This window comes from Panicum virgatum, chromosome 9N, assembly GCF_016808335.1.
Source record: "Panicum virgatum strain AP13 chromosome 9N, P.virgatum_v5, whole genome shotgun sequence".
Classification (NCBI taxonomy): Eukaryota; Viridiplantae; Streptophyta; class Magnoliopsida; order Poales; family Poaceae; genus Panicum; species Panicum virgatum.
Genome location: NC_053153.1, coordinates 17786134 through 17928136, shown reverse-complemented (window position 1 = coordinate 17928136; position 142003 = coordinate 17786134). Strand labels below are relative to the sequence as shown.

The window sequence follows — 142003 nt, the reverse complement described above, 5'->3', positions numbered from 1 at the left end:
ACAAAATAAGCAAGATCAGGCCGGGTTAAGGTCAAGTACTGAAGAGCTCCAACAATACTTCTATATTTTGTGCTATCTTCAGAATTTAGCAATGTTCCTTCAAACTTGGACAATTTTTCAGAGGCCGGCAAAGGTGTAGGAGATGGCTTGCACTTTTTCATACCTGCACGAGTAAGAATATCCTGTGCATATTTTTCTTGTGACAAAGAAATCCCATTCTTTTCTTTCTTGACTTCAATTCCAAGAAAATAATGTAGGTCTCCCAGATCTTTTAGAGCAAAATCCTTCCTAAGATCCTGAAGCAACGCTGTTACAGCCTCTTGAGAAGAACTTGTCACAATAATATCATCAACATAAATTAGCATAAATATTGTCACTTTCCCTTTGCAATAAATGAACAATGATGTGTCTGATTTGGAAGCCTTGAAACCAAGATCAATAAGTTTCGTACTCAACCTAGAATACCAAGCTCTCGGAGCTTGTTTCAAACCATAGATAGCTTTGTCTAGCTTGCAAACAAGCTGTGTAGAGCCTGACTTTTCAAACCCAGGTGGTTGTTTCATATACACCTCTTCTTCTAGAACACCATGCAAGAACGCGTTCTGAACATCTAGCTGACGCAAACACCAGCCTTTTGATACTGCAACAGATAAAACTAATCTGACAGTAGCTATTTTCACGACCGGACTGAACGTATCCTCATAATCAATGCCATAACGTTGCTTAAATCCTTTTGCTACCAATCTCGCCTTATATCTATCTATCGACCCATCAGCTTTCCTTTTAACTTTAAACACCCACTTGCAATCGATTAGATTTGTACCTTGTGATGCAGGTACGAGATGCCATGTCTGATTCTTTATTAGAGCGGAGTACTCCTCTTCCATAGCCTTTCTCCATGTAGGATCATCTAAAGCTTCTTGCAAATTATGTGGTTCTACTGTAGAACAAAAATTTCCATAACGAATTGTGCCATCAGTGAATGTTTTTTTCTTAACAATACCACTTTGCAATCTTGTTCTCGGCCGCTGTAAGGTTGGAGGTAATGGCGATGCCTCAGGAGATTCAGAAGGCGTAGAAGAGCCGCTCACAGTCCCATGATTGGCTGGCGTACTTGTCTGCGCTTCCGGCTGCTGTCGTTGGCTGGGACCTGGAGAAGTCGATGTGTGCGGGATAGTCGAGACAGGCACACTTGTCTCCCCCCCCCCCACGTGGTGAATCGAGGATGCCCATGTCAGATACTGACGCCGGTAGTGAATTAGCACCAGGATTGGAACCTGATCTGATCATTGAATCATCCTCGGAATCAATATTCAGATCATCTGTAGTTGCTGCAGCTGTATCCACATATTCTCGAGGCAAAACTCCATAATTTTGTACCAAATTTTCTTCCTGTAAACCTGCTGCAGCACTAGACAAACCAGGATCAATAGTAACAAGTTGGTCAGTACAACGTACACCCCCAAAATTTGGATTGCGCATCTCATCAGGTAGAAGAAGAATTTCTTTTCTTAGCAAGGCACCAGCATTAGGATGAAGCTCCGAAAAGGGAAAAATTGTTTCATCAAAAACAACATCACGTGATATGTAAACACGACCAGTAGAGACCTCTAAACACTTGAACCCTTTATGAATAGAGCTATAGCCAAGAAAAACACATCGAGTTGAGCGGAAAGCAAGTTTACGAGTGTTGTAGGGTCTAAGGTTTGGCCAACAAGCACAACCAAACACACGAAGAGAGTTATATTCAGGTGTTTCCTTGAGGAGAAGCTCTACTGGTGTATGAAAATTTATGACCTTGCTAGGAAGAAGGTTAATAAGGTATGTGGCAGCAAGAAAAGCTTCATCCCAGAATTTTAAAGGCATTGAGGCACTTGCAAGAAGGGCTAGACCAGTTTCAACAATGTGACGATGTTTTCTTTCAGCGGAGCCATTTTGTTGATGAGCATGAGGACAAGAGACACGATGAACAATGCCTATTTGTTGGAAAAATGAATTTAGCTTCTCATATTCGCCTCCCCAATCAGATTGCACGGCAATTATCTTCTTATCAAATTTTCTTTCGACCAGACTTTGGAAGATTCGAAAGACTTGAAAAACATCAGATTTCTTTCTCAAAAGATAGATCCATGTATATTTACTAAAATCATCAATAAAGCTTACATAATATGTATATCGACCAACAGAAGTGGGCGCCGGTCCCCAAACATCAGAAAAGATGAGATCAAGGGGAGCTTTGGAGGTACTGCTGGACTTTCCATAAGGGAGCTGGCGACTTTTAGCCTTTTGACATGAATCACAAACAGACTCGATGTTTTTATCATTTAAACAAGGAAGCTTATTATCTCTAACCACACGCTCAACAATAGGAAACGATGGATGACCTAGACGACTATGCCATCTTGAAGTAGATGGCTTATTGACTCCATAAACTTGTTTACTGGGACTTGATTGGGTGGAAGACGCTCCTAAAGAATAGAGACCGCCTTGACATCTACCCCGATGAAGGACTCTCTTGGTTCCCTGATCCTTGATAAGAAAAAAGTTTGGATGAAATTCAAGGAAGGTATCGTTATCAGAAGTTAAACGATGCACTGAAACAAGATTCTTATTTGTGCTAGGAACATGGAGAATATTTTTAAGATGCAAATCCTTAGATGGGGTATATAAAGTTGTATGTCCAATGTTACTGATTCTCATACCTGATCCGTTGGCTGCTTGAACACGATCCTGGCCACTGTATTTGTCACGAACAGTGAGATTCTCAAGGTTGCTAGTGATATGATCCGAAGCACCACTATCCACATACCAATTTGTGTCAACTCCATAGCCAGTTGATGCTGATCCTGCCACCTTCTCATTTGCTGGCTGATAATCCTCGTCATAACGGTACCAGCACTCTAGTGCTTCATAATTAGGCTTCTTGCAGATCTGACACAATTGCTTCTTATTGTTAGAGCTTTGCTTGGACGAGGTACTTGGATTGTTTCTGTTATTGTTGTTGCTGTAACCACCATTGCCGCGACCACCACTGCGCCCGCGGCCTCGATTTCCTCCTCGTCCACGATAGCCTCCACGACCACGGGTTGCTGAGTTTGCTGAAGATTGGTGCTGACCATAAGTTTCCTGCAACATCTGAAGTCGCATGTCATATGCAAGCATCTGTGCATACAGATCACTCAAGGTGATTGGATCTATTCGACCCATAACTGATGATACTAGAGAGTTGTAGTCGTAGTCAAGTCCCGCGAGTATGAATGAGACCATCTCATCTTCTTGAACCGGTCGACCAGCAACAGCTAATTCATCTCCATATGCCTTCATCTTGGCAAAATAAGCAGCAGCAGACATCTCTCCCTTCTTGCAGGATGATAGCTGCATGCGAAGGTTTGTGACCCGCGCACTAGATCGCGCTGAGTACATACCTTCAATTGCTGTCCACACCTCAGCTGAGGATTCCAGCATGACCACTTGGGCCAAGACTTCCCTTGACATAGAGTTGAGAAGATACGAGAGCAGTTGTTGATCTTTTGCCAACCACTTCTCATACTCAGGGTTGTCGATAATCTCCTTGGTCTTGTCTGGCTTCTCGATCTCCAGCTTGGTAGCCGGTGCACGGGAAGTACCGTTTAGGATCCCCGTTAGCTGCGCACCCCTAATAGCCGGCATGACTTGAGCCTTCCATAGGAGAAAGTTCTCCCTCGTCAGCTTTTCAGAGACGGGAGAACCGAGCTGCGATGCAGCTGATGTTGAGGAGAATGCCATGGAATCTCCTCTGGTTGATCTAGTCGGCTAGATGTATGTTTGGGAAGAAGTGGCTCTGATTACCATGTAGAAAGAGAGAAACGTGATTGCCAATATCAGCACATCACGTGTTACGTGTTATATATAGAGGATCTCAACATTGAGTTCTTAAGGATTACAACACGGTTTACAATTCAGAGTCCAAGTAGGTTTGAATAAATCTAAACCTGCTAGTCATACTTTATCACGATCACAGTCGTGGTACACAAGGATTCCTTGTTACAAGAAGCAAGCATTGTTTAACACCTCTGAATGCAGACTTCAGCTCTCGACACGCCAGGACGTCACCGTCGTTAGAATTCTAGGAACGGCCCCTCTGTCGCGTCAGCGAGTTGCATCGGACCCAACGGATTCAGCTTAGCTTGCAAGTTGACTGAATTTCACCGCGTAGCATACAGTTGGTAACCACAGCGCGTGGAAATCTGCTGTGCCTGCACGGCACGCGGCCTGTCAGTATTTGATGATTTGCTCCTGACTAGGCATATGCACCGGCAGGTTCCGTGACACTTCCCAGACATATGGCGAGGCATATGCCGGCAAGAATCTGAAACTGCAGTTTGTTTGCATTGCACATGGTGCTGTAGCACTGTCAAGCCTGTATAAAACCCTCGACAGGTTGCTGTCCTTGAGGACCCAAGCAGCAGCAGCAGCCCATCTCTATCATCGAATCATCACATCCTTCCTCCTCCCTCCTCTAATCTGTCTGTCACCACCTGCAAGAACACTGACAGCATGGATCACATACTGCAGCTGCACGTCGAGCACCATAGCAGCAGCCTCAGCCTGGAGCGCTGCTGCGACCCAAGCGTCGCGAGGTTCAGGAAGGGTGTCGACGCCTCGCGAGCCGTCCTCGCCCTCGCGTTGGCAGCAGCCGTCGCTTCCCTCGCCCTGATCCTGACAGCATCCTTCTACATGGGCGGCAGGCCGCTCCCTTCCGCTTCCACTCTGCCACCGGCTTGGCTCCTCGCGGCTGCTGGGAGCCTGGTCACGACCAGGACGGCGCTGTTCTTGCTCTCCAACGCCCTCCTCGCCCTCCTCGCCGCCGACTGCCGCTGGTTCTTTGCCGCCGCCGCCGCCGCCGCCGCCGCATCCCCGAGCGACGTCGCCGATGCTTGCGGACTGCCCGGCGATGTCCTGGAGAAACAACAGGCGCAGCGCCATCAGGAGGAGGCGCGGCGATGTGCCGCGCAACAACCGTATTCAGACTGTCTTCTTCAGGACAAGAACGGCGGCACTGCGTCAGAGGAGGCATTCGCAGAGCCAGTAATGGTGTCGGACACTGGCAGCACGACGACACTGGAAGCGCTAGAGGAGCAAGGAGATGCACCGGTGACCTCGGCGACGGAGTTGCTGGGGTTGCTGGACGAAGGAGATGGCATCGCCTTGGAGTTGGAGGCTGTCGCCGGGGAACCAGCCTGCGAAACAGGGGTAGGGCTGGACGAGTTAGAGATCGACGAGCTGAACAAGAAATTCGACGAGTTCATCCAAAGCAGAAGAAACAAGTGGATAAAGGAGGAGGCCTACTTGCAGTGGCACCAGGCCTGACTGACATGCTGAGAGCCGGTGTAATTTTCGCTCAGGCTTTAGATACTGTCATCACCTAGTAGGTGGCTAACGATTGAGTTGAGCCGAGAACTTTGGTTTCGTTTTCTTCCAAATGTTTTCATGTCCATAGCTAGCTAATTAGCTACTCTAGAATTCCCCCAGCAACCCTGCAGTGTCAGTGTGTGGTGATTTGTAGCGTCAGCTAATTTTGGTCCAAATGCAGAATCTGCAACAAGATAAATCAAATATCTCAGTGTAAAAGGAAAATTGTTTCACCTTCAAAGGAACGACTCCAGCTAACTATAAGATCGAACTTCTCCCACCACTCTATTCATCAGTGTTGTTATACGTGGTTATGCCACAGTTCGTTTTATGCTAGATAAATTATGTAAAATTTTGATTATCATGTAGGCAGTTAGAGGTCGTAATGAAATGAATCAGGTGGGGATGCTCTCAACCTGTTGACTACCGAGATATGGGATTGCACTAATCATATACAATTTTAACAGAAGAAATCCCTCATGTAGTAAAGTGCCACAAAGAGAATTGAGACACTGAAGAAAAAGTGGCAGACCGATCGGTCATATATTACAGTTAGAACAATTTTAGAGTTTCGGGCTAGCATGAACTAATCATCGCAGGCTGCCACGGCAGCTTAAGCCCCTCCATCAGTCAGCTTTGGAGGTGTATGGCGTCCTACATTCTCAAAACAGGGGCAATAATTAACACTGTCACAACGATAAGTCTGTAAGGGTTCGAGCTTCTTGGCCTCGTCCTACTTGATGCTCTGGTTCTATCTTGTCAGCGTCTTCATTTCCATATTAGTTCTCGTCTGCCTCCGCTAACTTCATCAGCTCATCTTAGACGTGAGCTTGAAGTTTCTTTCCTTGGAGATAAGCCCTCCTGTAGTGCTCATCTGGAGCATTTACTTTGTTAGAATTTAGAGCATTGAGCACTGACGAATACAATGGGCCTTTGTAACCGTCTTAATAGTATCTGCCTGTTAAGGCTTGTATCATTTGTATTTCTTTCCTCTTAATGAAATACGTGCCCAGACCACATTCGCAAAAAAAGCACCGACGAATAGAAGTACTGATGTGTAATCTTAAGAAGCTTACCTATTGTTTTAAGAATGTCATTGTATGTAGCCTGGAAAATGAGATCAACAAAGCAGTTAGGTGTATGTTCTATATATGAGGAAGATAGTACAAGGGTACGTGTGAAAAGAGCTTCTAGCTGACTTGGTTAGATGGCTCCGGAGCACTCCTCAGGTCTTGTGTTCGACTCAGGAGCAAAAAAAAACATAGAACTATTAAGCGAAAGTTGTAAGCAAAAGCACTATAATAAATCTGCATTTGCAATGTTGATCCTTCAAGTGAAAGCAGAGAAAAGGGCAAATCAATCCTCATGTCTACTGTAGGAAAGGTAGGATGCGTATAATGCGGTCGATTGTATTGCAATGAGCCCCTTGGGCGGTATATATAGGAGTACAAGACTTGGAGGGCAAGGCACCTCCCCTAGAGATAAGGAAGGCTATCACGGGATTACATCAATCCTAAACTATCATATCTGGAGTTGCCGAATATACTCTAGCATCCCCCCGCAGTCGTAGCGGTAGCAACACGAACGGTCAGACTGGAGAACAATGGAGACGTATCCCCCCTGCAGTCGGAACGTCGGTGCGAAAGCTTTGACTGGAGACTCATGCAGATGATAGCCCTTTAGTGTCGTAGTAGCCGAAGTCGAGGTGGAGGGGGCGCAGGTCGAAGCGTCGTCGAGGTGCTCGAGTACGCAAACTCAGCAGCTTCTTGCCGAAGATAGCAGCAGGACGGTGCGGCGGATGACGAAGGTAGACGGCGCGGTTTGCGACTTAGGTCATGCTCATGACAGGGGTGGCGACGGCACACGTTGCAGCAAGTGTCGCGCTCAGATCAGGGGTGGCGACGACGTCTTCCTTCAGGAACATCGGCGGCGATGTCCGCGCGAGAACGGCTGGAGATGCGGAGGTGGATCGAGCGCCTGCTTGACGAAGACCAGCGGCGAGTGACGCCACCGCCTGAAAAGGCGACGGCACCGGTAGGGTGGTTTGATCATGAACGATGTCGCTGCAGCCTGGAAGGGCCTAGCGACAACCTCGTCCTTCGTGGGTGTCGACGATGAAGCGGCGATGAACGGCAAGGCGACGCAAACCGATCTTAGATTGGAAAAAAAACAGCAGCAACTGGTGAGCCGCGGGTACAAGCTCGGGTGCACCTAGCAAATGTCCCTCCCCTCCCTTATCCTTTCCCAATCGTGGTCAACCACGGGCAGAAAAGGAGAGGAGGCGAGAGGCCGGCACCGGGTGCGGTTCGAGCGGCGCCTCTACTCCTGCCGCACGGGAGACCGGCGGTCAGAGGAGAGAGAGCCGGCGGGGAAGGGTGGAGCCCCCATGGCGCTGTAGTCCGCCGGCGACGGCGGTGGAGCAGCGCGACGACGGCGCGGCGAGGAGTCCCGATGCGACCGTCGGCGATGGATCTCGACGTGGTGCCGGCGACGACGTCTGCGGTGCGGCGACTGGCCCAACCGCAGTAACCCCGATGGCACGGCAGCTCAACGCCCCTCGTGCTTCCTCCTGCTGCAGCACGCCCGCACCCAAGGCAGCGGTGGTGGCGGCGCAGGGGGAGAGGGGCGGCGCTGGGCCAGCGGGAGGGGGGCGACGTGGACGGTGGAGGCAACCTGAGGAGATCCAATCGACCATGGGGAGGTAGGTCCCCTGTTGCTACTTGACGACGACGACGGAGATCAATCTCCCCGGGGGCGCGCGGGTGCAGCGGAAGCGGCGGCGCGGCTAGGGTTAGGATCTCGTAACCTAGGGCTCTGATACCATGTAGGAAAGGTAGGATGCGTATAATGTGGTCGATTGTATTGCAATGAGCCCCTTGGGCGGTATATAGGAGTACAAGACTTGGAGGACAATGCACCTCCCCTAGAGATAAGGAAGGCTATCACGGGATTACATCAATCCTAAATTACCATATTTGGAGTTGCCTAATATACTCTAACATCTACTAATACTGGTTGGGACAGTACTCTATTTGCAATCCACTAGAGCTCAATACAAATTGTTACTCTGCTCGAACACAGTACCTCACCTTGCTGAAGTCAACTTTTTTCAGAATTCCAACTATGGTACTTTCGTAATTCATCCTTGTTGGGAAGAGCTTTTTCTGCTTCTGTTGATTTGCCTTTACTTGTTGTCAACCCTTCGCCTAGACAAAGCTAATTTTATATATTCCAAACATATTTTATGTGTTTGAAACAAAGCTAATTTTCCAAGTTACATGACACATGACAATAAGGAATGTTACGAAAAAAATATCCATCCAACTTATGAATATGCAGAACCTTTGGCAGTTGTATGTGTAGTAACCTCTACACGATTTGTATGAAAAGAATGGTTGCCAGTTGGTGCTACCTTCATTTATGAGATTTTGACATCCATATTTATCACAACTTTGAAAATCGAACCGTGAACGACGTAAACCGATCGAACAGAACACATAGCGGTGTCAGAAATCAAACTCGAGGCTGTGTTTAGATCCGTAAAATAGTGGGAAAAAAGTCGTATCGTATACTGTAGCATACTGTAGCACTTTTCATTTATTTGTGGTAATTGTTGTCCTACCATGACTTAACTAGGCTCAAAAGATTCGTCTCGTCATGTACATCAAAATTATACAATTAGTTTTTTTTATTTATCTACATTTAATGCTCTATGTATGAGGCAAGAGATTTAATGTGATAGATAAATAGTGAAGTTTGGAGAGAGAAATTTTATAACTAAACACAGCCCGAATCGAGTTTGATGTTTGAACCGCGAGCCACGAAACCGGGTTCCATTAAATTAGAAGATATAGGGATGGATGGTGAGGGAAGAAAGCGCTGTGCTTTTTTATGTACTTTTTTTTATTACACAGTGGCCATGTTTAGTTCCAACGCAAAAAAAATTTGCGATGGAATCTTGCTAATTTGAAATACTAAATGAAGTCTATTTATAAAACTTTTTACACAGATGAGTTGTAAATCGCGAGACGAATTTAATAATGCTAATTAATTCATGATTAATTCATAATTAGCGGATGGTTACTGTAGCATCACTGTTGCAAATTATGGATTAAGTAGGCTCATTAGATTCATCTCGCGATTTACAGCACATCCATGCAAAAAGTTTTGTAAATAGACTTCATTTATTACTCCATGCATGTGTCAAAACATTCAATGTAACGTTTTTTTTTGCGTTTACGGGGTTTACGGGTAAAGATCTAAACATGGCCAGTATAACTTAGACACTTATAAGGCACGCACACTCACCTTCTATAAATACACATACACAAAAATCAACCCCTATAAGCATCTTCGAAGACTAAGCTAACAAATCCTCGAGAATGACAAAGTCACCGCCTAGCTGTCGACGTTCTCATCGCCTACCACTGACAGCACAAGACACTTATAAGGCACACACACTCACCTTCTATAAATACACATATACAAAAATCAACCCCTATGAGCATCTTTGAAGACTGACCCAGCAAATTCTCGACATCGACAAAGTCACCACAAACACCTAACTGTCGACGTTCTCATCGCCTACCACTGAAAGCACAACACCGTAAAATCCTGAAAAATTCACTCCCACAGGAAGTCGAACCCAAGACCTCATATGCTACTGAGGCTCTTATAACCACTAGACTATAGACTCTTTCGCTCTTTGTATATTTTATTATTATTGTGGATCCTATAAAAATGATTTTGCACTGCAGCCCCCCAATCGAAGCCTAGTCATCAAACTCTGCTAGTTCAATTCGAATGCAACACTGAGAGCCCGTTTAGTTACCAAAAATTTTCACCAAAAATTTTCACCCCCCTTTGAACACATGTATGAAGCACTAAATGTAATTAAATAACAAAATTAATTACACAATTTGGATGTACACGACAAGACGAATTTTTTGAGTTTAATTAGTGCTTGATTAGCCATAAGTGCTACAGTAACCCACATGTGCTAATGATGTGGTCAAAGGCCTCAAAAGATTCGTCTCGCGGTTTCCAAATGAGTTCTGAAATTAGTTTTTTAATTAGTGTTCGAAAAGCCTTCCCAACATCTGGTCAAACATTGACGTGACACCCAAAAATTTTCGCGTTTGGGAACTAAACGCCCCCTGAAGCTGCCCTTGTAGGGGTTATCAAATAAATACGCGGCAATTTGCGTTTGAAAATTTTTATGGAGTGGTTCGAGTAAGATTTGCTTGAAAGAAAATATCTCCACCTTCTTACAACCTGATATATAATACATCACAGGCAACCCATATGGTGCATGTGCCGTATTTTAAAATCAGAGCGTGAGATTGATGGATAAAAATTACAAAAACTTCATATATTATTTAGTTACATACTTTTTCTTATTTTAACCAGAAAGTAATCGCACTGACAACGCATTGATCATAGCGCTGCGACAGCATAGTGGGCAGTCTCGACACCCGATTGATGAGGACAGATATTACTTACACTCAAGATTTTTTAAAAAAAACAGCTACTCAAGTCCATAAAAATGCAATTTTTGCTTTTTGATAAGTCAAACAATTCAAACTCTAAGTAAAATTATATAAAAATAATGACGTTCATGGTACAAAATAAGTATCATTGATTAGTTATAGAATTTATTTTTATAATATATTTATTTGGAGACATAAGCGTTAATAGTATATACTATAAATTAGTCAAAATTGAACTAATTTGACCGCTACAACAGATTCCATAATTGCTTCATTTGTGAATGGATGGAGTATTTTACATATAAGTTAGTCTACCATCTAAGAACAAGGTAGTGCAGACACTACTATAAATTGCTAGTAATGGACACATCCGCTAGTAAAGCTATAATCTATATTGATCTAACATTGTCCACCGGTAGTCAATACTAAAGGCAGTCCCAATGCAAAAAACCATCGCAGTTTTCATAGCATAGGATATCCTACCAAGAAACTACTTCACAGTGCAAAACTTTCTACCAAACTTCAGACAAAATATGGACCAATCATCTACCATATTCCAGTATCTGCTCTCCGGATCCTCTGTGCGCGGCGGCGTGCGAGTGCGCGTTGGCGGCGTGCGGGTGCGCGCGCGGCTGCAGCGCACTGGATCCGAAGGATGGCCTTGGAAAGCGGTCGTTTCTTCCCAGTGGGTTTTCTCTCGTTTATTTGCGTCTTGGTACTAGTGACGACATCGTTTCTGCCTGAGGAAACGATTTCTATCTCTCTCCGTGATAACTACTTTGACACATCAGCAAATGGGTGAGTTGTCACCGTAGTTAATAGAGATAGAAACGGCTATAAATGCGGCATTGGGACCAGGGTTCCCCTTACCGGTGGGACCGGTCCGGTTTGACCGGTTACCGGTCAAACCGGTCCGGTCCGGTTCCGGTTTGACCGGTTACCGGTCAAACCGGTCCGGTCCGGTTCCGGTTTGGGCCGGTACCATACCGGCCCAAATTCAAAATTCAAATTTGAATTCAAAAAAATGAAAAATTTCCAAAAAATCCTAAAAATACTTCAAGGTGCGACGAATCTAATTGTCACACCCGGTTTCAAGGACAAAACCGAATGCATAGCTATATGTATGCCAGGATCAAGTTTCATACATATAGAGACATCATAAGTGAATAATCAGTACAGTATCACGAAAAAAAGAACTAAAACAAATAAAAGACTATCAGAGTTATACAGCTTATCCTGGAAACGAAGGCTCCAATTTCACAGGCAATCGACTGGGGGTTGCGTACGCCTAGAACTCAGCATCATCTTCAAAATACTTCTCACACCTTCTTCTTCTGAGCAGCAGTAAGCAAGGGTGAGTACACTTATGGTTGGTACTCAGCAAGGCCACAAGAAATAACCAGAAAGTGATTTATATCCATCTTTAAGTTTATTAATCATGTGAGGGTCCAAGCCACTCTTGACCGTGAGCACGGCTAACCGGTTAGTTTTAACTCTGCAGAGGTTGTACACTTTCACCACAATTCGCGTAAAAGTTCCGAAGAACTTTGAACCCAACCACGCAATGTGCTAGCTAGGCACAATACCACACTTCCGAGGTGTGATTGCATAGGGACGCTACGAGGCCTTTACAAAGATTCCCTAACCCATGACAATCCGCTAAGGTTTCAAGTCAAAGCGGTCATAACACTGTCCTAATGAGGTGGTACCTTGCCAAAGGACCATTAAACAATACCAATTGCCCCAAGAGGACCGAGCTATACCCCGTCGATGCATCCCCTCTTGCCCTTTCGGTAAGACTGTCACAAGCTAGAGTCTCTAATTAATCAGCCAAGACCAGAGCCATATAGTATTGTGGTTGTACTGTTTTCTTGGGTGGTTCTCCATGTTCCAATTAAATCATCATAATACTCTTGTAAATAAGCATAGATAGAAAGATGGTTAGGGTCACTTGCCTTTCTCCAACGAAAAGCTACTCTTACTGCTCTTCAACTTTTGCTCACTTGGAATTCTTGATCTTCAATCTTCAAACAATGATCCTTCTACTCGAAGCAATCACCGAGCAAACATACAAAGCAAATAATAAGAACAACTAAGAACAATACACCAAAACAAAAGAAAGGCTTAAAAAGAACATACAGAAAGATAGGGCTCGTTGCTATGGTTACGAGAACGCAAGAAACACAGAAAACGGAGCTACGGTTGAAAAGATACAACTACCGAAAGATTTGTATTATAAAAGAAAACAAAAGAACTTTACTTTATTTATTTTAATTAGAAACCACATGTGAAGGACATTCAAAAGAATTATTCTTGATTATAATTAACTCACATTATATTTGAATTTATAAAAATAAAGTAAAACTTAGTCAAATTTTATTTAAGTATCTATGTATAAATTACTATTTTAAACAATTAATTAGAAAGAAACTGGTGAGAACATCTAAACGCATAAGTTTATATGAGTGGTGTCGAACTAAACAAATTAAATTACAAACACATTTGAGTTGATATTTAATCAAGTTAACATTAATTATGAAAATTGGAGTAGAACTCTAATTTGCTTTTAATTAGAAAAGCTAAATGAGAGATCATTATTCAAATCAAATTTATATTTATTTTTAAAACAAGAACTACGACACAACGACGCTGCAACACGATAGCTTACGCTAAAACAAAGCTAACACAGCAAGAATGGATCGATACGGATCTAAAACGGCGATTCTACGCAAGAAACAAGCTGCAGGGATCTAGTCGCGATTAAACGTAGACTACGAGGGTTAGCTGCTGATTTTTACAAGACACAGGAAATAGTGCTCGCAAATTCAGCAAAGGTTAGGGTTGGATCTGAAAAAAAAAATTAGGGATGGGCCTAGGCTCAAAAGACCTAATAGATCTAGGGGGTTATTGATAAAATTTACAATACACATGAATTAAGTAAAGATTATAGGCTTCTCTAGGGGGTTTCGTGCAAAGCTTGTGGATCTCAAGGCCATGGCGTACAGATTTCTGGTGGTTCCCGTCGCTGGTGTTTTGGGGTTGGGAGGCTATGGGGAGGGGAAAAGAGAGAGGAGGAGGAGAGGAACTCGTTCAGGTGCTCACCCATTGCAAAGAGGTGTCGTGGTGGCCGGATTTTGTCTGGGACGGAGAAGACGGCGCATTGCGTCACGGCGAGCTCCTGGAACCGGTGCTGCTGGGCAACACGGGGATGTGCGCAGGGGAAAAAGGTTATTTTAGGGATTCCCAAACAAAGAGCCTCCCTATGGGTAGTCTATATTTTTGTGTGGAGTTGCCATGAGAGGTTGATTTAATATATAGGGAGAAAAATCTCACCATCCCACATCAACTCGCAATGTGGTACTAAACCTCCCTCCCATGCTAATGGGCTTTAAGTGCCTTTAGCCCATTAGGGAACACATGAATTGACCCTTGAGGTCCATTAGAGATTTATGTACTTTTGATAGACTTAGCCCATTTAAATTTCGGAATTAATTATTTTCGAAATTAAAATAATTCTAGAAAAATCTAGAATTCATATTTAAAGTTCGAAAAATATTCCAAATGGCCCGAAAATTCTAGGAAAAATCCTAGAAATATATTGGGACCTAACGAACTCAAATAAAATATTTGGAGCTCATGAGAAGATTTGGAAGAGCCTCTAAAAATTAGAGTTTGCTCTAGGGAAAATGGGAAAAGAATCCAGAAAAATCCGGAAATTCCCGGGAAGAAATTTTGATGATAGAACACGTTTTGAAAGGTTTTCACACTCAACAATACTATGCATGTGACATGAATGCATCACCAGAAGAACAACATCATTTAATTTGAAAAACAACCAATATTTATTTTCTTTTACACTAAATTCTCTGTGAAGAAAAGTAAATATTGAGAAAATTTTAAAACTGAGAAAATTGTTTATTTTTTTTTAATTTTAATCACAGCCTGAAATCCAAAAATTTCAGGGTGTGACACTAATGGTGTCAAATTTTCTCAAAAATTCGTTCGTTTAACATACTTTTCGGGCTTTTAAAGTTAAAATAAAAAAGAAAAGGAAAAAATGAGACGGCCTATTAAGGCCCACTTGGTAAACCGGTCAAACCGGCCGGTAAACCGGTCTAACCGGCCGGTATACCGGTCCAAACCGGTTACACATGCGATTTTAAATTTGGATTTGAATTCAAACCGGTCGGTATACCGGTTGAACTGAGTTTTTTGAATTCAAATTTGAATTTGACCGGTTTCTACCGGTAACCGGTCTGGTTTACTGGAACCGGAGGGCGCCGGTTTGGGTAAACCGGTCGGGAAAAGAAACCCTGATTGGTACTGCCCTAAGGTGGATTCCACACCGAATAGGAATATCTCTTCTTCTCTAATTTTCCACACTCAACCGCTGAGGGTAGCATTAATTGCTTGAGTTGATATAAATAAAATAACATATGCTCCAGATGTTTAAAATTAGTTTTTTTATTTATCTACATTTAGTACTCCATGCATGGATCATTTGTTATATTTAATGTTTCGATGTGATTTCGATGTGATGGAAAATTTGGAAAGTTTATAGGAGTTGGGGGAACTAAACACAGCCCATATTTCAGTGGATGAGAACAAGCAGAGAAAGGGGAATGGAAAGACTCAGTGGACCTAATGAGTTATCTCTTGCTCCCACGCTAGCGTTGAGTTTTCCCACTCTCTTTTCCATCGCTACAAGAATCTGACGTGACTTGAAGATCCCCAACGATCCGAGGCTCCGAGCAATCACCGGCGTATAGCTACAGTATTTGGAGGTCGGCACAGTACTTCATAGTAACTGGGGATCCATGCGTGAGAGAGAAAGCCACCTCAGGCTCTGAGTGACACTAGCGCTTGCAGACGGGATCGGCTCTCCATCTTGACACTATGCACCGATTAAAAAACTTAGGAGCTACTCCCTTCGTCCTTAATTAAATGTCGTTCTAACTACTGGATCGGGAACTAATACAATGATCAAAAGACCCTAACACCCTTATGTTTGTCAGCTGACACATTTGGAGACGCACCATTAATGATGTGAAGAAGCACGCGTGGCACACACAACATATTAAAAGAATCAGTTGTCACCATTACTTTTTCACAATTAAACATGTAGCACAATGTTTTTGGAATTAACAAATCGAAGAGGCCAACCCATGGTGGGGTGCAGCAGCTACGGTAAAGTTGGCAGGGTAGACGCCGACACTTAATCAGGGACAGCTAAGAGCAGCTCCAATGTATATCTCTCATATAGCAATAACGGTGGATCCTTACAGTCGGCCGTAATTATGATCTATTCTATAATGATTAAAGCTTCTTGGGGAAACAAGGTGGGCCAGCTTAGGGAAAAACAATTCATGTTTCTCAACCACCATCGTGAAATCCCTCGAATCTACTCCGACAGATCAGCAAAAATATTGTACGTATTTTATATCTTATGCCTACACCTTAATCTTATGATGTATTTTTATTGGATGTTGCTTGTGGTTCATCCCACATTGCTTGTGGTTAATAGCTATAGCTGCATTTAATGCTTAAGGTTACTTTTTTTTTGCACATTGAAGCTACTCTGAGAGCAAATTTAATGGGTACGCCGGCTGCTGGTTGCAAGCAATGGCGGGCCCTACAAATATTTATTGAATAGCAGGGAGTTCAGCCAGTAGCGGCTGTCGCAGCAACTCTTCGCCCGCTGGAGCGAACGTCTGGCGAGGCATCCGCTCTATTCTCTCTTGCTTTCTCTCTCCGCCACATCTGATTTCACCGGCTTTTTACCCATTTTTGCTCTAAGCAGCTGACGACACCCCACCGCGGTACGTGGGGAGGCGAGCATGAGGCTGCAGCGGAACCCGTCTTCGCATTCGGAAAGGCCTACTCCGTGGTCACCATACTCTCCTGCAGTAGTCTCGCTGTAGTGCCTGCGTGTGCTGCACCTGTGGGCGGTGGAAGCAGGGTTAAAAAAACCGGCCGGAACCGGTCCGGTAACCGCGGTTACCGGTCTAACCGGCCCGGACCGGTTCCGGTTCCGGCCGGTTTCAAACCGGTCCAAATTCAAATTTTAAATTTGAATTCAAAATATGGAAAAATCCCAAAAAATTCTTAAAATACTTCCAAGTTTGCGACGAATCTAATGGTGTCAAATTTTTCAAATATTCGTTCATTTAGTATACTTTGCGAGCATTTGAAGTTAAACAAAAAAAACATGCATACAAAAGTATACAAATACAATGTAAAAGTAGTACAAAAGAGAGTTGGAGGGTTCATTTAGACTAAAACATATTATACAAATATTCATTTAGTATACTTTGCGGGCATTTGAATTTAAACTAAAAAAGAAAAAAAATTTGAATTTAACATAAACCGACCGGTTACTGGTCAAACCGACCGGTAACCGGTCAAACCGGACCGGTAAACCGGTCTAACCCGGCCGGTTAGATGTTCGAAAACCGGTATAACTGTGGGTTTTGAATTCAAATTTGAGTTTGGCCGGTTTTTACCGGTAACCGGTCCAACCGGTCCGGTAAACCGGAACCGGTGGCCGGCGGTTCGGTCCCGGCGGTCGGTAAAAAAATCCCTGGGTGGAAGTGGGATTGGAAACCGCGGCGCGGCGCACGCAGAAACGCTCCGCCCCGCGCTCCGTTTCCCTCCACCCACCTCGCGCCGTTCAAATTTTGAAAACGGGGGGCGAGTCACCCGGGCCTTTCCGCGGGTCAGCCTAGGGCTGGGATCCTCCTGCGGCGGCGCGGAAGGCCGGAATGCGCCGCGGCGCCTCGGTCGACGGGCCCAAGCCGCCCCCGCTCCAGCGCCGGAAGCAAATAAAGGAGGAGAGGGGCGCGAGAGGGCGGGCGCCCGTTTCCGCAAGAAAAACTCCACTGCTGCCGGCCGGCTCTCCCTCTCCTCACCGTTTCACACTTTCTCCAGCCGGCTATGTCGGAGGAGCCGGAGGGGGTCGCGGCCGGGGACAGCGGTGGTGGGGAGGTGAAGAAGACGGGGACCAAAGGGCTGGGGAAGGGGGCGGCGAGGGGGCGGGGGAGGGGGAAGCGGCGGGGTGGCGGCGACAGGTCCGTCGCGGCGCCGGCCATGGACGGGGTGGCGGTCGGGGACAGGGTGCTCCGGGAGAGGAGGCACCCGCCCAACGTCTACTGCGAGCGCGACATCGGTGACGATGAGGTGGGCCTGGAGATGATTTCCTTTCCCCTTCCGTTCCCTCATTTGTTTTCACTTGGGATCTCCATCGTTTTCGAGCGCCTCCTGGTTGTTACGGGTGTTCTCCACCATATTTTGCAATTATGTGCGGGAACATGAGCCAAGGAACATTAATTTTTGGTTGGGTGCAGGAAAATGGTAAAACAACATTATATCATTTCTTATGATTTCATGGTTCCTTTAAGAAAGATGCCCCTTCTGTTTTGAGTAACCGAGTAGCAACTTTTCTGAAGACAACTTTTCATGTACTACCCGATGCACCGCCGGGGGTGGGGGGTACAACCTTGCTAAGTAAATGCAGAAAATTAGAGATGCAACTTTTTGAGGGAGCAGTTGAGTATTCTTCAATCAATCGGTGGATTTTTCTGAAGATTCTTTGTACTACCGATGGGTAGTAAAGGAACGGAAAAACGTTTAGCTTTGACTACTTCCTTGTTCCTCCTCCCGCTCCTCCATTGACATAGTACCAATAATTCTTTTACCACACTGGTTGCTTTATTACTTCGTTTGTACGTTGATTTTGTAGTATCTTGTGTCCCATTCTTTGAAATACGTCTACTTGCCACTGTATCGGTTTAATTCTTGCTAGGTATGTTTCGATGCAGTTGACTAATTCCTGTTTTGGCGACGTAATAATTATCAGGATGCTCCCAATAACCAAGTCAAGCCCAAGAGGCCCAAGATAAGTGATGCTGGCAAGAAGAAGAGGTCTAGAAAAGCCAAAGTAGAGCAAGTGGATAGCAAGGCCCACTTCCCCAATGGCAAAAACCAAAGTAAAATGAATGGGGTATGTTACTCTGCATCCTCACCAACAGTTTTGTACCCATGTTATCATATATCTGACAGTGTTAGACGACAAATTATCTTCACATTTTTTGTAATCCAAGCACCTCATCACAACTTCCAGGCATTGTTCCAAGTGGTTTAGAACTTTGCATAACTTTCTTATTTTTGTATTTGGCTTAATAGAAATCAAATTCTCGATGCTTAGTAAACATGCTCTATTTATATGAGCTTATTTGCTCACTGTAGCTAGCAACTGCACAATGATCAGAAAATTGTTTGTGATTATTGTGTGTTTTCTCTTGTATAAATTTTCCTTTCTCGTTTATCATCCTATTTCTGTCATTCATTTGAAGAAAACTAGATAACATTGTTTTCCTTGTACCTTGCTGTAGCACCCCTGTTTTGTGTTTTTGAGTTTATATTTCAATTTTCATCGGTGAATGTTCTGGGGTTTTTACTACTTTGGTCATAGGATGTCAAAGAAATTTCCTAGTAATTATGTCGCTATCTTGCAGTAGCATCCCAGTAATTCTTTGCAGGATGGTGAGGTTTTACAGAGCACAAAGAAGCGGAAGTACAGGGATGCCGGGAAGGTTTCTGGCACAAAATTGCTGAAGAGAGAGGGTGAAGAACAGAAGGTCTCCTCCTCCATGCATGGTAATTATGATGAAAATAACAGGGTAAGCTACTCATTCCCTGGCATAAGCTGTTTGTGGAGTGATTTTCTGTAACTCTTTGATAAATGCAAGTGTTGTTTCAATTTCCTAGAAAGGGAAGAAGATGTTGAAAGGGAAAGATGCCCTAATGTGCCACCAGTGTCAGAGGAATGATAAAGGGAGGGTGGTCAGGTGCAGTTCATGCATGAATAAGTGATTCTGCGTGCCCTGCATTGAACGATGGTTAGTCAAGTTCTCACAGTGCTGTTGTCCAATAATATGATTGAACATCATGAACAGTGTCCTTAGAATATGTCATTCAGATATATAAACTAAACATATGCAGTTTAGTCAGTCACTATATTCTATATGCATCCACTAAGTTTTTGTGCTTTATACAACTGCATTTTTCTCCTGTGCTACACAAAAAGGATGCCTTCTCCTACCAAAATTTCCATTCCATGAATATAGATGTGTGGCTATGTTATCTGATCTTGTTTAATATACAATTCTAATCTGCCTTTGGTAAATACTAAAATAGGTACCCTGATATGTCAGAAGATGAGTTTAATGCAAAATGCCCATATTGCCGCAAGAACTGTAATTGCAAGGGATGCCTACGAATGCGAGGAGTTGAAGAGGTATGCACCTAGCCCCTATTTGCCTTTACATATGACCTTCACTTATTACATTATTTTATGTGGCAAATCTTCCTTTTGAGTTTTCCTTAATGATTTCTCATCCCTCATGAGCAGCCTCCAAAAAAGAAAATTTCTGAAGAAAATCAAATCCGTTATGCATGTCATGTTTTGCGCTTGTTGCTTCCCTGGCTGAGAAAACTGCGACAGGAGCAGATGGAGGAAAAAGAATTTGAGGCTAAAATAAAAGGTATTGTATTCTGGTGTTACACGACACAATCTGGAACTGAGTTTGATGTACATGCTAATTCGTTTTATTTTGCAGGTGCTTCAGTGGACAAAGTGCAGTTGGAACAAGCTGAATGTAATCTAGATGAGCGTGTTTACTGGTTCGGTCTACCCATTTCCTTTGTCATTTTGCAAAAAAAGAAAATATTAATAGCAACAATAATCTAAAGCGTCTTCTTATTCTTCTAATGCAGCAATAACTGTAGAACTTCTATAGTTGATTTTCATAGAAGCTGCAAATGCTGTTTTTATGATTTGTGCCTTGCTTGCTGCTGGGAGATGCGCAAAGGAGATGTTCCTGGAGGAGAAGAGGTACAGTGGACGGAGCCTGAAAAGAGAAGCAGGGATTATGTTTTTGGAACTACTCCTAAGTCAAAGGATGGAAATGAAAGGGTCTCCTTGAGTAGTCACTCCCCAAATGCTGAGCCTTGCAATGGCATAGCTGCTATAGAGGACCCAAATAACCCTCTGCTACTGTGGAAAGCAAACAGTGATGGTAGCATAACTTGCCCACCAAATAAGCTAGGAGGTTGTGGTGGTTCGCTTTTGGAACTCAAATGCTTGCTTCCAGAGAAAATGCTTTCTGAGCTAGAAGAAAAGGCTGACAGAATTGTTAGGAGTGAAATATTTGCAAAAGCAGTAGCCAGAAGCAGTGGTCAGTGCCCTTGCTATGATCATTCAGGAAACATAAGAGCTCAGGATTGGCGAGAGGCTGCAAATAGGAAAGGGTTGAGTGATAACCACCTCTATTGTCCAGTGCCACCGGTATCAAGGAGGATGACTTGGAGCACTTTCAGGTGCATTGGGCAAGGGGTGAGCCTGTAATTGTTCTGACACCCTTCAGTTAACCTCTGGCCCTAAGTTGGGAAGCCATTAGTTATGTGGCGTGCACTGCGAGAAAAAAAGACCAATGGCAAAGTAGAAGATGAGCACTTTGCTGTCAGGGCAATAGATTGCCTTGATTGGAATGAGGTTAGGAACTCTATTTCCCTTGGTTTCTGGTTGCGTTTTAGTGAACACTTTATTGTTTGATTTATGTCAGTTTTTATTTCAACTATTCCATTGGATATGCTGTTTTCCTTTTTGTTTCCCATCCTAGGTTTGTTTAGGCCTTTAGGAGGGTGTTCATCACCCCTCCTGGTCCCCCACGTTGATTTTAATTGTGGTGGTACAATACAACATGGATAGAAGATTTCTTGATTATTATGTCAAGAAACATTGTCTGTGTAGATAGACTGGTGTTATTTGTATGCTTGCAGATAGACCATCCTCTGTTGTTTACATTTAAGAGTAAAATTTTTAAGCACTTGGCGATTGAATTTTATGTGCAGGTGGAATTAATATACACATGTTTTTTGTGGGATACACGCAAGGCAGAACTCCATCCCAGCCCACATTGGCCTGAGATGCTTAAGCTAAAGGACTGGCCGCCATCTAGTTCATTTGATCAGAGATTTGCCTCGCCATGGTGCTGAGTTTATCAGCGCATTGCCATTTCCTGAGTACACTGATCCTCGATATGGTCCACTAAATCTTACAGTCAAGTTTCCTAATGGTGCCCTGAAGCCAGATCTTGGGCCCAAAACTTACATCGCTTATGGATTTAACCAAGAGTTAGGCTGGGGTGATTCTGTGACCAAGCTTCACTGTGACATGTCTGACGCGGTATGCTTTGTTAATGGTGATCCTTTTTCTCATATTGTAACATTTGTGGTTGTTTTGAAGGGCGGGCCTAGTGCAGCGGTAGAGCCTACTGTCTGTAACCGGAAGGTCCCGGGTTCGAGCCCCAGCCTCTGCACATTTGTGTGGGTAAGTCTTGGGGCTTAAAAACAACCCTTTCCCAGACCCCGCACAGTGCGGGAAGCCTACGGCACTGGGTACACCCTTTTAACATTTGTGGTTGTTTTGTACCTTCAATCCAATGTAGAATAAAATTGACTTATGCAATGCTTTATGTTGTACTGGGTAACATGCATATCACTTTTTTTTACATCGCTTTCTCTGACCTAGCTTTCTTAAGCTTTGGCTGTACACCCAGCTGGTAACAAGTGATGGTTCTTTATTTTTTTCTTATCTGTCAGTTGCTTGGGTTTCACTAGTTTATCATGGCAGTAATTAATTGTGACAGGTGTCTTTCTTTGATCAGGTAAATATTTTAACACACAGCAGAAGTACCCTTACGAGACTTATCCACTTAAGGAGATAGAAAAGGACCCAGAAGAAAATGAAAGAACAAGATCTTCAGGAACTTTACGGTGTTTCAGAATCCAGCATTGAACACAACCTATCACAAACTTTTACTAATTCCAAGAATGTAACTATGGATGAAACATCAAAGAGCTCATGTAATGATAGTATCTGTAAAGATATTTCTGATGGTGTGTTGTACATATTGTCCTTGATTTTTAACTTAATACAACATTCTTGTTTGCACTGTGCAGGTCTGGACACCAATGCTGTAACACCTACTGATAGTGAAGGTGATGTTAGGATAAACATCCATCTCATGAATCTAAGGTACAAAGCAAGGCAGCCAAGTGTTTTCCAATTACATTGGCAATGTAGTTCGGCTATGATGCATAATGGAGCTCATTGTATTTCGACAATCTGGAGAGTGGAAAGCATGAGAGAACTGGTGGCGCCTTGTGGGATATTTTCCGAAGAGATGATTCTGACAAGCTACAAGATTATCTTAAGAAACATGCCTCGGAATTCCGGCACCTCCATTGCAATCCTGTGAAGCAGGTATTGTTTTCCTTGTACTCGTGGGGAGTTTATTTTCCCTGTTTTTCCTATGCTGACCAATAGTTGTGCTACTGATGCAGGTTATTCACCCAATTCATGATCAAACTTTTTACTTAACTGAGAACATAAGGAGAAGCTAAAGGAAGAATATGGTTAGTGAACTATTCATACCTCAGAAATGCAGCCTTTCGTGCTGCAGCCTTGTTTCTCTTATGTCATGGCATGCCTGTTATAGAGGTGTGGAACCCTGGATGTTTGAGCAGAAGCTAGGTGAATGAGCGGTTTCATCCTGCTGGATGTCCTCACCAAGTCCGAAACTTGAAGGTAAGAGAACTTGACCAGCCCTTTTTTTCATTTTACTTGAATGTAGCAATAGTTATCCCATTGCATAAAAACTGAATCCATTCTATTCGCGCAGTCTTGCATCAAGGTTGCAATGGACTTTGTCTCCCCTGAAAATGTCGACGAGTGTATTAAACTAACCGGAGAGTTCAGACGACTTCCATCTCATCACAAGGCTAAAGAAGACAAATTGGAGGTTGGCTACCATATGTTCAATGCTCTGCTTATGATTTCTTACTACTTGATATGAAGCTAACCACGAGTCAACCTGATGCCTTCAGATTAAGAAGATTGCTCTTTATGCTCTGAACCAAGTTATAAATTTCTTGGATCCTCCCTCTGATGGGTAAGCAGTAGCTGCAGTAACCCACTCTTAATATTTCACCATAGAATGTCTGAAGCTGCAATGGAAACTGATTAGTTTTAGGGAAATTTTGATCACTATGGTTCTTTGATTGATCAGATCGATGAATGAGGCTGGTCAGTCCGCCATTGAATCTGCTGATGGGAAGAAGCCTAAAAGTGGGGGTGGTCGCCGAAGGGGTAAGGTGAAGAGGGAAGACAAGTCCATCAATGACGCTGCTGGCCAGAAGAAGCCTAAAAGGAAGCGCGGTCGCCCAAGAGGTGAGACAAAGAGTGAAGACAAGCTCAACAATGACGCTGCTGGTGAGAAGAAGCCTAAAAGGAAGCGTGGTCGCCCGAGAGGTGAGAGAAAGAGTGAAGACAAGTCCAACTACGATGCCGCTGATGAGAAGCCTAAAAGGCAGAGGGGTCGCCCGAAAGTCTCTGGCAACCGCAGGTGATTGACCTGTTTGCTTCTGACAGGGAAGGTGGAAAGCATAGTAGTTGTGGTTGCTAAGGCTGTACTGACCGACCTGTCGGTAGTCATTTTGGAAGAAGGTTGTAGTGTAGGCCGCTGAGGCATAGGCCACCACTAGACGCTGTTGCAGCGTCTGGCTTTTGTTCATATGTGGTGATTGCCGGCTGACATCTTGGAAGAACCATGTTAGATGCCCGTAGTACAAGACTCTTCATGTAGTGGGCTGTGGTGGTAGCCTGTTCAGCACATGTATGCTGCTGATATTCTGGTAGTAATTGATCTGAATAGATGTGGTCACTCAAGTTTGACCTGTACTAGTACTCTAGAGCCTGGTGTGTATATCCAGTCCATGGAATGAAGCTTCTTTTAGCTGACGAATGCAACTGATTATAGTGCCCCTGCAATGCATAACCAGATGGGATAGCAGCAGGGCTCCTATAGTTTAATTGATTGTCATGTGTACCCACAGCTGCTGTGCACACAGTTTCGTTTATAGACCAAGCGATGCAAAATGTAGATGTAGTTTGCAAGAGGTGCGATTGTGAATTTGACCATTTTTCCATGAGGTTTCGAAGCATTGCATTGTGTCTGACTGAGAAAAAAATAGTTGGGAAGGTCGAAGGGATAAGGGGCTAGGGGCCCTGGGTTCGATGGACAACCTTTGACGGAGTTTTTTTGAATCGTCACGTACATTCATGTTTCGTACGGGGCCTCGCATTGCTCAGCTGCCTCAGCCTTGCCTCCATCTCCATGGAAAAATAGAGCTGTGCTCAGGCACAGCAGCAGGCGCGTCAAGTGTTGGAAAGGTGAGATAACACAGCAATACTGCCACAACAAAACATAACGTCTGCAAGTCCAGTGAAGAGTCCCGCTCCCGCAGGCAATGCATACCACAAATACTATTCCTTAATCCACTATCCACAGTAGCAACATGCTAAATAAAAACTCACAGAAACAATGACAATTACAACCTAACACGCCCGTCCATGTGTTATTCAAACCTATCATAAACTATTTCAGTACATGCTCTGCCACAGGAAATGCAGAGTTTCAGACACCATTTGCAAATCTAGAGACAAGTTACCTAGGAGTACCTCTCCAATCAGTCAGCTAAAAGGTGTGGGGGGCTCAGGGCTGCCTACACGTCTTAACATACACAATCAAAGGTTGGGTTCTCAAGCTGGCGGCGATAATTAACATAGTATGCCTGTACAAGGCAAGGCATGCATATTAAGTACAGGATAATTAACAGCGGGTACTACGGCTACGGGGTTCCAGGAATCCTCAAGCCTCGACCTCCTTCGCTTGAGGCTGCTGCTGTTTCTTCCCAGCGTCTTCATTTGTGTCTTCATCCTCATCTGCCTCTGACATCTTGGTTAGCTCATCTTGGATCATAACTTTGATGGCTTCTTTCTTTGGAGTCAGATCCATTTGGTAGTGGTTGTCTACACGATGAAGTTTGTTAGTGCATCTAACATCACCGAATCAAATTACAGCAAAAAAAAAAGCAAGAAAGAAACTTTGGGGATCTTACCGAGCTTCTTAAGAATGTCACTGAAAGTTGCCTGCAAAATCAGGTTCCAAAGCGATGTCAGGTCTTTGCAAGAAACTTTGATTACAACAACAAAACCTTTTAAACAGAAATGGAAAAATTTGAGGGGAAATCAGGGCTACTCCAGCAGTTGAATCGCTGAAATAAAAGGGGAATGCAGTAGAGCTGTAATTGAGAAAGTATTTCTGTGGACTTCTCTGGAACACCAAATGTAAGTTAAGAGATAACATACTCTAGTCAGACAAAAAGAGTCTCTTATGATAGAACATAAGTAATTTTGTCCTCAATTGCCCATGTATTTGTAGCCAAAGACAAATATTGAATGTTAACATACTTCACGGAAAAAAGGAACATCAACATACTGGTGTCCAGAATGGATGTGCCAAAGGAATTTCATGTACGAAAGTATTCTTGACAGCAACTAGGGTGCCATTGCTCTATCAACATTGTCTATGTTTTTTAATAAATGGTAAACTTTGAAAATTAATTGCAAATAATCAATAGTTGTAACATTTTATGTCCTCTACATTAAAAGTTATTCACCGTGTTGAAGTCAACTTTTTTGAGGATTGCAGTAATGGTCTTCCTCAGTTCGTCCTTGCTGGGAAGATCCGCTTCGGCTGATTCACCTTTACCTTTTGTCACCTTTTTACCTAGATGAAATACAACATCAAAAGGTGAAATATATTTTCTGTGATCATGTCACAAGCAGAACAACAATCATATGTAGTGCAATGCAATAATCACATGATAGTCTATAAAAATGGCAAATAATAAAATCATACTAGTGCTTATTCATTCGCCAGCAAAGAAAAATAAGACAAAAGGACAATTCGACCAGGACATGAACAGAAATGATGATCCAGTGGTGCAATATGAACTGAGGTGGAAATTCCCCAACATCAATAAAAAGGAGCAATTTGGGATGCTTATGACGGTCACAAACTTACCTGCTGACTTTTTTTCTTTGATATCCTTTTCACCCTTTGCTGTAGGTTTCCTCTTCCTAGAAAAGACCTTTGCACTGTTATCAGGGCTTTCTTTATCCTCAGAAATCTTGGATGATGCTTTTTTTACTGGACTTTTGCTAATTGTCTTTGGATGACCTGTTTTATAGCCACTCCCTCTGTCAGTCTTCTTTTTGCTTGAAGATTCTTGTACTTTTGGGAACTTTTTCCCTGCCTTCTCTTTCCCAGAGTCATAGTCGTCTTCGTGTTCTTCTGCATCTTCATCTCTGTTTTCCTCACTGTCAGACTTCATGGAATCATCATCATCAGTATCGTACTTAAGTGCTTTCTTCCGCCTTTTACCTGAAGTGGAATCATTGCCAAATTTCTGCAGAAATAACAAGCGATGAGAATGGTAGTAATACAATGATGAAGGCAGGATGACTGCGTGACCATGTCTGTGTTAACATAACAAATCATTTGTATGTACATGCATAGACTTGCTTAGGATTAAATAGCCACCAAGCAAAGCTACATATTATCTTAAGTCGTATTCAAAGCTTTTGATTATAGACTTGTAGTACCCGCACTTTATACGATAATTTTGGCACTATACCTTCATCGACCTACTAGGTGTGTCGTCAGGAGTCTTACTAGCGCTTTCACCTCCTCTCTTGCGTTTCCTAGAATTTGATCCCTGGCCGGTGGAAAAGGATAAAGCATATATAGAATGATCATGTAAGTTGTAGATTCCGATTAAATCTGATTTCAACCATAAAACATCAGCGACAGTACCTAGCTGATACAAAAACAGAAGCACATTGTAGGAATTCCTGTTCTCACCTGTTCATCAGACAGCCCAGAATCAGCTGCAGAGTGAGGTTCAGCAATGAAGTCCAACAGCTTTGACACAATATCTTCCTATATGAGTTATCTCAAACTATATTAGAATCAAGTACTGAATTATCTGAAATGTAATTCCAAGAACAGGGCTTGAAAATAAAACCTTTCTAAGGTTTGTTTTTGGAACTGGAATAGCAAGCATCCAACAGAGGTCCAACAGTATGTCTTTTACACATTTGTCAAGCTTATCCTTTGCCTTGGCCCTCTGCTTTTCCTACAAACAAGAAACTCTCCAAATTAATCAAGTAGAATCAGCAAAGCCATTTTATAATTTTGAGAAAAGAAGCTTACATCACTCTCATGCCAAACAAATCCAGAGAACTGGAGTATATGTCCTTTAAAGTCGACGCTCTAAACATAAAGAGAACAGTTAGAATTCAGCATTTATATCATTCATGAATAGTGACACATTTTGGACTTGTTGTAAAGTAAGCAAACTGCAAACGGAATAATACAGCGGCATACTTCACTCTGAGAATCCAAGCCAACAACAAGTTATCTTTTAAATTGCTAGGGCTGAAAGTTTATAAAACCATCGTACAAAATGGAAGTCAAGTAATCAGTGAAGCTAGCCTCTCGATGTAAAACCTTAATTTTGCTACTTATATATACAATCCTGCCATACAGCAGCTACGACCATACAAAAAACTCGGCCGGGTGGGGAAAGACCGCCCCACCGGTATTATCTAAGAGAAGACTCGGCTTCCCCGACCGAGAAAATCCCCGAACCCTGGCCCCGCCCTGACACTGGGAGACGTAACCCCTGGGGACTACCTGCCTGGGCCATGTAAGGGTCCTCAGGCCGACCTGGGGCCGGCTCACAACTAGTGCTTTGGCACACAGGGCCAGCGAGGGGATTTTTTTAACCTCAGCCTGAAATTCGCTCTCACGGGGAGTCGAACCCAGGACCCGAGGAGTGCCGCTGGGTTCCTCTAACCATCTCAGGTAGAGGCCCTTTGGCTACGACCATACACGCTGAGTAAAAATTCACTTTAGCAAGCATTTGGAACTTGAAAATTCTAATCAGTTAGGGTGCTGCATTATTTTATTTTATTCTTGGGTGGGTTGTGGGGGGGGGGTAGAGTTTTTGTTTTGTTTACTTCTTTGGTCCCAGAGGGTTAACACAAGTACAGAACCCACATGACATACATTCATACTTAACCGTGCTTCTTTTTCTTCAAGAAAACTCTTAAATGTGCTTCTATGTGCAACTTATTAGGAAATTCACTGTGGCAGTTTCCATGCATATTTACAGCTGCCCTTGGTACAACTAAGTTCTTGGGTAATACATAATCGGTAAATTTTGCATCAGGCAGATCTAAAGGAGTCTTCTCCTGTGTCAAAGATTTTACCTTGCCCTTCCTCCCAAAAAGAAGATTGTGAAGAAATTTAAGATCACCAGGTTTCTTCCTCGATATTCTGTGTGCCACTGTTCATAAGTTAAAAAAAAAGGCAAATCAGTGAAAGAGAACATCAGAAAACTACATAAATTTCAGACTTAAGCATTAAGTGGAACCCTAAAAAATAGAGAACAAATGTTTGTGTTAATCAAAGAGACATTGGGAACAAAAGAACTAATGCATAAAGAGAGATAACAAGTGAAACCGAAGTAGTAAATTAGCGTGTTATCAACATATTTAGCCCTTGGATACGCCAATGATAATTCAGCAATGCTGGAAGATAAACTATTCATAACAGCAATAGGAACAACAAAAAAGAGAGTACATAACGTGGAAAATGAATGCACCATCGCCAATCAGTCAATGAAAAGAAAGAAAACAATATTGCTTAATACTCCCTCAGTTCCAAATTACTTGTCACTTTAACTTTGTCATAAGTCAAACTTGTCTAACTTTGACCGAGTTATAGAAAAAAAGTAGCAATATATACAAAATCAAATTAGTTTCATTAAATATACCATGAAATATAGATTGATAGTGCATTTATGTGGTATTGTGGATATTTATACATTTTATTGTAAGCTTGGTCAAAATTAAAGACGTTTGACTTAGGACAAAGCTAGAGTGACAAATAATTTGGAACTGATGGAGTACATATCATTTTCATCTACACGAAACAATAATAAATTCCACTTAGCAAGATGAAATATTCAAAATTGTTGCTTCCTATTTAAACTTCAGCAGTAAAGATCATAAAATACAAATGAAATATAGTGCTTATCTAAGGTAATGAAGAAACAAAACTAAACTTGCTATGTGCACACCTAAGCTAATAGGATCCCATGATTTTTTGCCTTGTCTTACTACTGGTGGACACACCTTTAGAGCAGATACCAGAGACAGAGTTCACAAAGGATATCCAACACACATAGGCACATGCCACCTATATCGGGGCTTCAATAATGGTTCTGTGCTGATTTGAATATGGGGCACCAAACAGCTTAGTGGTAGAGCATTTTTATGGTTGAACAGTAGGTTTCAAATCCCCACCCTCCTAAAACTGAAGATGCACAGTAACATGGTTCCCCAGGATAATCTCTCTTTTTTAGGATTCTGCATACCTTACTATAGTGGTTCTGCTTTGATCTAACTTGTTCTTCTTTTTTGCCTTACAGCTCAATTTAAAACACTACAACCTACTCTGTTCATATGACTCAACTAACATATCAAAAGGTTCTTTTCTCCAGTTAGACCACAAGGATCTGTTTTTTTTTCTTTTTCCATAGTACATAATCATTTATCAAAACAGAAAATGAAGCAAAACACAGGGAACACGATTAGAGTTCCGCTCTTACGTACAGACAACCAAGTTTCAAAACATGCTCTATCAATAATTCAAGAATCAGTAAAACATAACACATCATGTGTAACTTGAAAGAATCTCTCTGCCATAGTAAAGAACAGCGGAGATGACCTACTATGAGCCTAACAGATAGAAAGAAGCAAACAGTGCAGAGAATGGCAAGAATCACATACCATTTGGTATATCCTTCAGAGGAGTCCCACGTCCCTGCGATAAAAAAGCAACAATTATTACACGCTGAAATGAAAAAAAGGGACACAATGAATGCAAGCAACAAACCTTCTCAACCACGAAGTTCCTGTTTGGTTCCTTCTCAATCACCTCAACCAACCTCTCCACTGTTTTCCTCTCGCGTTGAGGGCGATCAGTCCCATATGGGCTCGGGGTCTCCAGCAAACTTTTAGCTTCCCTGGATTTGGACCCATCCTGTTTCTTCTCCTTTCCCTGGCTTCTATCCCTGGCACTCCTTACTTTCTTGTTCTTCGGAGTCTCCTCCTTGTTCTCTTCCAAGTTGTCAGCTTCATCTTTCTTATCAGCAGAGCCCTTTTCTTCTGCTTTCTCTTCCTGTTGCTTCTCATCAGCACCATCTTTCTCTTCTTTTGCATCTAACTGTTCGGTTCCTTCCAGTTGCTTATGCTCTTCCGTTTCTTTTCCATTGTTTTCCTCTAGCTCTGCAGAACTATCTTTCTCTTCTTTTGCATCTAACTGTTTGGTTCCTTCCGGTTGCTTATGCTCGTCCGTTTCTTTTCCTTTGTTTTCCTCTTGCTCTGCCGAACCATCTTTCTCTTGCTCCTTTGATTCATCCAGCTTATCCACGTTTGTGTTATCAACTTTATCTTCCTTCTCTTCTTTATCTTTGACCTCCGCATTTCCTTCCTCGGCCTCAGTCATCTTGACATCTTCGCCTTCTTTCTTGGCATCAGTATCTTCCTTTGCATCTGCATCCATTTTGACATCCTCAGAATCCACCTGCTTTGCCACAGCTGCATCACCATCACCTTCCATTGCATCTGCATCCATTTTGACATCCTCGGAATCCACATCCTTTGCTGCAGCTGCATCACCTTCCTTTGCACTCTCAGCCTCTGCCATCTTGACATCTGCATCTGACGGGCCCTCGGTGCCATTTTCTGAGCCTTTATTATGTTCTTCAGCATCCTTATTCACTACTGCAGGCTCCATGCTCTTGACAGCTTCTTCCTTATTGGTGCTATCCTTGTTATTATCCGGAGCAGCGACATCATCAGCTGCTGTGCCATTTGCGACGGCCTTCTCCTCCATTGCAGGCGCTGGGTCGGCCTCAGGCAACCAAGGCGACCCTTAATGCTCTAACTGCAGATAAACGGTAACCCTAGTAAGGAATCACGAGGTACATGATCCGAAAGGGAATTCAAAACCGAGAAAAGGTAATTCACTGTATACTACGGCCCTACGTTAGTACTGTTAGTCTGTTACCAAGATCTGAACTTTGTCGCACAGTTCTTTCGAGTAGAAAGCAAGAAGGTAAATGGAACAATAAAAGCACATCCTCATGGTCCTGGCTCCAAGGATAGAAAGGATGCTAAAAGGCCAACAGCAAGGCAGCTCCCGTGGAGCGGACGGCAATGCGAGATGAAATCAAATTGCCGGCACCGACGAAAGGGTCGACACACACAGGTAACCCAATCCGTTGCAGCAACCCCCAATTTCAGTGAAACTAGTAGGCAGTTGCACGCAGAACCACACGAACCGAGGAGTAGCAGGTACGTGCCCGAAGCAGGGCTCCAACCCCCCCCCCCCCCTTCCGCATCCATACCCTAGCGATTCGGAGACCGAAATCGCCCAATCCGGGCGCCACCAAACAAACCCCAGCTTCGCCGCGAAAACAGAGACGCCCCCGAGCTCAGAGAGCCGCGCTCCGCAGCCACACTCCACCCCCAGCACAGAAGCGACGCCGCTGACCCCCTCGTCCCAAAACCCTAGAAACCCCACCCTCAGCCTCCCTCGGCCGCTCCCTCGCGCCGGCCCCACCCAGCCCGACCAGCAGCACCGCCCCCGGCCCGGAGCGGCGGGGAGCGAGCAATCTCGAGCGAGAGCGAGACGGCGGAGGAGTTTACCTGCGGAGCTGGCGGCGCGAGAAGCGACGGCAGCTGGGTGCCTGAGGGGGGAGAGTGGAGTCGCGTCGCCCGCCTCCTCGCCTTCCCCCGCTTCCTCCTTGCCCTCGCGAGAGAGAGCGAGACAGAGACGGGGAGAATTTTCGCGTGATTTTTTTCCGCAGGGATTTTAAGATTTTTTTTTAATTGCTGGGCGTCTATCAGGAGCAGGGGTTGCGTTGCGTCGTCGCCGGGATCGGACCGGACCCCAGCCCGGAGAGTCCAATCCGCTTGATTCGCCCGCGCGCGCTGGAGGGAGCGGGCCCCGCTGGCGCGCGAGGGGCTGTCACGTGGGGTCGGGCGCGCGGGGACGCTGGGTGTGGGCCCCGCGCGTCCTCTGCCGTTCGTGGGCGCTTTGGGCGTGCCTCCTGGCTGGTACGCCGTCCGTGGTGCCCTGTGTGGGCCGTGGTCGGGGGCCCACGAGCGTCCCTTTCCGAATCGAAATCCAGTACTTCGCTGCCGTTGAAACAAGAAGGGCGCGCGCGCAGCACAGATCAAGAGCCCAAGCCGATCGGCCAGGATCCATTAGGATTATTTAAAATAATTAAAAGAAGAAACATTATATAGTGAAAAAAGTTGTATGAAAATTAAAATTCAATTATTTGGATGTGAATATTTGTTGGGATTTGTACGTTACATTGGAATGGTTCAAGGCTTTTGGTAATTTTTTAAATATGTATTAAAGTTTATGATTAGTAGTATTTGTGTGAGTGTAGTTGTGAACAGTATGTGGGTCATTGTAAATAGTACCGTGCGATTCGTGTTATGAATTATGAAAACCAATTATTAGAAGGAAATAGATTTATTTATGTTAGATTAAACTGGTTCATAATTTTAATAACTCTTATAAATATATTTTTAGTTTACGGTTGTGAGGTGTGGGAAAAAATTAAAATGGTGTTGCATATGACTTTTTGTATATCAATTATTAGTATAAGAAAAGAGAAAAACAAAAAAAAAATGAAGAAGGGTAATGTAGAAAGAGAAGGAAGCATTGAATTAAATTTAAAATTACGTGGGTCCCACCTGAATAGTATGTGGAGTCCCATGTGGGTCCCACCTAAATAGTACGTGGGACCCGCATGAACAGTATGCGGGTCCCACGTGGGACCCGCGTGAACAGTGCACAGGGCCCACGTGGGGCCAGAACTCACGGGAGACCAGCAATTCTTGGCCCGATAGTATAGTACTCAATTGGACTAGCCTTGATTCTCCTCGTCTGGTGCTTTGATTCGACGTACATACATTTTAGTTAAGTACGCGCCGGCTGCTGGCTGCTGTTATTAAGTGTCCAGAATCGCTTAAATCAATTGGTAACTTAGAGCAATCTCCAAGAATCTTTCTAAATTTAACACTCTAAATCATTACTTGATGAGTCATGTACATAAAAATCGCTTTCTATACATCTTCACTCTCCAACTGTTTTTCTATATCTTATTTACGAGAACCATTTTCGCTATCTATCTTTGACTAGCGAGAAATCCGGAATAGATGATGGTTATATTTGGATAATGTCGGTGTCTTGACCCGATGGTCCGGCACTAACTAGTGATGATGCTGCGTGTTCTTAGTCCCAGATGGTTGATGCAAAAGGCAACACAGTAACGCACGGATTTATACCACCAAAAGTTACTTAAACCACTTCTATTCTATGTAATCTCAAACTGATAGTCTCCTGCCCATCCAACTGCTGATCTTTGCAATGAGAAACAAATTGGGGAATCAAAGTGTTGATAGCTTTACGGATCTATTTCTATTAATCCATAATTATATTTTACGCGCTATATGCTTCCAACTCCTAGAAAAAAACAAATTAAGGAATTAAACTTCTATTTCATCTACTCTGGTGATCCTAATGGTCATCCAATTAGCCATCATGTACACACATTGTTACATGCCAATATGGTAAAGTAATGAAACTGGTGAATTAAAGTTTGATACACTGTTTATACTTGTATTTTCTTAATCGTTCATTCGTCCTCCGCAATTAATATGCCCGCTTGCTTTTAACTCTTTCCTATAATGGAGTTCCTCTAATGATTTGTATGTTAACCTGATGCGCTTTCTCAAGTCGAATAGCATGCCGACACTATATCAGCAGCAAGTCAATTGTTCAATTTGTCAGGGAACACTGCAAAGTGATAAGCAATATTTCGAATTTCACAATCCCGATTCCCAAAATCCCAGGTGGCCAGGACGCCAGGTCACCCCGGCCCGAATCCGACGTGGCAGGGGATTCCCTGATCCTGGGACGGATGGTGCACTTGAGTTAGTTGACCGACTTCTGCATTTTTTTTGTTTTAAACTTCCTTCAGATTCGTAGCTGATCTTCTTGGGGGCTGCTTTTTTGTCAGCAAGAAACGACCTTTTTCTTTATGAAGACAATATTTGCAAATTAGCATGGAGGAAGCAAACCTTTTTCAGGAAATGTGAAAACTGAAAAGGGGTAGGGAGGGAGAGAGAAACTTCTGGGAATCAGTCTTTAGTAGCTCAGGGATGAAAGAAGATCTGAAGATGCAACTAAAATTAAGACCGACACGTAAAGTAGCATTTACAAACTTTTTACCGTAAAGTGCATGCTGCATGCCAAAGGCCATGCTCGCAGGTTTCTTTTCATTTTTTAAGTGACTAAAACCAGGTTTTCGCCAAGACTACGGCAAAGTTCCAACACGGGAATTACATATGCACAGAGATACGATATACCACACGGTAGTATGCCGGTTTGATAAACCATGTTACTATATACTACACTGATTTCTCAGAATCTATGCAAATGACATAATTGCTAGTCAATTCTAGCACTCTGTTGCCCTATAAAATCATGTGGCTCTCAATAAATTGCTTAATTGAGTCTAGTACACTAGCGTGGAACGGCAGCATCCTTCAACATTTGGTTGTTTGTAAATGCTTGACTATAAGCAAGCACCCTTGTCCACCCCAAGCACTGAGGGCACTGAGTTGCTGCAACATGCAGCCTAGGTCCTAGGCACCACTTGCCACTTAAAACCGTGTGAAGGACAAAAACAAATTAACAGCATATTCAGCACAATTTTGAAAAAAAGCAGTATTTTATACTGTCGTGCTATTTGCCACAAGAGTTTCAAAATAAAACCACACTTATATTCGGAAGTTCTTCATTCTCGATATAATGATATGTAGCACTAATGTGTGCCCGAGAAAAAAAAAGTATATCGAAATGGTATTTCCTCGAAAAATCAATTCTTGGTAAAAGAATACACTGTGTATTTCAGAAACTTGCCTAAGGTTTAAACGACTTACGAAACTGAGTTGATTAAGTGGGCTACTGATGTGCATACTGTAAAGCTAAGAGAGTATGAATGATGTAAACAGGGCCGAGCCAGTTCATTGTTTTTTTCCCTTTATGAAAGATATAGTTATTCCACCACAAGTGTGTCTACTACAGTTTCTGAAAATCAAATCAAGTTTCTTAACATTCAAACTGAGACATCAGATAAAGCAAGCTAGTCCAACGTCGTCTCACGGAACAGACGAGGAGATCCCGCCGCAACATTTACAGCGCGACGCTGACGCTCTCTCCGCCGTCGGCGCCGGCGTCCGTCCAGATGCCGACCTCGGCGTGCCCGGCCTCGGTGGCGCACGCCCTGAACATGGCGGTGGTGTTGTGCGCCATGCACACCTCCCCGCCGCGCGACACGGCCACCAGCCCCACGGTGCCCCGGGGCGCCCCCGCCACGACGCGCGCCGCGGCAGGCCGCGGTGCTCCATCAGCGCCGCGACGTCGCGCGCCACCGTGTGCCGGATGATCTCCTCGCCCTTCCCCGTGGCCGACACCGCGCACAGGGCGTTGGCGTACGTGCCGGCCCCCACCACGGGCGTGTTCCCGATCCGGCCGGCCATCTTGTTCACCAGACCGCCCGTGGACGTGGCCGTCGCGAGGTTGCCCGCGGCGTCGACGGCCACGCACCCCACCGTGCCCGTCTGGCTGTTGTCGTCCGCCGGGGCCGGGACCGGGGTTTCCTTTGGTGCTTGCTGACCTTTCAGTGGCTGGGTGTAGTCAATCTGAGAAGCCGGAAAATAGGAGAGGAAGGGTCAGCTATGCATTACTTGGATCCTTGAAATGTGAATAATTCGACATTTTTTTATTTAAACAATGCTTAATCTCAAATCAAGCGATACTGTTGCTCAGATAAATCTCTTATACATCTGTCCAAGCAAACTTTTTTTTTTACTAGAGGAGCTCGCTACTGCTCCCGGCCTCATTGGAGGCTTAATAAGCGGTGCAGCGCCACGGGTTCGAGCCCGGGCGGGTGCGCTCCCCACCGGGAGGCCGCACCAACCGAGCTACGCTCGGTCTGCCTGTCCAAGCAAACATGATTCTGTATCTGCTGAACATTCAAACTTAAAAGTTGCACAAATGGTTGAATCTGTATGCACTTGTACGTCCCTGCAAAGTGCAAACACACATGCATGGGCCCTAGATTTGTCAGAGTCACGAACAAGATAAGATGTGAATCAGCCTCAACAGGCTAAGAGGATACCGAGGTGGCGAGGTGCCGAGTGCGACACGCCTAAACTGAACAAGGGGACAGAGAAGTTTTGATGGTACCTGCACCCTGTTGGCCTCTTTGGCCTGTCTCAGTCGCTCGATGTTGTGCTCCGTGATGAAGTGGCTTGGATCCTTGGTCTCCACTCCCTGACGAATGACAGGTGACCACCAACCAATCAAACGGGAAGCGTGTAATGTGTAGAGCAGATTCTGAAGATATTCAGCTGGACAGATAAATATTCATGTAGGATAAAGAAAAAAACTACTCAGAATTTTGATTGAGAAACATCAAGTTAACAAGAATGGTCAGGTCGCACTATATATTGGTGCTGTTCATCAATCTGAAAGGAAAGTTTAACCTTTTTCTATTTTGTTTCGTTTCCTTCCATGAATTCTGAACGCAGTGCACGGAGGGAACTGAACCTGATGGTGGCTGTCACTTGTCACTTGTCAGGCAGCCAAAAACTACAGGAGATATCATGCGGCTACTAGCTAGGATCTACTGACTGCTTCTAGGAAGGAGAAGTTGGAGACGAATCGAACACGTACGATTGATGAGCACGAACGCACGACGTCACGATTGACGAGCACGCAGCCACGCACGCACGCACGGCGTACCTGGTCCCTGGCGAAGGCCTCGGCGCCGTCGAAGGCGAGGTAGATGTGCGGCGTCCTCTCCATGACGAGCCTGGCGAGCGAGACGGCGTTGGCGACGGTGGAGAGGCCCGAGACGGCGCCGCAGCGCATGGTGCCCTCCATGACGCACGCCTCCATCTCGACGGTGCCGGCGGCGGTGAGCACGGAGCCCCTGCCGGCGTTGAAGTGCGGGCAGTCCTCCAGCTCCCGCACCTGCACGCCACGTCGCCACCCACCGTCAGGTGATCGGTCGGGGTCGGGGGTCGGGCCGGACATGAACGCGCGCGCTCGCGCGGCACGGCCGGGGGACAGGCTGGAGAGCGAGAGCGAGGGGTGGGGGAAGGGGACGAAGGGCGTACGACGAGCTCGACGACGTCGAGCGCGGTCCGCCCGTCGCGGAGCGCGGCGGCGCCGAGGTCGAGGCAGCGGCGGAGCGTGGCGAGGCGGGGCTCCCTGAGCTCGGGCGGCAGCGTGCGCGGAACGTCCCCGGCGCCGCCGTGCAGCGCCAGCGCCCACCCCATGCCGCACCTGCTGCAGACCTGCTGGCTCTCGTTTCACCCTGTCACGGAGGAGCACCCTGCGTCGGGCACGGTCACGGACTATTTCCCAGCGCGTGAACCTGCCCGCGCCCACCCGCGCTGATTGCGCTCCGCTTCGGCCCGTCGGCCGCCGGCTTCCCCGAACGGCAACAACCGAGTAACTGACCCGGCCGGCAGAGCACGGCACGGCATGGCAGTGGGCAGTGGCACAGGTGCGCAGAAACGCGAAAGCAGACAAGCGAATCAGCATCTCGGTCCGTGAGGAGAGCAGGTGAGGTCAGGCTCGGCGATGGCGGCCGTTCGTTGGCTGGCGCAGACCACGCAGACTCTGGTTTGGTTTAACAACTCCAAACAACCTCTCATGATCTTATCCCAAATTTAGAGGATTATAATTCAAAAATATACCTCTATTTTAAGGAGGCCTCTAAATTCTCTCCTCCACTCTCTATTCCTAGATATCTCTAGAGAGTCTTTATTGTAAGTTAGAATTGAAAACAGTGCTGGAGTTAGAGCAAATTTAAAAACTCCTGAAGGAGAGGCAACCCTCATTTAGCATTTGGAGGGTGTATTGCTGGAGTTGCTCTTATAAAGTGCTTTTGCTATTTGAAAAGGCCAACAAACAACCAAACGAACCGTCTATGGCTAAGTCTAAAGAAAAAATAGCCTTTTATCCGCAAAATTCTCATAGCCATCCTTTCTCTACTTTCATCGACTGTGAAGCGTACTTTTCGCCAAAATTATTTGCCTGCCATTGTTTCTTTTTCCCAAATCCTCCTCCTTTCCTCACAAGCGAGAAATTTGTTTTTTTTTGCCATCGCAAATGTTAGGTTTCGCAAAATTACCATCATCAAGATTGGCTTCATAAATTCGCCACTTAAAATGTTGACAGCTAGATTTCCTTACCATTATGACTCTTTAATTATTTTTTCTTTTCTTTTCTTTTCTAGTTCTAGGGTACTGAGTTGGCGATTCTGCCCTTGGCTATATGGTCGCATTAGCTGGTTCAATTAGGCGCCGTCAATTGAAGGATTTGTCTATCCACAACTTGAGTGTTTTGATTGGCCCAAACACACGATACAGAGCAACAATAAAAATCGAGTGCTCCTGTTGGATCTGACACAAAATTTCAATAACCTCAGACGGTAGAAATTAAAAAATATATACTAACACAAAACTGCACTCCAATACTAATTGTACTATAAACCAAACTTCATCTAAAAATCAAAATATATGGTCAAATATGTGCATTTGTTATTTGATACTCCAAACATATGTCAAATTTATGAAAATATTAAATCTGTCAATCAAAATTGAGTAAAATCGAACATTATTAGATTAAAGATATGACAAGTTTAAGAAACCAAACAAGCTGCAACTAAATAGCAAGTAATGACAGAGATCATATTTCCAAGTTCATAATAACATATTCTGGCATCCATTATGCTAAGGATCTAGGATGAGAATGGAAACTATTTGTGCGAAAAAGGAATTAAGAATATTAACATCCTGATAATTGATATTGGTTCACAGAATAGCAACATAATATACAGAGATCATATTTCCAAATTCATAATAAACATATATTGACATTCAGAGCATCCTAGATCCGAAAATTGAAACCATTATTATTGGTAATAGTATTCATCTCTAGCAAATTCTGGTAACACTTTTGTACTTTCCAATATCTAATTGAATAGGATGAGACAAATCTTCTTGATATAACCTAAATGGGTAAAACTGCTGTCCATCTTGATCAAAAGGAAGGAACAAATCTTCTTAACATAGCCTAATAAATCAATCGGATCATGGCCAACCCGAAGAACTCTTCCATGCAGAAACTCAGCAACCCATGGAGGCAACGAAAAATAACAGATATACTATAAGGTATAAGATAAATTCTATTGTTAGTCAAAGTATTTAGGTTTTGGGTTGGTACTGAAACCCATCAGATGCCCCAAAAAAAAGATCATCATAGAAATAAATAGGATATTTCCAAATAATTTTTATGGTTAGTCAAATATCAAATTTTATGTTTTTGCTACGGCAACCATACTGATGAAAAGGAAAGTGGATAGCATAGGCAAATTAAAATATTAGTAGCTAATTACTATGGCCAGTCAAAATACAAATTCTTTAGGTTTTACTATACGAGGAAAATGGAGATCATAAACAAATTAAAAGTTAACAATTGATTTCTATTCTCAGTCCAAATAAAAGGTTTTTGGGGGTCTTACTAAAACCCAACAGATGCAAAATGTCAATATTCAGATGGATTCTATGTGCAATTGATGCCACTACCATATACATGAACACTAATATACAAATTACAACTACCATTGTTGATATAGAAATACAAAATATGTAACTAATGTTGCAATTGCAAATGCTAGTATTAAATTGATTACTGTATAGACACAATGAACTGACAGTGATAATATCAATGTAAGTTGAGGTAAGGGGCTATACACATAGCCAAAAATGAAGAATCTAGTAGTATTTTATTTATAACAGCTTAGACTGAACTGATAGTGCCATGATTAGTGCAAATCAAGCAAGAGTTAATGTTCAAAAATGAAAATAATAATAATGAATAATGCCCCATAGATGCAGATGCAAATTACTCAGACTTTTGATGGGGGTTTCATTACTCAAACAAAACAGTTGTGAATATATGGGGAATTCTCTAGTGACACAAAAAATTGTTCATTTGCCTCCCCTATAAAAAAATTCGAGGGTCTGTTTTGTTAGGTTGTGGCTGTAGAAAAAAATATATTGTGAGATATGAGTTGTGAAAAAGCTGAAAGCCGTTTGGTTGAATTAGCTGTCAGTCCATGAAATTGGTACTCCCTCCGTTCTTAAATATATGACACCATTGACTTTTTTTCTTTATTTGACTATTCGTCTTTTCTATAAATATTTATGCAAATAGCCAAATCTTCAAGTTAGATTCAAGAGACTCTTGATAATAGACGTAAAGATACTCATTTTATTTCATTTAACTAACTAATTAATTAAATATTGTTGGTCAAAGTTAAAGAAAAAAAATCAACGGTTTCATATAAAAAAGAACCGAGGGAGTATGAAATGTCTATAGTGCCTCTAAATTCCCGTGAGAGTTTATATACGAAAAATGATCGTAAAAAAACATTGAAATTGTAAACCGGCCCGAAACAGGGGAGGTCGGCCGCGCCGGCCCACCACACGGCTCGAAGCGATGCTTCCGGCGCTGCGGCCTGGCCGCCGGCTCCCGGTCTCGTCCCTCCGCCGCCTCCTCTCCGCCGCCGCCGGCGAGGGCGGTACCCCCGTCGATGCCGAGGTAGCGGCCGCGGCCGCCACCGCGGCGAAGGCCCGTGCGGAGGCGGCGGCGCGGGCTCGGATGGAGGCGTACAAGCAAGTCCAAAACTTCGACTGGAGCAGCGGCGCCGACTGGAAGACGGCCGCCAACATCCTCTTCACCGTGCCCCCCAAGCGCAAGGAGTTCGGGTGAGCGGCCATCTCCCTATCATAGGGTTTATGGGGTTTATTGTGGGTAGCAATTGCATTTTGCGGCGACATGAGATGGAATGGGCATAGCATTGGGGCAACGAGATGAGATGGAGTCTCATTTCGCCTGAAATGTTTCTGTTTGCCTTGCTTTTGACTTGATATCCTGACAGCTTATCACAAGTTCAGCAAATTAGCCAGAAACGGGACAAATGCCTGTATAAGTTTATTAGGCATCTTTTTATTTCGAATGTGCCAAATAGCCCTGTAAAGCACTGCAACTGAATAACCCCAAATGAAAATTAAGCCCAGATCTATGAGGAACCCATTCCTAAATAATAACCAGGCACCTAGTGCTTGCATCCAAGTTGCATGCTTCTTTGATGCAAGATCACCGGAATCTTGCTATGAAGCAACCACATAGATGCTGATGTGATGTACAGTTTCAGGCTTGGTATATAGATAGAACACAAAATTGAGCTCACTGCCAGTTACTTCTTTTTCCTGTTTTTTATCGTTCAGCAGATTGGGTCTTGAACACAAAAGTTTCTGTGCATTGCAGCTTTAGGTAGTCCTCAAAGTCAAGTATCTATACATAATGGTTTGTATACTATCTGCACTCTGCACTTGTCTAGAGACCAGCGAACCCTTGCCTTCATCCTCAGCTAACAAGGTAGTTCAACATATTCAGTAGTTCCCACATTCCAAAGATTTATTGCTGTCATATAGTGTGCAGAACTCAATCTCTCATTCCCCCTCCTTAATTGCGTAGAGAAATGGAAATAGTGTTGGAAGAAGGACATAATGTAATCAAATATCAGTCCAAGACCTTGTCTACCTGCTAGTGAATCACACTACCCCTTCTTTAAACAGGTGACCATTCACAAATGCTTTCAGTTCTCGAGATGCACTTAATGAGAAGGAGTTAATTCAGAACCTTATATTTAGCATATGTAGGAGGCAAGCCTCCAAAATCCATTCTCATTTTTCCATATGGTATTTAAATTTGTCACTTGCTCATTTCCAAAGGAGCCTGGATCTAACAGTGTCCGATTTTTGTTGATCTCCTATTTGGTTCTTGGAAGGATATGTATCTTACCTGTTTACCATCATACTTGTATCAAACATGTCTAAAGGCTAAAGCTAAACATAAGAATACCACTGCAAACTGTGGACCACTCGATCTGAAGAATTTGCTTGGGTTGCAGGTTTTGGAGATGGCTTCCATTAGAAACAAATTCCAGTGATATGCTTCACTTATCTATCTTTCCTTCTCCATTTCAGGCTTGATTTCCACCTTGTGCAGCTCTTCTTTGTCTGCATGCCCTCACTAGGTTTGTTTCATGAGAAAAGTCCATTTTCTATTAGATGCATGATTTGCATGTTGGAATGCCAACTTTGGTTCTTTTTGGGAGTCTTATCTTATGCTTTTGTTTTGTTGTGCAGCTGTCTATTTAGTGGCACAATATGCACGGAGGGAGATCAAAAGGATGGAGGCGGTAATATATTGTGACCTGTTATGAACAGTTATAAATGGAATAAAGTAACTGAATTGGAACAAATATGATCTTTAACAACCAAGTGCAGAATTATGAATTACTTGTATCATAGGCTGTAGCTTATCATAGCATTGTGTTGCACCTTGTTTGCTTAACTGATGCATTTAACTGCAATTGTAGAGTCGAGACTGAAAGAGCTTATCTGTTTGACATAAGAACATATTCAGTTGAGTTTAGCCTAGGTCATTCACCTTGAAAAGCATACTTGAGTTGATTATCTATGTGGTGTCAATTTGGGCAAAGCTGCCATGAACCATTCAGCTTGTTAGGACAATTTTAAATGGTTAGATGATGCATATTAGACTTTATGATTTTAGAATGCTGAAAATTATGGTGATCAGGTGATCAGCTGCGCTTGACAATGGTGCCACTTAAAAGACTAGCAAGCATGTGCCATCAGGTTACCAGAAGCACTTTTATTGCAGTTGCATCTGTTATTGAACATTTACACTGGAGAACTTGCAACTAGATACTCTATTCTGTACTTCTATTTGTTTGCTCTGTAATTTTATAAATGCAGATCAGCCTTGTTACTTTGCAATTTTTTCCTTCTACTACCAATTACTGTGCAGTTTTCATCTGGAATTGCTCATCTCTCAAGAATGTCACATTTCCTGTTTCTTTACTCATTAATGGTCTTAAAATTGTTGATACATTGAACTCTTAAGGTTTGATATTTGCTCAGCTTCAAGTAATTTTGTATTACAGTCACAATGAATTGCTATTTAATGATGGTATTACAATGGTTGATAAATCGAAGTTTCAAGGTTACATGTTTGCAAACGCTATATGTTGGTATACTTTCCTCTATGTTTATAACCAAGTTATTCTATTATTTCATTATAAAAAATTATTCTACTAATTATCAAAGATATGGGTTTATCGACCAAATGGCCAAGTCTCAAAATTGTAACACAGAAGTTTCTTGTACAAAAAAGAAGGCACACGCATCATACATAATTTGACTAAAATATCATGCTTTATATTTCAGGAAGCAGAAGAGAAAAGGAAAAAAGATGAGGAACTTGAGAAACAAAAACAGTTTGAGGAGGAATCTAATAAGGAGGATTCTGACTTAAAGCTTTCAAAGTTATTAGACAGGCTAGATACACTGGAGGGGGTTGTAAAGGAAATTGTGGATGACAAAAGGAAAGTTCCTTCTGCTGATTTACACACCAAAGAGGAGGTTCCAAAAAAAGATGAAGCATCTCCGAGCAAGGCTTCCGATTTGAAAAGCAGCGCAAGTGATACTCAGCCAGCGACAGTCATGAGTAAGGACACCAGTCGTGCTTCCAATGCTCCAGCAAATACCGCACAGCCAAACAGTAAGGGGAATCAAGATAAGGCATCTCCTACTGAGTCCAAGAGCTGACAATTCATGTTTTTTCTTGGGTTTCTTTTATATGAGGTTTGTAGCAAGGAGTTTTCACAACCTCATGTACGGCGGGCCTTCAGAGAGTTACAGTGGGCTAACTTTTTGTAGCTTGTAGCACCTTTGATGATTGAGGCCTGTTGGTCTTAGCCGTGACAGATCTTTCTGCTTACTCTTTTGTACTAACTAGGACGAAGCAAATGTATTTTTTTTAATAAAAGAAGCAAATGTACTTGTTTGCAACTCGTGACATGAAAATTCATTGAAATTGTCTGCTAACCACAAACGGTTGAAAACAAAACCATCTGTTTTATATGGAGAAATCGTAGGCCATTTTCTAAACGAAAATCCTGTAGGAAATGTTTTTTCTTTTAAACTGATGGTTCGTGGACAATGATCTGTCGGTAGGCTTGATGGCCATTTTTTACAGGCTCGTCACAGAATGTATCCTTTAAATCACGCCAGCAAGACCCTTACTGCCTCCGTCCCTACCATCTTGTGTTTCATTTTGCCCTGGCGTTGTAGAGAGGAAGAGGGGTGGTCATTAGAAAGTAGAATGTTTCTACTGTGGATGTATAACAGTATAAGAGTACTTATCTTTGGTTGGGTAAAGCACAAATAATACTAGTAACTTTTAGGAAGGACATATTGGGAAGGATACTGGAGTTTACTGCATAACGTGGTTTATAGGGAGGATATACTCCTACTCCTTCGGTATTATGAAGGAAGTTATTTTAAGTTTGTCTTAAATCAAATATTTTAAATTTTAACTATAAATAAAATTTTTTAGGTTGAGTTTGAAAATTGATAGCGATGTAAGTAGATTCATCTTGAAATGTAGGTTTGTAAAAGTATATTTTGACTATATTGTATAAATTTTTAATAGTAAAAAATAGTGATCAAATTTTTTTTTTGGAGATTGTGTTTATGTCTGAAGGGAGTATATGACAACCTTCCAACAGGGGCGGGCCCATGGTGTATCAAGGGTATTCAAATGAATACCCATTACTTCTGACAAAACCTTATATATATAGTGTATCATATACATATGATGCAAAAAAATACATATATTACATAACATAACAGGCTTTAAACTTCTAGTTTCTCATTGGTGCTGAAAAATCATAGCAGCCCACGTCCCACCCTTCCCCACCCGACGGTCCACAGGTCCATTAGCGGTAAGGTAGCTAGTGAGTCAGTCTAACAGGCAGGCCAAGCACCTGTGCGTCCCCTCGGTCCCTCGATTGCCAATCCCAAGATCGCAAAAACCTAGCTCCTCGAATCATTGATGCCGACAGTGAGGGCGTGATGAAGCCAGACGGACAGACAAAAGCAGGAGCTCATCGGCCGAGAAGACGGACAACGGTAGGGGCTCCACGGCCAGGCAGATAGATAACATTATGGGCTTGGCGGCCGGGCGGGCCACGAGATGCGAGTAGCGGCCAGACCAGTGGCTCAGCTAGGCAGGGGTGCAGAGCTCGACCGTGCATGGCGTGGCGCGCGGGGCTAGGGCAAGGCGTTGCCGCTTTGCCAGGATAGCAGCTGTCCGTGCCTTGTGGGGCATGGGCGAGCAAGCAGAAGTAGTTCTGAGCAAAATCAAGTTGAGCGCAAGATAAGCTGACTAGTGATAAATTTGATCTTTATTTTAAAATTTTTTATTGTAATTTATGAATTTGGGCTATCAAAAAAACTTTTTTACATCTTTTGAAAATTTAAATACTCACCTCTTAATTCCTGGGCCCGCCCCTGCCTTCGGAGAATTGAGCCCTGTTTGATTTCACCGTTATAGGATTTTTCTAGGGGAGAATCTTGTATGCATGAACTCCTAAATAAAGTCTATTTGCAAAATTTTTTCACGAATGTGTGTGTAACACCCCGGTGTTAATTTTATGCTGAATTTGCTAATTATGATCCTAATTTGGTCATTAGTGTTAATTAAGCATGCGTAGTATACTTCGGTTTAGCTGAGTTCGATCCAGTTTTTCTCCCTGATCCGAGCCTCAAATCAAGTTTCGCCTAAAATCAAAGTTGTAGACCTTCTCTTCCTCTACAACTTCTATTTTGGCCAAATTCCAAGTTCCCATATGAAATTTTGAGTTATGGATGGTCAAAATTGGATCAAAACTTTTCAAACGTGGGCACTATGCTACCCTGTTCTTTCCTGTGCCCGTACACGCGTGCCCATGCCGCGACCCCGCGTCATCGCCGGCGGCTCCACGCGTCGCGGCGCCGGTGATCCTCGCCCTCCGCGCTGCGCATCCTTATCCCGAGCACGAGCCTCATCCGTTTAACCCTCCCCTTCTCCCTTCTCCAGCTCGGGTCGAGCTCGTCGAACCGAGCTCATCGCCGGCGTCGATTCCGGCCGCCCCTCGCCATCCCGCCCCGATTTCCACGCGCCCTGAGCCGCTCCGCCTCGCCCCAAACCTCCTCCACCCCTCCACGAGCTCGGCCGAGCCCCCACCCCGGCCGCATCGGCCTGCGCCGCCGCGGCCGCCATTACCGCTCTGCCCAAGGTTTGCCCCGATATCGATCTCCTACCTGCGGCCTCCGTTTTCTTCGAGTGACCACTCAAATCGACTGTATGTGATCCAGGGAAGCTCAGGCTCCCCTTCGTTTCGTGTGTTCGGCGAGTTTCCATGCGTGTTCCCAGCCATGCCGCCGCGCTCGCCGCCGTCGCACGCCATGAGCTGCCCTTGCGCGGCCCTGGGCCGAGCCTCCACGCGCGTCGACACCGGCTGGCCGCGCTGGTGCTCACCCCGCTCCACAACGCCGCCGCTTGGCCCTGTGCTAGCCGGAGCCACAGCGCTGCCGCCGCACACCATGGCCGCCGCCGTCCCTAGGCCGCCATCGAGATCCCTCCTCCTGTCTCTCTCTGCCCCAACCGACCCTGCAGCAAGCTTCCCTTAGCCCTAGTGAAGCTCCACGGCCCGGCGCCGTTCGCCTAGCCTTGCCGGAGCTCGCCTGGCGCCGCCGCCTTGCGCCGCCTGCCCCTGCTCGCAGCAGGCAAGCCGTGTCCGGCCGTCCCCAACCCCGATTCGACCCACCACCAGGTAGCTCTCTACCTCCTCAAGCTATTTCCCTACTTCCCCCTCGCCGCCGGCGAGCCTAGAGGCCGAAAACCAGCCGACGCCGCCCTCCCTGCGCCCCTCCCCTGTTTTGGCCGGCCAAGGGCCAATTTGCAAGGCCTAATTAATTCAAGGGTCCCCGGTGCAAGTTTCCAGGGGCCTGTTGGCAAAGTTCTTTTTCCTTTTCTTTTTCAAAAACAGTGAGTTTGCAAATTCAGCTACAAATTGTAGAAAAATCATAAAATAGCAAATGAAAATGTTTTGGAATCCTTGTAAGTAGATCTACACAGTGGAATCATAATATGATGGTTTTTAGTTGAAAACGTTTGCTATAAAAATAGATTATGCTTGTTAAGGTTTTAAATGCTAGTGTTGCTTGTCTTTTTCGTGACTGAAGTTCTAGTGCTCCAAATGATGTAAAAATTTGGTGGTAGGTGTTGACGCTCCTTAGCACCCCAATTTATGTACTGCAAGCGCACGGATCGTGGTAGCCTTTTCCTTAGAGTACTCCCCCAAGGTTTATCAATCCGTGGATCGAAAAAGAACTACCTAAGGTTTTCCATCTAATCTAACGGATCTATCCTAACATGAAGCATAGATTGCATATAAACTGAACACTTGATAGATATGAATGAAGCATAAGTGTTCATCACACCCACAACCGTAGATGAGATAACACAAACAAGGAGCTAGGGCCTATCGTCTCTAGGTATGGTTCTAGTAAAAAAGGTGATCAAAACACAGATTGCATCTCAATTAAAGGTACACGGGATCATCTCTCAGAAAGCCGGCTCGCAAGAGGCCTACTTTCCCAAGGTCGCCGGTGCGAGGTGCGTGTTGACGCCTAAGGTTTCCCAAAGCTTTACCCCAAACGCCCACCAAGTGCTCTAACTCAAAGCTCCTCCTCTTGGTGGCCGTGCAACGACTCCCATGGTACTCACCATCGATCCTATTCCATATCATGTCATCGCTAGAACTTTTCCCTCTGCCATGCTGTCACCACACCGGGGTAATCAACCAACTAGCTAAAACACGCTATCTCAACATATCCGCAAGATATAGACTAATCATCATGAATAGATCTAATCTTACTATGAACATATGAATGCATCACATATGAGAAAGAAAGCATGCATTGAAGTAGACCAAAGTCGAGACAACTAGAATAAAGAGTAGATTGATGTCACCATCATATGTGTACATACCCCGACGAATGTTGGGGATGACTCCCGAACTCCACCATGGCACAACCTCGCAGGGAGGCCATGGCAGCTAGGGGTGGCCTAAGCCATCTCCTAGGTACCCTCGAAGACTCGCGGCGGCCGTTAACCTCCTTCGGTGTTGGCCCTAGATTTTCGTCGAGTTCTGGGTGGATGGATGCTGCGAGTTGAATAAGATGAGAACTATTTATGAGCCGAGGAAGCCACCGGTCGAAGGGGAGGCCGAACCGCCTCGGAAACGGGCTAGGCCAGCCGGCTCATGGGCCTAGGCCGGCCGGCCTACCCTCTTTCGGGCCCGCCTCGGTCTCATCTTTCGTGTGTAGACTCCTCGCATCTTCTAGAGTTTATGTCCTTTACGATTGCACCCCTTTGGATGTCGTTATCTTGGAGATATCTTCGAGGAAAGGATAGGATAGAGAATCCTTCCTTAAATCTTCATTTGCTTTGCTTAATCCCGAAGTATCTTGATCTCATCTTCGTGGGCTTGGTCCTTTGGGCTCTCTTGGAGGATGGATGTGCATGAATGGGTTTCGAATCAACATGGGCTTTGGTCCTTCCTTTGGGCTTTGGCCTTCGTCTTTCTCCGTGTTAGCGCTCGATCACGAGCCTCGTCATTTCATGCTCCAAAATAGGCCAAAAACCTGCAAAAACGAAGTTCCTCCAAAATATATGTGCAAATGTGAAAATGACAAATAATTAGGCTGGGGTTAGGACGGTTAGTGATTTTGATATTAAATTCATGCCATTATCAAGGATAAACAAGGGATAAAATGGATACTTAAGGAGCGCCAACATTCCCCCATGCTTAAACCTTGCTCGTCCTCGAGTAAGTCCAGGAGCTTTGCTTATAAAGAAATCAGCGTTGCCCCTCAATGTCCTCTCTTCACTTAGTCATACATAACAATACATATTGCTCTCTCAAGTATTTAGCATTTAAGTTCATGTTGTGACCGGCTACTTTTTCATTATGGAAGATAGACTAGCAATTAAAGAACAAGCCACAATAATAAATAAATGGAATGCTCTCAAACTTAAGCGAACTTCAAATCTTTACCTTGTTTCATTGTGAAGAGTTTTCAAAAGAATGCATATCAAACATAAGTGAGGTTCTCTTGCAAAAGATCGTGGAAACACTCATCTCATCAAGTCGCTCAAGACTACATTAGATTGTCTTCAACATATTCTACTCATATATAAAAGTGGAAGGCTTATGTGGAGCTTGGTAGGTAAAAACAATCCTAGCAAAACATTATACTTGAAATATTATCAAACTAAGAGAGAGATCTAATGGAATTACCGAGACTAGTCAAAAAGGCCATTGGAAAATAATATTGGAGAGGGAGAAAGATGAAACACACACATTTAGATAAGTGGACATGTGCAAGTGGCAAGTGAATGATCCTGAGGCACGAATGAAGTCCTCGTTATCGGATTGCACATGGTTGGAAAAATTGAGTATGGATCAATCCTTAATCTCGATAGCACTTGGAACTTTAATGAAGCTCGAAGAATTGAGGAGCACTTTTATTTCTTTTTCCATTTTTTATTTCTTTATTTCTTTTTTTCTTTTTCTTTTCTTTTGCTCTTTTTTTTCTTTTGCTCTTTTTTTCTTTTGCTCCCTTTTTTTTCTTGCTCCTCAGAACTTCTTGCAACATAGTACTCACTCAGCAAAAGTCAAAAATAATGCGATGACTCCCCCCATGCTTAGATGATGATCATCGAGCATGAAAGGGAACAATGATATATTGCTGATGTGAGTATCAAAATATTCGGTCTCCAACAAAAATTAATCTACTCCTCTAGAGGGGCTTCCACACTTTATGGGCACCTCTAGGTCTTGATCTTCTTGAAGGGGCACTCATTAATCTTCTAAATCTTGAACTAGATATTTTTCCATACTCAATAATAGGTTGTGGTCAAGGAGGTAGTCACAAAAAGATATTTTGGGTTTAGGTTGGATGTCCAGCGAGGTTTGCGAAATTTCCAGTGTAGGAACTCACAATGCATGGACAAAAGGGCTAGCAATAAGAAGTTACGCAAAATGGAACGACCAGCTTCTAAGTTTCATACCACATAAATCAATCTTAATCCAACTCATCAAAATATAAGTTTGCAAACTAAAGGTTTCATCATGAAAGAACTTATATGTGTAAAGGCTTTGGTAGGTAGAACTTTGCAAGAGGTTCACGCATGTAGGTAGCATAAAAGTCAAGTTTTAAATAAAATAATACAAGATATAAGGTCATCGGTAAACTTGAATCCAAGAGCTACATAGAGTATGTGGGTCTAGAATTTAGCCATTTAACCTCCACAAATAAAAGAACTGGTATTTAGTCAATTTAAGTTTATTTTAAGAGAGAGCAAATAGTCAAGTCACATATAATATTGTGTAGGTAAAACAAAGCGGCAACTTTCATCACTTTTCCATAAGCAAGAGCATATAAGAATATCATCGTGGTGAGCTCAAGGTGATGGTGGTTATCATTTATTGAAAACAAAAACAAATCTAGATTGTACTTCTAGTAGCCATGTTATTATAGGGAGAGATATACAAAGTTTGCATCATGTCTATGGTCGAAGGCTCATATACACAGGCATTTAGAAAGAGATGGACAAGAGAAGGTGTAGGAAAGGTTTACCTTTTGATGCTTATGAAGAGTTGTAGCACAGCCTCCCCCGTGCTTAAGCATTGTGCTTAGCATGGAAGAAGGAGAGTTAGCATCTTCTAGCGATCGTGATCTTCTTCTCATCAGTTCCCCCATGCTTAGCATTGTGCTAGGCACGGGAGGAGAGGATGAAGCTTGTTCTCCGTATCCAGAGTTCGTCTTTATGCGTCTTCACTTTTGTCGCCTTTATTGTCCTTCAATTTCTCCTCTTTTCCTTTCATGAAAGCGTATCGTCATGCCTGCAAAACAATTCAAGTGCACAATCTACCCCCAAGGTGACAGTTGGGAGTAGAAACAATTGCCAACAAACCAAAAACATCCCCTAAGACACTTAACTTGTGGCATAATTAGTCTAGTGAAAATTAAACCTAATGGGTGTATGTGAATGCAAGTGGGATGTGTGTGTATGCAAATGAGAGGAAGGTGCATAAGCAAAGACAATGTTTACACCTAATTCTAAGCACCATGCTTATCCATGCTTACAACTAGGTTGCTGAATCTCCCTTGGCCATAAAGATTTATTAACCAAAGGTAGAACACCATGTTTATCCCGAGGTCAATAATTCTTCGTAGCACAAGAAAAACCAAGCGCATTGCAAAGCTTATATACCAACCAATGCAATATGGAAGTTAGCAAGGTTTATTAAATTAGATGATGATGGTCCACAAGCAAGTTTAAACACCACGTTTACACAAGATTGCTAAGGAAAAATGCCCATGAAGCATTAACATAGATATGAAAGCATTCATCATATTAAGTGTAGCAACCAAGCCAACTATATGCAAAGCATGTGTGGAGTGCAAAAAGAAATATGACGGCAAGATGCAATGCATGAATAAAATAAATATGAACATGATCATGGTGATGGTCTAAAAAGAAAATCAAAACTAGATTAATTAACCACAAGCTTAGAATCAAGGGTAGTGCAACACTTAATATTTCCCTCTAAAAGGACACAAATAAAAAGACTCTAAACACTAATAGGCACACAAAAGGGGTCTACAAGTTTCCCAAGATCAAATAACAAAGTGTTCTCTCAATAAAAATTAAAACATACAACATGATGTTGTGGCATTTATTAGAGCAATGGTACAATGTTACTTGATGAGTTCAATTTAAGAGCACAATATAGATCGTCATCTTATATAGATAAATAGATAAATAAAATGAACGGGTTGCCACCCGCAAAGCGCTTCATTTAAAGTCATAGAGCTTGACTTTCTCACATACCTTCTCATTGATGTGAGGCCATGGTCCTTCGTGCGAGAATTCGAATTGTCCATGCAGCTTGTATTGATGTCGCCTTTCGTAATCCATCGTGGTTCGCTCTTAACATCTTCATGCGTTGAATGTTGTCACTCGTGCCTTCCTTTGCCAATGTCCTTGAGGCCCTTATTTTGTCCTGAGCTTCTGAATTCGATCATGTATGCTTGATGAAACCACAGCCCAAGCTCCTCTTCATTGTTGTCATCCTTATCTCCTTCACCTTGTTCTCGTCACGTTGCTCTTCACCTCTCCTTCGTGGATTTTCCCTTGTGTCCAGAATAGAGCATATACAAAAATACAGCTCTATTGAAAAGTTTATGAAATTACCTTTCCAACGAGTGGTCATTCATCTTAAAGGAGCTCGAATGAAGAAGTTATGCCCATTTCAATTCAGCACTGCGTGCTGTCTAGAAAATTTCAGAACACACGACCGATGTTTTGGCTATAACCGCTTGTAGGAATCTCCGATTGACTTGGTTTTTGATTCGTTGGAACCAGAATTTCATGGGGATCCTTAATATCCAAAAATATTCTGTTGCTTTCTTCAGAGGCCTTGCAGAATTTAGATGCAATCAGTACCTTCTTGTGAATTGATCCGGAGATTTTGATGACCTTGATCTTGTGGTCTTTGAGCATCGTGTTGTGTATCCTCAGGCTTCAAGTTCATCACCATTGATCCACCAGAGAATAGCATGGCTCCAATGATGTATCTTCTCCATTGTTCTTGTATTACCCAGGGTGTCAGGATCATAGGGGGCTCAAGGCTCTCTAATCTTCCTTCTACATCGTCATCGCCTTCTCTATTGTTTGCTGCTGTCTCTTTTTCATTGAATTACTCTTCATCCAGTGCAGAAAATGTACCAAACTTCCACTCCATTGCAATGTGTATCAAATTCCCTTTTCAACGAGTGCTCATTCACTCCAAACGGACTCCGGATGAAAGAGCTATGCTCGTATTACTCCGGCACTACAATCTGTCTTGATGGAGCTTCATAATCTTCAATTTTCCTCCATGGTACCTCTCTAATTATGGGTTAAAAACTTGGTCATAACAGCGACTCTCCAAAGATGTTGATGATCGGATGTCACGACTTCTTCGGGGCTTGATTCATCACCTATGGCTTGGACAAAGAAATCTCCAAGAGACATTAGCCAAAATTGACACGGTGACATACCTTTTTCATCTTTACTTGTTTTGAGTGTGGGCTCGATAGCGGATGTTGGGCCACTGACAAAAGTTAGCACCTACCATTAAAGAGCGGGTCTTCACATAGCCATCAACTTGCTTGGGTGAGATTGGACTTGTCAAAGTACGGACGTTGAGAACTTCTCAATAGCTTTGTGTCTAGGGTTTTACCTGCATTCATGGACACAAACAAGAAACACAGGATATATGCAATAATAAAATTAGGGTTAGTCCAAAAAGATAGATAGATCTCCCTAGGGTTCGTGTTGCCGATCCCCGGCAACGGCGCCAGAAAAGCTTGTTGACGCTCCTTAGCGCCCCTATTTATGTACCGCAAGCGCATGGATCGTGGTAGCTTTTCCCTTAGAGTACTCCCCCAAAGTTTATCAATCCGTGGATCGACAAAGAACTATATAAGTTTTTCCATCTAATCTAATGGATCTATCCTAACATGAAGCATAGATTGCATATAAACTGAACACTTGATAGATATGAATGAAGCATAAGTGTTCATCACACCCACAACCGTAGATGAGATAACACAACCAAGGAGCTAGGGCCTATCGTCTCTAGGTACGGTTCTAGTCAAAAAGGTGATCAAAACACAGATTGCATCTCAACTGAAGGTACACGGAATCATCTCTCAGAAAGGCGGCTCGCAAGCGGCCTACTTTCCCAAGGTTGCCGGTGCGAGGTGCGTGTTGACGCCTATGGTTTCCCAAAGCTTTACCCCAAACGCCCACCAAGTGCTCTTGCTCGAAGCTCCTCCTCTTGGTGGCCGTGCAACGACTCCCATGGTACTCACTATCGATCCTATTCCACATCATGTCGTCGCTAGAACTTTTCCCTCCGCCATGTTGTCACCACACCGGGGTAATCAACCAACTAGCTAATACACGCTACCTCAACATATCCGCAAGATATAGACTAATCACCATGAATATATCTAATCTTACTATGAACATATGGATGCATCACATATGAGAAAGAAAGCATGCATTGAAGTAGACCAAAGTCAAGACAACTAGAATAAAGAGTAGATTGATATCACCATAGTGTGTGTACATACCCCGACGAATGTTGGGGATGACTCCCGAACTCCACCATGGCACAACCTCGCAGGGAGGACATGGAGGATAGGGGTGGCCTAAGCCATCTCCTAGGTACCCTCGAAGACTCGCAGCGGCCGTTAGCCTCCTTCGGTGTTGGCCCTAGGTTTTCGTCGAGTTCTGGGTGGATGGATGCTGCGAGTTGAATAAGGTGCGAGCTATTTATGAGCCGAGGAAGCCATCGGTCGAAGGGGAGGCCGAACCGCCTCGGAAATGGGCTAGGCCGGCCGGCTCATGGGCCTAGGCCGGCCGGCCTACCCTCTTTTGGGCCCGCATTGGTCTCATCTTTCGCGTGTAGACTCCTCGCATCTTCTTGAGTTTATGTCCTTCACAATTACACCCCTTTGGATGTCGTTATCTTGGAGATATCTTCGAGGAAAGGATAGGATAGAGAATCCTTCCTTAAATCTTCATTTGCTTTGCTTAATCCCGAAGTATTTTGATCTCATCTTCGTGGGCTTGGTCCTTTGGGCTCTCTTGGAGGATGGATGTGCATGAATGAGCTTCAAATCAACATGGGCTTTGGCCTTCGTCTTTCTCCGTGTTAGCGCTCGATCATGGGCCTCGTCATTTCATGCTCCAAAATAGACCACAAACCTACAAAAATGAAGTTCCTCCAAAATATATGTGCAAATGTGAAAATAACCAATAATTAGGCCGGGGTTAGGACGGTTAGTGATTTTGATATTAAATTCATGCCATTATCAAGGATAAACAAGGGATAAAATGGGTACTTAAGGAGCGCCAATAGTAGGCTATTGTTGTGATGTGTGTGTTGTGGTAAAAATTTCAAGTTCATTGAGTGCACTATGACCGAGTTATTGATTTAACTCGTTGAATGCTGAGTAAATGGTTTATAAATAATAGAATTGTGTATATATATAATGAGTTTCCTCTGCCCTTGGATGGTATTCGTATGCCTTCTAAACATTTAACATGGCCATGTGCTTACAGAAAATGTTGCGTTTGTCTTTATTTTGCTCTCATGTGTTTAATTTCAATTAAAACTTGTTTTGTGGGTGCTAATTAAGTTATAAATCCTGAGATGCAATATTTATATAATAGCCTCGTATTTACATGTGTATTTCACTGTAAATTCCTAGGCTCATAATCTGTATGCATGTTTTTAGATCTTTCTTTGTCAACTTGTCTTGCTAAGTCCAAAACAAATATTGGTTGCTATTAATAAATGTTGGAAAAGTTTTATTCCATGCTTTGTCAATAGCTTGTTTTGCTGGTAAATGTGTGTTATTAAATCATGCCTGCAAGTTATGTTTTTGCCTTTGTTTAGTTCCGAGCTATAGTCCTTTTCCTTTATTCTTGTTGTTAGTTAATTATTTCAGGCATGTGCAATCTTCATAAAATAAACTCCTGTTTTGATCATTCTAAACTTGTAGGACCAGGTTGATGCTTGTCTTAAGTACCTTGCCTGGGTTTGCTTGATAGTAATTGCTGTTAGGTCCATAATTTAATCCATGTTGCTCTAGGGTTGTGTTTAATCCTCCGAAGCAAGTTTAGTAGCTATTGTTTGGAGGAAACACTTCAGGCTAAAATAAATTGAACCTGAATTCTCTTATTGCAGCACCAACCCTTTTGCCTTTTGAGTTTGTTTGTTGTGTTTACTCGATAAATGATTGCCCAGTCATGTCTTTCCTTTAATCGCATTGCATTTGCATCGTTGCATATCATCTAGGTACGCTAGATGTGCGACACATGGAACCGGAGGGCAATATTGAAGCCTAGCCAGAAGATGGTGCACGGGTGGACCAATCCAGAAGACGGAAGGACCGACTGGAGTGCATGCTTGGACTGGGATGATGTCAAGCCGGTGCAAGACTACAAGCTAACTAATTGACTTTGTGTCAAACCCAGGCAAGCCCCGGAGCATAACCCTAATTTCAGTATTCAATGTTTATTTAAGTATTTGTGCATTTACGTTCTAGGAGTTGTATGGAACCCTAGTATGCATGCTTCTTCTTAGGTATATAGGAGTCTATACTAGTATACAGGTGTCATTAGAAATGCTTTGCTAAGTAGGAACTCGGTAGAAGTCGAGTGATTCCTGTCACTCGCGAGATATAAGATCTTGATACTTATGGCAAAGTGGTTTGAGAATGAATCTGTGAGAAAAGAAAAATGGAGACCGGGCGGAGAGGAATTGGATGATGGATATGGAATGTATGGAAAGTGGACCTCCGCCTGTGTCGATTGAGGACCGTACCGTTGTTGGCCCTGATGATCGAGGATTGAACAATACTAACCACATACCGGAAGTAGGAGGTAATCGAAACCGGTAAATTGTGTACCGCTTTACGACGATACTTTGAATTCCGTCCTGCTACGCTGGGCGTGGGATGATGGCGGGTGTTGGATTGGATGTCGCCTCCGGGTTCTCCGGGAGTTAACCGTGTGGGGCCCTTCACCTGGGTTTTAGCAGGCATGGTTTAGATGTCGTGGTAATGATGGGAACAGCTGACGCGTGTGGCCCGGCGTGGTTTGCATGTGTCGTGTGAGTTAAGCTCACCTTGCAAGGTTAAATCGGATCGATTCGCCGTGACTCGCGGATATGAGAGCCTTGGTCACTGCGTCACATCGTAGTAAGGAAGTGGAAATGAGAAGAGAAGTATGATGAGATATGTTTGTTGTACTCTTGGAAAATATAATGTGATATATCTTGGTTGCTCTAGATGTTTATGCAAACCTAGTTGATATTTATACATTAAACTTGAGCAAAAATATTGAAAGTAAGGATTCACTATTAGTCGCCTTTCAGCAAAATAAATTTCAGAGCCAAAAAGCTTTGCATGTCTAGATAGTGGGCTAAGTATACCCATAGTCGGGTAAGCCTTGCTGAGTATTAGTATACTCAGAGTTTGTTGTTACCCTATTTTCAGGTAACTGCTGCTGGTTGGAGCTAATCCGGATTCACGTCGGTGGGCTCGATGTGACGTCCGCACGGCATCGTAGTTATCGTTGTTTTTCTAAACTAAACTCCTATTTAATTTCCGCTGCAGGTTGAACTCTGATAACTTTATTTAAACTTATTTGTAAAACTCTGCATGTTAGCCTTAAATTTGAGGACTTTTGTCTGCTTGTAATCATCTGTGCTCGTCTTCGTGCGAGACTTCCAGTGTTTTCGATCCTTAACCCAACAGGCTGTCGGATTACACCGTTTTAAGTGCACGGTGATGTGATTAATACTTAAGATGATAATTAGCGCACTTAAGCCGGTTTAATTTAGACGGTTCTGTCACAGTGTGTAACTTTTCACGACGAATCTAATGATGATAATTAATTGATGATTGACTACAATAATGGTACAATAATTATCATCTAATCACGCGGTCAAAGGCTTTATTAGATTCTTCAAGGTTCCTAGCGCAGGGGTTATGGAATTAGTTTTGTAAACTAACTTTATTTAATATTCCTAATCAGTGGTCAAAGTGATTTATAGGATCTTCTAGGAACAAACGAAACGGGACTCCTCTTCATGGATCATTAAGGCCCTGTTTAGTTTTTGCGTTGGAATCTTACTAATTTGAAGTACTAAATGAAGTCTATTTACAAAACTTTTTGCACAGATGGGTTGTAAATCGCGAGACGAATCTAATGATGCTAATTAATCCATGATTAATCAATAATTAGCGGATGGTTACTGTAGCATCACTGTTGCAAATCATGGATTAAGTAGGCTCATTAGATTCGTCTCGCGATTTACAGCTCATCTATACAAAAAGTTTTGTAAATAGACTTTATTTAGTACTCCATGCATATGTCGAAACATTCGATATGACGGGTTTTTGTGTTTACGGGGTTTAAGGGTGGTACTAAACAGGCCTAAAAATGTGCCAGTCCCGAAAAAGTCTCTAGACCAGACGGGCAGCCAGACCGTTCCCTTCCTTGGCAAGCCTTGCCAGCTGAGGTTCACATCTTTCAGTCTCAGCTCTGCCAAGTCAAACATGCCCTGCCGTGGAGTCAGAAACCAAACCTCCGGCGGTGCGCCCCAAAGTCCCTGAACCTGAAGAAAGCTCGCGTGCAAGGAATCGAAGGAACGAACGCCATCCACATCAACAATCCCAACATCCAAAAGGCAACAGGATCGACGAGATGCCTCGCCACAACTTCCTATGAACTCGATCGCATGGAAAGCCAGTACGTACTTGAGGCTACGGTCCAGGTACGTACAGCTAAGTAAATCAGATCCGATTTATTTGTCATCTGGGATTCCAAACTTGATTCGCATAATTATTAACTTATTCCATGATCTGATCTGGACAGAAAAAGGGGATGCTGGACTTGGCGTGAATTAAGTTTGTGCATTAAGGATGGTATGAATAACGTACGTCGTTCAGCTGTATGGAAGGCAGGGTTTTAAAATCTCGGCGATCCATGTTTCAGGTTTTCGAATGGTTGGGCTTTGCTGTTTCGAAACCTCCAGCAGGAAATGGAAGGGTTTTAGAGCCAGCTTTGAATGACTGCTTGTTTAATTTGGCAGCTGTTGCTGATTCAGTTTCCATCGCTGACTGAAAACTGGAAAAGAAAAGGGGGCTATCTTAAGCAGGGGATTGAGATCGCTAGTACAGCAGTACAAAATAAAACTAGTAGAAATAATAAAAACAATCAATATTCTTCTAAATATTCAGTTCAGTTGACTTTTAGCGATCGAAGAACAACAAGAAATGGACAAGTACTCGACAAAAACAAAAACAGAAATAAAAAGGGATGGGCAAGAATGAAACAAGTGCGTCCAGATTCCAGATGCATGACAAATTAAACTGGCAAGAAAGACAGTTTTTTTAATCACTTCCATCTAGTTCGTCTAAAAAAAGATAATATTACATCTACAGATAAACCCTGGCTTAAACCTTAATCAGCTGACCATGCATGACTTAATCTGAGACAAGACGAATCACTACCGGGAAGAGCAGCTACACGACAGAACAATCACCCTCCATGTCAACATGAGCTTCATCAACAAGCAATAATTTCTAATGGTAACCCTGGGGATCGGAGCTACAGCCTCAGGTTCAGGTCTATGTTGCCGCTCTGCGCCTCCTCCTGCTGCTGCGTCACTTCCTGAGCGCCGCCGTTGTCGATGCCGGCAGAGGCACCGCTGGCGACCCCAGCCCACCGGAGCCCGGCCATCCCGGAGTCGAGGACGGCCGGGGAAGGGGCCCTCGACGAGGCGCCGTAGCCGTAGCCGGGAGGTGCGTAGACGGGGCGTTCGGCGCCGGCGTAGCGGGCGAGCCCCGGCATGGACGGCTGGCCGTGAGCATGCGCGTGCGCAGCCCACCCGTGGTGCAGGCCGTAGAACGGCGCCGCAGCAGCGGAGCCACGGCCGAGCCCGAGGAACGACGACGACGCCGGAGGCCTGCCGCCGCCCGCGGAGTACGGCCAGGCGTGCGGGAACCGGAGGTGGTGCGGCGGAAGGAAGGGGTCAGCGCCACCGTACAGCCCGCGCCCCGCCGCGGCCGCAGCGGCGGCGGCCGCTGCGGCGCCGCGCTTGGCGAGCGAGCGCTCGCGCTTGTGAGCGTTCTGGTGGCCGCCCAGCGCCTGCGAGGTGTAGAACTTACGCTGGCAATAGTTGCACTTGAACGAGCGCTTCTTCTCGCCGCCGCTAGACGCCGGCGCCTTCGTCTCCTCCTCCGCCGCCACCACTGCCTTCTCCTTCCCCTTGCCTGGCACCACCTCCTGCGCCTCCACAGCCTTCACTTCCGGCGGCTCCGAACCGGGCGCGCCGAGGAGGTCGAGCTCCTTCGCCGGCGCCTCATGCACCTTCCCCCTCGCCTGCACCACCTCCTCCCCGTCCTCCACCTGCAACCCCGCTCCCTCAACCTCCATGGACGCGGTCCGGGAGCTCGATCCCTTGTCCATGGATCTGGTTTCTTTCACGTGGCACTGGTGTGGAGTTCTTGGCCGGGGTTAATTAGGTGCCTACTTATACAAGAAGAGAGGGGTTAAATGTGGAGATAATCTCAGAGGAATGCAAGTTCACCTGCCAAATTTAGAGATCACGCGTGATCACAAGGTGTTAATGTGGTGGAGATCACGGCCTTAAAGCTTAGTAATCATCCATCTGATCGCTGTTGATTTGTCGCTGTTGATTTTGCTGTGTATCTGCCTCTATCTCTATCCTTCCCTGCCATCTGGCTGTTGATGCATGCAGGATGTGAAGTGAATGCTTGCCTCTTCCAGTCTTGCATGGAGAGATTACCAAATATCAAAGGTGTTGCAAGTTTTGAACTGGATATGCGTGCCTTGACGTCTATCATGACAGAGTGGACAATGGCAGCACTTCTTGTCAGCTTCGTCTTCACTCTTCACATGAACTGATTTTCTTTTCATTAGAGGATTGATTGAGCAAATAAATAATGTGGACTATGGCTGGTGCGAAGCATCTGGCACACTTCATTGGTAGAGTGTGAGTCTACTTGCGAGCATGTTTTTTGCGCTTTAGCTGTGTGCTAACTTCTGTATAGTTTTTTAGCCCTCTGGCTTTCCTTCGTCTTATTAATATAACAGGCAGTTCTCCTGCCGGTTCCGTTTCAAAAAGATTGAGCAAATAAATGAAATCCATGGGCCAGGTGCACAAATTCTCAAGTACTAGTGATGCACAGAGTTCTCAAGTAGTTTCATGTGACGCTTGTATCAAGCATATTCCATAACACCATCATATCATGACCACTGGGAAACGAAATGTATGTTCCCCTTATTGTTCTTTAGTTTGCGAAACGTCCAACTTATACGGTTATACTATGTACTTCTAAACCAGTTATCTTAAATCTTACAGGTGCAAAAAAAAACGTTACACAATTAACCACATCCAAGTGTAAGTATGCGGGTTAATTGATTGATGCTCGCAATCGTGAAGGGGAACACTAATTTATTATACTTCAAACACTATTTGGACCAAAGCTTTGTATTTATGCTAGACTTAATATTGTTTAGTGACCTTCTTTAATACGAGCCACACAAATTTCTCATACATGTGCAGCCGCACATTGCCTTTTGATATGATAATGTCCTGTTGGTAAACTTATTTGCACATGAGAACTAAGACCCCGTATCACATAAATTTAATTTAATCTACTCTTGATATAGCATTCATATTATTTGAATATTCCCTGAGGTGCTCATAGGTTCTCATGAATGATCTGTGTAATATGGCTATTTCTATTGGATGAGAATGCACTTTTGAAGATTTTGTTACGTTAAACGAATTAATTATGAAACAATATGGTGTTGCAAAGTTGTCGTGCATGGGTTGGTACATCCCCTATTAATTGATTTCCTATTTGAAAGTAATAACATTGTATGCATACCTAGAATATATATTAGATTCTATGAACTAACTTATGGAGCTAAAGGTTATCACCAGGTCGTTTCATAAAGTAATGGGTGCTTCTCATACATGTGTTTACACATGTATAAATTAGATTATATGAACTAACTTGTCGAGCTAAAGGTTATCGTCTGGTCGTTTCATAAGGTAATGAATGCTTCTCAAACATGCGTTTGCACATTTATCTTCAAGCATTTTTTGAACTGGTATGAGTGATATATGAAGCAACAAGAATACAACAGAGTTAGGTTTTCTTGAGAGTAAGTGAATTTTCTTGTACTTCTATCAACATTTGCAAAAGAAACGATTGCTCAAAATGTAGCGTTGGATCAAAAATTGGATTATATGTACCAAGATAACCTATCTCTTTGGCATTCAATGTTACATGCATCTTATTCATTATGTGTAAGTAAATTCATTACACATGTTATTTTCTCATATTAATTATATATGGATTTAATCAAACTTCTCGCATATATATTTCACAAGGAGATCAACCTCATCTTTCCAATGACATAAATATTCAAGTTTAATTGAATTACATTTGAACAATAGCTAATATCAATATGAAATTATAATGTTCCATTTTTGTAATGCAATGATCTACTTTCCTCAGTTTCTACTACTATGCAACATTAATTAGATAATAAGGAGATATTCCATACAGTGAGCTAGAGACTTGATTAGGAACACTTGATGCCCTAATTATATATAAAAAATAAAAATTGTATGCACTGACATGTTAGGGAACAATTGGATGCACAACTCAACTAGATAACTTAGGTAATAATTAAATGTTTAGAGAAGGATTATAAACATACATATAAATGTCAGTGCATTAGTATATTTTCATATGCAGTCAAGTTTTGTATTTCCCATGTTTGTTGTCACTTCAGTTTTGCAAGTATTTTATGTTACTATTATTTGTTCCTGATGTTAATTATGAGAATATTCTATGGTGCACTGGTATTTTGAATTTGAGGGGCAAACTTTGGCACTTAAAATGTGTAGAGATGATTTACACATGTAGTTGTGGATCCTATTACAAGTGAAATTAAGTATGCAAAAATTTCACATGCATGATGTGTACTAACATGTCCTATGTTTAAGTATATAAATTTGTGCAATGTTCACTAAAGTTTTCCTAAAAGTTTAAAATTAACTACTACATCTTTATTTTGAAAGCATAATAATCATTTATGTCTCAAATAAATTTGGTTTTCATGGTTGCATCCAACCTCATGTTTTGTTAAATGTCGTATAATTGATAATTAAGCACATCTTTCTCAAGCAAAATTGAGTAATAGTGCGCAAAGGTTGGTTTGCTAATTATAAGTTGCAATTGAGGTTCTTATGTAGCACGACGGCACTTATTATGCTAACAGTAAGAGAATCTTCATTATATAATATTTTACTACCAATTAACAAAAAACACTAAAGGTCCTAAATTCATCTTCCATCAAAATGTTGAGTTAATTACACAAGTTTATTGAGTACTCTGGAATTCTAGCTTCCAAGTGGTTTTATGGATTTCATGTTGCCCTAAAAGTTAAACTTCTTGAACTCGTACAAACGTACTGGTGTGTACTTCAAAAATAACAATGCTTGATTTCTTTAGTATTGGGATTCATACAAACCTTAGAAATATTCCTATATAAGATGATTTTTTTGTCGATACAAAATATTTAGGAACATTTAATAGTATCTTAAACATTGTAGAATAAAATCATTTATTATATAGTGGTCGGACTAATAGTATAGTATCGTTATTAGTCATATATCATTGTAGCAACAACGTAGTTGTAACAATAGTTTTGGTATTAGTGGTATGGTTGTATTTGTTCTATTTTAGATAGTTTACATAGTATGGTGGTACTACTACTATTACTTATTGTTGCCGGTATAAGTAGAAGTGGTCTTAGTACATTATAATAGATGCGAGTATTATAATTTTTTCACAATAGATTATGAGTACTACCTCCATTCGTAAATGTATGATGCCCTAGAAAAAATGGACCATTGATTTGAGTGGAACTATTTGGATTTATCATATGAAAAATAGTATAACTTATTTTTAGTGAAAAACCTTCTTAAATAGTAATTATGTAAAAATAATTATCATATTATGTAGGGACTTTTTGTCACAGTTGCACATTGGAGACCATCTAATCCAAAATGTTAACGCTTGCAAATAAAGGAAGCATTAAGTAAATAATCCATCATTGGTGTCATACAATATTGGAGGCAAATAATGTACAATACAAAAATATTCATGAAATATATTTGGTAGAATGTTACTGTAGATTATGTAGGATGTAATTAATTTGCTACAATGTTTCTGAAGAATGCAGTTAATAAGTAAACAATATAGAATCGTTATTGTATTACAAATATAGAAATATTTTTGGTAGCAAGATATCGTCATTTTTGTAGTAGGCAGTTATGGATTCTTTATAAATCTCAATATTAATTAGAAGAGGTTATCTCATATGTATGATATTTATGTTGTTGTTCGCCAAGGTACCTTACCAATAAGTTAATTATTATTATACCAAAAAAATATCAAAATGATTTTGGGGATATCATCATCGAAGTATGAAATATTAATATTGATTAATGTTTTAAGCTACAATTGCCATGTTTAGTATTTGCTTATTGAGTACCTACACGGTGATATTTCAATTCGATTACTAGTTGCGTTTGCTCCATTCTTAAGGTACTGAATCTTGCCAGCCCCTTGTTGGCACGTACTCCATCAAAGTCCAAGTTCAATGAACATTGTTATAGAGTTTGTTTACTATGGATGATAAAGTTTCTAACCGGTGTCTGCTTTTGCTTTGTTGTCATCATTCTGTGTGTCCTCTTGAATATATGTTGCTTCAAACATTATTGCTTCTGTCTCAGTATCCACAATGACAACATAAGTTAATTATTTTAATATTGCGTAACATTATGAACATTTCATTGCCTCCTCATTAATTTTGGATTAACACTTTACACTTATTTCTGGCTGAAATGGACTATGCTAGCCAATGCTATGGCGAGTGAACTCCAACATAAGACAACTATGTATGTTAGAGTGTAGAATGATTCACTGATGGATATGTCTGGAGTCACATCTACTTCGTGTTTTCTATGATATAGTACCTCCCCCCCCCCCCCCACACACACACAACTTGTACCCTTTGGACACATGTAGAGAGGTATACCCGTATCATGGGAGTATCTCATATTTGGTTTCTAACACCCATAAAATACAAGTCCAATTGATAAGAAAAATAATATAGTCCAAGGTCAACCAAAATGGTGTCACTTGAATCCCCTTTTATGGCCTTATCTCTCTCTCACATAAACACTCTTTTAAGAACTAAACTTGATAGACTAGACCAATTTACAAAAGTGATTCTGACTAACCGAAGAATGCATTCCACGGGGAAAATAGAATCTAAATAGTAAAATGATAAACTAGATCCTGGTCAAATGCACCCATATTGGAGCAGTTGTTCTCTAATTTCTCATTCGCTTCCAAGAGGGAAAAGATAGTGTCAAGCTTAATGCTTGCATTGTTGCACCACCCGTGACCCACAAAAGCTTGATGTGAATAATCATGTTTCTTTGGCACTTCTTTGATGATATGATCAAACTCAGGGTCACACACAGAATACTATCATCATGGAGCAATGCTGCTTCTTCCTTCAACTACTTATTTTATTGAGCTGCTGGCTTTGGATTTGTTGTAGTCCACTAGGAGTTTCGAATGTCCTTCGAAAGACTTTGTAAGGCTGCAAACAAAAGATGGATTGAGATAAGGCCAAGAGGGAGATCACTCAAGAAGCTTTCCCTGCTCAAGCCCTACACAATATACATGCATCACATCTCATCGCATCATCCATAATGAAATGATTGACCAGGCCTTCAAAAAGGCAGCGAAAGAAAGAAGAGAATTTGAAGAACTTGGGATGTCCAGACACACAGGATCTTCAGGAAAATGTTGGACCTTTTCCCTGTTCAGAAAGAAAGCAGTGACTTCCTTTATCATTCTTTCTCCTATCTCCGAAAGAAAGCAGTGACTTCTTTTCTCATTCTTTCTCCTATCTCTGAGACATTCCTATCAGGAACTGATGGGCACAGCAAAATCTAATATCCAGCAGAAATGGACACAGCATTAACAGGACAAAAAATTGACAGGGCATGAATCTATACATATCTTGTTCCAACAACCAGGAAATCATGTTGAAAAGAAAAGGAGCTGTTTTGCCATTGCAATCTGCAACATCAAAATAGCACCAATATGAGGTTCCAAGGGGGCCACAAAGCATTTTTTTTATCGAACACGCAGGAGAGCTGCACAACTTTATATTAAGAGAGGAAAAAAGTCCAAATATACACCCGAAAGATACAAAAAGGACCAGACCAATACTAGACAGCTTCTAAATAGCAAGTAAAGCGCTCCCTTGGCTTAGAACAGTAAGCCCTTTGGCACCAGCAAATTGCCATAGATGAAGCTCATCTTTGAAGGCTTGAAGAGCTCCCTGCAGGTTTGGTGTTGTTCCATCAAAAACACAGGCATTTCTATGTTTCCAAATGGTCCAAGCACCAAGGATCACCAGTGAATTAAATCCTTTTCGTAGCTGTTTTTGCACTCTTTTCCAAGATTTTCTCCACCAATCTGCAAACAAACCAGCTGCGCGTCCAGGAACCAAGCAGGATAGATTCAGTGGTTGAAGGATGCTAAACCAAAATTGTCGGGCGAAGACACATGTGGTGAGTAGATGTTGGACTGTCACTTCTTCTTGGTCGCACAGCGGGCAGCGAGCAGGGTGAGGGAGCCCTCTTTTTTGTAAACGGTCAGCCGTCCAACACCAGTTACGAATGGCCAGCCAAATGAAGGTTTTACATTTGCTAGGGGCCCAAGATTTCCAAAGCCGTTTCCATGGCTCAAAGCTCACTGATCCTGCAAAGAAGGCCCTGTATGCCGACTTAGAGGAGAAATTCCCTGAAGCTTCGAACTTCCAATGATGGGTATCATTAGTGCCATGTAAAATAACATCAGTGAGCACATCCCAAAGGTCCAAATATTCAACCAGACCCTGCCAACCAAGAGCTCCACGGATGTCTGACACCCAGGTTAGCTCGTGCAAAGCATCCTTCACTGTTCTTGCCTTCCTCAATCTTGCAGGTATGCACTTGAAAACATTAGGTGCAAGGTGTTCTATGCTGCAGCCATCTAACCAGCGATCAGACCAGAACAAAGTATTTTTCCCCATTACCAACCGAAGTGACTACCGACACAGCGAACAGAGCAACAGTGTTGGAGTGAACTGGGACCTCAAGACCAGCCCAAGGCCGATCCGGTTTTGTTTTCTCAATCCAAAGCCAACGCATTTGCAGCGCCCAACCCATAATTTCAAGGTTATGAATTCCTAAGCCTCCCAAATCAATAGGTCTCATGACCTTTTCCCAAGCCACTAAGCAGCTGCCACCATTGATTTCTTTCCTTCCTTTCCACAAAAAACTCCTCCTGATTTTGTCCACTGCTCGGATGAACCATTTGGGCACTCTGATGGCGATCAGCAGATAAATAGGGATGGCAGTGATAACAAAGCGCACCAAGACCGCACGACCAGCCAAACTCAATAAAGGGGCCTTCCAACCAGGAAGCTTATTGGCAATCTTCTCGATCCAGATTAATAAATCACATCTTCGTAGCTTTTTGACCGAGATTGGTAGCCCTAAATAAGTGGTGGGGAAAGAGGTTGTAGTGCACTGTAGGGTATTGTTCACAACCTCCACAATTTCATCATCGCACTGAATTGGGATCACACAACTTTTCTGTAGGTTCGTTCGCAACCCTGATGCCTTCTCAAAAACTTGCAAGATATTCTTAGTAATCTGCAGATCATCTTCTTCTGATCTTATGAAGAGAGCCACATCATCTGCATACAAAGATAGCCGCTGACCAGCAGAATGGAGAGGTAGGAGCAGTCCCTCCTCTTCCGCTTTCATGAAAAGACTGTTTAGGACGTCCATTACCAAGATGAATAACATGGGGGAGTATCCCACAAAGCATTCCATCATGTAATAGACCAATAATCTCCTGTCACTCAAAAGCATAAACCTATTCGTCAGGAAAAAGGGATTAGACACAAAGAACGATTTCGATTGGACAACCATATTATCCACAAGTGAAGTGAAATATCCTGGCTGAGCAGAGGAACCATTCACAAATAAGATGGCAACCAATAAATGATCCTGATTTGGAAAGTTACTGTCAGACCCTCAAAGTACTTTTTAGTCTTAAGATGATATGCAGAACAGGATTCTGGAATGCAACAAGCATTAACAACAAGCGAGAAGTGACTCAAGGTACATATCAATCAATTTCACGATAGAGATGAGCTTCTCTTTTCCATGTGTTTGGAAGATCCTGTATGTTATATCCCAAACTCATGTGACCGACATAGAGCATGTATATGTTTCTGCTGTTGCCTCAGAATTGCTATGCTTGAGTTGCTTCTAAGTAACAAGCAACGTCGAAATTCTTTTTTCCTATGAACTTTACAAATTGACTAAATCACATAATCAGGGAAAAATCAAGGAAATAGTTAGTCAGATATGGAATTAGGCTACTTCTGATGGAGATAAGATCAGCAGGAACTTAAATAGCATTGTAGCAAATTATTTGGACATGGGAATGATAACAGAAATGTCCAAACACCAGGTATCAAAGCCAGGGACAATCTTACTGATTCATCACAGAATTTCAAAGCTATCAAAGCCAGGAATAATCTTACTGATTCATCACAGAATTTCAACACCATTTTTTAAACAAGGCTAACATCGTTCGAATCACTAAACATACAAATTCAATGATTGCACCAGAATCCTTGGATGACATAAGCCCAGTATGAAGTATGGTTACACAAAAATAGAGCAAAATTGATATTACTATCTGAGTAACCAGACAGGTACTACTAGATTTATCTTGAGATTCCCATAAAGTCAGTGCTGAAAAAAACTCTGATGTATGGTCATATTTATGTTCTTCGGACATCATCAATGGCATGTTCTTGAGATTCCCAAATCTTCCCATTATGCTTAGTTATGGCAATGGAGAGGCCTGGAAATTTCCAAAAGAAATGCTGACAAAAAAGTGCTAGAAGAAAATTTGATGAACATCCATATATTGTTACTAACCTAGATAAAAATAATAACAATAATAATAACATAAAGCTATCGAATTATGGTACTTTAGATGTATGCACAGTAGTAGTAGTAGAAGGCAGAAGGCAGTCATGGAATTAGACTAGAGAGAATCATGAACATAGCTGTCACACACACATAGAATTGAAACACAGGTTCTTGTCATAGCCGTAAAAAAGGCATGTTTGTGTTATCCTGTACAAGTAATCCATCTTAGCATTTTCTAAATAAACCGTGATTTCAGGTCATAGTTCCTTAACAGTTTAGAAGACTACTTTCTGCTTCAACATTCATAAGTGGAAAACAGTAAGTACTTTGTGGATAGCTATCAACATTGTTCTAAGGGAAAGAAATAGCTAGTTTATAAGACAACTTCAAGTGGAAAATGGTAGGTACTTTGCAGATAACTATCAGCGATTCACCATTGTTCTAAAGGGAAGAACTGGCTAGTAATTCTCAGATTTTATAGCTATAAGAAGATTTCATAAGCATTTACAGTACTTAAAGAACTGCATGGTTAGTAAAACACGATATACCTCATTTCTTTACTTCAAGGGTAGCAAGTCCAGTAATATCAGGATTCTTGAGCTGCTCAAGCTGCCTCTTCCCTCTCCTCAGCAAGTACTCTATGTATACAAAGTTCCTATGATCAACATTCCTTGCATTGTCACGGAACTCTGCCGAGACAACAGACTCGATCCTGCGCCGCTCTTCCGGGGCTTTTAGGCGTGCTGTCCGAAGGAATCCCCTGTACAGCGCCAAGACCTGCTTCTGAATACCAGACAGCTTTGGACGGGAGGCCATCTCATCCTTGTGGAGCAACCATCAAAGCCTGATACAAATACTACAAATGAGTTATCTATAGGCGATCCATATGCTCTCACGATTAAGAGATACTAGAAGAATCATTTTCAATGGATGGAGCATCAAGCAATGCTCTTCCTCAGTTTCTCTAACAGAAACAAACTGGGCTGCTTCAAAATTAACTGCCACAGAAAACAAACCATGGCAACAACAGGTTTACGCAAATCCAGGAGAGACATAACAGCCTAACGGTGCATGGAAATTAAGAAAAAAGGAAAAATAAACTACAGCCCCACCTTAATTGGGTACCAAGAACTAATGTCAGTAACTCAGTATGGGGGCAATGAAAAAGAATAGCCTAATCAAACTACGGATCAAAGGAAGGTCAGCATGCAGCAATGAATCAATAGCTAACTGAAGGGAGAACAAAATTTTGGATAGTGTTTGGTACTTTGGTTCAGCCAATGGGGTGGTAACGGTAATGTTATCAGCTACCCCTGCTATCTGTTACAGAGTAATGATTCCTAGATTTTGTTTGGTTACCTCGGGTAACGTTAGTCAGTTTCTTTTCTGAGTTTGACTGGAAACAACGGTAACGGACAGCAGCATGCTGCTGATTTGAACTAAACCTTACAGAAAAGCACATACATAACAAAGTATCCATGGTCTCCAAATCAGCAGAACATTTTATCGAGCTTACAAGACAGCAGGCTCCTGATTCTATTGAAGAGAAAAGCGGCTGGGCAGGTCAATTAACAACAGTCGAGGAACATTTAAATTAAAAACTATACTATATGTAAGAAGTTCCAAGCCAAAATTAAATAAAGTTCAAAAGTTATAGCAAGTTCTGTACTGAATATGTCTTGAGCTTCAAAACGATAAAAGATTCAGAAAGATGACACAATAACATGTCTTAGAGCTTCAACTTCAAATGCTTGGCAAATTCAGAAGCTTATATGAACAATCTAGCACAAGGTTCATCTGGTACAATGGCTTCTGAAATTCTTAGCGAAAATTTGACACTTACTCGTCACTTCTTCCTTTGAGCCTCTTCTAATGAAGAAAAAAAATATTACAGACATATATAAGTGCAAGAAGGATTTGGATATGTAATAGAGACAAGGTAAAAATGACAGTATCTAGATGATAGAATTAGCAAGGCAGGATCGGGCAAGTTAAAAATATTTGGACTAAGCCGCATTTTCTTGGGATCTGACTGAATGCAGGTCTCAGAATATGTTAATTGCTCATTAGGTTAATTAACCATGAGGTATCAGAAACACTATCATTAATCATCAGGTTATTTCAATTATAGAACCTCTACTCAAAGAAGTGTTTCATTCTTGATGTTGAATCAATGCAAATACATTTTCAAAGACATATTCAATACTATTTAACAAATGAGATGCTTAGAAGTATATTCAGGTGACATATTAAGTAGATACAAAACCATATTGCATCAATTACTAACTCACTTTTATACCGAAAATTCCATTCAGTTCTCTCTGTGCATGCAGTAGCAAGGAGATCAGACTGCATAGAGTTTGATAGCTACTGAAACTAATATTATTTTGTCTGATAATCAGTGAAAACCATTCCAAAGAATCAAGTCACCTAGTGATGAAAACTTTGGAACAACAGGGTCCGCAACTACCTACAGCACTAGCAAAGTGTACCCTGTTCTAAAGGATTGTCTAATTCCAGACTCGATGTACAACAGCCTCATCTAATGAAGAAGTAAATTTAGAAAGGGGCCATAATACTATGCTAAGTTACACGGATACGGATAGGCGTATCAGTACCGAGGCTGATATGGATACGCCGATACAATACAGCATCCCCGCCCCCCTCCAAAAAAAAACTCCGATACTTTAATACTTTTAGATTTTTAAAAATAAATAAATAAAAAACAATGCATAGCAAAGTTCACAACAAAAAGAAATCGAAGTTCAACATAGGCAAATAGCTAGCGAACTTCTCCATTGAGCAATACTTGCATTTTCAGAGAACATTGCCGCCTCCTGATTTAGGCTTCTCTGTAATGTTAACATGAGCCCACAGTGAGCATTTATATCAATCGGGACTGCAGATCCTACACTACCACTAGCACTTGCGCTAGCACCACCTGCAGCAGTATGCACTATCATTGCTCGATGTCGCCATCTACAGAAGAAAGCAAGCACAGGTCTCTAGATCGGGGAGAAGGAAATCAGAGAGGAAAAAAAATGGGGGGAAGAAATCAATAAAGAGTCCGGAGGACGACGAGAACGGAAAACTCACCGGAGATTGCAGCTGGCGCTCCTCCTTGCCGACAGGTGGCAGCTCGTCGCCGGCGACAGGGAGCGGCGGCCGCCCGAAAGGGGGAGCCTGCGTGCGTCCGTCCGAGGGCGAGGGTGCTGCGCGTGCGTGGGGGTGAGGGACTGAGGGGGCAGGGGCTGCGAGAGCAGGCTGAAGTGCTTCGTGGGCTGGCCGTGTCCAAGAAAGTGCAGATACGTGTCCGGCCCACGTGAATGGGCCTCTTCCCTTTAGACAACTTTAAGAGACTTTTTATATTCATCCTAAGGAACAGAGATTTTGATGGAAAAATAGCTCCAAAAGCTTCTCTAAGTGGTTCTCCAAATATAGCCGTCATCTATTTCGAATTTCTCGCTAGCCAAAGATAGATAGTGAAAATTGCTCTCTAAAGTATAAACAAGATATAGAAAAGGAGCCTTTTACCTACATGCCATTATAAAAGATGCATGTTACCTCTATGCCATCGAAATTTTAAAATGTTCCTCCATACCATTGAATAAAGTTCCTTTTAACTGGGTGCCATTGCTGTCAAATTCACCCCTAACATCAGTTAACTTGCTGCGGAAAAGACCATTTTGCCCTTGCTCGTAGAATGCAGCAATTTTACTATTTTTCACTCTAGTGGCATTGTACAGGAACACATGTTATATGTTTGCATATGAAAATTACACCCTCATCACAGAATTGAGATATACTATAACCGGATAGGAAAAACTGAATATTTGAGACACCAACAATTAGTATTTAGCACTGATATATCACTGATGTTATGCAATTGAAGTCAGAAAAGAACTCACCCACCTAGAAGCCAAGTTGGCCGTTCGTCCACCATAAACTGAAGCAAATCACACCAAATTGCACCAAATCGGACCCAAGCAAACTGATCGCCGAGCCACGCAACCGCTCCCCGCGAGGCGCGCCAGGCGTCGCGGCCCCTCCCACGCGAGGCGCGTGTGGGTGCTCCGCCGCTCCTCCAGCGCGAGGCGAGCACGCGCCGGTCCCACCCTCCCGCGCGAGGGCGTGCGCGCCGGTCCCGCCGCCCTGCCGCGCCCAGCACGCCGGCACCCGCTGCCCTCTGCCGCGCGAGCCGCCCTGCAGCGCGCAGCACCCGCCGCCCTCTGTCGTGCGAGCCGCCGCGAGGGAGAGCACCCAGGACCCGCCGCCCCTGCCACGCTCAGGACCCGCCGCGAGATTAGATCCTGATTCTTTTAAGATCCGGCGCTTAGATTATCTAGACAAAAAAAAATTAAGACCTTTTACCACGATTCCCACCGCAACATTCGCAGTGCAATGCTGACACTCCATCAAATTGTCCCTGAAGATAATTGTTTGAAACTCAATGTAACTCGCGAGGACGAAGCTAGTTAGAACTCAGAAAGTCAGAAGAGACCGTTCTGCATCTAGTTGAGGCCTTGTTTAGTTGCGAAATTTAAAATTCCAAATCTATCATATCGAAAGAGAATCTTATATGTATGGAGTATTAAATCTAGACAAAATAAAAAATAAATTGCATAGTTTGCTTGTGAATTACGAGACAAATCTAATTAGTCTAATTAGGCTATGATTAGACACTAAATTGCTACAGTACACATGCTCTAATAATGGATTAATTAGTCTCATTAGATACGTCTCGTAGTTTACAGACGAGTTCTGTAATTAATTTTGTGATTAGTCTATGTATATACTTCAAATGTGCAAAGATTCTATTTTTGCAACTTTACACGAGCAACTAAACGAGGCTTGAGTACATATACTAAAACTCAGAATTGGAGCAATTCCATGACTTGTGGCCCCATGTGGGACCCATACACTGTTCACACGGGTCCCATGTACTATCCAGGTGAGATCCACGTGGGACCTACTACTATTCAGATGGGACCCACATACTATCTAGGTGGGACCCACATACTATCTAGGTGGGACCCATGTGGAACCCATGGACTATTCTAGCAGGCCCACATGGGACCCACATATTATTCTGATGGGATCAACGCACATTATTTGGTGAGACTCACACTTCTATTAGGTGGATTCCTATATATTAAAAAAATATTCCTTCAATTATTTGATAATATAAAATATATTTAACTACTTTCTACATATAAAAATAGCAACTAGACTTTGTACACTACTTCCACATGCAGTAGACGTACTAGTTTTTTAGCTTCAATTCCACTTCATAAACTGACAAAATATAATTAAATTATTTATTTATTACTAATCTTACTTTTCGTCCCTATCAATATCAATAATCAATATAAACCAATCCATAAACTATATCTACTAATACAAAAAAAATCCTAAGGAAAAATATATGTACCACTATACTAAAATTCTTTAGATTGACGCGCTCTCAGACTCTGAACTACTTTACCATTTTATTGTAACTTTTAGATTTGATTCATTGCTTCGACATTGTAGCGAATAATATATTTTTATTACTACTTTAAGTCAATAGGCGCACATAGCGCGCCAACCTAGTATCTGCTTAACATTGCAGTCAAAGATGATAAAAGACTCATGTTTTTATGTCTATCTTCCCGCGCGAATACAAATTCAAGAACCGTATCTATCTTTTCCGGCCGAAGGCTGATGGACAAGGGAAGCTGAGGAACTGAGACGGTACCTGCACCCTGTTGGCTTCTTTCGCCTGCCTCAATCTCTCGATGTTGTGCTCCGTGATGAAGTGGCTTGGCTCCTTGGTCTACAGCCCCTGACAATCAAATCAAAAGCATAATAATGCAGGAGCACTTGAAACGTACTTGATGGTTTTATCTCAAGTGAAGTTATTATTAGTAGTGTCCTTTGAGATGGAAGTTTTGGAGGAGGGACCAACGAGATGACGGGCACGTACCTGGTCCCTGGCGAAGGCCTCGGCGCCGTCGGTTGTCTCTAGTCCGCGTCGGGGACGGATCATTGCCGTGCGCGTCTCGATCGCGGCCGGGCTTTCACAAGGGAATACGGATCGGGAACGAATTTTGGTTCTGACGGACGAAACTTAACAAGGCAGAGCGTGAACGAATTGTAGCAGATCGATAAGCAGGGCAGATAGATCGTGATCATTGCAGCTAGCTAGCTCCTAGGATCGCAGACGCGGGACGAAACCAAAGCAACAATCCCCAAGATGGGACGACGGCAGGAGGAGGAGGAGGAGGATCCGGCGGCGCAGCTACTCCCCGACGACGTGCTGGCAGCATCCTCAGCCGGCTCGCGCCGCGCGGCCTCGCCGTCTCCCGCTGCGTCTGCCCGGCGTGGCGAGCGCTCATCGACGGCCGCCGCCTGCTGCGCGCAGACCTGCTCCTCCCGCGCTCGCTGGCCGGCCTCTTCATCAACTACAACAACCTGCCGTCCGCGGAGCTCTTCTCGCGCCCCTCCGCGGAGCCCATCACCTACCAGCATCTGCCTCATCACACGACCGTCAGAGACCACTGCAACGGCCTCCTCCTTCTCCACGGCGCCGTGCTCAACCCCGCGACGGGGCGGCGCGCGCCTTTGCCCGAGGACGACCCGCCTCGTCAGAGAGGGATGGAGTGTTTCTATCCGGACATGTTCCTCGTCCACGATCCCACCGTGTCAGCGCGGTACGAGGTGTTCGCGATCCCCCCTGTTCCGGACAAGGATGAATTGCCATAGATGAATCACCACTAATAATAGACTAAAAATTTGTTTTGAACATGCTGGTACACCATATAAAACCATGGTACATCATATGAAGAACATATGAACACGTGACCATAGGTCTTGCTCATGAAAAGCAATATCAAGAGAAATAAAAAATTCCATGTACAAGGTTGCTCAACTGAACATATTAGCTTTACATACATTAATACAAAACATGTACATACTGTACACGAGATCTGGCTTTGACCTTATCTACCAACACCTTCTAGCATTCACCTTGCCAACAGCAAAAGAAAAGAAACGAAAGAAATTGTTTGCATCATGCATAACCACGGGCACAATCACACAAGAAGCTAGGGTATAATCGCAGACGAGAGGTCCATGAGCTCGCTGTACTTTAAGCAGCGGCACCCATCGTCATAGAGCTGAGCGGGCCTTCATTTCTCTTCTCTTTCGGCAAGAACAGCGGCTCTACAAGCAAGAAAACCAGCTGCTCCCTCCCCAATTGGCAAGAACAGCGAGCCAGCAACTCACTCCTCCCTTAGAACAGCTCTTCTTTTTCCGATAAAACAATAGGCAAATCAAGAACAAAAAAAAAAGAGTTGGAGAGGCAAGAACAGGAAGGGTGGCATGGAAACCTGGAGGCTCGCCCTGCTCCGCGCCTGCCTCGGCCACCGCCCAGGCCTTGACACCGAGGACGTGGACTCCAGCGACAGGTCGAAGTCAATGAGCATGGTGTGGCCGTCGGCGCGGATCAGCACATTCTCCAGCTTGAGGTTGCGATACACAATGCCCATCATGTGCACGTACGCCACCCCCGCCGCCGCGCGCTCAAGATTCTTCTTCTTGGCCACGACGCGCCGGTCCACCACCTTCATCGCATAGAGGTGGCACGCGCCCTCCCTTGCGGCGCCCCGGAGGCGGGAGAGGTACACGGCCCCGTTGTCGCCGCCGCCGACGCGGCGCAGCAGCTTGAAGTCCCAAGGCACTACATCATAATACCATATTAGTGACGGCTGTAGACTAACATTAGTGACGTCTGAAATTAGCGTCACTAAATTTTCGTCACTAATGTGAACCACATCTGTGACGCGCGAACACCCGTCACTAATGGCGTCTGGCCCGCTGAGGATGTGGGGGCGCCGGCGACGGATCCTGGCGTCTCGCCCAAGAGGGCGCGGTGCAGAGGGGATGGGTCCCGGCGTTCCTCCCGTGGAGGGCGAGGCGGGGAGAGAGAGAGAGAAGAATTGAGGGTGGGAAGCGGCTTGCAGAGGATCAGGGCGGACATGAGGTAGTTGAATTGGATTGAAAAGAAATTTTGGGTCCGGACTTGGGTTGTTACAGCGACGGGCTCAATAATTCGAGTCACCAATGAGTGACCATATCAGTGATGGTGTTTTATAAAGCCCGTCTCTTGTCTCCAGATTAGTGACGCGTTTCATTGAACAACGTCTCTAATAAATGTAGGAATATGAGGTAGTAAAAACTAAAAAAATTCTACCGCATAAACCAGGATTGCTGCAGTTATAGATCACAGGATTACCACTAGACGCGCGGTTGCGGAACTTTTGTAGCGCGTCGGTGTAGTGCAGATGGAAGCCGGCAGTGCAGTTGCGTGAACCTCCTCACGAACGGCTCATCCTTGTGCAGCAAGCGCATCAACTCCACGAAGTCCACACGTACGGGAAGAAGCTTCGCACTCCGGATTGCTAGATCCGCGAGAACAACTAAAGCTAGATGCACGAGGAAGTGAAGCAGGGAGGAGGGGGCGGCTAGGGTTTTTAAGGGGGGCGCCCCCACCTCTCCCTTCTCCTTATATAGCCATGGAGGCGCCCCCTTTGGTGGGCTCCTATGGGCCCCACCTTGGGCGCCATGGCCCCCACCTTCGGCATCCCCTAATGGGCCAACTGAAGCCCATTAGTGCATCTAAACCCAGTCTAATTTGGATCTCATCCTCATTAGACTTTTGGCCCTTAAGTGTGTGACTCTATGGGCTCACGCGCGAATAGACATGGCCCGAGTACTCCTACTCGCCAATAGTTGATAGCGGTCTCTAGCAAGACGTGTCAACTCCTATGCACACACGAATCATATCTGTTGAGCCGTCACAATCTTATATATAGTGTTCCCTTTGCCTCACGATATTTGGTCTAGCTTGAAGCCGACCACTCTTTCTCGATCCTGTGATTCGGAATCCTTGGTTAACTCTAAACCCTAGCATGGCTATGCATTTCTTGATCCGAATCACTCGAGGGGTCCAGAGATATCTCTCTCTTGTAGAGGGGCAAATTCCATCTTGACCAATTATTTCTCACAACATGCTTTTTGACAGACCCGAAAGCCACCTTTATAACTACCCAGTTACGGTGTAGTGTTTGATGGCTCCTAAGTAAGTCAATTCACATCTTGAGTACATACGACGATCTAAGGTCTTAGGACACAGCGTACATATTGTGTAATGAGAAGTCATCATCTGGTATTGGGTCAGTTCTATCTCATGTCTCACATAAACTCACATTATTAGTTTGACATCCCCATGTCCATGACTTATGAAACATAGTCAATCAACTAATACATGTGCTAGTCTAATATTCATGTGTCTCCTCACATGAACTCCGACTAAGAACATTTTAGAATATTTATACAAGAGTTTCACAAATACTTCACATAAACATTAATCAATACAAATTGTCATCCATGAATATTCAAGGAACACTTTATTAATCATGAATACAAGTAAATATGATTGTCTCTAGGGCATATTTCCAACAATAAATCTATAGTATGGGCATTTTTATCTGGTCAAAGATAATAGTGACATGTAGTAATTGTAGCTGTCACTATTCTTATATTAGTGACGTGTTTTTCTTCCATGTCACTGATTTCAGTGTCTCCTTTGTTGTCTTTTTACGTAGCGGGGCCCGATCAGCGCGACGGCCGACGTGGACGCCGCACGGATCGCCGCCTATGCCGCGTCGCCCGACCGGTGCGGCTGATAGGGAGCAGTCGAAAGGGAGGCGAGACAGGTTGGAGCACCGCGGCAGGCTGCCGGTGCTGTTGGCCGAGCTGAGGCTCGAGTTGGGCGCCGCCAGGACGCGTCGGACAGTCACACATCCCCCACCGCCGCAAGACCTCCAGCATCGCGATGGGGCATAGCCGTAGCACGGCCTCAGCCCCATGTGCGCCTCGGCGCGCCCGGCGCGAGCGAACCCCACCGCCGCCATTTCGTGGGCAAACGCCTCGGCCACCCAAGGAGTACGTCTTGCTGGCCACCACGGTGAACGCCGTGCACGAGTCCGCCACCATGCCTCCATTGCCGGCCGAGCTCCGGGCCGGCTGGGATCCTTGTCGCGCTCACCAAGATTGGCTCCAGCGCCACGGAGTAGATGTACGGGTGCCTCGGGTTGTGCAGCAGTGGAGTGTACATGAAGTCGCCGGCCCCGGAGGCGGCGCCGAGGCCGGCGGCGTCATCCGGGTTGCGACCCCGGATGAGGGGCCTGGGGCGGATGAGCTGGTCGGCACGGGAGTGGGAGACGAGGCAGTAGGAGAACCTGCCGGAGAGCGATGGGGGAGCTGCGCTGCCATGCAGAGCGAGGCGCGCCCGAACCCGGCGACCCCGACAGGCTCGCCCAAGGCTGTGTGCGCACACGCGAAGGTGAAGTTCTCCGCGGCCACGGACGCGGCCAGCCCGACGCGCCCGCGCCGGAGGTGCGCCACGAGGCTACCATCCCTGTGCGCGTAGTAGAGCAGCGGGCACGGGTGGGACGCCGCGCCGCACTAGCCCGTATCGATGTCCTCCAGTGGCATCCTGACGCTGCATAGAGGTCGGAAGGCAGCGCCGAGGCATGCGCCGCTAAGCAGAGCGGCGATGCACCTAGAGTCCGATGGCGGCGGGAGAGGCGCGGAGCCGTCGGGAGCACCATGGACGCCACGCCGCCGGGGGCTGCGGCGTCGTGCCCCAGCCTCCACGCTGAGGCCGCCGCGCCGTGCCACCCGGGCCGCAGTGCCATGGCCCGACCTCCGCGCTGGCGGATGATGCCCAGGGGGCCGGACCTTGTGCAGATCTACGGCGGCGGTGCCGAATCTTGTGCAGATCTACGGTGGCGGCCGATCTACGAGGAGAGAGAGGGGGCAGATAGGACTGAGCAGATGAAGAGAGAAAGTGAGAGAATTCAAATGATTTTGAAATGCTCACCAACCGGACCTATTCAGTATTTTAATCTCATGTTCTCGACTCGTACAACACGGAACCTGAAATACGTATGCATACAATATGAAAAAAATATTATACACCAACAGGACATAAATCTGACAAGAACAGGTACATCACACATCCCCAAAGAGGAATGGATGGTCCACATCAGATACATCATGCTACTAGTGTATATTATCTTGGTTCCTCAAACTCCAGCAAACCGTTGGTTGCTGCTGTGTGCTGTCGAGTCACACACATGTGGGAACACAGACACACACGCTATGGACTATGCCATGATGGATGTTAATGTGCCAGATGCTCTAGGATGCTCCTCTCCTCTCCTCTCCTCTCCTCTCCTCTCCTGAGAAAACGAAATATTCGAACGAGCCAGAATCCAACTGACGTAGGATGAGGATCTCTTTCTGGAACTAGAAAGCTGACGCTGCCAGTGTCCAGTGTCTCTGCTGATGGCGTTCTTTGCTAGTGCCCGTCGTTGTTCAAACTTCAAAGAACAACGTGTACTACTACTCCCGTAGTAGTAATAAAAGTGTAAAACCCGTGAATAAAGAAACGTGTCGGCACCGCGTCGAGATCAGCCCGACCGGAGAAAAATGTGACATGTGGCAGCTGTCTCCGATGAGGAGTTTTAAGTTGCTTAATCCAAACTGAAACAAGACACGTGGCACCGGTGGTTGATAGATAAAGAATCTATCAATCGATTGACGAGGAGGCACACCCATAGCTTTAATTTTCACCTTAACCAGCAGGCATCACTGCTGACGGGATATACATGCTGCCCGTGTGTCGCGCGGTGGCGCCGGCCGGTGGCCGGTGGGGAAGCTGCGCCCGAGTTTACCTTGCCCCCACTTCGTTCGTTCGTGTGGCCTTGGATCAGTCATCAGTGTGACACCGTGATTGGTGGGATCTGCATGCTGACTGCACATTCGTTTTTTTTTTCTGTTTCCTTTTGTCATTTTGTCGTTAGTCGCTCGCTATAGCTAGCTGGCTGCCATTTGGGGCTAAAAGTAGCACACCCGAACGTGCGACACATGATCCGCTCCCCTCCTTTCTTGCTTCTTTTAGAAGAAGCTAAAGGTGCGTTAGTCTCGGGCAGCTCTTGGTACGCAGGTTTGGGCAACAACTTTACAGTGGTATACTGTTAAAATATGGGGCGAATGCTAGACAAATGCGTCCACCAGCTCGCTTAATTAATACACGCATTTTACCGGTGTTCAATGTTAACCGCGTGATTATGCAGAAAGATTGGCTCATCATTGCCGTGCCATATACGGGGGCGTGCTTAGTTATATGGACAATAGGAAGGCACGCTTAAGTTTACATGCCAGGTATATATGGTGTATTCTCTATGCATGTTCTTAAGAGTATATATGAGGTTCTTGGCAAACTAAATACATGATCCTTTCATGCTGAAGGTTATGTCTTTTTCTCCTTTCAGCTACCCACATGCTAACAGGACGTACCTGCAGTGGCATGTCCAGGATAATTATTAGGAAATGCTTTCTTCTACCTCTAAATAACTTTAGCCTCTCCATGACTCCATATAATGTATTTATGTCAAAAAATTATAGGAGGAGTTCCATGAATCCATCGGCGATAGCTAAGAGGGGCTGAAGCCCCCTCCAGACCCACTGCTGGATCCGCCCCTGCGTGTACCTGTACGTGCATGCGGAACTCCCCAACAGTTTTGCTGCCCTCAAAAAACATGCTGACAGGACGTACGCGTGAGACGTTTGTAAACCAAAAGTTAAGCTACTGCACACCAAAGGTTTTACCTAATGCACACCAAAGATTTTACATACATGATCTGGATTTCGACTACACACACGCTTCGAGGCGAGACCGTGGACATCAGCGTCAAAATCACTGTAGACGGCTGCCACCTACTCCGCGACCAAACCAGCTACCCAGCAAGCTGAGCATTATATATATAAACCAGGTTTAAGGTAAGCAACGTACCGCACATCTGCTTGCTGGTTTGCACTTCGCCCCCGCCGATAATATATGCCTCTCCTGCTCCTCGTCCTCCTCGCCGCCGTCTCCCTGGCCGCTTGCAGCGGCGAGCTAGGGCACCGTCGGCCACACGCCCACACACACCAGAACGACCCCAGCATGTGCCACAAGTCCCTCCCGTGCGGCGGGCACATCGACGTCCACTACCCTTTCTTCCTCGCCAACGCAGCCTTGGCCGGCGGCGGCGACGACGGGCACCCGGCCGCGGCGCGTTCCTACTGCGGGTACCCCGGCATGGCCGTCACCTGCGACGGCGGCTGCGCGATCCTGAGGCTCAGTGGCCACAACTACACCATCCTGGACATCAGCTACGAGAACCACGCCGTCAGGCTCGTGGACAGGGACCTGCTGCTCAGCAGCGGCGAGTGCCCGAGGGTGACGCACAACGTCACCGTCCCGGCGACGTCGAGCCTCTCGGCCGCCACGGCCAACAACGAGGACCTCTCCTTCTTCTACGACTGCGTCTTCACGGCGGGCACTCCTGCGCCGCCGCCGGACATCCCGCCGATCAACTGCAGCAGCTTCCCGGGCGGGCGCGGGGTGTCTTTCGTGGCGCGGCGGTCTGACATGGAACGGCAAGATGCTGAGTGGCCGCGGGCGTGCAGGACGGCGGTCGTCGTGCCGGTGCTGAAGGACTGGTGGCTACCGAGCGCCGAGTACCATCAGCAACTGCACAGCGACGGGTACGGGCAGCTGCTGAAGCGAGGGTTCCAGCTGAGCTGGGAGCCGAGCGCGGGGCCGTGCTACGTGTGCGAGCAGACCAAGGGGAAGTGCAGCTACAACCACAGGGGCGAGTTCGTCGGCTGCCTGTGCTCCGACGGCAGCGTTCGCACCTCGGATTGCAGTAAGCCCGGACTCTGGAACACATAAACCTATTATTTTTCTTATTAGGATCTAAGGAAAGTTTTGAATCGAGCACACTAAGCTGGTCTATATAGCTTTCATAAGAAATTTGCAAGTCACATTTAGAATATTTTTTTTCTAGAAACCTAGTTTTCGTACTAACATTTTTCCATTACTACAGAAAATCAATCTGTAGTTCTGTACCGACAATCTTGCAGGCACAAGAGAACGACCGACAGGAACTATCTTTGCTGGTTCTATGACTAAGACAGCCTCACATGTTGCCTCGTAAAACAAACCATCAAAAACAATCTAGGGTATCCGGTTGGGGCCACCTTTCTCCCTAAAATCCAAAGTCCAATCCACCCCCACTGCTCTCCATTTTCTTCCTCCACACACTTCCTCTCTTCCCATTCTCATCGCCAACCATTACCACTTCCTCGTACATGACATGACATGCCTTGCTATGATGTGCCCTAGCTATATAGGGTGGTATTGATGCTGGGTCGGATCTATATGCAGCGCAGTTAGGCTGCACTATCATGCTGCTACTTTATGGGCTTTTGAGGCTCACATGCCGCTGCTCTGTTGGATATAGAGGCCAGTTTACTCCTTTTATCGTAAAAAATGCGGTTGCTCTAATAGCATGATATTGTCGGTGCTATAATGGTAGCCGCTTAGATGGGATCATGTGGTCTTGCAGGTTCACCTAGCGGGGCTGCCCGGCCGTATTGTACTGTCTCTAAAGTGAATTACACTACAATCAAACGATGCTATAGTAAAAACGACGTGTTATTCTAAAGGAATGTGCATTTGATGACCTGGTGCATTTGTGATGCTTTTGATAGCATTGTTCACCCTTTTTACTATTTATGACCACAAACTTAATATTAGCTGGACTTTGTTATGAGTTTATGACCAAGTTAGTTAGTATGTAATATAGAGGTTCAACCTAGCTATGTTTTAATTTGGATTGATGAATGTTATGAGTTATGTTTTAATTGCTTCATTGAAATATCGGTTAGACTATGTAAATTTTGATGTTGAAGCAGGAGTAGGATTAAAACTAAGTTTTAAACTGCTTTGTTGAAATATTCATAATGGTGAATTGAAAAATGATGAAATGGGTTCATCAAAGATGAATGTCTTATTTTTATGTCTTATTTTTATTATTCTCGCATGTTCCAAAATCCAAATGAACAGTCAGTATGATATGCATTTATCTCCAAAATTGATACATTTGCATTTTCCCCACTCGTTCAATTTGATATCTATCGATGCCTAAACTATGATGCCTTTGGTTCTTATCTATTTTGTTAGTGAATGATTGATGATAATATCCTCAGGACATAACATGCATTCTAAATGATTTCTCAATTGTTCTAAATGAATGCATTATATTCCATTTATTTTTAATAAGTATTAATTGCATCTAGAAGCTGGTGCCTATTAAAAGATGCAATTTCATATTTTGATTTGTAAGAATTACTCAAAATTGATCCCTCTTCCGTGGAATGTGTATTCTTATTACTGGTTCATGGTTATGCACGTCTTGCTGATTCGTCGTTATTCACTAAGTGAGCTTGAATGGATGTTGATTATCCTAGCTAACTGGTTGTGCAATCGGCAGGTGTGCTCTGTGTATCCATAACAGCTAGTTATGAAAATTGGTAGGGATGGGAATTATAGGAACACTTAAGGATACAATTTTAGGAATTGTTGTGTAATAGTAGTTGTTACATTACAACATTTCTTCAGGAACTTAACAAGATATGCTACGTGTTGCAGGACATAGAAGCTCAAAGAAGAAAGACATAACATGTAAGGAAAAACTCTCAGATGACAACCATATGACTTCCTCTATTCATATCTATTATATCATTGCGATAGTTGTTACTGCAGATATGGTATCGGCTATCTCAGGTGCAATTTTACTGTCACTTCTCCTTTGTATATGTGTCGTATACTCCAAACGGACTCCAACCATTGAATCATTCTTGCAAAATCATGAAGCTCTGTACCCAAAGAGATATACTTATTCAGAAGTGAAGACACTAACCGAGTCCTTCGCCCACAAGCTAGGGAAAGGGGGTTTTGGTACTGTATACAGGGGCAGCTTGCCAAATGGGCGTCTTGTAGCAGTGAAGCTTCCCAACAATTCGAAAGATGATGGCCAGGAATTCATGAACGAGTTAGCAAGCCTTATGAGAACTTCTCATGTTAATGTTGTGACTTTGCTAGGTTATTGTCTCCAAGGACCAAAAAGAGCTCTGATCTACGAGTACATGCCAAATGGTTCACTTAACAGATTTGCATTTGGACGAAACTCTGAAGGGGAGAAGTCACTAAGTTGGGAGAAATTGTTTGGTATTGCAGTTGGCATTGCCCATGGACTTGAGTATCTTCACCGGTGGTGCGGTACTAACATCGTGCATTTTGATATTAAACCCCACAATATCTTGTTGGATCAAGATTTGTGCCCAAAAATATCTGATTTTGGATTGGCAAAATTGTGCATGGCAAAAGAGAGCATTATCTCTATTAATGGTACAAGGGGAACCATCGGCTACATTGCCCCAGAGGTCTTCTCACCGCAATTTGGACAAATAAGTAGCAAGTCTGATGTCTATAGTTACGGGATGACGGTCCTTGAGATGGTCGGAGCAAGGGAGAATATCAGTAAAAATTCAGAGACTAGCAGCAAATATTTTCCTCAATGGATCTACGAGAACATGGAGGAATACTGCCTGAATGCCGGTGGGATCAGTGCTGATAATGAGATTGTCAGAAAGTTGATAATAGTTGGATTGTGGTGCATACAGCTGCAGCCTAACAATCGCCCATCTATGACTAGAGTAGTTGAAATGTTAGAATGTAGGGAAGGTGATTTGCATATTCCACCACAATCTCTCTTGTGCTGACAGAGTGGAAGTTTCAGTTTAAGCCTATCAGTATTTATGTACGACTGTACCTCCAGCAAAATTAAGATTAAAACCATACATTCTTCAACAAAACAAAATGTTGTTTCTTCTTGAGTTCACAGAGGTAGAATTGGATGTTTTGAGAAAAGAAGCTGGATGGAAAGAATTTCTTAAGAAAGTCACTTCTTTTTGTGAGAAGCACAAAATTAAAGTTGTGATATGGATGGAAAGTATACTCCTATACAAAGATCGGCTAAGTTCTATAAAGGTGCCACTAATTACAATCGGTTTCATACTGATATGTTTTGGGGTGTCATTGATAGGCAACTGGTGGAGCTGAATAATAGGTTTGATGAGATAAGCATAGAGCTACTTAGATGTATGGCAGCATTCAATCCAGCAAACTCCTTTTCTGCCTTTGATATTGAGAAGTTGGTTAAGCTTGCTAGGTTCTATCCTGATGACTTTGATCTTGAAGAAATTAACCAACTTCGTTTTCAACTACGCCTCTATATTGCTGCTATGAGAAATGATGAGAACTTCAAAATTTTGAAAAGTCTAGCAGAGTTATCTATGATGATAGTTAAAAGAAATATGGTTTCTCGGTATAGCATTGTGTACAAACTTCTCAAATTGGTTCTAGTTCTTTCTGTTGCAACTGCTAGTGTTGAGATGATCTTTTCTGCAATGAACACTATCAAAAACAAGCTAAGAAGCAAGATGGGATTTTGAATAATTGTTTGACCACATTCATTGAAAGAGAATTCTTCTTGCAAGCGAAAGATGAGGACGTCATCAAGTACTTTCAAGCCATGAAGGAACGTAAAGTTATCTTGTAGTTTGTAAGCATCATTATCAATGCTATTTATCGTTTTACAATTTTATTCTCTATTTATTTCATATATTCCCACTCTGATATGTTGATCATTTAGTACATCTATTATATATATCTACTATATATATGTTGAGCCATTTCAAATTATGATTAATTTGTGTTATCGGTACTCGATTATATGCTACTAATTTGTGCTTTGAGATGTTAAAAAAATAGTACGCTTTACAATTTTGAATACCCAACTGCTAAATCCTGAGCCCGCCACTGTCTGTACCTCCAGCAAGATTAAGATTAAAACCATACATTCTTCAACAAAACAAAACATGCCTTCCCTCAAACTCTAAAAGCGGTTAGACCTTTTGTACATTTATTCACCTGCCCACAAAATGGGCAGAGACCATCTCAAAAAAAAAAGGGGGGGGGGGGGGGGGAGCAGAGACTTCAGGCGCTGATATCTGAAGACTGCGAACAAAGAGCAGCTGGCTAGCTCTTTGTTTGGATGGTTGACGATGAGGTGAAGTACCACTGAGGCACTGCGTATCAAATGCAGGAGAGAGATTACGAAAACGGCAGCCGTTCAACTCCGGCGACTCTTTCTCATTCCCCATCCCTTCACTAGCGAGGATGGCGGGAGGCGATGGACATGGAGGCCGGCAGGTGGCCCGCTGCCGGAGCGGCGGAGCCTTGCCCCAGCGCCTGCGTGAGTTGCGAGCGCTGGGCGGCTGGGCGCTGGCTGTTGGGGGATGGGGCCTGGAGGAGAGACGGCCGGGGAGGCGGCGGCCGGCGACAGCAGGGATGCGGCGGCTAGTGCAGGCGAAGGGGAATGGGGAGGGGAGCGAGACCAGACTGCGTGTCTGGGTCATGATTTTTGGGCCGTGTCCGTGTGTGTGGCTAAGTGGGCCGGCAGTGGGGATGGGAGATGGACTGCTGAGGGTTTTTGGGCTAAAAGAAAGATTGGGACTTGAGAAGCCCGTTTTGTTTGTATTATTTTCCTTTTTTTGAATAATATATACATAGGATATAGTACTATGTATACAATTCTTTTGTTAAAAATAATAGGGTACTTAACTGAATACCCTTGAGTTACATTGGGCCAGCCCATGCCCATGGATAAAGGTTTTAGTAAAGCAAAGAACGAAAAAAGAACTCAAACAAGTGTCGAATTTGACAAGTCCTAGTGAAAACCCCTAGTGATTTAATCTGATAACTTTGTATGCTTGTATCATCTGTGCTCGTATTCATGCCAGACTTCCAGTACATATTTCAATCCATGATTACAGTGGTTCAATAGGGATTTACCCAACAAACCGTCAAAATTTTGCTGTTTTAAGTGCATATGGATCCGATTAGTTCTAAAGATAGTGGTCAGTGCGCGTAGCTGGTTTAATTTAGGTGTGAGAATGTGACAGGAGATCTGTAGATCACCAATTTTCCATGTTTGTTGATCCTTTGTCTCTTTTGGCTAGGTTATTGGTGGGCTCAACCACTTTTGAGTCGTGCAAACGTCTTTGAAAGTTCTGGGCACCCCTTAGATATGTAAGATGTTGTTTTGGTTGGTCATGCTCAACAGATGCTGGACGGCGGATCGACTTGAACGTCGCGGGCTACAACACCTGGACAGTTGTCTTCTCTGCGATCAAGAGGAGGAGACAATTCAGCACATCTTCACGTCTTGTGTCTTCACCAGACAGGTTTGGACAGTCGTTCTTGGAAAGGTCGGCTTGCTGCACCTGGCCCCATCATTGGGCTTTGACATTTTCAAAGATTGGTGGAGATGGGCTATGCGCAAGGCTCCTAAGGCTGCTAGGAAAGGGCTGAACACCTTGGTGATCCTCACATCTTAGTCGATCTGGAAACTCCGCAACCGTTGTGTCTTCGATGGTTGCCACCCGGACATCCAACTCGTCCTGCAGGAGATAGCTGAGCAAGCAACCCTATGAAAGATGGTTGGGGCAAAGGCGTTGGGGGAGCTGCTGCCGTAGTGATGTGCTGTGGCAAGGAGTGTGTGGTTGTCCCCCTTTTTCAGCTGGCGCGATTGTAATAAAGAACTAACCCGTGGATTTGGCATTGTAATCGGACCGTTCTTTCTTCCTATTAATACAACGACGTGCAGTTCTCTTGCAGGTTCGAGAAAAAAAAAGTTTCCCGGTGCTGCCCAATTCTACATGTATGTTCACACCCTGCATTAAACTGAACATATAGTGCCCAATCAGTACCCTGGAACGCAAATCTACAAATGCAGGGAATATTTCGCCCAAAGCGATGCCATCTCTTGTACAACATGATTCATGTTGCACCAACTGACATACTACTATTTTGTGCCAAACTCTTCAGAAAATAGGGAACATTTCGTCGCCAGCCTACCTGACTGCAACTCCGAGGCTCCAAACTGGACCAACTCCCCAGCAGCGATGGTTCCTGCTATAGCCGCCTTTCTAGCAACATCTGAAACGACGCCTCATCTCCTGAGCTCGTTTTGTCCCTAGCTCTCCTGCAGGGAACCAGATGACGAATTCAACCGTACTAGGCCGTAGCTATCCACGCTGGAAACCTCGTCAGGCTCACCGCTGATCGCCAACTCATGCTCTCATGCTGCAACCTGACATTGACTCGCTCTCGCTTCCCTCGGCACGGCTGAGTAACGCTAGCTGACTGCAGGCCAGAGACAACGCTAAGAGCCCATAGCCATAGGAAAGTTGCATCCTTGTTTTCCTTCTGCTCACACCTCAGGTTGCCATTCCATCTGGGTCAGTCGTCTTCACGTACGTCCGGGTGTTGTCCAGGCCTCTGCGAATTCCATCGGGCGTGTTGTACCTGTACCTGCAGGAAAACAGTGGTAACACTCTCTTCCATCGACTAATATATGTGCATGCCTAATCGAATGGCTGAATAAACAATTAGTGATTGAAGTGGTTATCTCAGGAAATGATTTTTTTTTCTTGGCAAGTAGGTGTGTCATGATCTGACAGAGTAATAACATGAAGGGTGACACATCTTAGTTCGTTGCTGTCCTAAATGCTAGCTAGCTCTTTCATGATGATGTACAGTATAGGGATACAATATATTAGCTGCCTCTAAAGTTAATTTTGGGATTTAAACTTAAACCCAACAATTTTGTGCTTATGCAAAACATCAGAATTTAGAAAACTGTTCTTCACAGGTAGGTAGTTAATTTGGTGTTTCCATGTTCCTGGGATAATATTTTCTTCTTGTAAAGTATGGCCAGGGAAGGATTGCCATGCTTTTCATGAAGAATTTCTTTATTTAACTTTTAGGAAATTATTTTGCAAGTTCATGCACATGGCACTCTACAGCTTTGTTCAATTCACTCCTTTAGCAAGTCTATTCTCTTCAGCATAGTTTTTTTTTGGTGGTTGGATTGGGCATTTCATACTCTTAAAAGACTGAAATTAAAAACTGCTTTGACTACTTGGACACTGGTACTCCATATTCTACATGTACTATATATTACTAGTGTGGTTCGGTGCATGTTTTCAGAATTTATTTTCAAGAGAATATTAAGGAAATGCAATTCCACTAATATATTTACTTCACAAAATACTCTAGTTTAGAAGGATATATGACACGCCAAAGGATGCTAACCCAGTTGGTTAGTCACTCCGGCGGCATCCCTCAGGTCCTGAGTTCGACTCCCTGTGGGAGCGAATTTCAGGCTAAGGGTAAAAAAATCCCCTCGCTGGCCCCGTGTGCCAAAGCACTGGTTGTGAGACGGCCTAGGTCGGCCTGAGGACCCTTACATGGCCCAGGCGTAGTTCCCAGGGGTTACGTCTCCCAGTGTCAGGGCGGGGCCAAGGTTCGGGGATTTTCTCGGTTGGGGAAGCCGAGGCTTCTTCTTAAGCTAATACCGGTGGGGCGGTCTTTCCCCACCCGGTCGAGTTTTTTTAGAAGGATATATGACACAATTTGTTTTTATTTTCGCAACCGTGCCTGGGCTCGTTTTTCATTAAGAGGGAAGACACAGTTTGTTATCTATTTTAGTTTTACACATATTAAGTTCATTGTTTGCAGGGGGCTTACAAGGGGTTGACTTTTTGTAATGATCAAGCGCCCCACCAATGGAGTTCAATGACAAATCTAATACTAATTTTGATGATTTCTCAAGTAGCTTGTTGAGTACTTCAGGAAGCTATGCCCCATCTCAGAAATTTGTTGATCCAGCCAATGAGTCTAATGATTTGGAGTTATTTTTGCACCCACCAAACTCCACGAATTATTACCCTCCTGTTTCAAGCACTTCTAATGATGAAGGACATTTTACATCGAACACCTCCTATTCGAGTTCGAGTAAAACATATGCTCCCCAATTCTGCGAGGTCAGTAGCAATGTGACACCAGATTGGTATGGAATCAGTGTGGCAGACTCTTCCAGAAGCAGTTGGGTCAACTCAGATATAACCATCAACTACATAAATAAGTTGTTGATGCAGGAGGACAATGATGACAAGGTAAAATTACATCATGGAGAGTATGCCCTTAGAGCTATGGAAGAGCCTTTCTATAAACTTCTGGGGCAAAGTAGACCAGCTTATCCTCTATTACCACTATGTAGCAGTGATCATCTGAATAACCTCGACGGCTGCATGAACAAGTCTTCCGGGCAGTCATCCAGTAGCTGCTCTGCTTACATGGACCCAACTAATAATCATTCTAATGACAACCTGCAAGCCGTTGAAGCTCCATGGAGTCTGTCTGACATTGTCAAAGAGACAAAACATTTCGCTCAAGGGACGCACAGCATGGAGCGTGGTTTGGACGTTGATGGGCTTTCCGTTGCTGAAGAGCGTAGCCGAGAAAAACCGGTGAATGTCGCAGACAAAAGAATGGACGTATCATCTGAGGTTCAGTGTCAAAATGATCCACACACTGAAGATTTTTGTTTGTTAGAAGGAAGGAGTACAAAGCAGTTGGCTATTTCATTCAACGGGCCAACCCGAGATGAGATGTTTGACAGGGTTCTACTCTTCTCGGAGCATAAGCCTATGGACGAAGGTATTGTTCTGGGAGAAAAGAGGACAAACAAATCAGCACATCAGAATGATCAAGGAAGAGCATCATCAGCTCGGCGGAGGACAAAGGGTAAGAAGCAACAAAAGAAAGAGGTGGTAGATCTGAGAACCCTTCTTATCCACTGTGCACAAGCAGTATCTGTCAGTAACTACACCTTAGCAAGTGACATACTGAGCATCATAAGGAAAAACTGCTCAATAAGTGGCGATGATACCGAGAGGCTAGCATCTTGCCTAGTGGACTGCCTTGAGGCTCGATTGGATGGAACTGGGAGTCAGCTGTATCAGAAGTTGATCACAAAATTCAGAAATGCTATGGGATTTTTAAAGGTATTCCAATTAAGTTTAGCAATAAACCCTTTCCAGATGGCAACATATCATTTCTCAAATAAGACAATCCTTGAAGTCACAAAGGGAAAGCCAAAGGTGCACATTATTGATTTTGGCATTTTCTTGGGTTTTCAATGGCCATCATTGTTTGAGCAACTCGCAAAGAGGGAAGATGGGCCTCCTAAGGTTCGGATCACAGGTATTGAGAAACCCCAGCCAGGATTTCGACCAGATCAAATGAATAAGAACACGGGACATCTGTTAGCTGAGTATGCTAGCATGTTCAATGTGCCTTTTGAATATCAAGTAATATCATCAAAATGGGAAACCATCCATGTCGAAGATTTCCACATTGAGGAAGATGACGTGCTGATAGTCAACTGCCTATACCGAATGGAGCAACTCGGTGATGAGACGGTATCCATTAACAGTGCCAGGAATAAGGTTCTCAGTACCATTAGAATGACGAAGCCAAAAGTTTTTGTTCATGGAGTGGTTAATGGATCATACAGCGCCCCCTTCTTTCTAACACGTTTTAAAGAAGTCATGTACCACTACTCTGCATTGTTTGATATCCTTGATAAAACTGTCCCACGAGATAATGAGGCAAGAATGATCTTAGAGAGGGATGTCTATCTATGTTCAATTCTCAATGTCATTGCATGCGAAGGATCAGACAGGATTGAGAGACCAGAGAGTTATAAGAAATGGAAGTCACGAAACCTGAAGGCAGGCCTTGAGCAGCTCCCACTGAATCCAGACATTGTGAAAGTAACAAGAGACGTCGTCGGACAATATCACAAAGATTATGTTGTTGGCGAAGATGATCAATGGTTACTACTAGGATGGAAGGGAAGGATACTGAAAGCAATATCCACATGGAAACCTAATGAGTCGTACGAAACCTAAGAAGCTTGCTATTGTTGCACAATAAAAGCAGAGGTTTGAGAATTTTGTCCATCACTGTTCTGAACTTGTGATGTACTCATAATATGTTTTTAATTGTATGCTGGTAATGCATTGCAACTGTCTGACTAGCTCGCATAAATGGGCTTCCAGAGTCCAAAACATCGCATAGGCAATGTTGACCTGTTAAACATTTGCATTGCCAATGTGAATATATAATTTCTTATTTACAGAGCCAATTTGTTCTGTAGCCTTCCTGTGCTATAATCTATGGTATTTGCATTACAGTTCGCAGTTTCGTCTGCTACCATAGTTTTACTTTCCGGGTAGTAAATGGCTATTCACAACCTTTGTTCATATTTTGGCAATATTCAGACACCTTTACATCCAAGCATGTTCTATTTGTATGGAAGTAGAGGGAAAAAAAAGAAACTAGTGGAGGATGGAATGCGCAAGTTAATGCTGAATTACTGATCCTCATGGCAAAATACCATCACCAGTTAAAAGCAATTAGCAGTATAACAACAGCAAGGATGCCTAGTACCTGGCGTTGAATGGTCAAGTGCATAGTACCTGGCGGAGTGTGGAACAAGAACAACTACGAGTTCTCCTTGGTTCTTGGAGAATGCCTGATTGTCTGCAAGGACAGTGGGGGCGCCCAGCGTCGCGTCCTCCTATCGTACTTGGCGGGCATGGCCCCACGGTGCAGGACATTTTCAATTCTAGAAAAGCCAATTTGGAATGGAGGAAATATTATATATTATAAATTTACTTAAATTTGCATCTCCAAAGACTCAAAAAAAAAAGTGAAGATTATACCAAAAAGTTAGATGGCAAATGTCAAAGACTATGCTAGATACAAGATCAGGAATAGGATTGTTGCGCTTAAAATTAATCCCTCCATCTCAAAATTTAAGACACACAAACAGCCTAAAATTCAAACATTTCAATCTTTGACCTACATCTAGTTTAAAAAATTATATATTATACCATACAAATTTGATACCATTGATTTGTATTTGAAACACTTTTATATGATATTGATTTTATGGTTGCATACATACAATATATGAGGTGTTGTTAATGTTAAAACAAGACGTTGGAGACCACACAGATCAAATGGTGCTAGACATGAAGAGTGCATATTGGAGAGTGCAGTGTACTAGACATGAAGGAAGCAACTAAGGTCGCGTTGCTCTAGTGGACGCTTTGCATCCTATGTTTGAAACTAAGCAACTTTGAAGCAATTATGGTCTTCTTTTCGGCTTAAACAAGTGCCAGCTCATACCAAATCCAACACACGAGGATTAACAGGGCATCTTGCATTTATCACAAGCGCAGATGGAAGATGACGAGCGTCAAGCACGTGAGTTTTGATGCAGACACGAACAGAAATTTGCAGAGACAGACCAACTCCAACTTATTGCCAGCTTGGTGCTCTCCTCTGTCCAATGCGTCGCATGGCAGTGAACTCTAGGCGTGAGACTTACATATCACTAGTAAAAAAAAACTAGAGAAAATGACAGTGTTTTCTAGATGTCGTGGGCACCTGACTGCAAATCAGAGGTTCCCAACTGGAACAGACGTACTGATCCCAGCAGCTACATCTGAAACAACGCCCTTCTCCAGAGCTTGATTTGTCTATTAGCTTTCTTCACAGAAAACGACGACGGGTTCAGCCGTAGCTATCAACCTGGAACCTCGTCGGATTCGCCAGTGAGCAACTCATGCTGCGAGGTGACGACATTGACTCGCTCTCGCTTTCCTCGGGCAGATGAGTAATCGCCAGCCTGATTGCAGGCTAGTGCCAGTGCCGAGGCCACTAAGCCAGGCCATATAAGAGGAGCTGCCTCGTGGTAGTTTTTGCTCATGGCTCAGTTCGCCATTCAGCTCACCATCCAAGTCAGCCTTCGCATCTGGAACGCCAAGCCGCCATTCCATAGTGTGTGATCGATCCCTGCAGGAAATAGAAACACAATGGTAAGGCCCTCTGAACCTCCTCATTCATTATCAGCTCCATGTCAAATGCCATCAACGAATGTATGTGCATGCCTATTGCAAAACTGAAGAAACAAAGAATCAGTGATTGAGATGCCAACTGCAAAGCATGATCTAACATAGTAATAACATGAAAGGTGACACCTTAGTTCGTTACCGACATAACCGTTTTACCCATGGAAGGTAATCTCTGGCAGGGAGATCTGCTGAACTAGCGGTCTCTGAGGCTATATTTGGTATTTATATTTAAGCCACCCATATGTAAATGCTTATGCAAATTATATACTATATCAGATGGTAGTTACTACCTACTGAGATGAATTTCCACCCCATGTAAATTATGACTTAACTGTACTTTTAATAAACTACCTTTACGAGTTACTCCACTCTACAATTGATTTACGAGTTACTCCACTCACAACTTTACTCAATTGACTCCTTAAATTCATAGTTTAATTATTGAACCTTCTGCCCTATAAAAACTTTACAGAAGCGATTCACTACATTTAACAAAAAAAAATGCAACTGTGAGATGATTCATTACATAACCAAGGTCCATTCTCTTCCACCTATTGTTTGCGGTTTGATTGAACGTTTCACACTCTAATGGAAACCTGAGTATGTGCTCTGATTACTTGAAGGTTGATAGCTCTAAGTCAATAACTCATAAATTTCCTTATACAGTGCGTGTTTTCAGAATTTCTCTTACAAGAATACGATTAATGGAAGATTAAATTTCTCTTATATTTAGGCCTGATAGAAAAGACAGAGAGTAGAAGGATATATGATGTACTCTACATCAGTTTTGGTTTCACATACTAAGTTCGTTGTTTACAATGCAGTTCTAGACAATGTTGTGTATGGGACAGTCCGACTTTTGTACAAAAATCAAACACCCAACCAACCAGTTGAGTGCAACGGCAGATTTAGTTCCAACTTTGATGACTTCCCACACAGCATGGCAAATACTCCTGGGTGCTATGCCTCTTCTCTGAAATTCATGGATCCAACTAACAAGTATAATGATTTGGATTTACTATTCCACCCAACAAGCTCCATTGACCATTTTCCACCAGCGGCAACTACGGTTAACAATGATGGCTATGTTGCATCGAGCGCATCCTCTTCGAGTAAAATACATGCTCCCCAATCCTGTGAAGTCAGTAGCAACATGACACCAGATTGGTATGGAACCAACGTGGCAGAATATTCAGAGGAAAGTTGGATCAACTCAGATATAACCCTCAAATACATAAACAAGCTGTTGATGCAGGAGGACAGCGATGAAAAGTCTAAATCACATCATGGTGAGTCTGCACTTAGAGCTATGGAGGAGCCGTTGTATAGACTTGTTGGACAAAATTATCCAGCTAATACTCAACTACTACCAGTCTGTAGCTGTGATCACCCGAATACTCTTGACGGTAGCATCAGTAAGTTTAATGGGCCGTCATGCAGTAACTGCCCTGCAGCTATTAGCTCAGGTAATAATCACTACAATCACAACTTGCAAGCTTTTGAAGCTCCATGGCGTTTGTCTGACATTGTTGGAGAGACAAGACAGTTCACTCAGGATACATACACAACGGAGCTTGGTTTGAATGTTGGTGGACTTGCCATTGTCGAAAACAATAGTAGATATAATCAATCACTTCAGTTCAATGTTGGAGTGTCAAGAAAGCATGCAGAGGCTCAGTGTCGGAAAATGAATTCGCACAAGGAAGACCTTGATTTGTTAGAAGGAAGGAGTAACAAGCAGTTTGCAACTTCTTTCAATGAGCCGACTCGAGACGAGATTTTCGATAAAGTTCTACTCTGCTTTGAGCATGAACCAGTTGATCAAGGTATTGTTTTACAAAAAGCTATGTCAAGTCGATCAACCATAAATTCACAGACTGACCAGGGAAGAACATCAGCTCAGCGAAATAAAAAAGGTAAGAAGCAACAGAGGAAAGAGATGATGGATCTCAGAACCCTCCTCATCCACTGTGCACAAGCAGTATCTGTAAATAATCATACCTTAGCGAGTGACATTTTGAGCATCATTAGGCAACATGCTTCAACGAGTGGGGATGATTCTCAGAGGCTAGCATTTTGCCTAGCGGACTGCCTTGAGGTACGATTAGCTGGAACTGGAAGCCAACTGTATCACAAATTGATGGCTAAAAGAAGGAATGCAGTGGACATTTTAAAGGTATTCAATTTGAGTATAGCAATATGCCCTTTCTTGAGGGCACCATATTATTTCTCAAATAAGACCATCATTGATGTCTCAAAGGGAAAACCTCAGGTGCACATTATCGATTTTGGCATTTGCTTTGGTTTTCAATGGCCATCACTATTTGAGCAACTCGCAAAGAGGGAAGGTGGACCTCCTAAGGTTAGAATTACAGGCATTGAGCAACCCCAACCAGGTTTTCGACCAAATGAATCGAGCAGGAATGCAGGACAGCGATTGGCTGATTATGCTAGCATGTTCAATATATCTTTTGAATATCAGGGAATATCATCAAAATGGGAAACCATAAAGATAGACGATTTCAATATTGAAAAAGATGATGTGCTCATAGTCAACTGTATATACCGCCTGAAGAATCTTGCTGATGAAACAGTATCCATAAACAGTGCCAGGAATAGGGTTCTCAATACCATAAGAACGATGAAGCCCAAAGTTTTCATCCATGGAGTTGTGAATGGATCATACAGTACCCCCTTCTTTCTAACACGTTTTAAAGAGGTCATGTACCACTACAGTGCACTGTTTGATATTATAGATAAAACTCTTCCACGGGATGATGAGGCAAGAATGATCCTAGAGAGGGATATCTATCTTCCTGTTGTCCTAAATGTCATTGCATGTGAAGGTTCAGAAAGGATCGAGAGACCAGAGAGTTACAAGAAGTGGAAGCTACGAAACAAGAAGGCGGGCTTTGAGCAGTTACCACTGAATCCGGACACCGTGAAAGGAACAAGAGCTATGGTGAAACAATATCATAAAGATTTCGTCACCAACGAAGATGATCAATGGCTACTGCTGGGATGGAAGGGAAGGATACTCTATGGAATAGCCACATGGAAACCTTGTGAGTCAAACAATGGCGACTGAGACCAAAGATGTGCTACCGAACCACATATTCTATACCTGTGGTGTACTCATATGGTTTTAATTGTACGCTGGTAATGCATTGCGATTGCTAACTAGATGATAGAAATGGGCTGCCAAAGTACAAAGCACAGGATACTGGTAATGCTGTCCTGTCAAAACATTTGCATTTCTGATGCGTATGTTTCATCTCATACTTAAAGAGCGAATTCGCCAGGTTGCCTTTTCTGTGATATGAAATGGTATTTGTATCACATGTCAAAATGCTGCCTTCTAGCATGAGTTCTGGTTAAGCTAAACAGTTCATATATGGGCGATACTTGCAAGCATGTTCTTTTCTTTTTTCCTTATGAAAGTAGGCGGAGAATGGAATGTACAAGTCAATGCTGAATTGCTGTTTCTCAGAGCTATATAGGAAAACGGTCATGAGTTACTAGTAATGGAAGGCAAGGCGCGCGCCTGCCGAGCAAGCAAGAAACGGCGGAGGCGTGGAATGGACAAGTTCACAGTACCTGGCGGACTGCTGAACAACCACGTCTTCTCCCAGGCTCTTGGCGCGCTTGGCCTCCTGCTACGCCAGAGCGCGGCCGCTGATCGCCCGTCCGAAAGTGCATCACCTGTATTTGGAGCCGGATTCCAGTCAGGCATTCAATCGAACAGTTCCATAGCAAGAGCATCCGCTCCCGCCGTTGACGTCAGAGGCCCTGAGAGCGTCCTCGTCCTCCCGCCACACCACCATCCGTCAGCGCGCGTGTCCGGAGACGAATCGCGCCGCTTCTCTAGGCGCAGGGTCCATCCCCAGGACGGGGTCCGACGATCTCGACGGCAGACCGTGAAGGAATGTTTGGGATAGCCAGAGACGGCCCCCCTAGATGCAGGGCCGGAGGAACCGGTACGGCGAGGTGCGGAACGCGCAATGCATTGATTCCTCCGCGAGTAACCCCTGCCAATCGCCGGCGGCCCGTCCCCGTCCGGCATCCGCCATGGCCGTCAGCCACCTCTGTCCTCGCTGGGAACATACGATACGAGGAAGGAGATGATGAGACGGCGAACCCGTTATTTGGGACACTGCTAATGGGCCTCGATGTGGGCTGAGACCTGAGACTAGCTAATACCCCCAGCTTCCAGCCCATATACTTCCCCTACCGCCAGTAGCACATTTCCATAAGGTCACGGCTGATGTGAGCTTTCTGAATCTGAAATGTTGGCGTCAAGGCGCTGACGGCAAAATGTAATCATCATCACTCCAGTAAAGGCAGATACTTCTGGAAGCAGGTGACGATCTTCGTTAGCGTATGCATTGTTCTTTGACGCTGATCGCACCATGCATTGTTATTTGACGCTGATTGATGAAACATGCAGAAACGGCAAAGAACATGGACTCTACTGTCGCTACCGGATTCACTGGCTTTGCCAAGTGCCGGTTACACTCGGCAATGGTCAATTTGCACTTGGCAAACTCTTTGCCGAGTGTAACACTCGGCAAACGCCACTCGGCAAACGCCACTCACGGCAAAGGGGGCTTTGCCGAGTGTCAGATTATGGTCACTCGGCAAAGATTTTGCCGAGAGCCTTGGCACTCGGCATAGGAGCCACGAGGCGCAACCCTGGGCGGGCTCTTTTTACCGAGTGCTTAACGGCAGGCACTCGGCAAAGTACTAAACGTTGCTGAGTGTCGGCGCTTGGCACTCGGCAAAGTGGCCGCCCAGGGTCCCGCCGCGTGGCCGCTTTGCTGAGTGCTGCATCCTGGCACTCGGCAAACTTTAAAATCTTTACCGAGTGCCAGGACTTTAGCACTTGGCAAAGTGGCTGTTCTGCTGACTTGTGAAGGCCACTTTGCCGAGTATTTTTGCATAAGCACTCGGCAAAAGTTGCCAAATTTTTATTTTATTTTATTTCTCTATTTTTCGATATAAATACAACAAATATATATATAAATACAGGGACATTACAGGCAGTTATAACAACAAATATATAATTGACAAATACGAGAATAGCATCGATACAAATAACGAGTCCATCACATATATCACCAGTCCGATATACAATACATCACATAGAACGAGTCCATCACATATATATAGTCAAATACATAAAATATGTCCACAAGATAATGTCACAAGCTAAGAGTCCATTGACGCGCCAAGTCCACTAGTGTATAAGCTACGAGCAGGTGTCACTCACGGTCAGGTGTGGGGGGTGGGGGGGGGGGGAAGATTGCCACGGGGCTACCGGCGAGTTCTGGTCCAGAGGAGGGTCGTTCGATGCGTTTCACGGCTGATTCTGTAAATAGAAACATATAAATTGAGTAAGAATAACAAAGATATAATAATTAATATCTATAAACAAAGCATACTCACGGGAGTGTCAGAAGGTCCTGCAGGAGAGTAAGGCGAAGGGAGGAGGCGGCGTCGCATAGTTCATCGATGCGCCAAGTCCTTGCATCCAGGTGACCATGCTGTGCAACATAACCGACTACTCTTCCCTCAGCTTCCGCTCCTGCTCCAGCTTGGCCTCGATCTCCATTCGGCGCCTCCTCTCCTCCTCAAACTTTGCCTCCATCTCGGCCTACAAGATTTAAACCTCCATGTTACAATACAAAGCAAAGTTTCATTTTAATCATAGAACGGCAACTAAATCTAAACTAACCTGTCTCTGGTGCACGCTGGCCACTGAAGTCTCAGGCCGTGGGCGTATAGGCGGGGTCGAGTCGGTGGTACTTGCCCTAAGCTGCGAGAGACTGGGCGTACTCGCCGTGTCGACCAAGCTGTTGGCGATCAAGTACCGCCCGTGCTTCTTCCCTTGTCCCGCCCTCATGATGGCTTCTCCAAAGAGTGGCGCGGTGGTCGGATCCCAAGTCTCCCCGTGGAGCGCCCTTCCCACCTCTGTGTACACATTGATGCGCGCGTGGATGCTTGGGTTTGTGTAGGTCTCTGGTGAAGCTGCCGGGTTGTAGGCCACGTCCGACGTCGCCTTGCCCATGTGAGACATGGCGTACGCCGTGAAGTCGTTGCAAGACTGGCCTGGATAAGACTCCGACTGCCAAGAAGTCAACAAGATGATTAGTAAGAATTCAAAATATAGCTTTAGAAAGAATGAAGAAATTAGTGAACTTACCCAAGTATTCTTGTACTCGCCGAGGCTAAGGCTCCCTTGATGATGTGCCGGACCCGGCATCATCAAGCGGCGCTCCCGGCATAAGGCGTGCTGGCGGGCCCATTCCTCGCTGATCCACTTGTCCACCATCATAGACCAGCACTCGGCCTTGTTTGCCCATCAGTTAGGAGGCACATAAACGTAATGAAGTGTATGACATATTGTAATATCAAATACAAGATAAATGAGTAGAGATGTCATTTATTTACCCTTAAGTACTGGTCTCGCGTGAGGAAGATGTCCCTTGCGGCTGGTTTCTTGATGCTCCTCTTCTCGAATTCGGCGCAGTACACAACGACGGCCTGGACACACGCCTCGTAGTGCATGTCCTTCACCAGCTTCTAGCAAGTCTCGTGAGCCTGCTCGTTCGCTTGGGCCTCATAGCCTTCCTCGCACCTGTAGAAATACTTCATATATACCCACAAGATAATTGCAATCATCATTCAAAAAATTGAAACAGAATGCGATATTTCGACCATTTTAGTGCGAGGATGACTTACCCACAACTCCCACACCACCCGCCTCGCTTTGGTGGTGAAGTTCCTTCATTTGCGATCAGTAGCATCCGGGCTGGCCATGTAGTGGTCCCACGTGTATGCCGGCTCCAGGACCCCGGCATGCATCACGAGCCCGGGGAAGTGCTGCCTGCACAGAAGACCCAAGATACTATTGGGCTTTCGTTTGTGCTCACCAGGCTGCACAAAAAACCACCCCCTGCAAGAGTGTTTAAGGTAAAATTTTAGTTAGTATTGCGATTTTAAATATATGTAATGCATAATAAATAAGTACTAACATACTTACTTAGGCTCTAGTGGCCGAATCATCGGGCGTCTCGCTAGAGGTATCGGACGTCGCGGGAGTTGCGACGGTCCACGCAACCACACTACCCACTCACCTCCTGCCGCCCCCTCCTCGGCCTCCTCCTCGCTCCCCTGGTCCTCCACCCTCTCCTCCTCCTCCTCCTTCTCCTCCTCCTCCTCCTCGTCCTCTACAGGAGAAGGGGTCCTCTCCCTCCTCCCCCTCCTCACCTTACCTCCTCCACCACTCCCACTACCTCCTCCTCCACCCCTCCCTCTCCCTCTCCCTCTCCCTTTCCCTCCCCCTCCTCCACCACCTTTGCGAACACTACGGCTCCCGGACCCCTCGGGTGTGTCGGACCCACTACCGCCTCCTCCACCAGTGCCCCTGTACAAGGAGCTCAGCCAAGTCATCTTGTGACCGCTTGCCATCTTTGTTTAGTTACCTGAAATCAAAAGGAGTGAACGAATTAGTCAATATAAACAATACTTACAAATAAATAAAAATAAAGAAAATATAACTACAAATTAACATAATATATATTAAATATTGCGAGTCCTACATGTTTTAGAAGTAGTCATCATAATCGGGATTAGCTGGATCGTAATCCTCATCATCACTATCAGCTATGTCAACATAACCAGCAGAATCTGAAGGAGGAATGTGGTCTTCACTGTCTCTGCCTAAACATAGTCGCTCTAGTAATTGTAAGTCCTGAATATTTTGAACCTCATCTCCACATTCCTCGTCAACTTCCCTTTCATTATCGACTTCCATTCCGATCTCGTCGGATAAGTCTATCTCGAAACTCCCTTGTAGCTCCTCTTCTTGAAAAAACTCTCTATCATTGTTGTAATCTTCGTTGTTTGGGAGAGGTAGTTTGCCGTGTGGTGATACTTTATACACAATATCCCAACCCCGAAGACGGTGGTCGGTTTGGCATGGGTATGAGAGATAATAAACTTGTATGGCTTGTTGAGCCACAATGTACACATCATCGCCTTGTAACATTGAATCCTGCCGAATTTCGACTAGGCCAACACTAGGGGTATGTCTTGTTAATGTTGGATCAAACCAATAGCATTTGAAAATGACTGGAGTGAGTGGTACAGAACCATGAAACTTGAGTTTGTATATTTTTTCAACTCTTCCGTAATACTCGACTCCGTCTTGACCTGGCGTAAAAACGCCGGTATTAGTGGTTCTTTGATTGGGTCGACTCTGCTCGTATGTCATTGTGTGGAAGCGATATCCGTTCACGTCATAAACGTTAAACGACTTGACCCTGTAGCTAAAACCATCGGCAACCTGTCTCAATTTGGCACTTATGGACGAATCAGTTTGGCCCTGCAAGCGTATGCAGGATAGTTTGTCATATAGTTCGAGGACAACGAAATAGAATAGAACTATGAATTCAAGACCACCTTCTGTTGAAACCAATAAATGAAATCGGGTTGTGAATTTCCCACGCCATTTTTAAGAAGACTCTCCATTTCCATCGGGGTTGGAGCCCTTGACCGATGCCAAAATAGTTGTTGAAATTCCCTGTATCAAAAATGACAAAGGGGGTTGGATGCTAAGTAGTGGAAACTTGTGAAATGGAAACTCGTGAATTGGGCACAATGTTGAGTACTTACGCAATATACGGCTCCACCTCGGAAAGGTTGGTCAACTCGTATAGCATGATATGGCGCCACTCTTCATGGTTCAAGGTCTTGTACCTCGCATCACTTGCACTTCCAAGTTGTCCTCGGAAGATGCTGAGACTCGATTCATTATCGCTAGCATTGTAACGAGGGGGTGGATTATGCACGCTGGGAAGATTGTCACCATAGTATTTGGTTGTGAAGTTTGACACCTCCTCCAGAATATATGACTCTGCAATAGAAGCTTCAATTTTACATTTATTTTTGCATTTTGTTCGAAGGACCTTCTGACATCTCTCAATTGGATAGCACCAACGGTACTGCACAGGCCCCCCCATCCATGCCTCGTACGGAAGATGTAGAAGCAAATGCTGCATCGGATTGAAGAAGGCGGGTGGAAAGATCTTCTCCAGCTTACATAGCAACACAGGGGCCACTTTTTCCATGTCCAAAATGATGGCCCGAGATAACTCCTTAGCACACAGCTGACAGAAGAAATTGCTCAACTCTGCCAACACTCGCCATATATTATCAGGGAGATAGCCTCGAACCATCACAGAAAGAAGCCGCTCAATCCATATGTGGTAGTCATGACTCTTCAGCCCGTTGATTCGCATCGTAGTCAAATTAACTCCCCTCCTCAGATTCGCTGCATACCCATCTGGAAATTGTAACTTTTGGATCCACTCTAGTGCTTCCTTTTTTTGGGGCCTCGTTAGGACGAAATCCGCCGGAGTCTTCCTCCATTGTCTCCCTGGTCTCGGAGTCTTCATTTCGTATCTTGGTCTATCGCACAATGTTGCCAGATCCACTCGAGCCTTGACATTGTCCTTCATCTTATCAGGGATGTCCATGACAGTTCCAAAAAGAGCATCGCCCCAATTCTTTTCAGTGTGCATGGCATCAATGTTGTGTGGAAGGAGGAGATCAATAATATAGGGAAGCCTCCACAAGCTAGAGATCTGAGTCCAGGAATGTTCTTCGCCATATCCCACAAAACCACCTGCATCATTGACCTGGAGAGCATCTATCTGAGCATGAAGCACGGCACCCGTCAGCATCTGCGGTGCAGATCGTGTAACTACGACACCTTTAGTGAAGTTCTTAATGTCTCTTCTAAATGGATGATCAGCAGGAAGGAATTGTCGATGTTTGTCAAACGACGAATACTTGCCCCACTTTCTCAACCAAATGAACTGCAGAGTTGACTTGCATGTTGGGCATGGGAACTTTTCATGAGTACACCATCCGCAGAAAATGCCATATGCTGGGAGGTCATGCAGGGAGTAGTGGTACCACACATACATTCTGAAGTTTGTCTTTGTCGCTCGGTCGTATGTCCACACCCCCTCCTCCCATCCTTTGATCAACTCATCGATTAGATGCTCCATGTAAACACTCATTTTATTCCCTAGGTGCTCAGGAACAATCAACGACACAAATATGGTTTGTCGTTGAAAGAGAACGCCGGGGGGGAGGGGGAGATTCAAGGGAATAACGAACACGGGCCAACATGAGTACGATGCGGCCATCATACCATAAGGATTGAACCCATCGGTTGCCAGTGCAACACGTACATTACGAGCTTCTTTAGCTTTCTCATGATGAATCTCATCAAAATGAGTCCATGACTCACCGTCGGAGGGATGCACATCTTATCTGGGTTGTATCGAACACCTTTTTTGTGCCATGTCATCTGTTTCGCGGTTTCCTCGGTCATATAGAGTCTTTGGATCCTCTGAATGAATGGAAGGTAACGTACGATTTTCACAGGAATCGTGAGCTGCCTCTTAGGCTGACCGTCACCAGCATCCACCTCCAGGAACCTTGAGGCTTTGCATTTTGGACAGTAAGTTTCAGCCTCGTGCTCTTTCCTAAATAAGATGCACCCATTAGTACAAGAATGTATCTACTCATATGGCATCTTCAGTGCACTAAGAATTTTCGTCACCTAATACATTGTCTTGGGCAGAATGTGATCTTCCGGAAGCATGCTCCCAAAAACGGTCAATATACTATCAAAGGCGTCTCGGCTCAGGCCAAACTGGGACTTTAAGGCCATAAGGCGTCCAATGCCATCCAGCTGAGAAACCTTTGTTTGGCCGTGAAGAGGTTTCTGTGCCGCCTCCAACATCTCGTAAAACGCTTTTGTGCTTGCCTCTGGCTCCTCCTCCTGCGGTCCTTCACCGAAATGTGCCTCCTCATAGTCGTCTAACATGTCTTCAATCCCACCAGCAGCATCACATTCATCAATGCGTTGCCTCACGACCTCGTCCCTCATATGATGGGCTTCACTGTGAAAGATCCACCAGGTATAGTCTGGCGTAAATCCATAATTGACAAGATGTTCGCCCATGACCTTCTTTGTCTTTCGTTTCTGGTTTCCACAACTCTTGTAGGGACACCACATGAATCTCGACCCTTCAGCTTGCGCCCATGCCTCTTCCAATAACTCGTTAGTCTTCTCAATCCATTCATTGGTCATGCTAGCTTGAGTTACCCGGCCGGTGTACATCCACTCACGGTCATCCATCTTCCAAGATATCAGCGACTACTATCAAAATTCGGCTTAGAGTCTAGTAGGTAAAGATAGGTTCTAATCCCACCTGACCATGCGTAGATGCGGTCAGCTTCCATGATCCACTCCTATCCGAGACAGAATTTCGGCAGCACCTCCCCGCTGTTCTCCAGATACACATCCCGAAAGGGAGATTGTGTATCCCGAGAACAACAGGAAGGTGATGCCGAAACTCTGACTCGGATCGGAGTGGACCATTGAACCTGACCCCATCTACGCATCCTCGGGCTGTCCAAAGAAGTGTGGACAATTCGAAACAGATACGATTAAAGATATGCAGAAAAAACTGCATATCTCCAGTCATATCTCTTCCGAACGGGAGACGCCTAACTGGTTTGCGTGATCTACGAACATGATTTACTAAATAAACTAACTAAATATCAATATCCATTCAAATAAACTAAACTCTAATTTAGTTATCAATATATCGGTTGTAAACTAACATAAACTAAATAAATATCTACTTCACTAAATAAACTAACAAATTAAAAATATACACTAAGAATATAAACTAAGTTCTAAATAAACTGAATTCTATATAAATTGAATTCTAAATAACTATCTCAAAATAAACTAACCTAAAACAATATAAATAAAATATAAATAATTATCTAAAAATGAACTAAATAACCTAAATTCTACATACACTAAATAATTAAAAATATTCACTAACAAAATAAACTAAATGAAATTTAAAAAATTACCTTAGCGGTGTGCAGGGGCGGCCGGTGTGGAGGGGCGGCCGGCAGCGCTGCGGCTCGGGGCCGCGGTGCGGCGGCGCGGACGGCTGGGGTGGCAAACGGCGGCGGCGGCGCGGCCCGGGGCGGCACACGGCGGCGGCGGCGCGGCGCGGGCCGTGGTGGCGTCGAGCGGCGGCGCGGGCCGGGGCGGGGAGGGTCGCCGGGGCCGGGGCGGATGGGGACACCGGAGCAGCGAGGTTCGCCGGGGCGGGGCGGGGTGGTGGGGGACGCCGGAGCGGCGGCGCGGGTCGGGTGGGCGTCGGCGCGTGCGTGTGTGTGTCTGGCGGGGTGTGTGGCGGGCGGGCTTGTGGACGGGGATAAATCCTGGTTGAAGCATATTCGCCGAGTGTCAGATCAGCTTTGCCGAGTGCCTCCGATCCGGCACTCGGCAAAGCATACAAGAAAAATTAAAATATATCTTTGCCGAGTGCCCCGGATCAGGCACTCCGCAAAGACTCTATGAAAAAAAAATTCTTTGCCATGAGCCGCCGGTTAGGCACTCAGCATATACTTGTAAAAAACGAAAAAAATGTTTGCCGAGTGCCTTCCCAGCTAGCACTCGGCAAACTTTTGCAGAATACCTAGTATTGTGCAAAACAAATTGTTTTTCACATTCCAATTCATGAAAATCCATTATTTCAAGTATTATTATTTGAAATTCAAATTAAAACAAGGGGCATTTGGTGTTTCATGATTCTTTGTAAAAAAACTAATATTTCATGTGTTTCCAAGTCCAAATTAAATTGTACCAACTAATTCTTTTTGATTAGGTGTATGACAAAATTTTTATGAAGATTATTTAAATAACTTACGAAAATCATTTAACTATTTATGATTTATTATTTCATGCAAAAAATTCTATTATTTCATGCGTTTAAAACAAAGCTTCTTACTAAATACATTGATTTTGAATGAGTGCATATATATATAACAAATTAAAAAATTAACCCAATTTTCACAGGACACATATTTTGTTGTTCTTTGTCTATAGAAAAAGTATCATATTCAAAATCCAATGCGACTTTCATTTCGAGTACAAATCATGCCGAATAATCCGCATCTCTCCGAAACTTCTTCGGAGATCCTCCGGTATCTAAGCAACGTACTTTATCAGTTGTTCGAAATGCTGTTAACTTTTTTCACACTATCCTCACATAAAACCATGACATCTCAACAAGTCTCATGATTTTCAGACATTATTTGCTATTTCTTGTTTTTTTCCGAACGTCCCTGCACAAGCTTGCGATCAAGTTTCGTGATAAAGATGCTTCAACTATTCAGTTCTTTCACGCATGCGGCATCAGTTTTGATTCCAGATACATGAATATCACTTTTTCTTTCAAAGGTTTCGAAATTTCGAACCACTTCTAATTTAAAAATAACTTCAAAGAATATTCCCCGCAAACAGAAAAAAAATAACAGAATACAGTAAACCAATGAATGAAAATATCATATGCTACTAGGGATTAAGTTTTCAAATTTGAGTTGATTATAAAAAATTTTGAATGAAAGAAAAATAAAAATAGAAACTATTTGCCAAGTGCCAGGAGGATGGCACTCGGCGAAAGAGGCTTTGCCAAGTGCCGAACACAGACACTCGGCGAAGTTTACACTTTGCCGAGTGCCATCTTTGCAGCACTCGGCAAAAGATAACGGCCGTGCGCCGTGCTGGGCACGTGACCTATCTTTGCCGAGTGCTCGCCTTCCGGCACTTGGCAAAGACGCGGTATGCCGAGTGTCGTTCTTTGCCGACGGCCAGCACTCGGCAAAGTGTGGGCATGCCGTGTGCCACATGTTTGTCGAGTGCCCGTGGTCTGGCACTCGGCAAACCCGTAGACACTCGGTATTTGTGCGTTTTCCGGTAGTGTGTCGTCGTGCCGGATGCTCCGAATCTTTCTGAACATTGCTGTCCAGAAAGAAAAAAGAACTTGTGAACGTAATCGACCACTTGCGAAGTCGACCCGGTAAACTTCGACCCTGCCGTGCCGTTCTCCAAAGTCCAAGCAGAGGTCGGGTAGTCGAATCCAACATGGTATCATCGATCACCTGCCGCGGCTGGAGATGAGGATAGAAAATATGCCGAGACGGATGGGGCAAACCCAACTTGGCAACGGCCTTGTTGCTCCTCGTCTTCTCCCTCATCCTCTCAGCTGGCCGGTCTCTCAACACACAGCGCGGCGGAACCGTACACGAGACGCCTCGGGGGATCGGCGATAGGCCGGACATGCATGGCACCGGATAGATTCACACGCTAGGATCGGACGGTCCGCCACGCACCCGCCACTTGATGATGCGCATGGCGGATCGATGCGCCGCCGCCGCCGCCGCCGCCACAACATCACTTGCCAAAGTTTGGTTCTGCTTCGAATTTGGAATTTCTAGCTAGCTCGCAAGTCTCAATGTGCAATCGCAATGCAGCAACTTGGTCCTTCGCTCCTTCGGGAGGCAGCTGATCGAACGTGGAATCGTGGAAAGCGGATGCTAACCGAGCATCGCCATTTTTTTAGATAAAAAGGAAAAAATTCCACACATGAATGTCAATCGTTACAAGAATTCTTAGATTCTATACCTTAAACGAGGATCTAAGAGTACAAGAAAGAAACCTCTAGTTTTCATAGAAACTCGAAATCCGATCCATCTGATGCCGCTGAGGCCACTAAATCATATCGAAAGACCTCCAAGACGACGGTCCAAGTAGGCAACACACACATGAAGATAACCACCCCTGGTAAGTCTTAGGAGCACCGGACCGTCAGTAGTGGAGGTATGGAGATATCCCAAGACGATGCCCTTAATAGGAACATAACGTACCAGACACCATCGTTGCCAGTCCAAAGCACGACGAACATGTTTTTCACCAGTGATCCATCCTCCATGCTAGAAACCGCTGAGAGCCTGCCCATAAGCGTGGCAACGGCCGAGCATCACCATGGCCCCGTGATTCGACCGCCGAGCTTGTTCACGTCAGAACTCGCAAAGGGGAACCGATTTCCCAGCATGCAGCCTGCAGTGGCAGGCTAGGCTCGTGTGTGTTGTGGAAACCTTTTGCCATTGATGAGCATTGTTCTGATTTCCTATCCTTGGTCAAGCCTGCTAGTGCTGATTTGTTGTGAGAGAAAAGTACTGCTGACTGGTGCTGATTTGGTGTGAGAGAAAAGTTCTGCTGGCTGGCTGGTGACTGGTACTGATTTGGTGTGAGAGAAAAACACTACTGACTGATTGGCTGACAAGCCAGCCGAACATAGTCCTCTAGCTCATTATGAGTCAGCGACACATCATTGCCAATAAAATTAATCTTTTCAAAGACAGGAGGAAAGTACCTAGTTAATTTTTTTTTCTTTGATACTTGTCTTGAATCTTGATCCAATAAGATCACCATCTGATGCTGCTGCGAAACAGCAGCCAGCATCATGCATGCAGGAAGTAGGGAAAGTAGTATAAACATCCAACCAGCAAAAGGTTTCATTCATCTCCTGATTCGTGGCAAAGCACTCGATGAGTGGCTAATCGATCGCATTATCTGCACAAATCGTCGGTGGGTCTGGTGATGACTCACAAACGTCCACTTGCCGCGCATTGCTAAATGCACAACTTGCCTACTACTACTACTACTACTTCTTTGGCCCATGACCTAACCGATTCATCATTCGTTCAGTGCTCAAGATGGCACGCTTGGACTTTAATTTGCAGATTAGCTAGACACCATCTAAAACAAGAGTTTGTAGAGTGTGGCTGTTTTCTTCCCTGCATACTAGCTAGTTCTTGAGATAATCATCATCATGTGGTCCAAGTGGGCCCTAACAAGAAAGAAAACTATGCCCTTAAGATATAAAAAAACGCGGCCGGAGGGGTGAACGGACCCCACCATTTTTCATTAAGAGGAAGCAACACGGCTTCTCCCGGCCGCGGAAAATCCCCGAACCCTGGCCCATGCCCGTGAGGGCCAAGCCTTACGGCGAGCACAGCGAGGGGATTTTTTTACCCACGGGCGGAAATTCGTCCCAACTGGGATTCGAACTCGCGACCTCGTGGGGACGACCATACCTCAGCTCCTCTAACCAACTAGACTAGAGGAGCTTTGGTTATGCCCTTAAGATATATACTTGGAATTGTAAGCGATGTGAAATTTCGTAATTACTCCCTCCGTTTTTGTTTATATGTTATATTAGATTTATCTTAAGTCAAACTTGATTAACTTCGATCAAGTCTATAGAAAAATATAGCAACAATTATACTATATCCAACAATTGCACTATCAAAATATACTTCACGGTGGATTCAATGAAATAAATTTGGTAGTATAACTATTATTATTTTTTCTATAAATTTGATCAAAGTTCGGTAAAATTGACTTAGGAAAAATCTAGTACGATGGAGAGTATATTTGTTCCAAGTTGAGGAGTGGCCATTTTGAGGAGTCCGCACAGTGCGGGAAGCCTACGGCACTGGGTACACTCTCTTTTTTTTTTTTTTGAGGAGTGGCCATTTTCCGGTGTCATGGAACCAAATTGTCCTCTTTTACTACGAGTGCAACTTGTTAGGCTGTGTTTAGTTGCCCCAAAAGTCCAAAATCCAAAAAAGATTCTCTATCACATCGAACTTATGGTACATGCATGGAGTACTAAATATAGATAAAATAAAAAACTAATTGTATAGTTTAGTTCTAATTTGCGAGACGAACGTTTTGAGCCTAATTAGTCAATGATTGAACAATAATTACCAAATACAAACGAAAGTACTACAGTATGCTACAGTGTGTTTTGGCACTCCAAAATTGGGATCTAAACACAGCCTTAGTCATAAAGTGATGTGAATGTCCTTCTTCGAAAGTACCAAGGAAGTTTTTTCTGTTGGCCGGTAATGACGTGACTGGACCATTAATTACTCCATGGCCTACTCAGACGCTGATACCGATCGATCCTCTTCACCTTTACAGGCTTTCCTCCATGGTAACATACTAACATGTCACTGTCGTCAACCGTATCATGGTAGGGCTGCTAGTTAAAGTGTCTACACTCGCTGTGTTTTGCTTTGATGCTTGTCTTGTTCAGTCTGGCCCTCTATCTCGGCTAACTCCAGAATAATCTTCTATAGATCAGGTGAAGAGCTGACAGAATATTGGGGCACGGGGTCATAATTTTATGGCGGGCCATTCCCAGTTCAGGACGAATGCAATCCCCCAACAGAAGTTGCACTATCTTTTCATATAGTAAGGGCTAGCTACTAGCTGAAGTCATTTCCAAAAAAAAGCTACTAGCTGAAGTGCTGAACCTGAATACAATAAACCCCAAACGATTGAACTCCGAGCAAATTTATTTATTTAAGCTAATTCCAACAAGCACTACCGGATGCCTCTCATTTGCCGTGTGCCACACGGCAAAAGCCGTTAAACACACGGCAAAAGTTTTGCCGTGTGCTACACACGACAAATGACTCACGACATACAACAGCCGGCAAAGAGACTAATTTCCGTGTGCCTACTCCATGGCACACGGCAAACCTTTTTCCAAAAAAATAAAAAAACGGCAGCCGCTGCCGCCACCATGCCGACCGCCGCCACCACGCCGTCGGCCGCCACCACCAGCACCACGCCGGCCACCACCACCATGCCGCCGGCCGCCACCACCAGCACCACGCCGCCGGCCGGCCGCCGTCGCCACCACCACTACCACGCCGGCCACCACCGCCACGCTGGGCACCACCACCACCACCGCCACGCTAGCCGCCACCAGGAGAGGAGAGGGGGCGGCGCCCGCAGGTGGCCCCGCCGGCCACCACCGCCGCTACTGCCCCAGGCCGCGCCGCCGCCGCTGCTCGAGGCCGCCGCCGCCGCTCGTGGCCGCCGCGCCCGAGCCCGAGGACTCCGCCCACCGGCGGAGAGAGAGAGGGTGGGGTTGGCTTATCTATCCATGCGATGGGGAGGGAGAGGGGAGGGCAGCTAGTGCCACCTCAGCCAATCAAAAGCCAGCATTGCAGACACATGGATTGCTGATGTGGCTATTATGTTTTTTCTACGCGCTTGTAACGAAATTTTGGATGGCTAAATGAACTCAAATCTAAAAGTTGTAAACTATAAGATTTTAGATCTCAATGAGCTCTACAATTTCGATATATAAATTATTTACATCCGAGGTCATTTAAAACCGGCATTCTTGGAATTTCCGGTAGTGCGTGTTTAATGAAATTTGATTGAACGAACTTTAAATACTTTTGCCAAAGTGAATAAACATTTGATGTTTGATGATTCTTTGGAAAAAAAACCATTATTTCATGTAGTTAAAGCATAATTTAAATGTAAATCACATGATACAGTTTAACTTCCAAAAAAATTTAAAATTAAGAAACAGATTCGAAAAATTACTAAAATTTGGCATTAAGGGATCTAAGTTGGGTATTGGATATACAAAAAGTTGTGAACTAAAAACCCAATTCGATCGTCACTTTGACTCGAAATTTGAACGATTCCTTCTCGACTCTATGGATCTTCTTCGGATATGTTTCGATCTGTAGGGAACATAGGTCAAACTTGTTTGAAACCTTCTCAATTTTTCACCATATACTCAGCACATGAAATTATGATATCACAATAAATTTTAGGATTTTTAGACTTCATATGTTATTTATAGAATTTTAGAATGATTCGGCCTCATGTACCCGGTCATGGCTCGCGAAAAAGATGTTCGCTATTGCCTCCCATTTCATGGATACGGCCTCAGATTGGACTCAATAATATGAATATGATTTTTCGATGAATTTTACTCTGTTATTCAAATCATTTGCAATTCAAATTGGACTTAATTCCAACAAATGTGTTTAATGAAATTAAATGACTAAATATAGAAAATAGACTTAAAAAATATCATGTGTTAATATAAAGTACCATATGCAATACTTGTATACCAGAAAAAGTTGGAAGTGTGGAATCAATTTTTTTTGAACAACTTTGTCGTGTGCTTGAGCTTCTGCACACAACAAATTTTTGAATTTGCCGAGTGCCTGCTATGGCGCACAGCAAAGAGAACGGACATCCATAATGGCATCAGCTGCGTCAAGTTTGCCGTGTGCCTTAATGCAGGCACACGGCAAACATCTATTGTTGCCATGTGCAACAGTTTTCGCCGTGTGTTGTGCTGTTGGGCGCACAACAAAGTTCACATTTGCCGTATTCATGTACTTTGCCGTGTGCCTCCCTTGCAGCACACGGCAAAGAGGGCCTTTGCCGTGTGCCCGATTTTGAGCACACGGTAAAGTGGCTGCACACGGAAGCTATGCCGTTTCCAGTAGTGAAGAGAACAACACATATATGTATATATACACAAGCTTATCAATAAGCTCGATCGGTATTATATGGAGACACCGTACCGATATTACTTCTCCAATTCAAAGCTTTTTCCGGTGTCAGCGATCCACAAACAAATCAAGTTTATACAAAGCATTATTGGGGTAATGTGGACCATGAAGGTTTCTTCCCAATGCCACTAAGATTCTACTTTACAGAAGCAAGTGGCACTTAGTAGTAAACACATATGCTATGACTCAGAATGTTCTAGTAAGATTGATCCCGTCGTTTGCCGTTTGGGGTAAAAGAGCAACATGGCCCCTTTTTACTGTTGGTGCTAGCTAGTATAAATGCAACTTGTCATAGAAAAGGTCTGTCTGAATATCCTTGCAAGTACCAAAGGTAGGTGTCCTTCTTTTCTTCTAACTAATTCACTATGCAGCTAATCACTCCATGGCCTGCCTAGGCACAGCCTAGTCATACCATGACATATTTATTCTATATATGTAGGCTTTCTTGCAGGGTAATGTGTCATTATCAAGCTTGTCACGTCGTGGTAGTACGTACTAGTGAAAGTATCCGAATCATTCTGTTCTCCTTTTGATGCTTTGTCTTGTTCAGCAACCAACTCAGGTTATTACCAGAATCTTCAGAAGATTGATTAGGCGAACCTCTCGTGACCAAGGTTAACCTAACCGGTGGGAACCGGTCCGGTTTGACTGGTTACCGGTCAAACCGGTCCGGTCCGGTTCCGGTTCCGGTTCCGGCCGGTACCCAACCGGCCAAAATTTAAATTTTAAATTTGAATTCAAAAAATAAAATATTCTCAAAAAATTCCTAAAAATACTTCAAGGTGTGATGAATCTAATGGTGTCAAATTTTCTCAAAAATTCATTCATTTAGTATAGTTTGTGGGAATTTAAAGTTAAATCAAAAAAGAAAAAGAAATAAAATGGGCCAGCCCATGAAGGCCCACCGATCAAACCGGTCAAACCGGCCGGTAAACCGGTCAAACCGGTCGGTAAACCGGTAAAACCGGCCGGTAAACCGGTTGCACGGGAGCTTTTGAAATTCAAACCGGTCAAACCGACCGGTAAACCGGTAAAACCGGCCGGTAAACCGGTCGGAACCGGTTGCACGGGAAAATTTGAATTTATTTGAATTTGGATTTGAATTCAACCGGTTTCCACCGGTTACCGGCCTAACCGGTCCGGTAAACCGGTACCGGAGGGCGGCGGTAACCGGTTTCCGGTTGGGAAATAAAACCCTGCTCGTGACTCATCAGCTCTGGGGGCTGCTGAAAAGTAAGGCGATTAAACTTTGTGTTTTCATTTGAGCACGCGTGCAACGTAACGTCCTCGGACCATTGTGTTACTTTATTTTGGCAGGTCCTGGTGCATCATATTATTCTAATTAGTACACACATCGACTTGGTAGTAATAATAATCGTTCTACAAGAAAATTTTTACAGGAATTTGTAATGTCAGTTCTTTTTTCTCTTTTTTGAGAAAATGTTCATGTCATCTGAAAGTGATCGGGTGCTCTAGCCTAAAAGGGGGAGGGGGTGAATTAGGCACTAATAAAAACTTAAACCTATGGCTCCAACTAGTTTGCACAAAATTTAAACTAAAACATGCTATCTAGATGTGCAACTAGGTTGTTCTAGTGTGAAACCCCTATCCCAAAAGAGTTTAGCAACCTATAGCCTTTTCCTATCAAGAAACTATTCTATGAAAGCAAAGGCACACAAATTGCTAGTATGAAATGCGGAAGCTTAAAGAGCGGGATAGGAGATAGCAAACTCTTGACGCGGGTGTTTATCCCGTGGTTCGGTTAGCCACAAAGGCACACCTACATCCATGTTGTTGTAGCACTCACTAAGAGTATTGCTACTCGGCCACCAAGTCTCTTCCGTGAACACAATCACAGTCACCTTCGCCCCGGGTTCCACTAAGGAGCTTCTCCACAAAGGATGAGAGTCTCCACGTCCCCCGCACAAAGATGTCGTCGCCGCTCCACACCAAGTCGGAGGGTCGATGACGTTGCCGGCGAGCTTCACGCTCCAAGGTGCCGGCGCACCAAACTCTTGTTTTGGTTCACTAGAGAACCACAGCACAAAGGCTCTAAGCCTTGCAAACTCACTCACTAAGAGCTAATCCTTTACACAACACTCTCAAAGTGTGCTAAGGGCTAAGGATATGATCTTGACACTTTTGTATGGCTTGGAGATGTTCTTGGGTGTGTGTGGGATGTCCAGCAACTCCAGCAAGCTTCAAATGGCCGGGGTGAGGCGTATATATAGGCCACCAAGTCTTGTAGCCGTTGTTCCAACGGTCAGCTGAAATTCTGCGTATCACCGGAAGAACCGATGCCTCTGGCAGGGGTAACATCGGTTCTTCCAATCACTCATAAACCGAAGTAGCTGACGCAGTGACCACCGGTTGAACCGATGCTTTGTACCGATGCATCACCGGTTCATCCGGTGCTTAAGAATCTTCTTCTGGGCGCTGACGTCATTGCACCGACGCAATACTCCGATGCACCGTCGGTTGAACCGGTGCTGAAGAATCTTCTCCTGGGCGCTTGACATCGTCTCTGGAACATAGGACGCCCAATGCACCGATGCCCCTTTTTGACCCGTCGGTTCAACCGGTGCCTATAGGCTGACTTGGCTTCGAAAAACTTCTGCACCAGAATTCCATAGCGTCGGTTCTTCCGACTACCATCGGATGCACAGATGCCCTTGGCGTCGGTTCTTCCGGTGCTTCTGATCCGAAGAGCTTTCAGGGCGCTGCCCTGAGACCCGCGAGGGGCAGCTCCCCCTCGACCCCCGTCCGCTAACCGGGTAGCGGAACCCCCGTAGGGGCGGCCCTTTGGGCCTTGCTACACCTATCTTCTCTTTTTTTTGTCATCACTTGAACCTAAAAGCAGAATGATCATCTTAACAATCATATTAGTCCAAGTGTTGTGTTGTCATTCGATCACCAAAATCACTTGAAATGGCATAAATGGTGTCGTGTTCCTTACATCATCAGTTGTTCATGACAAGTTATATATCTATTGGAAGAATTATCGATTTGCTGTGCCTATGATTAGTCAGTATTTCTTTTAATGAAACAAGAAAGAATGTCCGTTTCTATAGCAAGGAGAAAAAAAAGGACATATATGCGAAGAGAGTACATCCTTCGTTGAGTAAGCCTGGGACCGGGAAGCTTATAATCTGAGAGCACACCTCCGGAATTCAAGTCACTAACCTAAAAACATAACAACGTCCTTCAATGATTTATGGCTTGGTCATTGAAATACTGTACTTAATCATACATAATATAACATAGGACATTCGTGCTTATAGGTGTTGGGGTTTGCCGATCCGGATGAAATTCGGATAATCCTATGTAAAGATATTGTTCTTTTTTATGTTAATGACCCGTTAAAAATAATTATGACCCCGGTGGCTGTAATTTCTGGCTTCGCCCCTGCTTATAGTGGATATATGAACCTAAGATAAATACAACACGTCTATAATTTTTTCAACCGAGTTGTCTCTATTGAGTTGCATGCACGGACCAGTTCAACCGGAAAGGTTAAGTTGACGGGGAGAGGTGGGCACTTATATTCCAAACTTATATTCCAACACTCCCCCTCACGTGGAGAGAGGTGGGCAATTCACTTATATTCCAACACTCCACACTCCCTCCAACACTCCACACTCCCCTGACGGGGAGAGGTGGGCACTTATATTCCAAACTTATATTTGAACACTCCCCCTCACGTGGAGAGAGGTGGGCAATTCATTTATATTCCAACACTCGCCCTCACGTGGAGAGAGGTGGGCAATTCACTTATATTCCAACACTCCCCCTCACGTCTCAGACGTGGAATAGGAGAGAGCAGCAATTATTTTATTAAATTGCGCTAACTAAGATTCGAACTCGAGATCTCTGGCTTTGATACCATATTGAGTTGCATGTACCGACCAATTCAATCCAAACGCTTAACCTGATGGGGAAACGTGGACAATTCACTTATATTCCAACAGTCTCCTTTAATTTTGTGACACCCTTGAGAATTGATCGAGCTGGGACTATCCCTGCCGCTTGATTTTGTTTTGTTCTTAATTTTGCGAGTTCATCTCCTAATTGTCGGTAGTTTATAATACAACTTGTGCCCTTGTTTACTTTATTTTGGACTAAAGACGTTCCGAGGCATTCTTATACCTAATTTGTACTGAAGAAAACAAAACCCATCATAGAAAATACCATGCCAAAAAAGAAGAGGAAACTACAATCAGACATGACAAAGTTCTAAAGAACGGATCCATAGAAACATTTACAGAGTGGTGATTTCCATGAACCCATGCCTCTGATACACTAGTAGTAGAATAATTATAGTGGAGTGTTTTGCTCAAGAAAAAAGATGAGAGAGAGAGATAGAGAGAGAGAGAGGAACAGACACTAGCAGAGTGTGAATCCGCCGCCCCCATGCGTGGCGCGAGCAGGGGCGGCCAAGTACCCCTCCCGCTCTCAACGTGGCGGTTGGGTTGCCGGAGGGGCCGTGGCGCGCCAAGGGAATCGGGAGAAGCCGGGGGGCGCGGGCGCAAAAGCGGCCCGGGCATGTGGAAGAAGCCGTGGTCCAATCCCAGCCAAGATTTCAGGGGAGGGTCGGAGGGAGGAGGGGGCGGGGGCAACAGCAGGGGAAGAAGCGCACGGCGTGGCGCAACGACTCGCTCCCCGGCGAGACGAGGCGAGGGAATAGCAGAGGCGGGCGCCCGCAGCCCGGGCCGGGCCATCCCATTCCCACCCCTCTCTTCTCCACCACCTACTCTCCCCTCTTCTCTCTCTAGGTAGGATCGCCGACAGCCAACCACGCGCGCGCGCGCGCGCGCCCGTCCCCCCGCGCTTTCCACTGCGCGCGCACAAATACTGCCGGGAGAGGAACAGGAGGAGGAGGAGGAGCGCTGCAGTGCCGGCCTGACGGCCTGTCTCTTCCCTGCTGCTGCTGCTGCCGGTGGCTCCGTTCTCGGCCTCCCCCCGGCCATGTCCTCCATGGGTGGGTATCTCTTTCTCTCTCTTCTTGCCCCCAAGAATCTTTCTTCCTGCGGATTGGCTTGCGGGCTTGCGGCGCCACTCGTCGTCGTCGTCGTCTCTTTCCCTATCTTCTCTTCGCTGCTGATGCTAGGGTTCAGTCTTCAGCCCCGTTCCGTTTCCGCCCTGTGCTCGGTTCTTGGAACCGGCCGGGCAGGCGCTCGCAATCCGTGCCTCCTGTTTGTTCCTTGGAAATAAATGACCGCCATAAGATTCTCCCGCTCGTCTCCCCTGTAATTCGTTTCTGTTTGAATGAATTCCAGATGGTGATTTTATCCCTGTTTCTTGCCGTTTTGAACCGTGCATCGAGGGAATTGTGCGGGAGTTAATGGTTTCCATGTGCTTGTCCTGGCTGTGGGCGCAGATGAGGGCTACGGCCCTACTTGGGACAGCGACGACGAATACGACAACTTCATACGCAAGATGAACCCGCCGAGGTGCGCCCCCCAATTATTCACATGCCGCCGCCTCTCTCCTCTCCTCTCCTCTCCTCTCCTCTCCTCTCCCGCCACAAGAATCACACCCCCAGGGCAATATTACTAGTGATGAGAAATCACACGTGCCATGCCTAATCATGGTCAATTTGGTGATTGCAGGATTGTGATAGATAACGAGTCCTCAGCAGAGGCCACAATTGTCAGGGTACATTCTTCTGGTTCGCTGTATCGCATAAATCCCATTTCTGCGGTATCGAAAATTAAGGTTCTGATGTGTCCTCCATGTTATTACGATTGTAGGTGGATAGCGCAAATGAATATGGGATATTGCTAGAAGTGATCCAAGTTATGATTGATCTCAACCTTGTCATAGGCAAGGCATATATTACCTCTGATGGTGGATGGTTCATGGATGGTGAGCTCGCACTATGCACAGCCTGATCGCGCCTGTGTTTTGTTTTGTTCAATTTTTGCCTAACCAGACGCAGGCTCGGTAACTTAGTTTCCCGCTCGTGTTTTCAGTCTTCAATGTGACCGATAAGGAAGGGAAGAAGATCAAAGATGAGGAAACCCTGGTGCAGATTGAAGACTACATCATAAAGGTATGATCATACAACCATATTGATCAATCATGCCTTCTTTGTAGTCTATTCCTGCAGTTAGTAACACGTATTGTTGGAACATTCATAGTCCTTGGGCGCCGATTCAAGATACATACCTTCAAGACGGAGATCAGTAGGCGTTGCTGCCGCAGCTGACCACAATGTCATTGAGTTGATGGGGACGGACCGGCCAGGCCTTCTCTCAGAAGTCAGCGCGGTGCTTGCCAGCCTCAAGTGCAATGTGGTCAGCGCCGAGATCTGGACTCACAAGACCAGAGCTGCAGCCGTGATGCGGGTCACTGACGAGGACACCGGGCTGGCTGTCACAGATGCCGAGAGGCTGGAGAGGATCAGGGAGAGGCTTTCATACCTGCTCCGGGGAGGCGACCTCTCCAGGGGAGCCGCCATGGCGGTGTCATCCGGGACTGCCACCACGCACACCGAGAGGAGGCTGCACCAGATGATGCTTGACGACGGCGACTATGAGCAGCTCCAGCGGCAGGCTCCAGAGCAGTCTCAGAGGCCTAATGTCACCGTGAGGAACTGGAACGACAAGGACTACTCGGTGGTGACCATCCGGTGTAAGGACAGGTCCAAGCTTCTGTTTGACACGGTTTGCACTCTGACAGACCTGCAATATGTTGTTTTCCATGCAAACATTGATGCCAAGGATAATCAAGCTTACCAGGTGAATAAAGTGACCCGGATATCTCTCACTAGTCATTGACATTATTCTTATTCATCAATTTTTTTGGTTCAAGAAAACACACTCATTTATACTGATGCTTCCCTTATGAAGGAATTCTATGTAAGGCATGTGAATGGATCACCGATGAACACTGAAACTGAGAGATTGCGAGTCATCCAGTGCCTTGAAGCAGCTATTGAACGGAGGGTATCCGAGGTAACAATGCCATTCACTTGTCTGAAACTACATTACCAAATATGCAAAACCACTAGTCGTGCATCTTGAAACTGAAAGTTACCTTTTTTTACCCTCATTTTGGTTGTCCTAGGGTGTCAAGCTTGAGCTGTGTACTACTGACAAGGTCGGCCTGCTATCTGAGGTCACCCGCATCTTCCGTGAGAACAGCCTGACTGTTACTAGAGCAGAGGTGACCACAAGAGGCAGGATGGCTGTCAACGCGTTCTACGTCCGCGGTTCTGCAGGCGAGGCGGTCGATCAGAAGACAATAGACTCCATCAGGCAAGCCATCGGGCAGAACCTCCAGGTGAAAGGCCAGCCTGAGCCACCGGAGCCACAGAAGAACGAGTCCCCCACATGGTTCCTCTTCGCCAACTTGTTCCGGCCGAGGTCTCTCTACAGCTTTGGTTTGTTCATGCGCTGATCATATCGCCGCGTCCTGAAAACCACCATGTAAATTCATTAGCCATGAAGCAAAGTTCAGGAAAACCGGGGGATCAGAAAGAACAAGCGTTCTCTCATCAGCTCTAGTAGTGCAGGATATATTGGGGTCTAGATAGCATATGGGGATGTTCATTCATATATCATGGTTCTCTGTAAATATAGTCAGTTTCGCCATCCTCGTGTTGTACATACATTTAGAATGTAGATAAAGGATGTAAATATAAGCTGTACAGTACAGAATATGATTGAATCCCAGATGGTTACCACCTCAGAAAGCCAGTGCCTTTTTCCAAATATTTTAATGCGAAAAGAGCATGAGGCAATCTCTTTATATCTTCCACGGAATGAGAGGCCGAATCGGCTCGCTTTGCTTCCGAATTATTGCAGCGGTCCTTGGCCACTGGAATCTGCATGACAGCAATGGCCGCCTCACATTCTGTGGTTGGAGGCTAGATGCAGGTCAGTAGTCATTAGTCAAAACGCATGCGGTTATCCCCTTGTCTGAAGCTTTGGCGATGGGGACGCATTGCATCAAGTCGGTGCTGATGGCCTACAGGCCTACCCTGCTGCAGACGAAACTGTATCAAGACTTCAAGACCAGATCAAGCTTATGTGGCTCATCTGTGACCATGTCATCCATCACAAAATCTCCGGTATTCAAATTGATCGATGACGAGGCGGTGACGTCGCATCCTGCTCACGGCTCACATTGCCTAGAGATGTGGTGGCCTGGCCTGTGCCTGTGCCTGTGCCTGAAAGTTGAGTGGAGGGCCAAAACGGGTAGCTGAAATGAGGATCTAGAAACAGGCAGCTGAAGGGTCAGCTGAGAATGTTTGTCACAGTCTGGGGCCTCTGTAATGACTACTATGCTACTCCCTCGGCCCATCTCAATAGTGCTGCTTTTGGCCCCTGCGATGATTGACTGATAGCGCACACTTCCGCTTTTGATTGGTGACATCTGATCCACAAAGGCGGCTGCGCACTAATAATGCACATCGAGGTCAGAAAGTGGAGCCTTTCAGCAGCACGAAGTTGCAGAACAGGAAAGCAGCTTTCTCCTGCATGCTTTGCGCCGAGAAAACCTGTGCGAATGACGATTAGAAGCACGCCAACCTCACCAGAGTTCCAGTGGAATGGTCTCGACAATGGCGAAGTGGCTTGTCTTGTAAGCAGTTAGGCAGATGGGACTGTCAATAGCCAAGCGGTCTAGACTGTTACCTTGTCGCTCTCCTCATGTACTGGTAATCAATGCACTAGTGCATATTCAAAGCACCAACACAATTCCATGGAATCCTTAGATACAGAAGACAAACCATGCGTGATGCGAGTGTTATAACAGATAGAGAAGTTCAATTTCAGATGAAGAATCATTTGCTGAAAATTTGGGGGAAATGACGAATACAAAACTGTGTTCAGTGTCAAAATTGCCATACCCATACAGCTGACATGTTACAGTACAAGAAAACCGAAAAATAACAAAAACTCTTCGCTGTGCTAAGGAAAATTACTACCGCACGAGTATACCAGAGCAGGGCAACTAGTAAGTAGCGCTCTGGAGTACAAGAGAAGTAAAGCCTTTGCCAAGTATGGTAAACAATCAATCAACGAGACCTTGTGAAGTGCTCAAGGCCTTGCTGATATAGCTATGTGGTCACTCTTCAGGCAAAGCTCCATACGACATCTGTTCGGTGTCTCGACCAGCTTCAAGTTAGACAAAGCAGCTCACGCTGCCTCCAGTACAGCAGGAGGATGCACAAACTGAGTTGCAAGGGCAGCATTACCCGTATATTTACACCGGCCAAACTGCTGAACATGAAGAATGTATCACCGCCTCCTTTTTCTGCCCTTTCCTTTCCCTAGCTGTCCAGATTTGAAAGCACTTTCCTGTTCTTGAAGGAATGCCATGGCTTTTCCATACTTCTCAGCTCTCTCTTGCTCTTGCTTAATCCTCTCTTTCTCCTTCACAGCAGATAGGAAGTAATTATCTTTGCGCAGCTCACGCATTGCCCCTGACTTCTCACTCTTGAGACGTTTCTTCAGCTTCTTCATTTGTGCCCTTTCTCGATCAGGATCATAATCGAGACCCTTTATGTAACTGCAGAAAATAGAAATAAATTGGTAAAAACAGGTGAGAGAATGTCATATACTGATACTGACAACACAGGAACCAACAAATACATACTTCTCTTCGAATTTTGGATTCAACTGCTTGATTGGTTCAGGCTTCTTCTTCCGCATTCGGAGCGGCTCTCTTGAAGCATGGTGCTCATCACTTCTCTTTTTAATCAAGTCAATGACTTCAAGGAAAATGTCTCGTAACAGGCCAGGCACTTCAGATTTATCCAAAATTTCTTGCAGCAGAGAGGATATTGGAAGGAAGATTTCTGGGAAAGAGCTTAGTTCTTCATGTATAATAACAAAGCCTCTTAAACACTCGGCCACAGATAAGAGTACACCAGCCCTGCCAGAAAATGAACTGTGAGATAACAAGAACAAACAATATTCAGTATCCAGTAATGAACAGACACATGCTTACTTAAAATCATCCGATGAAAAATAAGGGGCATCAGGATCCATGCCCATGATTTCTAGTACATTCACTGGATTCACCTCATGCACTTGCTCACGGATATTGAGCCATGGTTTCAGTGTCTTGAGCTCCATAAATTGATCATTAATCTACAATCAAGAGGATATTTGCCTTAATATCAATGAACAATGAACTATCAGAAACTATGCTCCACACCTGAATTAGAATTCACCTGATTCTGCAGATGAGTTCCTACTTTTCCTTTAAGAGATGTTACCAAAAGAGATTGCAGAAAAGCAATAGCTTCAGGGCAGAACTTCTTTGATTCTTTAGTAGCCTACAGATGTCAAATTTGCAGAGAAAATGATTATACACTATTGTAAAAAAAGGTATGGAAAAACTTGGCCATACATATGTTAATACAATAAAGAGGCATTGAGAAGTGATTAATCACTTCTGGATAAGTTTATGATCCTCCTTGGAATATGAAACAGAGATTCAGCTACAGCTTCAATGTTCTAAATATAAATATCCATTCAATTGGGTAAAATATCTTGAATGACTCTTCAACATACAATCTCTAGCATTTCAGGTGGAAAAAAAAACAAGCTTAAGAGCATACCATAAGCACCATGGAACACAAGAAAGAACCGACAGCAACATCTCGACCAGATTGAATAGGGCATCGCATCAGATATTCGCACATAAGTAGAAGCATTGGAGTTGCTACAACATGGCGGAAGTCAGAGGAGGGGAAAGTTAGAGACCATAATCTCAGGAGAAGTAACGTCTTCAGATTTGGCCAGCTGCTCTTTCCTGTAAGATTTAAAGGATTCAATATGGTAAGATACTGCATTAGTGGGAACAGAATCAATTTCCCATAAACCATGCAAGTCTCATCTCACGAACCTGGAACCTTAATATCTTCACATAGACGAGTGCGTGTATGAATAAGTCGCTCTCTTGCACAGATAGCAGCAAAATATGGAGTCTCTCCGCTCATCTCAATTAAAGGCTTAACAAGTGTGTCGATTATTTTGAACTTCACTGGACTCTGAGTAGCTAAAACTGCGAAGTACTGCAAGAGAACACCATAGAAAACCTGCCAAAGGAATGTGAACATTAGAGAACGAGCATTGAAACTATAAGGTCTGATCTGAAGTGGGAAACACAAGTACTTCAGCTATCAAGCGCAAGGCTATCACATACTTGCATTTTCCTTCGGTTTTCAGCTGCAAGCCTTATTGAATTGCATGTGCGTATTCGACTAATAATCTCAATTATTTCAGTTTCAGAACGACAATCGAGCAAGGAGGATAGATCTTTCAGGTTATTTGGTGCATCGATAACAAAAGGAACACTGCCATCCTTGACTTGCATTTTCACATTAGATTCTTTTTTCAAAATTTGTGCATCTCTTTTCGTCACTTTACCACTGATCTCTTGTTCCTTCTCATGAACATCCTCCATTTCATCGTCCCCTGCATCAACTTCATCATCATCACTTTGCTCCCAATCTCTAGCAGACATATTACCGAAGTCATTTGAATCATCCTCTGCATCAGCATCATCGTCATCATCATCAGACTCATCATCATCGGCATGTTCGTCATCACTTTCTTCATCATCGGATGCTGCTGCATCATCACCAATCTTTCTACCCTCCTTTTCATAGATTTCATCAACCCAACCCTTTTTCTTTCTTATTGAATCATCAGTGAAGGAATCGCCAAGATCATCACCAGATATAGGTTTTGAGTTATCCAGCTTCATGTGGTTATCATCCTCATTGTCATCATCCTCATCAGATGAATCAGCAGTTCCAAGCATTCTTTTTTGGCGCTCTTCCTACAATGGAGACCAGCATCAAGAGCAATTTCAATACCAGGAGTACTTCATTGCTCCACAAACAAAGAGACCAGACATGTAGTAGCATTACAAGCATAAACATAACCATATAGACTTTTGGATCAGCAAAATATACTCGCACTAGAACAAATTCAGATAAGAAACTTAACCCAATCTTACATACGTATAAGAAAATTCAAGCTCAACAATGGCTGAATTCATTGTAAAAGTAGTAAAGTACTATTGAGCAAACCTCCAACTTCTCAAGACGTTCTTTCTCTTCTTGTGCAATTTCCTCAGGGGTTTTAGTCCTGTCTGATGGACGAGCACGTTGATCCATCACCATTTCTTTCACCATTTTTTCATATGTGTCCGACTTTGCCTGTCATGTAATAAAATAACAAAATATACACAACTTCAGTACAACAAACTCAAAGAATACCAACTCCACAATGTAAAACATGCAGATTGTCCATGAAAACAACCAGAATCTGGGAAAAGGGTGGAATAGCCAAGTGAAAATAAGACATCCTGTGAAACCACTCAAGTTACGCATCTAGATCTTACATGCATCACAAGACAATCACTTGAAGAAAAATGACTGATGACTCATTTATCCTGTCAGTCTACCGTTCCACCCATACTACCAGACTGCCAGAACATTTTGAGTCATGCAATCGTGCAAAGAACAACTACCTTTGTAAATATCTCCTTCCCTGTCAAGCCAGCACTTGAATCACTTTTATTCGCCTTGACCTTAGTTGACTCTGTCAAGGACAATAGCGCCTGTGTCTGGGCCAATGATGCAAAGTCGCTGTCTAACTTATCTACCAGATGCTCATCCTCTTCCCTCTCCTTGGCTTTTTGGGCCTGCATCAATAAAGCAAATAGTGTTTAAGCCATGCTCTAAATGTGAGGCACCACTAAGAATTGTAGGTGAAATCGTGTAATCTAAGCACCCAAGGACTGCACGAACTATGGTTTAACATAAGGCAGCAGAAATGTAGCATAATTCATTAAAACAAGTATGTATTAGCATAGTTCATAAGTGGAAGCCTTGGTCCGTGCATGATAAACATTGTCAGGGAAGGCAAGACATGCAAAAGTTAGATTCGAGTTTCTTTGGTATGTCTCTAGGGGAAGAAGTCATAAAAGTTGGCATATACCTCAGAAAAAGGTATGTGCATTGTGAAAAGAAAAGGTACCAATTGTTAAAACACATTCAATTAAACCATCAATCAATATATAGTAAGTACAAACCAAATATCTAGTTGTTTCAATTTTGACACTTCACAGTGACAAGAGGAGCGATGTCAGCAGAAGCCAGAAGGGCAAACATAGAATGGATCCATAGGTTATACTAAAGGGAAAGATGTTCTAGGTAACAGTATCAGAGCAAAAAGGCATCAACCACATAGGGAGACACTGATCCTAAAATAAATATAATATATTCGATGACAATAACTAAGTGACATGTATATTCCACCTTATAAAATTTACTCTTTGAAATAATCTCCATCATAACTTCCTTCTTGCTCTTATGCCCCTGCCAACACAAAGTAACTAGAATCAGGCCACAGCATATGGGTTGGATAGTTGAGTTTACATCTGAATTTCTAACTGTAGCTATGAAACTTACATGTGTTTCCTGTGGCAGATCAGTCTCTGAAGGGCGGTCACCACCTTGGAGAGATAGCCGCTTCTTTGAGAGAACCATTTTATCTGAAATTATCAAAAAAAAAAAGTTTGAAAGCGCAATGAACAAGATAGAAACAATAACATCAACTGATATTGGTGGGAACCTTTTAATGCCATAATATGACATCAGAAACATTTTGTCAAGTGATCCTTCAGGTTACAAACTCAAAATATCAGAACTAAATTCAGCAGATGTTTAACGCAAGGCTAATAGGTAACTTCAGGACATTCAAATATCAAACTGTCATGCGTACTCATGCCAAATTTATGCATCTACATCAAAAGGAATTTTTGTTTTACTTTCAGTATTCAGTATCAACAAAAATGAACCAATATATGAGTGTGGAGAACTGGTGAAAACGATGATCCTATTGCAGCCTAACAACCAGTTCCCACTAATGCTTCTATAGTTCTATGCACAAACTCGTGAGATAAAAAACAGAAAACTTATGTCCATACCACATATAATGATATAATGCAGATATAAAAAAACAATAACAAATATTGTGGACTGTACAGGGTAAAACGGCAGAATAAACTGAGGTGGATTGTACTCCAATACAGGATACAAGACAAGCACAAGCGTACCTTCCTCATCACTCGCATCATCAAAAGGCACCTCTTCATCAAAATCGTCCTTTTCCGAGAGCAGGTTATGAACATTGATTTCGTCTTCATCCTCATCAGGTAGATTGTATTTACTTTCGCGTTTCAACTTCGCCTAGAATTCAACAGAAAATAGGAAGGTTGTGAAACAATGGCACAACTTAGCATCTAGTATTCTAGTTTATACTTGTACTCTTCAAGTCAAAGCAAGCCAATGTCTAGAGAAATGTTAAAAATGCGGTGGTGGCTTCAAAAGGAGTGTAAATGCACCATCTGTTGGCGCAACATACCAATCGCTCGCGCTGCTGGCGGAGGATGGCCTTGTCGAACTCGGGCAGCGTGTCGTCCCTCTCGCCGATACGCCGGTCGTGGAACACGGAAGACTTGGCGCTCTCCTCGAACTCCTTGAGCAGCGTGTTCTCCCTCTGCGGCGAGGCGATGCCAAATCAGGCACCAAATCGAGCGACGGAGGCGCTGGTGAGCCGAAGCCCAGCTGCTGCTTACCTTGCGGATGGCCTCCGAGCGGGCCCGCGATACGCGCCGCTCCTCGCCCTTGCGCTTCTTGCCGAGCACGTCGAACTTGCGGCGCGACCAGATGGCCTCGAACGGGTTGCTCCGCTCCTCCGCCGCCGCCGCGCGCGCCTTCATGGCCACCTTGGCGGGGCCGTTCTTGCCCTTCTTCTTCCCTTTGCTCTTCTTCTTCTCGCCCGCCGCCGCCGCCATGGGCTTCGTCTTCGCCATGGCCGGGAGCCCGGGGCGGGAGGGAAGGGGAGTGGGGACGACGGCCGCTAGGGTTTATGGGAGTTTGCGATACGACTCCGTCTAATCCCCAGGGAGCGGCGCAGCAGAAGCAGGAGGTGCAAGGCAGGCCTTTCTGTAAGCTACTGGGCCTGCTTTTTTTGTCAAGGCCCATGTAAGCAGGCCTTATTGGGCCGATCTGCATTGCACTGAGAAAGTGAGAAGCGAGGTCGCCGCGTCGAACGGCTCGGAAGGCCCAAAACTGAAACAAAATCACTCTCCAGTCATTTTAAAAAAAAAATTACCTGTCATCTCCCATTAATCATTTTTATTAAATATTAATACCTTTGCTTGACTATATTTACATAGTACTAGTATCTTGATGCATAGTACTTATTGAGTTGCATGCACGACCAGTTCAACCCAAATGTTTAAGCTGATGGGAAAAGGTGGACAATTCACTTATATTCCAACACTCACCCTTACCCGAGGTGGGCAATTCACTTATATTCCTACACTCACTGTCACACCCTAAAATTTTTGAATTTCAGGATGTGATTAAAATTAAAAATAAAACAACAATTTTCTCATAGTTTTAAAATTTTCTCAACATTTACTTTTCTTCACAGGGAATTTAGTAAAAATAAATGATAATTGGTTGTTTTTATAAAATTAAATGAAGGTGCTTTGTTTGTTGTGCACTCATGCTACCCTTGCATTGTTTTAATGTTGTGGTTCAATTTGAATTTGAATTCTTCGAATTTGAATTCAACTTGAATTTGTTTGAACCATTTGCAAAAAGGAAAAATAGGAAAACTCGTTTTCAGCCCAAACCGGCCCAGCCCTCCTTTTCCTCTTCCCTTCCCGCGGCCCAGGAAACCAATGCCGCCGGCCCGTTCACCTCTCCCCCGCCCCAAAACACCTCCATGCGCCGGCCCACTTCGTTTCCACCGGCCCAGCCTGCCACCTCACTTCCCTTCCCTCCCTCTCTCACTGACACGGGGGTCCCGCCCGTCATCCCCGAGCTCGGGACGGGCCAGGACTCTCCCCGAGTCCGAAAGGAGCACCCCCCCCCCCCCCGCGGCTTCGTGGCCCGCACGCCAAGGAGCCCTGCTCCACCCCTATTTAAGGCGCCGCACCCCCCTGAACCCTATCGAATCGAGCCGCCGCCTTCTAGTCCTCGCACAACCCTAGCCGCGGCCGCCGCCATTGTTGGAGCCCGAGAGCTCTGTGCCGCCGCCGATCCGCCGTTCCATCGCCTATCGTCGTCGGCCACGCAACCCCGGAGCTCCGCGTCGTGGTGAGCAACGTCTCCAGCCCTTTTCCCCCTCCTCTCTCCCTCTGTTTCGCTCGCTTGAGCTCGCCGTCGCCGCAGTTCCGCTCCTCGACGCCGCGTGCCCCGGTCCGGCCTTCCCCTCGACCACCGAACCCCAAGATGAGTTCCCTGTCTCTCGCTCTCGCTCCTAGGCCAAACCGCGCTCGAACCCGTGCCCGGAGTGCCGATTTTAGCAACTCCAGCGACCCCCACCGCCGCTCGCCGTAGCACGTCGTCGCCGGCTCTGCCCAGCGTCGAGCCGAGCCGCCGCTCCGCTGGACGAGCCATATCTCTGTCTGCAGCCGAGCCAGCCCGCCAGCCGAGCCGCGAGCCTACTCCCGAGCCGCCCTGACCTACTCCGCGCCGTCGGATCAAGATCCAACGGACGAGATCCAATCTAGCCCGAGTCAATCCAAACATACCGGTCAACTCTCGTCCGTTTTGCAGAAAAGCCCCTCGAATTTACGGAAATAAACCCGAGGTCCAATCCTATCCAAAAATATTTACAAAATAGCCCGGTTTCTTCTGTTTTAAACCCTGTGCTTTTACAAATTAGAACCCGCCGTCCAGGACCCTTTCTTTTGCAAGCTAGCCCCTATAGTTTAGGTTTAATCTTGTTTTAGTCCCTGGTTTCTTTAAAGCTAGCCCCTGGAAGTTCAAAACTCTCACAAACAAGTCCCTAGTGCACTGTTTTAGCCATATCTTTCACGTTTTAACTCCGTTTTCATTGATTCTTGCGCTCACGTGATCCTTGCAACCTTGTTATCCTCTGTGAGCACAGTTAGTTGTGTCTTACAAATCTTTCCCGCTAGTCTTCAACTCTATAGTTAATCGCGACTAGATCCCTAAAGCACCGTTTAACCCATAGAATCGCCGTTTTAGCTCCGTTTTCCGTGTTTCTTGCACCTTCGTAACCGTAGCAGTGAGCCCTATCCTTTAGTTCGTTCTTTTAAAGTTTTTATCTTGTTTGGTTCATTGTTCTTAGTTGTATCTTGTTGTTTGCTTTGTATGTTTGCCCGATGATTGTTTCGAGTAGAAGAATCGCTGTTCAAAGATTGAAGAATCAAGAGTTTCAAGTGAGCAAAAGCTGAAGAGCAGTAAGAGTAGCTTTTCGTTGGAGAAAGGCAAGTGACCCTAAGCATACTTCTATCTATGCTTTATTTACAAGAGTACTATAATTTAATTGGAACATGGAGAACTACCCAAGAAAACAGTACAACCACAATACTAATGGGCTCTGGTCTTGGCTAAGTAATTAGATGAACTATATGTTGTGTTGGGGTTGTTTCGCTTGGTGGTTATGAGTTTGTGTTGTGGAGCGGGTGAAGGAAGCTGTGTCTTCTGAGGGACCGCACGGCAGGGACCAACACATACATATAGGGATTCTTTGTAAAGGCATCGTAGCGTCCCTATGCAATCACACCTCGGAAGTGTGGTATTGTGCCTAGCTAGCACATTGCGTGGTTGGGTTCAAAGTTCTTCGGAACTTTTACGCGAATTGTGGTGAAAGTGTACAACCTCTGTAGAGTTAAAACTAACCGGTTAGCCGTGCTCACGGTCAAGAGCGGCTTGGACCCTCACATGATTAATAAACTTAAAGATGGATATAAATCATATTCTGGTTATTTCTTGTGGCCTTGCTGAGTACCAACCATAAGTGTACTCACCCTTGCTTACTGCTGCTCAGAAGGAGAAAGTTGTGGTGAAGTCTTTTGAAGATGTTGCTGAGTTCCAGGCGTACACAACCCCCAGTCGATTGCCTGTGAAGTTTGGAGTCTCCGTTTCCAGGATAAGCTGTAAACTCTGATAGTCTTTTATTTGTTTTAGTTCTCTTTTTCGTGATACTGTACTGATTATTCACTTATGATGTCTCTATATGTATGAAACTTGATCCTGGCATACATATAGCTATGCATTCGGTTTTGTCTTTAAAACCGGGTGTGACACTCACCCTTACTCCTCTTACCCAACAGGTTGTTCCAGCTAGATACCGTCAAGAATTCCTGACTATTGTATGGGAGAGGTGGCCCCCAAATACTTAAGCTGATGGGGAGAGATGGGCAATTCATTTATATTCCAACACTCCCCCTTACCCCAAATGCGCAACAGGGGAGAGATGGGCAATTCATTTATATTCCAACACTCCCCCTTACCCTTACTCCCCTTACCACGCCAAATGCTTAAGCTGATGGAAGAGGTGGGCAATTTATTTATATTCCAACACTCCTCCTTACCCTTACTCCCTCTTACCCCACTCCCCCTTACCCCAATGCTTAAACTGATAGGGAGAGGGGGTCAATTTATTTATATTTCAACACTACCCCAAATGCTTAAGCTGATCCAACACTCCCCCTTACCCTTACTCCCTCTTACCCCAAATGCTTACGCTGATGGGGAAAGGTGGGCAATTCATTTATATTTCAACACTCCTCTGACGTGAGGCTCCCTTAGGCCTCAGACGTGGAATAGGAGCGAGCAAGAATTATTTTATTTAATTGTGCTAACCAGGATTCGAACTCGAGACCTCTAGTTTTGATACCATATTGAGTCGTATGCACCGACCAGTTCAATCCAAATGCTTAAACTGATGGAAAGAGATGGGCAATTCACTTATATTCCGACTTGCATCATATTAGTTCTAGTGACTGAATTAGAATGACATGCTAGCTACTCTGCAGCAAGCTTGGCGATCAGGTCCACCGGAACAGAGGGGCAGCTCTTGCTCAGATGCTCGAGGCCGTTGGTCTTGACGACCTGTCTTAGATTTTCCTGATCACCGAGGAATCGCAAGCATGCCTCCATAAGCGCATGGCAATGGTGCTCACCGGCGAAGGCGAGGATCACCGCCACGGTCCTCGCATCCATGAGCTCGCGCAGCCTGTCTTCACATAGCAGCCTCAGCTTCTCCATCCCGTACCTGTTCGCTGCCGCCACCAGGTCCGGGAGCATCGCCGCGGCCTCCCCTTGTTCGCCCATCTCCGGCAACGAGTCGGTGTACATGTAGCGGAGCAAAGCCTCGAAGTCCTGCGCCTCCATGTCCTCGACCTCGACCTGTATGGCGGCGATGGTAGGGCCGCCGCCACTGCCGGCGTCCGTGCTCTCCTCGGCCGCCGGCATATGCTGCCGGAGAGCTGGGCGCGGAGCACCGGTGACCGAGCCATGAGCATGTAGGAAACGGCTCAGGATTGCATGCCCAATATTTGAGAAAACTAGAATAGACACACGACAACTTCTCTTGTTTATTGGAATCACATAATGACTCAATTCAATACAGGTTCCAGCACCAGCTATAAATAGAACGCATGCAGCAGTTCAGAGGTCACAAACTGACCAAGATCATTATTTCAGCAAACATAAACTCACGCACTAACACTTGCAAACTGTTCACTGCAGCCACCACTATGAAGACATGCAGTCGTCGTCGTTTGATTGTGCTTTGTTGGAATTGATCTCCAACGGCCAGATCCAAAGATCTGGTCAATCCCTTGATTTGCGCCCTGATCGGAGGCGTTCAGCCAAACATGGCTGGTGGGCCCTCGTCGCCCGCGCTATAAAGAATAGGGAGAGGGCCCGGGGCACGGAATCCCAAGTTCACCGCCGCCACAACCCTCTCCCACAGTCCCTACCGATCTAGGGTTAGCGCGAGGCCGACGGGAAGCTCCGCCACCGCAACCACGACGTCCTCCTCCGCCAACCCCGTCATCGGCCAGTGCCGGTGGAGGCCTGAAGGACGCCGGGACTTGCGCCGTCCACTGCCGCCGCCGGATCAGCGCCTCGAAGAGTCGGACTTCCTCGCCTCCATCCTCGGCTCCATCGACTCGATGGCGCCCACCGGCAACGGCTCCTCTGCACCCACTCCCGCGGATGGTCTGTGTCTCTCATCCACCTCTCTCTCTCTGTCTCTCCCTTGTACTAGGTCTAGAATGAATCTCTTGATATTATACCTAGAACTTATACCCTAGTACTCGATTCGTACACTAGATGTGATCCTAGTCCAGAAACAGAGAAGATTAGAACCTAACATTGGTATCATTCGCCGATCTAGTTGTAGATCGAAGTTTTTGGGGTAAGAATCCTCAGATCAACGAACCCAGAAAAGAGAAGGAGATGAAAAATCTTAAATCGATCACGAATCGATGAACCAGAACACAGATCGATCTCGAATCGACCAAGAACCCAAGAACCCTAACCCTAGCCAAGAACAAGAACAGTGGGGCTTACCTAGTCCCTCCGCCGGTGCGCACGCCGGCCACCGTCGCGTGCGCAATATCCCGGTCGCGGCAGTGCACACGATGACCGTGCCGCCGCTCGCCGCGGCCTACAAAATCCAAGGGCGGCGTTGCCGCTCGATTCCCTCTGCAGGGGATCCCGGCCGCAAGAACACGGCAAGGCGCCACCCACGGCCACCTCGACGGCGGCGCGCTCGCTGGGCGAGCGTCGCGCGCCGGGGAGGCAGCCGCGGCAACGCCGCCGCCTCCCTCGGGCCGGCCGAAACCGGCGCCGCCGCTCCTCGCGAGACAGAAGGGGGAGGAGAAAAGAAATGGCGCTAGGGATTGGCACTCGTCGCCGGCTGAAGTTTTGCTCACGCGATATGCGCGGCCGGCCGTCCGATCTCGTCTCGTGCAGATCGACGGCCGGGAGCGCCGGTAGCAACGCGGGCCAGATGAGAACCAAGAGGGCGCTCGCGGCGCGCCACGCCGGGCCGATTCCGCAGCCCAGTCGTCGGCTGCTGGGCCTCGGGCCCAGGCACGGGGGAGCGGCCGCGCGGAAACGGGCCGTGGGCCGTTTTCCATCTCGGGCCGCATGAACAGTTCCAGAATTTGTGTTTTCTTTTATTTCAGAAGCATTTTGAATATGAATTTGAATGAATTTGCTTAGAATTTGATCTCTGTAAATAAATGCACCAACATGTATTCTTTTTAGAATAGAAATTTACAAGAATTATGCTTCTGAATATTTAGAATTATACATGTTTCCGCTGCAAAGAATTTATTTTGTCTCTATGTTAATTTGAACCAACGAGATAATTGATATAGAGGCTTATAGAATTTATTTCTCAGAATTTTCAGTATATTATAATGTTGTAATTTCTGACCAAAGTTGATATTGCAATATTATAATTTTGTTCAGAATTTTGTATACATTATATCTTTTTCTGCCCAACGGTGATTTAGATTTAATGTACAGATTATTACATGTCTTAATTTTGACCAACGTTAAATTGATACATGCATTTATTGTTGTCCTCACAAATTTTGAATTCAAATTTCAAGCTCCAATGCTATGACTTATGTGAATGTCATTCCTGAACTGGATGGCAACAACTATGGAAAATGGTACCAGAAATTGGAGATAGCTCTGGCGATGGCCAATATAGATTTGGCCATCACAACGCCAGCTCCACAAGAACCAGAAAAGCCCGTAAGGGCACAGAATGAAGAAGCTGCTGCTTGGGCTATCCGAGAGAAGAATTATGACTCTGCTATGACCAGATATGATGCTGACAAGACACGTTGGAATGATTCCAACCGCAAGTGTCTTATGGTCATGAAGGGTTCCACTTCAGATGCCATCAAGATGGCGATCCCAGATTGTGACACCGCTTCAGAATATTTAGCAAAGGTGAAGAGTCAGTTTACTGGTTCTTCCAAGGCTTATGCTGCCATTCTTGCTGAGCAGCTTATCACCAAGAAATACACTGGCGGTGGCATCAGAGAACATATCTTAGAAATGAGCCACATGGCCAACAAGCTTAAGACGATGGACATGCCTTTGTCAGAAAAGTTCATTGTTCAGCTGGTCTTCAAGTCCCTACCAAAGGCGTTTGAGGCATTTCATGTCAACTATAACGCTTTTCCAGAAGATTGGGGTATTGACAAGCTGATTGGCATGTGTGTTCAAGAAGAAGATCGCCTTAAGAACTCCAATGGTGGTGAGCTTGCTTTTCAAGTTCAACACAAGAAAAAGAATTTTCAGAATAAGAACTTCCAGCATAATAAGAGACCTTTCCCACCAGGCAAGAATCAGCATGAGAGTGGTCCTTCCAGACCACCTCCACAGAAAGACTGGGAAATTTTTCCAGTTGAACAAGACCAGTGCCTGAAGTGCAAAAAGAGAGGGCACTACAAGAGGGACTGCCCAGAATTCCCGAAAGAGTTGTTAAGAAAGGGTGAGGACACCATTACTTTTGTAGATGAATCCCTGTATTTAAGTTATGACAAATCCACTTGGTGGATTGATTCTGGTGCAACTACTCATGTTGCTAATTCTTTATAGGGATCAAGTATGAGGAGGACCCTGCCAAGAGGCGCAAGAAGAATTAAAGTTGCAAACGGTGTAGAAGCTGAAGTCGAAGCCATTGCAGAATTTCTTTTAGAATTACATAGTGGCTTTGTACTTTGTTTGAGAGATGTTCTTTATGTACCGTTTTTGCAACGAAACTTAATAAGTGTGTCTAAATTAGATGATGACGCTATTGCTTGTCATTTTGGTGATGGCAAGTGTAAGATACAAGTTAATTCAGAATGTGTTGGTCTTGCCTTCCGACAAGACAAATTATATTTGCTTTCATTATCTGAGAATGTGAATGCAGTATGTTCTGAAAATAAAAATGCCTCCTCATATGAGAATGTTACTAAGAAACGCAAACGAATTGATGCAATTTCGTCGAAATTATGGCACTGTCGTTTAGGCCATATTTCGAGGGGGAGAATAGAGCACTTAGTGACAGCATCAATTCTTCCACCGTTAGAATTTTCAGATTTAGAACAATGTATTGATTGCATTAAAGGAAAATTCGTTAAGAACATAAAGAAAGGTGCCAAACGAAGTGCGGGAATTCTAGAAATAATTCACACAGATATATGTGGACCATTCCCTGTCACTACTGTAGATGGTTATGTTTCTTTCATAACATTTACAGACGATTACTCGCGTTATGGCTACATTTATCCAATTAAAGAACGATCAGAAGCTTTGGATAAATTCAAGATATTCAAAGCAGAAGTAGAAAACCAACATGATTTAAAGATTAAGATAGTCAGATCCGACTGTGGGGGAGAGTACTACGGTCGACACACCCCCTATGGCCAAGTTCCAGGACCTTTTGCAAGGTTCCTTATGGAAAATGGCATAGTTGCCCAGTATTCTACACTGGGCGAGCCTCAGCAGAACGGAGTAGCAGAAAGAAGAAACCGTACCCTGATGGATATGGTCAGAAGTATGATGAGCTACTCCACGTTACCGATTAATTTGTGGATGGAGGCATTAAAAACCGCCATTTACATTCTTAATCGGGTACCAAGTAAATGGGTGCCGAAAACACCGTATGAACTATGGACAGGAAGAGAACCCTCGCTTAATCATTTTCGCGTATGGGGCTGTCCAGCTGAGGCCAAAGTGTTTAATCCAAACATTGGAAAGCTAGATCCCAAGACAGTTAGTTGCCATTTTATTGGCTATCCAGAAAAGTCTAAGGGATATCACTTTTATTGTCCCGACAGACACACTAAGTTTGTAGAAACAAGACACGCTGCCTTCTTAGAAGATCAGATGATCAGGGGGAGCATAGTAGCCAGAAAAATCGACCTTGAGGAGAAGCCGGTATACGTTCCCACTCCGATGATTCAAGAGCCTTATTTCTCGTTACCTGTGGTTGTGGCACCGATAGAGCAGGAAACTGCAGTGCCAACACCTGCTGTCAGTCTACCTGACGTTGCAGTGCAAGAAACTGCGGTGCCACCACCTGTTGTTGGTTCTCCTAGCTTGGCATTAAATGGAAATGAGGACCCTGTTCCTTAGGACCAAGTAGAACCCAGTTGCCATGGATGAGGGGGAGCAACAACAGCCTCCTGTGCAAGAAATACCAGTCGCAGTGGCCCCGAGAAGGTCACAAAGAACTAGAAAACCTGCTATTTCTAAAGACTATGAAGTCTATCATAGTGAAGAAATACAGAATGAGGGTGATCCCACCTCTTTTGAAGAAGCCATGAAAAGCGCCAATTCATCCAAATGGTTTGCAGCCATGGAAGATGAAATGAGATCCATGAATACCAATAAAGTTTGGGACTTAGAAGAAATTCCCAAAGGAACCAAAACAGTAGGCTGCAAGTGGGTCTACAAAACGAAATGTGACTCCAAAGGGAATATAGAAAGATATAAAGCGCGGCTCGTGGCAAAAGGCTTAACGCAAAGAGAAGGAATAGATTACAATGAGACATTCTCTCCGGTCTCATGTAAAGACTCTTTCAGAATAATAATGGCCTTAGTGGCACATTATGATTTAGAATTGCATCAGATGGATGTGAAGACGGCATTTCTAAATGGGGATTTGTATGAAGATGTCTACATGGCACAGCCCAAAGGTTTTGTCATGGAAGGCAAAGAAAATTTAGGATGCCGCTTGAGAAAATCGATTTATGGCTTGAAGCAAGCCTCGAGGCAGTGGTACTTGAAATTTGATGAAACAATTAGAAAGTTTGGATTTAAAGAAAATGAAGAGGACAATTGTATTTATGCGAAGTTCAAGAACGGAAAATTTATTTTCCTCATCTTGTATGTGGAAGACATTCTGCTAGCTAGCAGTGATGTTAATCTACTACTGGAGACAAAGAAATTCTTGTCCTCGAAATTTGATATGAAAGATCTTGGTGAAGCTTCGTTCGTCTTAGGAATTGAGATTCACCGAGATAGAAGAAGAGGGGTTTTAGGATTATCACAGAAAGCATACTTAGAAAAGATATTAAAGAAATACGGTATGCATGCGAGCAAGCCCACACCTGCTCCAATAGTCAAGGGCGACAGTTTCGGGAAACATCAGTGTCCCAAGAACCAGTATGAGCTCGAGCAAATGAAGGCAGTGCCTTATGCTTCAGCTGTCGGAAGCTTACAGTATGCACAAGTGTGCACACGCCCTGACTTAAGTTTCGTTACCGGGGTACTTGGCAGATACTAGAGTAATCCAGGCATAGAGCACTGGAAAATGGTAAAGAAAGCTTTGCGCTATGTGAGGGGCACAACTGGCCTCATGCTAACATATAGAAAATTAGAAACTTTAGAAATAGAAGGGTATTCAGATTCAGATATTGCAGGAGATGCAGATGATAGAAAGTCCACATCTGGATACATCTTCACTCTTGCAAAAGGAGCAATATCGTGGAAAAGCTCCAAACAGACAGTTACAGCATCCTCCACGATGTATGCTGAATTTGTGGCATGTTATGAGGCCTCGGGGCAGGTCACATGGCTAAAGAAATTCGTACCCGGATTGAAAGTGGTCGACAGCATAGAAAAACCATTGAAATTATACTGCGACAACGAGCCAGCAGTATTCTATGCTCATAACAACAAGTCGAGTGGTGCTGCCAAACACATCGACATCAAGTTTTATGTTGTTAAGGAGCAAGTCCAGGATCAAACTATTTATCTAGAACATATCAGAACGAACAAGATGTTAGCGGATCCACTTACAAAAGGCCTACCACCCAATGTGTTCAGAGAACACTTAGCCGGTATGGGTTTAAGGGAAAGCCTATGATTCCTGGACAAAGATGGCCCTAGAATAAGAATCTGTTTCAGACCGGAAAGGTGATTGTGGCTGTTAATCTGATAGTAATAATTGTCATGACAAGGCACGCCCTATACACTGATCTGCGATGGGATGGATAAACTCAGATACAGAACAAGAATAAGAACAATGAGAGATCAAGGGGGAGAATGTTGGAATTGATCTCCAACGGCCAGATCCAAAGATCTGGCCAATCCCTTGATTTGCGCCCTGATCGGAGGCGTTCAGCCAAACATGGCTGGTGGGCCCCCGTCGCCTGCGCTATAAAGAATAGGGAGAGGGCCCGGGGCACGGAATCCCAAGTTCACCGCCTCCACAACCCTCTCCCACAGTCCCTACCGATCTAGGGTTAGCGCGAGGCCGACGGGAAGCTCCGCCACCGCAACCACGACGTCCTCCTCCGCCAACCCCGTCATCGGCCAGTGCCGGTGGAGGCCTGAAGGACGCCGGGACTTGCGCCGTCCACTGCCGCCGCCGGATCAACGCCTCGAAGAGCCGGACTTCCTCGCCTCCATCCTCGGCTCCATCGACGCGATGGCGCCCACCGGCAACGGCTCCTCTGCACCCACTCCCGCGGATGGTCTGTGTCTCTCATCCACCTCTCTCTCTCTGTCTCTCCCTTGTACTAGGTCTAGAATGAATCTCTTGATATTATACCTAGAACTTATACCTTAGTACTCGATTCGTACACTAGATGTGATCCTAGTCCAGAAACAGAGAAGATTAGAACCTAACATGCTTCTCTTTTATTTCCACAATCAGGAGTAATTACTGCAACAATCTCCCCCTTAGTCCTGGTGTGGTTCAAGATCACGGACACCAAGCAGGTGTCGCATTGTCGCTAGTCTTGCCGCTGCCAGCGCCTTCGTCAGAGCATCTGTTCTCTGTTCTTCTGAGCTAATGAACTCCACAGCGATATGTCCCTCTTCAACACAATCACGTATAAAATGAAACCTTGTATCAATATGCTAGTTGCGTCCACGAAAGACTGGATTCTTCATCAAAGCAATGGCAGATTTGTTATCAACGAACAGCTTGATTTTCTTAAGCTCTTCCCCTGTCAACTCTGCGAGTAAACTCCTGAGCCACAATGCTTGACATGCTGCTGCTGTCGCAGCCATGAACTCAGCTTCGCACGATGACAATGCCACCGTTTTCCGCTTCTGTGAGTTCCACGAGATCAAACTGTCATTCAAATAAAATACCATACCTCCTGTGCTCTTCCTGTCATCCATGTCACCAGCCAGATCGCTGTCTGAATAACCA

The 142003-nt window shown here is 44.4% G+C and overlaps 11 protein-coding genes, 1 long non-coding RNA gene, 1 other non-coding gene and 3 pseudogenes across 17 annotated transcripts; 7 read left to right on the top strand and 9 right to left on the bottom strand.

Annotated features, from left to right (window-relative positions):
• Positions 1–3151: 3151 nt before the first annotated feature.
• LOC120693657 lies at positions 3152–3285 on the bottom strand. Its single transcript, XR_005683114.1, has one exon. It is a non-coding gene; the product is annotated as a small nucleolar RNA Z247 (small nucleolar RNA).
• A 14312-nt stretch (positions 3286–17597) lies between these two features.
• On the top strand, positions 17598–24750 carry LOC120692203 (annotated as a pseudogene).
• A 476-nt stretch (positions 24751–25226) lies between these two features.
• LOC120692848 (myb-like protein X) lies at positions 25227–32832 on the bottom strand. The gene is made up of 12 exons (XM_039976242.1): positions 32629–32832; positions 30812–31864; positions 30706–30739; positions 29122–29198; positions 28061–28120; positions 27873–27983; positions 27710–27787; positions 27483–27563; positions 26870–27254; positions 26463–26572; positions 25902–25932; positions 25227–25812 (listed from the first exon to the last, which is right to left on the bottom strand). Exons 2-12 carry the CDS (start codon positions 31811–31813, stop codon positions 25652–25654), a joined length of 2130 nt encoding a protein of 709 aa, XP_039832176.1. The 5' UTR covers positions 31814–31864; positions 32629–32832; the 3' UTR covers positions 25227–25651.
• A 3171-nt stretch (positions 32833–36003) lies between these two features.
• On the bottom strand, positions 36004–38629 carry LOC120692535 (annotated as a pseudogene).
• Positions 38630–41516: 2887 nt separating this feature from the next.
• Positions 41517–45043, top strand: LOC120691714. 3 transcript variants are annotated; one of them, XM_039974882.1, is made up of 5 exons: positions 41517–41850; positions 43135–43184; positions 43297–43349; positions 43751–43809; positions 44401–44540. In XM_039974882.1, exons 1-4 carry the CDS (start codon positions 41582–41584, stop codon positions 43766–43768), a joined length of 390 nt encoding a protein of 129 aa, XP_039830816.1. In that variant the 5' UTR covers positions 41517–41581; the 3' UTR covers positions 43769–43809; positions 44401–44540. The 3 variants fall into 3 exon arrangements, with proteins under 3 accessions (XP_039830816.1, XP_039830817.1, XP_039830815.1); XM_039974883.1 differs by lacking the exon at positions 44401–44540 and having other exon boundaries at positions 43751–43810; XM_039974881.1 differs by lacking the exon at positions 43751–43809 and having other exon boundaries at positions 41524–41850; positions 44401–45043.
• Positions 45044–60307: 15264 nt separating this feature from the next.
• Positions 60308–61135, bottom strand: LOC120688795 (zinc finger protein 6-like). The gene has a single exon (XM_039971167.1). The coding sequence runs from the start codon at positions 61133–61135 to the stop codon at positions 60308–60310; it is 828 nt and encodes a 275-aa protein (XP_039827101.1).
• A 5862-nt stretch (positions 61136–66997) lies between these two features.
• On the bottom strand, positions 66998–73093 carry LOC120691251. Its single transcript, XM_039974279.1, has 3 exons — positions 72924–73093; positions 70376–70671; positions 66998–69756 (listed from the first exon to the last, which is right to left on the bottom strand). Exon 3 carries the CDS (start codon positions 68808–68810, stop codon positions 67875–67877), a length of 936 nt encoding a protein of 311 aa, XP_039830213.1. The 5' UTR covers positions 68811–69756; positions 70376–70671; positions 72924–73093; the 3' UTR covers positions 66998–67874.
• A 6312-nt stretch (positions 73094–79405) lies between these two features.
• LOC120688794 lies at positions 79406–80569 on the bottom strand (annotated as a pseudogene).
• Positions 80570–83302: 2733 nt separating this feature from the next.
• LOC120687710 (LEAF RUST 10 DISEASE-RESISTANCE LOCUS RECEPTOR-LIKE PROTEIN KINASE-like 2.5) lies at positions 83303–86656 on the top strand. 2 transcript variants are annotated; one of them, XM_039969736.1, is made up of 4 exons: positions 83303–83629; positions 85417–85449; positions 85531–85551; positions 85642–86656. In XM_039969736.1, the coding sequence occupies exons 1-4, from the start codon at positions 83353–83355 to the stop codon at positions 86547–86549; spliced, it is 1239 nt and encodes a 412-aa protein (XP_039825670.1). In that variant the 5' UTR covers positions 83303–83352; the 3' UTR covers positions 86550–86656. The 2 variants fall into 2 exon arrangements, with proteins under 2 accessions (XP_039825670.1, XP_039825669.1); XM_039969735.1 differs by having other exon boundaries at positions 85531–86656.
• A 4804-nt stretch (positions 86657–91460) lies between these two features.
• Positions 91461–93650, top strand: LOC120688793 (scarecrow-like protein 9). Its single transcript, XM_039971166.1, has one exon. It carries the CDS (start codon positions 91461–91463, stop codon positions 93648–93650), a length of 2190 nt encoding a protein of 729 aa, XP_039827100.1.
• Positions 93651–94954: 1304 nt separating this feature from the next.
• On the bottom strand, positions 94955–99807 carry LOC120693487. Its single transcript, XR_005682996.1, has 2 exons — positions 99261–99807; positions 94955–95604 (listed from the first exon to the last, which is right to left on the bottom strand). It is a non-coding gene; the product is annotated as an uncharacterized LOC120693487 (long non-coding RNA).
• Positions 95527–98770, top strand: LOC120693486 (scarecrow-like protein 34). The gene has a single exon (XM_039976930.1). It carries the CDS (start codon positions 96430–96432, stop codon positions 98749–98751), a length of 2322 nt encoding a protein of 773 aa, XP_039832864.1. The 5' UTR covers positions 95527–96429; the 3' UTR covers positions 98752–98770.
• A 19822-nt stretch (positions 99808–119629) lies between the features above and the next one.
• On the top strand, positions 119630–122716 carry LOC120690699 (ACT domain-containing protein ACR4-like). Of its 2 annotated transcripts, XM_039973459.1 has the most exons (9): positions 119643–119994; positions 120293–120295; positions 120394–120466; positions 120626–120671; positions 120767–120881; positions 120989–121068; positions 121157–121756; positions 121868–121972; positions 122085–122716. In XM_039973459.1, the coding sequence occupies exons 1-9, from the start codon at positions 119982–119984 to the stop codon at positions 122415–122417; spliced, it is 1368 nt and encodes a 455-aa protein (XP_039829393.1). In that variant the 5' UTR covers positions 119643–119981; the 3' UTR covers positions 122418–122716. The 2 variants fall into 2 exon arrangements, with proteins under 2 accessions (XP_039829394.1, XP_039829393.1); XM_039973460.1 differs by lacking the exon at positions 120293–120295 and having other exon boundaries at positions 119630–119994.
• Positions 122717–123770: 1054 nt separating this feature from the next.
• On the bottom strand, positions 123771–129950 carry LOC120688476 (nucleolar protein 14-like). The gene is made up of 14 exons (XM_039970811.1): positions 129624–129950; positions 129410–129544; positions 129102–129234; positions 128455–128537; positions 128302–128361; positions 127512–127685; positions 127069–127197; positions 126177–126815; positions 125877–126069; positions 125590–125783; positions 125200–125304; positions 124974–125116; positions 124620–124898; positions 123771–124532 (listed from the first exon to the last, which is right to left on the bottom strand). Exons 1-14 carry the CDS (start codon positions 129858–129860, stop codon positions 124262–124264), a joined length of 2775 nt encoding a protein of 924 aa, XP_039826745.1. The 5' UTR covers positions 129861–129950; the 3' UTR covers positions 123771–124261.
• A 3889-nt stretch (positions 129951–133839) lies between these two features.
• On the bottom strand, positions 133840–134289 carry LOC120688792 (BTB/POZ and MATH domain-containing protein 1-like). The gene has a single exon (XM_039971164.1). The coding sequence runs from the start codon at positions 134287–134289 to the stop codon at positions 133840–133842; it is 450 nt and encodes a 149-aa protein (XP_039827098.1).
• Positions 134290–136455: 2166 nt separating this feature from the next.
• LOC120688791 lies at positions 136456–137495 on the top strand. The gene is made up of 3 exons (XM_039971163.1): positions 136456–137104; positions 137189–137341; positions 137449–137495. Exons 1-3 carry the CDS (start codon positions 136456–136458, stop codon positions 137493–137495), a joined length of 849 nt encoding a protein of 282 aa, XP_039827097.1.
• Positions 137496–142003: the final 4508 nt, after the last annotated feature.

Coding starts and splice junctions, on each gene's coding strand:
- LOC120688791 (XM_039971163.1), top strand. CDS start 136,456: ATGACTTATGTGAATGTCATTCCTGAACTGGATGGCAACAACTATGGA. Junction 137,105..137,188: donor CCTTAAGAACTCCAATGGTG/GTGAGCTTGCTT, acceptor CTTTCCCACCAG/GCAAGAATCAGCATGAGAGT. Junction 137,342..137,448: donor GAAAGAGTTGTTAAGAAAGG/GTGAGGACACCA, acceptor AATTCTTTATAG/GGATCAAGTATGAGGAGGAC.
- LOC120687710 (XM_039969735.1), top strand. CDS start 83,353: ATGGAACGGCAAGATGCTGAGTGGCCGCGGGCGTGCAGGACGGCGGTC. Junction 83,630..85,416: donor CGTTCGCACCTCGGATTGCA/GTAAGCCCGGAC, acceptor TACGTGTTGCAG/GACATAGAAGCTCAAAGAAG. Junction 85,450..85,530: donor AAAGAAGAAAGACATAACAT/GTAAGGAAAAAC, acceptor TTGTTACTGCAG/ATATGGTATCGGCTATCTCA.
- LOC120688476 (XM_039970811.1), bottom strand. CDS start 129,860: ATGGCGAAGACGAAGCCCATGGCGGCGGCGGCGGGCGAGAAGAAGAAG. Junction 129,235..129,409: donor GCCAGCAGCGCGAGCGATTG/GTATGTTGCGCC, acceptor GTTGAATTCTAG/GCGAAGTTGAAACGCGAAAG. Junction 124,899..124,973: donor TTTTCATCGGATGATTTTAA/GTAAGCATGTGT, acceptor ATTTTCTGGCAG/GGCTGGTGTACTCTTATCTG.
- LOC120688792 (XM_039971164.1), bottom strand. CDS start 134,289: ATGCCGGCGGCCGAGGAGAGCACGGACGCCGGCAGTGGCGGCGGCCCT.
- LOC120688795 (XM_039971167.1), bottom strand. CDS start 61,135: ATGGAGGTTGAGGGAGCGGGGTTGCAGGTGGAGGACGGGGAGGAGGTG.
- LOC120692848 (XM_039976242.1), bottom strand. CDS start 31,813: ATGGAGGAGAAGGCCGTCGCAAATGGCACAGCAGCTGATGATGTCGCT. Junction 26,573..26,869: donor CAAAGAAAAAAAGTCAGCAG/GTAAGTTTGTGA, acceptor TATTTCATCTAG/GTAAAAAGGTGACAAAAGGT. Junction 25,933..26,462: donor AAAAAGTTGACTTCAACACG/GTGAATAACTTT, acceptor CTGATTTTGCAG/GCAACTTTCAGTGACATTCT.
- LOC120688793 (XM_039971166.1), top strand. CDS start 91,461: ATGGAGTTCAATGACAAATCTAATACTAATTTTGATGATTTCTCAAGT.
- LOC120690699 (XM_039973459.1), top strand. Junction 121,069..121,156: donor TTGAAGACTACATCATAAAG/GTATGATCATAC, acceptor GAACATTCATAG/TCCTTGGGCGCCGATTCAAG. Junction 121,757..121,867: donor AGGATAATCAAGCTTACCAG/GTGAATAAAGTG, acceptor TCCCTTATGAAG/GAATTCTATGTAAGGCATGT.
- LOC120693486 (XM_039976930.1), top strand. CDS start 96,430: ATGATGTACTCTACATCAGTTTTGGTTTCACATACTAAGTTCGTTGTT.
- LOC120691251 (XM_039974279.1), bottom strand. CDS start 68,810: ATGGTTGTCCAATCGAAATCGTTCTTTGTGTCTAATCCCTTTTTCCTG.
- LOC120691714 (XM_039974881.1), top strand. CDS start 41,582: ATGCTTCCGGCGCTGCGGCCTGGCCGCCGGCTCCCGGTCTCGTCCCTC. Junction 43,185..43,296: donor TGTCTGCATGCCCTCACTAG/GTTTGTTTCATG, acceptor TTTGTTGTGCAG/CTGTCTATTTAGTGGCACAA. Junction 43,350..44,400: donor AGATCAAAAGGATGGAGGCG/GTAATATATTGT, acceptor TTTATATTTCAG/GAAGCAGAAGAGAAAAGGAA.